The sequence below is a fragment of the Scleropages formosus genome, chromosome 19, assembly GCF_900964775.1.
Source record: "Scleropages formosus chromosome 19, fSclFor1.1, whole genome shotgun sequence".
In the NCBI taxonomy this organism is placed as follows: Eukaryota; Metazoa; Chordata; class Actinopteri; order Osteoglossiformes; family Osteoglossidae; genus Scleropages; species Scleropages formosus.
In genome coordinates, this window is record NC_041824.1 from 24634813 (window position 1) to 24778991 (window position 144179).

The window sequence follows — 144179 nt, forward strand, 5'->3', positions numbered from 1 at the left end:
CGGGAGTGAGGTCATCTGCTTTCTGAAGCTGGATGAATCAGCTTTTTTGTGGGACACACAGGCGGTTAACGCTCCTGGTCTCTCTCATATACAGCTGCCACACATTCTTCACTTATAAACCTTGAGGCACCAGTCCGTGTTCAGTCATCACGACACAGTGTTCACATACACACCCACACTGTGCGGAACAGTATTATAATGTGCCTAGAAATAAACTCGTCTAAAAGCAGTGACTGTTGGTTTTAACCTGCAGTCCACAAAATCCCTCATTGTCTGACGAGAAACCGCGAAATGCGAACATTGAGAGCAGTGATTTCCTGTTTATTCTCCTCACTAAAACTGATCAGATGTGAAGACTTAACTGTTTGCTTAACAGTCGTGTGAGAGAGCAGTATGAGGTCTTGGACCAACACTGCCCGCTATTTCTGGAAGGTTTGCGAACCAGTGGAATGTTGATTGCAACAAAAAGTGGAAAAACATATTTAACATGAAGAACGTTTTAATTTCATACAGACGCGATGGACTGATCTGACTTTGAGGAGCCCTCAACTCATGTTCTATATTCACTTCTCCATAAGAACATGAGAAATACCATCATTACTAGCCTTTTCCTACGAGGAGGGATAAACTGTATATATATATATATATATATATATATATATATATACACACACACACACACACACTAGAGGAATCAACTGTGGAGTTGGCGGAACACATTCAGCCATAAAACTTATGTTCCATTTACATTCTTCAGCGGTTTTCCTTGCTTCTCCATGACCCAAAACTACAATGAAGTTTCAAGCCCGTGTTCTGGCTCAACGGGCCCCTGTGAGACAGGTCCATCTGCTTATAGGCCAAATAAGTCTCACTGAACCGTGTTTCATTTATCACCGTTTGTTACCACAAAATACTTTTTTTAGGACCAGTTTGGATGTTTTTAGTGTCCCATTTTTAGAGTAGTTTGACAAGTGTACTGAATTATTGGGACAAGACGACTTGCCTGGACACAAGACTCTCTGTTCCATCTATTTTAAGCTGGGCCTGCGTGGCGTTGGGGAGAATCTGTGCAGAACTGCAGGCAGAGAGCCGTAGTCCCAAACTAGGATCCTGGTCCTTCTCAGCTCCGAGCACCAGCTGTAGTAGCTGAAGGATTTTCTCAATGTGGCCAGCAGGGGATTAAACAAGGGTGTCATGGTAGTGCAGTTAAACAATCACAGCCAGCAATAAGCCATGCCAGCGTTGTTCATTAGCTGTTAGCTGTACCATGACATGTTGCCAGGTGCCAGTGCTGTGTCAAATGTCAATTGTGATCACAGGTACCATAATTATACATCTTCCCCCCCCCATCATTTGTTTGATATGAGAACAGAGCTGAGAAGATGCTGAAGATCCAATGACAGTGTGACTTCTACTGAATAGGTCCTCAACAGTCACTGTGCACATTCCAGTACATCCTGAGTTACATGCGTATTGGTGAAGAAAGCATTCAGTCACATGCATGTTTTTAGCCATTTTATTTTCTTCACTGTACGTTGTTTAAATTGCATCATTCAAATTACACTAAACTGAACACATCAGCTGAGTTCAAATATGACCATTTCAGAAAAGTACATTTTAAAAAGATGTTTAATGAAAAATGGATTGTAAGTGCACCAAAAACCCATGGATAGGCTACATAGCTATATGGACAGAACTTTTGGAATGTATCCACTACTCTGGGCCATTTGACTTGTATTTCTGTAATAGAAATGCTACATTTTCATGTGCATTTTTGGAAATTAAACTATTTTCTGATCACTTGGAAATAAGCCTTTTAAATCAGAGGACAGATCACTAGATTACAGCTTCAAAACATCTTAGATGTTCCATCTATTCTATGCAATGTGATTGAAATCACTTCACATTTTACTATGCAAATTAATTCTGTAATTTTTCCTCCACAATACCAAATCATGCCAAGTTTTTACTTTTAGTTCAACACCGTGTGTCCTAGGCAGGCAAGCAGTGACCGCTCTATAACCACCAGTCATTGGCTGTGATGCACTGCCACCTAATGGCCAGAAGAATCTGCCCAGACAAGAAAATCTCTCTCTCTCACACACTCACACACCGGGAGGGGGGGGGGGGGGGGGGTTTATTAGCTGTCAGATACTTCACACCAAGTAAACAGTTCAGGTACATCAGAAAGCATCCATGATGTTTAGTTCAGTAAAACAGTGAAATACATTCTCAGTTAAAACTGAACTTTCCATGTTCCTTAAGAAGGGTCATTTAAAAGCACATCTGCAACACTGATGTTAATACGCCAAGACTGACATGAAACGCTAGAGAACCAGGGAACGGACACAATTACACTACAGAATGGGTGATTCCAAAGGTTGAAATGGAACTTTTTATTAAAAACTAACATGCTCACAAAAGCAACCAAAGAACAGTCAATAGTCCACCAAGCAACACTGCTGTTACTCCTGCTTCATGTAGAATGTAGCACATGAAACTGACAAAGATCCTTTACAGTAACCACTTTGAAGCTGGCATTTTATTTCCATTAGTGAGGGGAACAAACATAAGCAAAAGTTAAAAAGCCACTAACATTGTACCTTCCAAAGTCTATACATAAAAACCATGCTTGACACTCGTTCACTTTCCATGAACAAAATAACCGGAAAAAAATACAATAAAAAACAAAACTTTCACTAACAGTAATGAAATAAGCACTAAGTTTCCATTAGCTATTATAAATATGGAATGACAACTGTGTGGCATTAAAAAAATCCTGTATTAACTGGAAGTCTGTACATGATGCCTCAGTAAGGTCTGTCGCGGCGCTCCTGACGGTGGTCTCCCCTGCAAACAAAATAAGAGGTTGTTCCTTGTGTTTGGGTTGCAACTGGAAAACCAACACAGTTTGCTAAAAATACCGCACTGATATACGGTGGTGATCCATTGTGTATTGAGCGTAACTTATTCCAAAAAAATGTGCTTGTATGGTGGATTCTTGTAAAACAACCATTACTACCACCGATTATTGAAATGGGAAAAAGTGCATTCCTCAGAAATACAAGGTTCACCCATTTTTCTCCTAAAACATGCAAAGTCCCTCATCTTCTGAACACCGAGAAGTCCAACTCGCAGTGCTCGAATGTGTGTGTGGAGCATGTAAGAGTTTCCTCTCACAGTAGAATGACATTTAAGGGGAATCCAGATGCCCCTTTCAGTGAACGTGTGTATGCTGTGTGTGCAGCCTACCTTGCCATAGCCTGCTATCCCATCTAGGGTGTAAATCCTGCCTCAGACTAAGCCGCACTGCAATCCTATACTGAACAGATGTATCCTTTTGTTATTGTTTTTGAATACTAGTATTAAATCTGCATTGCTTTAGACTGATGGCTATATACCTATTGTAACACGCTTTAATTGTGCTATATAAAGATTGGAATACATATGCTCAACTAGCGATGGGGCTACATTCCGATAAACCCATCGCAAGTGGAAAAATAAGTCGAAAAAGAATACAGTACCGCACCTACTGATCATCATAGCCTAGCCTGCCGTACCTTAAATGTGCTCAGAACACTTACCATAGGAGACACACATGGTGTTCAGCAGACACGATAGGATGTAAAAACACTAAAAAATGCTTTCAACACAGTAACTTTACACTCGTTCGTGTGCTGGAGTGGATGCTACAGCTTGTTGCCATTGCCCAGCATCAGGAGAGAGTATCGCACCACGGGAATGGATCTAAATACAAAATTCGAAGTAGGATTCTACCGAATGCATATTGCTATTGTACCATCATAACTTTGAAAAGTCGTAAGAAGAGGAGCATCTGTACTACCCGAAGAGGCAATTCTCAATTGCTGTAATCACTGGTAAACCCTTTCTGCTGATTAACTCAAAGTACTATTTATAGTAAAAGGAAAATCATTCATTCATTCATTCAATATGTATTACTTCAGGTTTTAAACTGACCAGTAAGACTTTGTTGCCTTTCAATTTTTTACCACATTAAAACTTTGCTTTAAAGCTTATTACAAGAGATTATCTTGATAAACTCCAGATTTCTGAGATGCCTGCAACTGGTCACAGAGCTACAAGATAACATGGGCAAAAGAAACCATGCTATGTGTATTTGTGTGTTGGGGAGGCTGCATGCCTTGTGTGGTGTTTGATGTCACCAAGGATTGTAAATTGAACTGAAATTTTTCACTTTTTAGCAAGTTTCTAGCTCCTGAAGCATATTTGAGTGTACAAACTGCAGACACCATTAATGTAATTGAGCTCATTGTGCAAGAGAAGACTTTTCAAAAATCTATTAAGGTAAACTAACAAAATGCTGGCAATATGCAAACAAGCATGATTTAAAGAAAGGGGGAAGAAAAAAAAAAGCCTGACAACATACTTCATATCCATCATTTTGCCAGGTGGTCCCATGCCTCTCCTGCCTCCTCTGCCACCCATTGGGTCCATGGGGGGGCCTCCTCGGCTTCCCCCACGGAACCCGCCTCTGTCCATCCCACGGCCTCCCCGAAATCCGCCTCCGCGGTCACCCCCACGACCGCCACGGAAGGCCCCTGGGCCTCCAGGACCTCCACGATCCATGCCTCTGCCACCATGGAGTCCTGGACCACCCCTGCCCCTGTCTCCACCTGGGGATAAGAGAGCTCTGTGAGACAACCATATGAAGTCCAGCAGCAGATGCCACTGAGGCAAAGTACATCAGAAACGGACATCTCTTGCTTCAAGACTTGAGGGCATGAGAACTGCAAAAAAGGATGAACTGGGTTCAAACAGACTTCTGTGGCAAACTTGTGCCTTGACAAAGGTTCAGAAAAGTACTGATACATCATACAACGCCTCAGACTAACCATCATATCATCTTGCAAAGTAGAATTAAATTTAGTAAATAGACAGGGTGAGAGGGGCATTGGGGAGTCAATGTTGCTCCAGTTACCTGGTGGGCCAAATGGAGGTGGTCCAAAGCCTTCTGGTTTAGGAGCTTTGCACTGGTTACACTCTGTCCTCCAGGAGAAATTCTGGTTCCCACAGTTCCTGTGAAGCCAGTAGTATAGGGTTAGTCATGGTCAATGATACCCGAAGGACTGCAGGGATGCAGGAACACCTACGGGTTGGGGCACTGCCAGTCTCCAGCCCTCTGCTGCATGTTGCCTGAAGGGCCACCTCTGCCTGCACCACGCGGGCCTCCACGAGGGATGAAGCCTCCCTGGTCACCACCTCCACGTCCCATCATTCCTGTGGTCATATAATAATGTTCATCATGTCTGACTTAAAGCACCATCTTTTGGCAAAAAAATCCATTGTTTTTAAAATGAATCTTCTTAAAAAAGACAGGTTCTTTACGCTCACCTCCACGACCCATCATGCCCCTACCATCTCGCATTGGCATACCCCCACGTGCAGGGCCCATCATGGGCTTGCGACGGGCCATAGACACCTTAAGCTTCTTTCCCTGGAAATCTTTGCCTAGTAATAGAAGGGATAACAAGTAGAACACCTTAAAAGCAGAAATGACAATGACCAAATGCTTACTATTCACAAAATCAAAAAATGCTATTACATTTTACAGCAAATAACTTTGCTTATTTGACTGGTCCCATAATGCTCTTAATTTTGTTACTTGGCAAACCTGTAGTAAGTAGAATTAGTAATTAGAATAATAGTAATTCTAACTAGTAATCTATCACTAATTAGGAAAAACCCATCCAACACAAGGTGCTGAACTTGCCGTCAAACCACTCCACGGCAGCCTTAGCGCAGGATGGGTCTTCATAGGACAGGGTTGCATCCCCCTTGGGCTTTCCCGTCTCCTTGTCTGTGTAGATGTTTATGGCAGGCTGACCCAACCGTTTATTCATCTGTGATAATGGATGAAATTCCATGTACTTACACTGCAGGAACAAGTCAATCACCTTGCAATGCTAAATTTCCTTTTCCATCTATCTATTGCTAATATGGAGATGACGAATTACAATGAGCTACTCACCCTAATAACTCCACAATGCTTGAAAAAGTCTGCAACTTCCTCGATTGTTGCATTTTCTGTGAGCCCAGTGATATAAATTGTACTGTTCTCAGAGTCATCCTGTTCATCAGGGCGCACTAAAAAAAGAAAGGCTGCAAGTGTTAACAGGAGAAGGTACAGCAAGCTACAGAAAATGATAAAATGTACACGAAGGACCAAGACATGCCACTTACACATTTCACGGTCTGGTCTGTCGTTCATGGGTCCTGTCGTCCATCAAGGGAGGAAGAGAAGAGAAATACTAGTGAGTCAGGCTGCATAAGAAAAACTGTCTGCTATTCTGCTGCTACCAAGTTAATGGATTTGTTTTGAGTCACCCAGGCACATCTACTCCTTTGAGCATATTCAGGTCATATGAAAAAGAACCTTGTGTCATTCCACCATTTACACCAGAGAAAAATTAATATGGATGACATATAAAAGACCCAATTTGGAAAAAAAAAAAAAAAATTGTGCCATTGGAAAGGTTGTTTGAAAACCACTAAAAACCCAGAATACCAGGGGTTCAAAATAAAATTCCTTGAGTTTAATAACAGCCATTTCTTGTAGCTCTAACACACACCTGAAAAGCTGACATTAAGTGTTTTTGGAGGGGGTATGGCTGAAATTTTAGGAATATGAAACACTGCACATTTCACTTTGACGTTACCTCCTTTGTAATTTCCCCACAGAATACCATCAATTGAATCATTTTTACCACTCTGGAGGTTAAAATGGAACCCCTTACACTTCTATACCCAAACTGCCGGCAGTACACTTATCTATGAAATACTGCACACCAAAGAAAAGTTCAAAACACTCAGATTAATGTATTGTATGGTTCATTTTACTAGCCAGTTTAATACTCATTAACTTACCACCAGGCTTAATGAAGCCACCTCTGTCTCCAGCGATGCTGGGGAAATAAACGGAGATATGAAGGCGATTTCCCTTTAAAGAGCCACTTCCGAACCTCAAGCCCAGCAAGCTCATTGGGGTGGGAGGGGGATTGGGAGGACTGGGGTTGACACAGCTCTGGCTAGCTCTCTGAACACCCCCAAGTAACAGTTTTACACAGGCTTTAAGGAACTTGTACATAGGGGGTGGTTACAATTTCAGGGGCATGGACTTTGCTGTACACGTTACTCAACTGTTGCGGCTATACAGTATGGGGTTTCCATACGAGGGATGTTTCAATCTTTATTACCTTTTCAAAGGGTGAAAAACCCCAAAGCACTTTATACAACAGAAAACATTATTTCAGATGCATCTCTTTTATGATCATCACTGCTCAAAGGTTCAATACAACTTTTATAGTAAGAGACATTTGAGACTACAGTGTTAAAGGATAAAATAAAATCCCAATTTAGATATGATGAAATTTATAAAGGATGCCCAGCAGGACAGTAATCAAAGAGATACCTCTAAAATAAATTACTTACAGAGTAAGCTGAGACAAATCAGCTTTAAATAAATACACGAAGTACACTTTGGTTTACAAAGATTTTTGCTGAAATTACACAATTCTAATACAAAACCATATTACAATATCCATTAAAAAAGCACAAAAATACATTTAGATTTTTAAATACAGTTTGTACATTTCACACGTGACATCTCCGTCTATATGTAGACTGGATTCTCTAAGTCCCCACTGTTCATTATGCTGCCGGCTCAGTACTGAGTACTTTTAAAGTATTGATGTGTTTACATGGCTCTCACTTTGTAACCTGTAGCATATAAATGCGACAAAGCATGTTAAAGTGTGCAAAAAATGACATCACAAAACATTTGCAAAGAATTCACCACATTTCAAAACCCACACTCAGTTACCCTTACTTATGCAAAGAAAAGGTGAAAGCATGTCATCTGAAAGGACTGCCCCAAAATATTTTTCCCTGAGATGAATACCAATACAATCTTATGCACTTCTGATCTGATAATCTGAAAATAAACCTGATCACTGTAAATGAACCTAAGCAAATGTGCTAAAATCACCTGCCCGGTGGCAACTCTAGATCCTTGACCAAAAAAATAGTTAATTTAAACACCATTTTGCCTATGTAAGTGACTGCTTTCACCATTTAAAAACCAGAAATTTGCATTTCCCATGAAAGGTGAACCCCTTTTGTCATTATAACCATACTTCATCCCTTTTGCTATTCAAGGTATGAATATACCTCAGCAAATTTGTATTCATGCTGTGTAAACTGCAGAAAAAAAAAAAAAGAATCCATGTACCTAGAGGGGTTTCACCTGGCCTGTATTCACAGATGATTTGGTACAGAAGACAAATCCTTCAACCCATGCCGGATGCTACAGAAATCGTCAATCCAGTTGGCTACATGCGGCAAAGAACTTTGGGCTCACTGGACTTACCGTTTAAAAGACTTGTGATGCTACAAAATACACCTCAAAGCTGAACATAAAGATAACGCAGTATGTACTGTTTATGTAATACACCTTTTAAAACAAACCATTCTCGAGAATAAGCGCCAACTACGTATCATCCTGTAGCATCCAGCATAGTGGCTGGATATAACCGCAGGGCAAACATCCGCAGGCAAACAAAGCCCATGGGCACCATGGAGCTGATTTTCATGCAGGCCACAGATATATGGCACTTTGGCCAAGACTGCTATGCTTGGATCACAGTAATTCAAGATAATTTAGTGAATGGAGGGTACATCTAATGCAATTGTAGAGGATCATGTCCACATGTTTGTTAGTGGATGTTTGCACCAGGCCTGTAGTTTCCAACACATTGACCTTCTTACCTTTGGCCACACAAGGACAGGGCTGGAGGGACTATGTCATTAGGGCACAGGTGAGCAATCATGCCCCAAGAGGGCTGTAGGTTTTGGGGGTTTTGCTGCATCTAAGCATATGCATATATATATATATATATATATATATATATATATATATATATAGAAAAATATATAAAAACCCTGAGGCAGTGTCCTTTGCAAATGGTGTTAACACTGACTCCTTGTTTGGACATACAAAGTCCTATAGCCCTCAGACTGTTAAGCCCACCTGTGTAGTAGAGGCTTTGTAGTAGCAGTAGTGGATGAAACCAGGGAATAACCTAAAATACATCTATTTGCATGTTCCTAATGACAAAAGAACCTCTGGCACATATGGCCATGACGTGGCCTCCAGCCCCATGTAACCTGGCCTCTGCTCCTGTGTATGAAGGGAGGAAAAGGAGTCAGTAGTGAGGAGTGAGAAGAGCACTTACCCCATGCCTCCACGGCCTGGACCCCCATGAAGTCCACCACTGGGCATCATGGCACCCCTGTCATAGCCTCCCCGACCACGGCCCCGGCCATCCATGGCACGGCCCTCACCAGGCCCAGGGAAGCCCCCTGGCTCCCCACCTGAGTAGCCACCCCCCATGCTGCTGGGGCGATCCTGCCTGTAGTTACCTAAAGAAAGGAGGGAGACAACCATGAGCAAAGGGCAGCAGAGGGTAGGTTTCCAAAACATGGAAAACTACCCTGGAAAGTATTACAATACCAAGGGGAAACATACCTTTTTAATTTACATATTGTCACACTTGAATACCCTTTCCTTATTTGCTTGGAATAAATTCCAGGTTTAACTCCATTTCAAAAACAGTCCAGATACACATTCACACACTATAAAAAAAAAAAAAAAAAAAATCTTGAGAAGGAAAAAGTCAAATATTCACCAATCACCACCCAAAATTTAATTTGTATTGCACATTTTTAGACAGACGGAACAATACAGACACCTAAAGGCACAAGATACTGTGTGCCAATTATGGATCAAACGAGAATGCACACTCACTGTACTGACTGGGTGGGTTGTAACTGCTCTGTTGCCCATAGCTGCCTCCCTGCTGGCCATACTGAGAGGACGGTGGAGGCTGTCCATAAGAACTGGAAGGTGGGGGATAGCTGGAGGACGGAGGTGGCTGCTGCTGCTGTGGTGGTGGCTGCTGCTGATAGCTCCCCTGCTGGCCATAGCTGCTCTGCTGACCATAGCCACCCTGCTGGCCCTGGTAGCCACCCTGCTGCTGAGGCTGCTGCCCATAGCCTCCAGGCTGGGAGTATGAGCCCTGCTCATAGCTGGAAGGCTGGCTGCTGCTGCTGTAGCTGAGTCAAAAGAAAGTAAAAGAGTGGCGGTTTAGAAGCAAACTGCACATTTCAGTAAAGTAAGCGACTGAATGACAGGCGGATAAAAGTTACTCATTTGAATGGTCTTTAATCCTGCTAGAGGGGGAAAATTAAAATATATATATAAAAAAATCAGGGCCTAGAAAAGCCATCTTTACAGACAAAGCTTGGTGGGGATGGAGAGATGTCCACATTTTCAGTTTAACCAATAAAAGAAATGGCATGATAGTTTGAGCTTTTATTGTGGAATCTCCCTATAAAATGAACGTGGTGTCCAAAGATGGAGCTCCCAGTACAGGTAATATAAGCAAACAACGTCAGCAAAAAAAAAAAAAACAACTAACAGACACCAGAAGCAGACATTTTGTAAGCAGTAGGAAATTCCAAAAAAATATACAGCCAGAAGGGCAATGTCCCAAGTGAAAAACCGTGCAGGGATGGAACTGTGGTGGGCCAACCTTACCTGGAGTACCAGGGGCCACCGTATGGGGGGATAGTTACCTGGAGGTGGAGTAGGAAGCCTGGGCACCACCTGACTGCGGAGGGTAAGAGCCAGGCACCTGGGAGTACGCGAAATTACTCTGGCCGTAGCCCTGGCTATAGGCAGACGGGTTTGCCTGGGCTTGTGGGTTCTCCGGGGGCTTGCTCACTTCCTGTGCTCTAAAAGTTAAATCAGCAGTCAGATCATAGGCTCCTCCACCAAGCAAAAGTGAAAATTCACGAGAAACAAAGTGTCGGACTACCCCCAAAAAAGTTCACGACTTCCTCCCCCAGATTACTTCAAGAGCAACAAAGGCAGTGAACATGGCAGACCCTTCACCTGATAAGTGAGAAAGAAAAAAGGGGGAGGAGGGGAAAAAATTGCAAGACAGCTACCCTGTTCCAGATGGCAAAGGTGTGCCTAAATTCAACAATAAATGTGTATTTAGTCATGCTTTGTGCAGGGCTTAGGTGTAGTGCAGAGAACAGTACAAGTGTCACGGGACAGGGCCTAAACACAGTTGTGCCCATAGGGACTTACCTAGGGGGTGCAGTGGAGGAAGGCTGCTGGCCATAACTGGGGTAGGCAGACTGGGCCCCATAGCCCTGCTGCGCCCCATAGGATGTCTGAGTGCTGGAGGTGGAGGCTGGGGCACTATCATAGCTGCTTGCACCATAGCCCTGGGTAGGCTGGCTGTATCCTTGGGGAGTGGCAGGGGTGGGGGTGTACCCAGCTAGAATGGAGAGGGAAAGGACAGTCAGTATGAAAGTGCATGGTGTCCATGAAACTACACGGGAGCTCACAACACTTAGGACAGAGACCATAAAACTAAGGATACACTGGCTACTCGTGCTACGAACAGATTAATTATTCATTTTTCAAGATATAAACATTTTCCAAGTACTCATTCCTTATAACCAATTATTTCCTGAAAGGGGCCCTCATCAACAAATGCAGATAAAGGGCACAATTACACACAATTTAAATGTGAAAATAACTTGTTCCAAAGCCATTCCAGGTTTTGAAAAAACCTATATGGCCAATACCACAAGGAAAGAGTTATGTGGCACAATTTAAAGAATTAAAAAGTCAGGTACTATAATAGTGCTTTAAAAAAAAAAAAAAAAAAAGAGCACATCAAATTTTCTTCCTTAACACGTTATGTTCTCTATACTGAAACCTAAAGCAAGAGTTGTTTCATCACTACACTATAGCACCTCAACCTTTAGCTTCAACCTACAAACACTCATACATTTCACCCATTTTTCACTTCTCCATGTGAGCCCGAGCCCCCCCCCCTTCTCTTTAAATCCAATATTCACAATAACGTGTATAAACACAAAAAATGTAAAAACAGTACAAATGCAGGGGTACATACAAAACTGCTATGTTGTGTTATTATAACCAATAACTACTAAAGTGTTAGTTTTAAAAGTATTTGATGATATTTGGCATAAATGGGTGTCAATTTTGGGGCTCAGGAATGCATAAACTTAAAATAGAAACTAAAGGTAAAACCTCTGATAAGAATTCACCTTGGAAAAAGTTTTTCAGAAAACCACCTTTGTAAGGTGGGGGGCTACAAAACAGTTGCTGTACAGATAGCTGAAATGTCAGGTAGCGCAAATGTACAGATAACCGGTATATTTTCCATTTATCTACAAGTGGTCCTCAAGTTACAACATGCAACTTATGAGGTAAATGGGGCCACGGTCACAAGTCCAGGTTATCATATCCGAGTCCTGACATTTGATCATAATGTCTAACAATGACTGCTCCATCTGCTGGGAGTGCCATATCTGTTACCATTTGTGTCTGTCAGGATTTGGGTATCCAAAACAGATTCAGTTCTTAAAACTTTTCATCTGCGATTATTACTTTTCATTTTAAATGGACAGCAAGCAAAGCACTGAGCTTTCCTTACTAAAGACTACTGTACAGTCATTGCAGTATTCATTACAAAATTACTGTACTACATCCATAGTCTACATTACATATGTGTCATGCTGAGCTACTGCATGTGAATATACAAACATTTATAAAGCTACAAACTGAACAGGATTTTGGAAAAGGATTAATTAACCTCACTTAGTGTTTAGAGTTGCTGGATTTTTATTCATGATACTAATAAAACAAAAAAGCAAGTTGCAAATGTTTATAGGATAAGTAAAAATGGCACTAAGTTTAGACAATGTACTTTTTAGCATTCATTTTAAAGTTTTTTTTTTTTTTTTAAATTATATACTGAAACCAATTTTTAAACAACACCTATAGCCAAAACTTTTTCAGAACCTGACCTACAAGCAAAAGGAGATAACATATTTAGTGATGCCTTAGTCCAAGGGAATTTACAATGTTAAACAGCTAGTCACTGATTTATACAGCAGAACAATATAACACAGATGTGCACTTGCAGAACACACTAAGCAGAATACAGTCAACTCACCAGAAACATGTCTTTGGGCTGTGGGACTATACCCAGGTGAAAACATGCAAACTCCACAGGGACTATGCCCCAATTTATGCAGCCATTAGGAGAACAGGACAAATAGGTCTGAACCCTTTCTTGAATGACTTGGTGATAAAAGCAACTTAATTTAAAAAAGACATTATGAATAGATACCCTGTACCAACTGTGTTCGTGAGTAGAGGAGCCAGTGCATTTAATAAAACACCTTTGTGTCCAATTCAACTGCCAATCAGGAACATCTTTTGCACCAAGCATTAAATGCCAGCATCCGTTTTCTCATTTCACTGTGCAGGCCACGGTATAACAATGGAAAGAGATGCATGCAAATAGAAAAAACTGCTCAAACCTGCAGTTGTCCCTTCTGCTCAGGGATGGCAGTAACAAAGGAGCAAGAGGGTAAATTAAAGTGAAACACTAGTAGTGTTGACCAGGGATCAAGCAAAAAGGGAAAGCTACAAGATTTTTTAAGCCAAGGTCAATGCATTGCCAAGTGACACTTCAGTTACCTCCAGTTGTGACAGTTCAACCTGGAAACCAAACTGCATGGCTGCACAGATATTTGAAGAGTCAGTAACTTACCAGAAGGCGGATGTCCATAAGATGACCCATAAGCTGGCTGAGCATAGCCCCCCGTTGAAGGTGTACTTTGCGTGTAAGCGGAGTCAGCAGAAGGCTGGCCATAAGACCCATACCCTTGCTGGCCATACGACTGCTGAAACAAAAACAAAACAGCATCACAATTGTTTTTACTGAAAAAAAAAAGAAGAAAAAAAAAAATTTACCTGAAGTGACTTGGAAATGTCAGTAGATACTTCTTGTGTAAGGCAAATTCCATAAATAAGACATGATGAAGCATGTGGTAATACAGCATTTAAGGGCAGGAATTTCTTATAAACTTCCAATAAACAAAGTGGGAGCTTCTTAAAAAGTGCTTAACAGGCACAGTCAAGATTCTACAGATATCACCTTCTTTACAGTATATAAAAAGCTAAGGAGAAAGAACGCTCACCTGAGTGCTCTGTCCATAGGCCTGAGAGGGCTGGGCTCCATATGAACCATACCTACCAAGGGAAGAAGGTATTGAGAGCTCATCCCAACATCACAGTTTTAAAAAAGCCCCCACATTTCACTATAAATTCAAGTAAACCTGCCCCAAAACAATGACAAACCGATCATTTTGGTTAGGTGAACATGTAGACAAAAACAAAGAAAAGACTAATAATGGATGCTGCACAACATTCATGAAGTAATAGCTCATTTGGTCAATTAATTAAAATTGACAATCCTAGGTAACTTACCCCTGCTGGGCACCACCCTGGCTATAGCTACTGTAGTCTGTAAAACATAAGAAATTTGGTTAAATCTGAACTTACAAATGCAGTACACAATTTGACAAATTTTCTTACCCACAGATGGAGTACTATATTATGGTCGTTTGCTGCTGTGTCGGCAATTCCAAAAATGCTGGCTATCAGCAGATACGACTTGACACCAAGAATAAAAGCAACGCTTTGTCCTATCACACTACAGAGAAAGTGGATGCTGGCTGAAGACCGAAAAGCAGCAGCTTTTTCCTTTAAAAAAAAAAAAAAAAAAGGATTCTTGCTTAGTGGAATACTTTTGACGCTTTATACTTTTTGTACGCTCTTCTCCCCTACACTGATAATTTCACACACCAAGTCATGTCCTCTGCAGTAATATATACCGTCTTGATTAAAAGCAAATTGTTTATGATCAATGGCTTACCAAGTCAGATTTAACAAGCTTAAATTTTACACCACACACAAAATTAAACATTTAAAGTGACAGGTTGGTTATGTTTATACAACTGCCATCTATATTTTGCATTTAGTTATTTCAATGGTCACAATGTCTGCTGACAAGCAATCTTCTAAGAAGAAAAACTCCCATGAAAGGACCGAATAAATTTAGCCATCAATTCTGGCAACTCTGATGTGGGGGGGGAGAGATAGGCTACTTGATGGTAAGCCATTTTAAACCCGGAAGTTTGCTGCAATTGATTCACGTTCTAAAAGCTGCTGCTGATTATTCAAAATAGACTAGAAAATGTTTAATTCAAGAGGTTAAGCTCAGTATGATTTTGATATGGCTTGACATTTAGACGCACCTCCATACACTCAAAAGTCACACACCCTAAATGTTACACTGAACAACAATTTTAACACTGGTCTGATTTAATGTGTACTCCAAAGTACAGATCCCAATGAGGCAAAGTTGTTTAGTTACAAATTACATTTATATTTCCTTCCAGATGTTACTATTGACAGTATTAGCACAAATTTGACATCTTGCTCAGATTGGCAAATGTGTTTATACACTTGACAACGTTTTATCATCTTTAGGTTATGAGAAGCCTGAAAATGCCCAGAAACTAAAGCTTGGTAGCTAGCTAGAAAAGTACATGACTTATCCAATCCATTTTCATTAAACGTGTGGACACATAAAATACCAAGCTTTATATACACACATATGTATATATATAATATATACACACACACACACACACACACACACACCTTCCTATAGCTGTCTGGATCAAATTTAAGACCCTGGTTATGGCCTACAAATGCATCAATAAAACTGCTCCCAGATATCTACAACACAATCATCTGCTACATCCCAACCAGACTGCTTGGCTCTTGTACATCGCAAGCAGACCGCTTGGTCACACGCAAAAGGCAAAGTACGGAGGTTCTTGGTTCCGGCTCCGATGTGGTGGAATGACCCCCCCCCCTCACTCAGAACTGCCGAGTCTGTCCAGACTCACTTCACCCATCCTCTCAATTTCACGTATGGTGTAAATGTTCATACACGACAACGTTACAATCACGCCCAAACAAACCTTTACGCAGCTACTCCTGTAATGTAAATCTTTATGAGCATTTCCAAAAAAAAAAAAGAAAAGAAAAAAAACTGCTAGGAAGGTGATCAGGAATCATGGATATTCTTTTTTTATGCAGCCACGTGTGATTCCTAATGTAACGCACACATTGTATTTTCTATAAAATATAGATCGCTTTGGAGAAAAGCATCTGCTAAATGAATAAATGTACATATACATACACACATTTTGCACAAATATGTAACCAGAGATTGTTTTTAAAGACACATACAGTTCTCTCTCTAAACAAGTACTTCAAGACTATTCTTGAACGTTGGCTGGGATCCCGCAGCTTGGAGCGCTATCTAATAGCTCTGGATGGTGTGGATAGGAGAGCCATTTTCACAGCTGGCAGGCAGTGTTTATGGTGAGAAATTTAATTTTCAGTGGAACCACTGCAGCGAATGATCCACCTCCGTGTAATGGGCAACATTCTAATAAGGCGACAGGAGGTCTGAACTAAGGCCTAGCGCCTACAACTCAGACTCCACTTCACAGCAGTCAGCTGCTCATTCATAATTCTAGTTAATCGATTCCTTCAATTTACCTCCATTACAGAATTGATGGAAGTGTACTTAATTTGCTAAATTCACATTTCTTCAACACTTCTCTAGTGACACTTATCGTTTTGATGAGGGACAGTGTTGTAAGAAAAATTAGAAACCAATGATGATCAAAACATCAGAGATCAAATTAGCAGAGTGAGTTCAGTCAACTTTGTTGGTTGGCGAACCGAAAAGATGATTTCTACCCAAGAGAGGTTGTCTTGGCGAGGGATCTGAACGCATTATTTTGGGGAATCTGGCTGCACAACCCGCTTGCCAAAGTCCTACTAGGCCCCACCTTACAGAGAGAGCGGCCGGGCCGCCGCGCAGCCAAGGAGCCGCAAGCGATTCTGTCCCCATCGGCATCGGGCAGAAGAACCGCCGTTATAAAGACCGGGAAATTCGAGTATAATTTACAGGACGACACGTGACGTCGCAAGGCAAAGGGAATTTCGAGATTTCGGGCCGATTTGATTCGGCTGTCCCATCTTCCTGCGGGCCGGGAAAATCAAAATGGTGAACAGCGAGCCGAGCGCTGCTCGGGCCACACATCATGTCTGCTACCTTCACAGAAACACCCCCGTCGCGAACTGAGAGCAGTTATTATAAATTAAGGTACAAAATCGTGCGAATCCACGTATTACAGCTGAGCTGGGCTACAACGCGGCGCGGTGAGTCACACGGACGTAGACGCGCGCGCTCCCGCGGCGGAGTTCCTCGCGCTCTCTGCTGGCACGCGGCATTGTCGCGCCATTTCACAACTATTCCCCACACCAGCTGCGAACCCCCGACGCAACGTGTGCGTTTCGAGTAAATCCCGAATCCACAAACGTGTAGAATTACTAAGTGCTCCAGCCAAACCATTTATCAACGTACCCAATGAAACCGTTACAAATTAATGAGAAGGGACCGGTAAGGAACATGATGATGCCCCCCTCCCCCAACGAAAGCGTACCATCCTCAGTAGGAATCTACAAAGCGAAATACAACAATACAACATGCACAGACTAAGGTACGAAAAGTTTAAATAAACAATCCTTAACTGTTTCGTACACACGTAAACAATTGTACCAGATTTCACAATTTAACAGAGCTCACCTGCAGACGACGCCATTTCGCGTTACCTCAGTAAAATTAGGGAAATGCGCATGCGCGGAGTTAACAACTCCAGCATCTACCAACATTAGAGAGGGGTTTCAGATGCGCGCCTCTGTGTTTCTCTTTACCCTTCGAGGATTTAAACCGTGATAACAATATATAAATATATGAAAAATGGAAAATTGAGTTCTTCCTGCCACGTCGGGAATGAGTAGTCTCCTAACAACTTTTATAAAAAAAAAACGAATGAAATCGTCCATAGTGATGGAATGAACTAGGGAGCGTCCATAAATTGTGAGCGTTATTTCAAATATTTAAAACATCATTTAACGGTTTTCTGTCATATAATGAGGCGTGTATATTAGTATTGATTTTCCTAAACATTTTCACTGTTATAAATAGACCTTTAAAAATAAACTCTGAACCTTGTAATCGCATCAAATAACTTGTTAAATTTGCCTCATAAGGGCGCCCTAAACGCTGAACAAAAATGCAATGAATTTCAGTACAGTAATTCACTGTATCTTGTGTGTGTGTACGTGTACACGATTTCTGGATAGGCTTTGGACCACCGTGACCCTGCACAGCCTAGACAAACGATTATTGATGAGAGGAAGAACACACACACACACACACATTTTCAGAACCGCTTGTCCCTTACGGGGTCACGGGGAACCGGAGCCTACCCGGCAACACAGGGCGTAAGGCCGGAGGGGGAGGGGACACACCCAGGACGGGACGCCAGTCCATCGCAAGGCACCCCAAGCGGGACTCGAACCCCGGACCCACTGAAGAGCAGGACCCCGTCCAACCCACTGCGCCACCGCACCCCCTCCGAGAGGAAGAACAGTTATCACAATATCTTCTTACATGTAAAAATATTATCGGAACAGCGAGAGCAGGGGTTTGTGTCAAATATTTAAATCCGCATTACACGAAGTTTGCTCCAAGTGATGATGATGGCATAAGGACTGAGGTTTGAAGGCCCTGCAATGGGCAAATCGTTAGTAATTCACTTCGTGGCTAAAACGGCATTTAGTTTCTTGTATTTTAAGTAAATTACATATAAACATGGATTTCTTTACTGAAGTTAATGGAAATGCATGCAAATTTTGTTTGGATCTCCAGGCTAATTATCAGTATGTAGGTGCGTCGTGGAGCAATGTGCTGACTTTTAAGACGGTTCCTAAACTCCAGCCATGCCGGGTACTTTCTCTTCGATGGAGAGACGCTGCCACCAAACTTGTTGACATTACGCGCCGTCGGCGTCGGGTTTTTTTTTTTTTTAAATTTTTTAAATGGCAGTTTTAACTAAAAATTCGAATTCTGGACTCCACAAAGCTGTGACAGCTACATCGCATTTAAAGGCCACCATTTAATGGAGCTTCCAGTAGAATATACAAAGCAGCTTTTATGTACGAGTCTAGTGTACAGTGATGAATATGAATATGAATGAGAGGTAAGCGCTGCTACATGTATTGAGGTATGAGCATTGTAGATACCATGCTTAGGCACGTGGGGTCAGTGTGGACTGGCTTCGGGCCCAACCGCTCCGGATTTCCATTGGGAATGACTCTTCTGATCACTCTGATCGTGGCGCTGTGGCTCAGAGGTGTTCCGCATGGCTTTTGTCTTGGTCCAGGTGGAATGTCCCCGGAAGTCCAAGGTGAACAGCCTGTTTATTTCCGCTACTTCATGCACAATGAAATAAAGCCTCCAAACAGAAAGTTTCCATGTTCACATGGTGATGATGTGACCCTGTTTTTTTCCAGCCTACTGGTTGCCACTCCATGCTGTCAGCCATGAGGATCTGCCTAGCCTGCTCTATAGCGCCGCCCTTCTGGTGACACTTGGACAGTGGCAGGAGCGACGCTGGGGTTCCGTGGTATTCCTTGGCTTGTCTCTCCTCTCGGCTGCCCTGCCAGTGCTGCTCTATACCTTAGTCCTGTTTGTGAGCGGGACGCGTGCTGGCCGGATGTGTGGCTACTCAGCTGCCCACTTGGCCATGTTTACGGCACAGTGCGGTGACACAAAGCGCAAGCGGGTCGTCCACCAGGTACCCGTGCGTTCCCTTCCGATGGTGCTCCTACTAATAGACACCTGGCTGCTGCCCAACACACCTGTTCTTCTGCACGTTTGCGGCATCTGCGTGGGACTTTGTTGTATCCTTTTTGTGACTTCTTCTGTATCCTACCAACATTTGAGTTTCAAACATTTTCCAGTTTGTTTATGTATTTTTAATTGTATTTCCTTCAGCGTGTTGTATAAACTTTGGGATCCAGCTGTGGGCAGTAAAATGTACCCATGCAGAATAGCAGTGAGGCACTAAGTGATTTTCCTGGTTACCACAGTGAGCAAACAGGGCAGAGCAACATCACGGAATGACAATTAAAACTGATTTTACAGAGAGTTGCAGGTCTGAATGAAGAGCACTTCTGTAATTTCCAGCACTCATGGCAACAGTTCATTGCTTTCACGTTCCAGTTCGACAAACCTACTGCATGTAATCTTTGTACCAACCAGTGTCTCGTTTTTAGAGTCATTTGGGAGTTTGTTATTGTGGCTGGATGGTGGCAGAGCAGATTTGGTTTTAGATGTGGGTTCAAATCCAACTCAGGCTGTGTGGAGATTTCCTGCGTGTTCAGGTTTCCTCCAGGTGCTCTGCTTTTCTTTCACAGTCCAAAGGTGTTTCAGGTGAACTGGAGACTATAAACTGCCCCTAGTGTGTGTCTCCAACTACCCTGGTGTGTGGATGGAGAGATACTTGTAAGTAGAGTTGTGCATCTGGCCCTGTAAGTCACCTTGGATAATGACATAGGTAAATACGAGTCGATAAAATATTATATTGATTATCTGCTTCGAACTATTTGATTGTTCCATGCTGTTGTACAAGGAAAGTGTTCACTTAGCGTCTTGGTCCAGACAGTCCAGCTTTCATTGTCCGACTCCAGAACGGCGAGAAGTTTGTGACTCGGGGTGTTTTGCCATCATGGGCTTTTGTCGCTGCTACATCCTGTAGAGAGTGGCTGCCCACCACTGCACACAGGTACAGGCATCTCAAAAAATATATCCTGGAATAGACTATCCTGGAGAAGAACTCTAAAGTAATTACCCTCCCTCTAAATATGAATATATGCCGTGGTTTTGTTCGCTAAAATATTTCAGCAAGCAGTCAAATTTTTTTGTCTGAAAATGTGTGTGTGTGTGTGTGTGTGTGTGTGTGTGTGCTTTTGGTGCAGCAGTGATCATCATGTAGCTCAGGGTCCACCGTGAATTTTTATCTTTCATTACACATTATACATCATCATTATACAGCTGGTTCTCTACTTACAGTTTGAATTGGGAAGAAAATTTGGTTTGTTTCTTAAAGGTTGTGTCTTTAATTTGGAGATAAATATCTGCTAAATGAATAAATATGAATCTAAATATCAAGCAGGACAGTTTTGCAGGGTGGGATGCAACAGTGGGGTTTTTTTTTTGGATGGGAACTGGATGGGAACAGGGTTGACCCATCTCTGTCTCCCATTGAGCAGATTGTCGACAGCCCCTTCCTCTGGTGAGCTGGGATGCCTCGTGCGCATGGCTGCATGTTCTGAGTACCTTGGGAGGAGTCTTTATGACACATCATAAATAAAAGCCCAATACAGACCCCTGGCCAGAACTAGAGCAGGGTGTCGGTGCTCAGCTCCTGCTCCTCGATCCCTTCTTTTAAGCAAAACATCACAGGAAATACCCAATAAAACATAATAATAAATAAAAGTATAATTATAAGAAATTAAAGTAACACTAAGCTCTATGTTACTTATCTTGAAGCACAAGAAACGGCTCCATATCAACTCAGAACCACAGTTATTTCTTAGAGGTGGAGGGTGATGGAGAGGTGGCACTTTGCTCTCCGCCCGAAACTAGTAAATGTAGAAAAGTAAAGCAGGAGGTTCTCGGTTCTGGCTCCGTTGTGGTGGTATGACCTCCCCCTCTCACTCAGAACTACTGAAACTCTGTCCACATTCAAGAAGGGTCTGAAAACTCACCTTTTCCTGACTCATTTCGCCCATGATCTCTCAAGCTCATGTAAGGTGTAAATGTTCATGCACCATAACTTCACGATCATCCCCAGATAAGGCTTTACACAGCCGCTATTCCTGTATTGTATGTAAATGTTTGTGTACTTAAAAAAAAAAAATTGTAGGAAGGTTATCAGGATTAGTCTGTCCTGCATTTTATGCACCTACTCCAACGATGAACATCGGTGCATAAAGTGGAAAGAAAAAACTAAGTTTACTTAAGAATCACATGTCTGCAACTATATCCCTCTTTCTCCTAATGTAATGAGCAAATTGTATTTTCTCCGAGATGTACGTCACTTTGGAGAAAAGCGTCTGCTAAATGAATAAATGTAAATGTAGAAGGGTCATTTACAGCTTGGCCACCTTCTCCTTGCTTCTTTTACATCTTCTCCACTTCTTTGGAAGAGTGAAAGCAGCACTGGTTGGTGTTTTGGTGTGTGATTTGAATTGGTATGCTACCTGTCTTTTTATAAAAAAAGAAATTTTCAAAGTTTGTTTCTCGAAAATTAGTAAGTTGGGGACCAGCTGTTCTCGGTTTCGTTTACGTTTCCTTATGTAGTGGCAGAATGTAGTCTGTGTGTGTGTGTGTGTGTGTGTGTGTGTGTGTGTGTGTGTGTGTGTGTGTGTGAGATGACAGCACAATTAAACATGTCCCTAGTCATGACTACTGCCCAGTACTTGGTGGTGACAACAGTCCCAGAATTCAATTCTACTGACAGTGTGTTGGTCTGTTCTCAGGGAAAAAACACATTGTCACTCCTCCTATATGCACACACATGAAATGCTGTGGATGGTGTGTGTTTGTGTACCAGAGAACCACGTTTCCAATGATTTACAGCACAGCATCTTGAACCTGCTGTTCTTGTACCACAGACCTCCGATGTCCCCCGAACGTCCGTCTTCCAACCACCCACCTTACTGGGAGGGTATCTATCCCGCACCCTCATGGCCGTGGCCCTCTCACCTGGGGCCTGACTGTCTGGTGGAAGGGGCCACGGCAGCTTCAGAGACTCAGCTCTTAGACGAGGAGCTGCTCAGGGCAGGGATACTGGCTTCCCTTGAGGACACGGCCGAGGCACCGATGGACAAGGTGGAGGTGTCCAAGTCTTCAGTGTCTTCACTGCGGTGAGTTTCTACTGGAGTCCTTATGGCCTCTCTTGGTTAACTCTTCCCACATCTAGTTCAGTGATGAGACACGCGTGTGATATTTAATGAGTTCCTGAAGAAGGGGACTGGGGTGTGTACCCTTGTGCCTCCCATGTGGACCCTCGTACATTGGTCATGTTCTTCTCCTTCCTCTAGTCTGCAGCAGCTCCAGAAGATGGGGTTTCCCACAGAGAAGGCCGTTGTTGCTCTGGCAGCAACCGGGAAGCTGGATGGTGCCATTTCCCTGCTGGTTGACAACTGCATTGGGGAGGAAACTGTGGTGACGTCCAAAGGGAGTCAGCTGCCAAAGTGTCAAGACACCTGAGGGGACTCTCCACGTCGTCTTGGTTCATCCAGGCGTGTGCAGTAACAGGACAGAGGAGGGTGCTCTTCTACTTGTAGTGCATTTTTCTGGGGCTCATGATGTTACATGAGGCTGTGTGGGAGCTTCTGATGTTCAGTTGTTGTCTTGAGGCGTGTGAAGCAGGATAAATAGGTGCTTTCTTAGAGATTCGCTGCCAGAAATCCGAACCTTACTGAAAACACCTCAGGTCGCAAAGTTCTGAGTTAAACTTTCTTAATTCCACTCAAGCTTTTCACACACAGTCCTCCGACTGTTACTACAACCACACACGTGATTCAGAAAAGCTTCACAAACGTGTCATTCAGAAAAAATTCCTCTGCCAGTGAGAAAAAGGTTCATGGGTGCAAATAAAAAATGTAATGTCTTATTTTTGAAGTTATTTTCTATGAAAAAAACCACAAAAATGTAAAAAATAGGAATTTAAAAGGTGGAATGTATATTGTACCTCATTCTGTTTTAATGTGTTAACTCACGGTGGGGGTTTTGAAAGAGCTCCTGGTAAAGTTGACTGAGCGCACCTTGGGGCAGGACTGTATTATTACTGTATGGGGAATATTTTTCTGTAATATCACAGTGAAGAAACAGTACTCTTGGTCATGTAAAAAACAGAAACAACAATTCTTTATTGGACAACAGTTTGGAAGACTGCACAGCGCGACATCCAACATGCGCGTACAAATGCGAAAGAAGCCAAGACGGAGAGTACATGGGGTATTACATAAACTGGCGGGAAAACAAGAAAACAGCAGCTGCTAAATGATTATCTTTAAATAATTCACATGACGATAATGTATTTATAAGTGGAAGAGCAAACAATGAAAAAAGGTTGTACAGCCATAATCAATCTTAACTCATGACAGAAGTAGTGGTACGAAAGCTACGCAGAAAGGAAGTCTTCAAGTTATGTTCTTCTTTTTTTAAAACAGTTTTTTCCGCTCCTCCCATGGGTCCATTTTTTTTTCTGAAAGGCATCTCACATGAGGTGCCATCTTCTGTGGAGACAAAACTCTGTCCTAGAGGTGGGATTTGCTGCTGTTTACCATCACACACCTGGGGTGGAAGGGTTGTCCTTCAGAATCACAGTGGAGACTCTGGAGCCTAGGGATCACAGAGGTGTGTGTGTGTGTGAGAGTGAGAGAGAGAGAGAGAGATGGATCAGAAGACTGTCAGCTTCACATGAAGCAGAAGAGCAGCCCTGCCAGAGACTCCATCCCTTTCCCAGGGAAAGGAGAGCATCCCTTTGTCCGTGGAGTGCTTTGCAAAATGGAGAAGAGAACAGAAACGAAACAAAGAGCACAAAGAAAGAGGTTTGTGTGTTTGCTTCCTTTACAACCCCCATATCCAATAAATCGTAACCTCAGGTTTTCTGACAAGTCCTGACACGATCGCTCCAAGCTATTATGTCTTCTGATTTTTGTCAGTTCTCCTGTGCTGCGCCCTGGAGTCCGTCTGTTGTCCCCTTTTTGTTCTTGGATTGTGTTCGGTCAGAAGCACCTTTGGGGAGGGGGGCTTTTCCCACGTTCTTGTGTGTTCTGTCGTTTCTCCACTCCTCCCCCAGGACGCCTGGCATCACCTGGCAGTTCGGGGGCTTTGTGGAGCACTGGTGCGTCTTCCCTGAGGTGCCCACTCCTCACGTGACGGGGCTGGAGGCCCTCGGGGGTTCTCGGGCAATCAAGGAGTGCATCGCAGACAGAGTCTACAACAGTAGGTGGTGTCAGGGGTGGGGAGGGGCACTGCCAGTTTTGGGAGGTGGCACCCCCCCAGGCTGGATCCGGGCATGGTCCAGCGGCCCCTCGCGGTTACTTCTGCTCTTTGGGGTCACGGCCCAGAATGGGGAAGGCAGACCGATATCGCTTATCCTGGTAGGAGGCAGGGGTCACGGTGCTGAAGGGGCTCTCTCCTGAGCCCAGGTCAGGCTCTGTTGAAGAGATGAGAGGTTTGCAGAACTGGGTCACACGTGACAGAAGACAACAGCATCACATGAACACACTGGAGTCCCGGGAACTGCTCCCAGTGAGCATCCCTCCTGGTGCACCCGTGTCCCAAACCCAACAACACATGCATCTCACAGACATCCCTGAAATTTCGTTTAAATCGAGTGGGGATGCGACACATACAGAGATATTAGTGGAGTACACTGGCTTGCCGGTAGCTTACTACCTTCCTCCCTTGCTCTGTTGTCTAATACATGGGCACCAATACTTGCCAACACTACTGAGACCTGAAGTCACTTCCAACTCTAAGTACTTAGTCACAGTCAATAAGTCAATAAAAGCGGAATATTTTGTACATGGGGAGTGCGGTGGTTGGACCACAGTCCTACTCTCCGGTGGGTCTGGGGTTTGAGTCCTGCTGGGGGTGCCTTGCGATGGACTGGCGTCCTGTCCTGGGTGTGTCCCCTCCCCCTCCGGCCCTACGCCCTGTGTTACCGGGTAGGCTCCGGTTCCCTGCGACCCTGTATGGGACAAGTGATTCTGAAAGTGTGTGTGTGTGTGTGTGTGTGTGTGTGTGTGTATTTTGTACATCCGTCCCCATATTAATGGGTTGTGTTCTGCAAAGCCTCAGCTACAGCTATAATGAGTTAAAAATACCGTGTAGCACCACCATTGACCCATTATCAGTAAAGAAGCGTCACAGTGGGGTATTTTACCCTGGAAGAGGGCACAAGGCAGGGTACACGCCAGACACAAGGTCATCACATTGTACTGTAACACTTTTTTTAAACAATGTTTTGCGGTTCAGAAAGTGTGTGTGTGTGTGTGTGTGTGTGTCTGTTTTAAATTGAAATTAAAACTCATTTAAAAATCCTAAGGGGTGTGGTGGCATAGCAGGTTTGACTGGGTCCTGCTCTCCGGTGGGTCTGGGGTTTGAGTCCTGCTTGGGGTGTCTTGCGATTGGACTGGTGTCCCATGCTGGGTGTGTCCCCTCCCCCTCCAGCCTTCCGCCCTGTGTTACTGGGTTAGGCTCTGGCTTGCCATGACCCCACTTAGGACAAGCAGTTTCAGACTGTGTGTGTGTGTGTGTTAAAAATACATAGTGTCACCTCTACAACCTCCCATTGAGAGCTACTGACCTAACACATGTTTGCCAGCTTGAGACACTTTGTTTTTTATCTACACAGGGAATGAAAACTAAACTTAACAGATTTCCCTCCATTTATTTACAGGTAAGTTTATGGAAGATTCTTAGACATAGCTATAGTAAGTTAAAAAATAAATTAACTTTGTAAGACTTCATTTTAACATTTTTATTAACTTTGAGATACTTCTGAATGTGAACATTGTGTGTGTGTGCGTTTGTAAATACTGGAAGTGTGTTTGCATAATCATGCTTTAATTTTCTAATTATTCATTTTTTTAAATTTGACATACAGCCTTATGCATACTATCGTGATAAGTTTGCCTCACGAAATCATTATTTTTAATTAAAATTTTTTTAACGCACTAGACCCTTTGCAGAATGTCAGCAAATAACTTGCCATGAGCCTATAGACCCAGTAAAACTTAAAAATCAACTATGAAATAACAACTCACACACACACACACACACTTTCAGAACCGCTTGTCCCATACGGGGTCACGGGGAACCGGAGCCTACCCGGCAACACAGGGCGTAAGGCCGGAGGGGGAGGGGGACACACCCAGGACGGGACGCCGGGACGCCAGTCCGCTGCAAGGCACCCCAAGCGGGACTCGAACCCCAGACCCACCGGAGAGCAGGACTGCGGCCCAACCCACTGCGCCACCACACCCCCTTGAAATAACAACTCTTCAACTAATTTCTGCATTTATGTATAAATTTGTGCAGGAGAAAAAAATATAAATTGAATTAACTCTCTGCTTGTCTCTATTCAAAATGTAGACTTAAAACCTCTTACATTCATGAGGAAGTTTATGGTAAACAAGCCTATTCTTGCTGTATTAATCACTAGAACTGTGTGTGCAATTTAAAGAAATCTTTGTGAACACGTGTGATTCAAACAGTTCAACTCACAAATACATGACTCATGGGCCAAATCAAAAAGAAAAGAGTTATTTTCCAGGATCCCCCCCCAAAAAAGACATGAAGGGCTGACTGTATGATGGTATTGCTATTATCCTGTTTTAATGTGCTACTCTGCTTTTTCCTTGTGATACAATACATCATGTAGGGTGATTTTGGGGTGAACCTGGGATGGCCTTGGGACCAACTGGAATTTTTACCCAATAGTAGAATAAGTAATTTAATTGTTTTTCATTAATGAGTAATTTAATTGTTTTTGCTATTTGGTCTGATTTCAGTAACAAATTAGAAATGGTCAGTGGGGGATAAGTGTAAATAAGTAAAGAGAAAACATTTGTAATATTTGAAAAATTGTAATACAGATGTTCATAATGTCAGGAACGAGTGTACTGGTGTGCGCAAAATGGTCAAGGTTTTGGGAAAATGAACAGGAGGGCAGGACATGCTGTTTCTGGGTCCGACTGCTCCTGCAAGGTGACCATTTCTCGAACCCTCTTCGAAGGAGATGGGTCAACCCAAACATTTGCGTGACAAGGAATCTCAGTGAATCCACTGGAGGAACAGGAGGGCCAAAAGAGTAGAGACCGGCAGGAGCGGCAGAGTTCAGGACCTGAGGAGAGAAGGGTTACCTGGCCAGATGATGGCTTCCAGCAGAGTCACCCTGCGAGCCAGAAGCTCCAGGTCGGCCTGCATGTCACGGAACATCTGCAAACTAATGTCCTATCAGAGATCAAAATAAGTGACAGTTGGGGGAAAGGCCAAAGTGCCGTGACCCTGAGGCCGCCCCGCACTGTCCCTAGAAACCCTGCCCCGCCTGACCCACATCTCAGCCTGAGCACTGCCCACCACCCTACTCACCATGAATACCAATCATAGTCTCGAGGATTAAAACCCTCTCGGCTAAGATCTTCAGCGCCTCTCGGATTTGGTGTATCCCGTCCCCCTGTGAAGATAGATACAGCCGTCAAGGTATGGGGCACAGCCAAAGAAGCGCTTGCCAAGGTGCATCCTCTTGCTATGCTAGATGTTAGAGGGTTAAAACTATCCAGGAGCTACCCCCATAACCCCCCTACCCCTATATCTAGCCCGCCATGCTGCAAGACCAGGCCGGGCAAACAGCATGCGTGTCACAGACCACTCGCCAACCTCGGAGGAAACAGCCAAAATCAACCATCATTAGTTTTTGCCACAACGGGCACATTATGTGTCAAGGGCAGAGTCACGTGGGAAGAGTCATATGGGCCGAACGGGGCAAAACAGCTACACAAATCAGCTTCTCAGACATCTCCCACTTCTCTCACAATATTCCATGGTAGTTATATAAATTATGCTCCATTGGGGAGTATGACAATGGTACTTTTTTAATGCACCTATGTCCCAGTGCAATTTAATGAAGAAGTGTCAGGAGAGGTGATGAACAATCTCTTACACAGAGATTGGCATGAAATAATGTCAATCACCTTCGACGTATATTTACTTTATGAGAAAACGCCCAGAGTGCTTGAGGCCAAAAAGGCTGACAGTGAAATTTTCCTCATCACTGAAATTAAATTTTTTAACTGGTAAGAGAACACTGTTTCAACTTATCGCCAGATTTTTTTCATTTGTGAAATATTCCCCTCGGGGTACACAGTCCAGATTGTGAAAGGTGCCGTGATACGATAGACATTCGGATGAGCTGCCAGCTAAGCAGTCGGAGGGTTTGGCAGCGAACGTGCGACGGGTGTGTCTGAAACATGCCGATTTTGGAGGAGTGAATGTGACCGCTCGCGTGTTCAAAGCCAGCAGCAGTTGGCGGTCGCTGAGTCTTTACAGGGAGCAGGCAAGGTCATAATTTGGAGGTTATGCTGTGGCCCGATACGGCAGGTGGTACGGTATCAGTAATTTGTTCCCTTCAATTGGCCCCACATTTCCATGACACGCAGCTTCACTGCAGTGTTGACTCAGCTGCTGGACCTCATAGTCTGGAGGTCTAACAGGAGGCTCAGTCCATATGTGGTCCTCAGCCGTATTCTAGACCGCTAGTCAGCTGGCCTTTGGAAGGGCTTTGGGAGCTGCTGGTTAATCTGCCCTTTCAGCGCCTCGGAGGAGTTGGGGTTTGTTATGATGCTACAATCAGCATATCACTTCTATTTTTAGTAGCTACATGTGAAAAAAAGTTCCATTTGCACAGGAGCCAAAGCACTGTGTGACAGCAGTGAATGAGGAGCGGTGGTGGTGGTGGTGGCGGCAACAGGAGCAGCAGCAGAGTGGGAAGGAGAAGCGTGGCTCTCAAAGCATGTTAATGCAGCACTAGGAGGAAGGAGTGCAGTAACAGAGACAAGGAAGAGAAGCTCGTCGACAGCAAATTGTATCGCTTTGTGAAGCGCTCTCGCTTTTCCACTAGGAGCTCTTAGTGAGAACGAGGGATCCGAAACGCTGCTCCTTCTTCTACTTGTCTCTGTTTTTGACCGATGGAGCCTGTTATCACGTGGAGGGTGCTAAAGTCACAGTCGCTCCGCAGCAGGTGGTGCTCAGGACAGGACAGTGAGCGCAGTTCCATGCAGCCGTGCATTGTGGGACACTGGAGGATAGCTGTATCCATTCACATGCTCCCGCCCCACTGCAGGTCTCACCACCACTGTCCTCTCAATAAACAGTGGAAATGTGCCATGTTCAGTTCTCTCTGAGTCCACTCGCTGACTGGGGCACAGCTGGACCAACGCTGGGCTGTAATATGCTACTGCTTCTCGACTTTACTTCACTCTCTCAACTCTTTCCAGTTGAGGGCGCCGTTCCACACAGATTGGCCCCGAAATGGGAATTTTGTTTCAGCTCATTTTTGCACCGGGTCCCTGCCACTGGTGCCAATGAGCTTTTATGACCGAATTTCAAGGGGCCACTGTGTGACACACAGTACATAGAAAATCCTTCCATAAAGAAGCGCTTCAAAAGTCCTTCTTTTCCTTTCCTTCCAAATGCTGGTGTGAACTCCCACCTTGCACAGTATGTACAATGTCTACCAGTGTTTATGCATGTAGAAGAGTGCTTGTGCATGCAGGTAGGCGTACATGGATGTGTGCGCGTGTATATGCCAAGTGCAGAGGCTTGGAATGTGGCTGGCAATGGTAGCCATGGAGACAGCTGCTTGCAGAGGGAGGAGGGAGTCAGACAGCTTTGGGGTCAGACAGGACAGTGGTTTTAAGGGCGGCAGTCAACAGCGGCCCGAGGACCAAAAACGACAAGGAGAACATGAGCAAAGTACAATATCGCAGCACAACAACATTCGCTCTCAACGGGAACACAATGATATTCTGGCAGGCATGAAATCATGTACATAGTGACACCGACATCACAGGTGTAAGCACCTCTGAAAAATGTACAGTGCTAAAACATTTATTTTTTAGCTGCAGCTATTACCTGTGCCCCTTTGATGTATTAATTTTCATTAATACCTTTAATACATATGTTTCAGTACGCTGGGTCCTCCTGTTATGAATGTTCCAGTGATGAATTTTCAAAGGTATAAACATTTTGTTTTTAACCCTCTCCAGGCAGACACTGCAAATTAGCATGAGCTGGTAAAATCAGATTTTTCCTACTCCTAGTATTAATTTGGCACTGAGAGGGTAAATTGTGCTTTCTTCATTTGTTTATTTCTTCCGATGTTTATTTATGTTTAGTTGTCAAGAACTGGTTTGTTGCAGAGTGAATATCAGCTGTGGCTGTGTGTCCATCCCTTGGTAACGCAGTAACCTAGCGGAAGAGGTGTGTGCGACTGGATTAATTCAACTCGCTTCCACAGTGTTTACAGCTTGTGTTTCATGTTGCTGGGTGTGAGCGGTCAATAACAAGGTGTTGCATGTTTATAGGATCAATCAATCCACAGATGGCGCACACACACACACACACACTTTCTGAACCGCTTGTCCCATATTGGGTCACGGGGAACCAGAGCCTACCCAGCAACACAGGGCGTAAGGCCAGAGGGGGAGGGGACACACCCAGGACGGGACGCCAGTCCGTCACAAGGCACCCCAAGCAGGACTCGAACCCCAGACCCACCGGAGAGGAGAACTGTGGTCCAACCCACCGCGCCACCACACCCCCTCCCCACAGATGGCATTACATAGGAATTTGTGGAGACAACAGTTTTATTTTCAGTCATTTTAAATTATTCCTAATTTTAATATATAGCTCAAAGCTAATAAAAATGTTAAAACAATAGTCATATGGTGTATTTTTAGCAAATAAACTTTGGGACATCTATATTATTACATTGTTATTGTATACACTTATCTGATGCTTTTCTCCAAAGCAACTTATAATGCTAAGGTGATAATTACTTACCCATTTATACAGCAGGGTATTTTATTTATTTTTTTTTTAATGGAGCAATTTAGGGTAAGTACCCTAAAAGTAAGGGTAAGTACCTCAAGGGTACTACAGCCAGAGGTAAGGCTTCAACCTGTAACCCTGTGGTCTAAAGGCAGTAGCACTAACCACTACACCACCAGCTGTCCCTACAAAACAAAACAGATTAGCCAGATGCTGATAAATGTCTCACACACACACACACACACACACACACATTTTCCAAACCGCTTGTTCCATACAGGTTCGCAGGGAACCAGAGCCTACCCGGTAACACGGGGCATAGGGCCAGAGGGGGAGGGGACACACCCAGGACAAGACTCCAGTCCGTCACAAGGCACCCCAAGCGGGACTTGAACTCCAGACCCACCGGAGAGCAGGACCCGGTCCAACCCACTGCACCACCACACCCCCACGAATGTCACACATCCTTTCAAAATGAATAAAAAGGTAATAAAAGACCTGCGATGAACTGGCGTTCCATCCACAGTATCCCTGCCTGTGTGACACCCTGTGTCTTCAGGATAGCTGCTGAAACACAGCGAGTCTACAAAGGACGAGCGGCTGATGAAAAGAGAATCAATAAATAAGTCTTACAGCGATTCTTTAATTCATTATCTTTACCTGAGGGATCTACAGAACGAAACCTGTGAACAAATGGAAGGAGGTGTGTATTGTTCATTTTTACTGACCGTGACGCAAATCAGGTGAGAAACACTTTCACTTCCAGTTCCAGTTGTGTCTGTTGAGGACCCAGTGTACCATGTGGAAAATGTGTCAGCAGTTTCTGGAGTCCCACCCCCAATATTTAATCCCAGTAAAGTAAAATCACATATCTACATTCCAAAGCTAAGAGTTATGAACAGAGGAGCAGCATGTTTACTTCACTGCGAGCAGCGAGGTGACCCCCTACTTCTAAGGCATGAGAGGGAAACAGATTTGGAAAGTAATAAATTATATGAGAAATGCGCTTGGGGTTCCTCATCTTGCAGCTGTGGCAATGCTTGTGCCTGGTGCTCCTGGCGGGGCCGTGACCTGTGACACAGCGACGGGGGCGCAGAGCGGAGCCCAGCCCAGCCCTGCCCAGCCTTACCGGTAGACCTTTCTCCCCTGGCTCTCCTTTGGCTCCTCGTTCACCCTGCAGGAGCACAGAATGGAGCAGAGAGCTGAGCAACTGCACAAAGCTCTTTCAGTTTACAATATGTCAACATGTCAATTTTGAGCACAAACAACCCTTTAGTTGGTTCTAAAAGTGCGTAACTAAACCCCCCATCAACACACAAGGCTGCGATTCCATAATTCCCTGTATTTCAGTCTAGTCATTTCCGACTGTGTAAGAGACTCTGCTGAAGTCACGCTCATGTTCGAGTGGGAACCTTGCAAAGGGAGGATTTCCTCTCCGTTTCCTAAACTACATCTACTTTCATTTATTCTGGTGATGCTATTACACGGAAAAGGTAAAACTGGTGTACAGGTGGTCCCCAATGTCACGCAGAGGTGTGTATTAGGTGTATTAAATGCATTTTCAACTTACGATATTTTTGACTTATGATGGGTTTTTGGGAACATAACCCCATCATAAATCGGGGACCACCTGTATAAAGTACAAGTAGTTTTTAAACTAATGGGTTTAATTTCTTTAAAAAAATAACATTTTTTGACAAGCCAACACGTTACTAGTGACGCCTGTTGGGTATCAGTGAAATCATGGACAAGGAATCTGAACAACTATAGCGGCAATAAAACTACCAGCAATGTACTTTGACTTGTCACTTACATAAACCGTACCCTACTGGTCCATGTACACAACTAGGGAGCTTTACATCATGAAACCTACGCAGAGAAGCGAGCGATCTACACTAGGTATGGAGTACCTGCACTGTGGAGCACTGCGACACACACAAGGTCTCTGAAGCACAGCAACCCTACGAGTTCTCAGTGTTGCACTCTGCTCTATGTGTCCAAATGTTCGTCTTTATTCACCAAAAACTTCAGCACTGACACACAGACAAAGAGTTTGACATCTTACCGGCTCTCCTTTAATTCCCCTCTCGCCCGGATGTCCCATGGGGCCCTGCAAAGTCAAGGCGAGGTTTAACTAAGGTTCAACAAAGATTCAGGATGACGAGAAAATAATGATAGCTGGCCGCAGTTCGGCGTACTTACTCTCTCCCCTCGGTCACCTTTTGGCCCCGCAGGACCCAGGACCCCGGGGAGCCCAGGTCTGCCCTGGAAAGACACGTACAAACACGGGTCATGCTGGCGACGTGGCTGCGACACGATCATGGACACGACACCTGGAGCAATCGGCCCTTTCATTCATGTAGGACGTCATGGTGAGAAGTTTTAGAGGTGTTTTACTGGCTGCGGAGTTGTTTGTCTGGGATGACACCAAATGGTTACTATTAATCAAAGGAATCTGAACACGGGCTAAATGTCCATAATTATTTCCGTTGAAAGGATATTACACTGGTTACAATTAGCATGGTGGTCGGGGAGCTTTTTGTGGTGATTCCTCCGCAGGCTGCCCATTAAGCCTGTCATCAGCATGCTTCAAAGCCCTTGGGGTGTCTATCAGGACTTACCCATGACCACATCAACACTTACGTTCTGTCCTGGTGGGCCGGGCGGTCCCACCGGGCCCTCAGGACCTGGTGGACCTAGATGACACAAAGATGATGAGAACAGATGAAACATTTCCCAGAGAAAGCTGGTAAAATCTGTCTGTACGCCTCCTGCCATCACATCTTCTATACCCCTTCTTAGCAGCTGACATGATTCATGGCGACTCCATGCAAAGAGTGAATGAGGACAGATGGGAGCAGACCAACCTACAGGTCCGGGGGGTCCCGGGGGTCCAGTGGGTCCAGGGGGCCCCTCAGGCCCCCACACAGGATGTCCCTCAGAGTCCAGGAAGGTGTTTGAGAAGATGGGGTCTTGCCCTTGGCCTAAAGAAAAGAGGATGTGCAGAGCAATATAACCAGGGCTGGTGCAAGGGGCAGCAGGTAGCGTAGTGGTTACTGCTGCTGCCTTGGATGCAAAGGTCATGGTCTGAATTCCACCTACGGCTTGAGCAAGGTACTTACCCTAAATTGCTCCAGTAAAGTTAGCCAGCTGTATAAATGGTTAAGTAATTGTATGTAGCTTAATGGTGTACGTCGCTTTCAAGAAAAACGTCAGCTAAACAAATAAATTTAAATGCAAGGAATTCTGGGGTCCTGCACAAAGTCCACCCCCAGGCACTTTTTTTAAATGTAGTACAATTCTGAGCCTGTGCTGGGTACCACTAAGGGTTCAGTCCCACCATTTGGGTCACAACATTCTCTTAGGGTGACAGAGTGCAAATCCAGTGCCTCTGTGTTCATGTACATTAGATATGACTAGAATAGGAGTAAAAACAATAAAGTAGAGCACGTGGTGAGAGGACAATGTTCTTGTGTCCATGCTCTTCACGTCAGCTCCTTAACCAGAGAGAGATTATTATTATTATTATTATTATTATTACTTCTGCATATTTGTTTAGCTGAAGCTCTTCTCCAAAGCAACTTTCTATACTAAGCTACTTAAAATTTTTCAAACAGCGGGTCATTACTACTGTCAGTACAGAGTAAGCACCTTGCTAGAGGGTACTAGAGCAGGAGCACGGATTCGAACCCGAGTCCTTTGACTATGAAGGAATAGCTGTCAACACAATCAACACCTGTGGCCCTATAAACACAACGGCAATGGTGGCGTTACGAGAATGAGTGTGAATTTGGAGTTGGAACAGGGCAGAGTGCACTTTCTGGTCGTTGTCAAGCACACAAGGAGCACTGGGTTGACGGAGCGCAGGGGAGGGAGGAGACGGGATGGGGGGATAAGGCCCGTCGGCGTCCCCTGGCTGCCAAGAGCCCCTTCGGTCCAAAACACACACTACTAACAATAGCCACAGGGAAGATGACATTTCAACCATTCCTCCCTCTCCTGATGTCTGTATACCCACCCCCCCCGAAGGCTGTGAATGAGCCAACATGATTCATTTCGGGGTTTCAACGCCATTGTCTCTACCCTTGTGTGTGTGTGTGTGTGTGTGTGTGTGTGTGTGTGTATCCGTCCGTCCCATTGCTGCATGTCCTCCGGACAGCCTGATCTAGGCACTGCAGGGGCCTCTCTGTCCCAGTGTACCATCATGCGTTTCCTAGTCCTCTGCTCACTGTGCCACACACACCCAAACCTTAAGACAAGCTGTGTCTGCGTGCAGTTTGCCCTCTCTCCACACACACACACACACACACACACACACACACACACACACACACACGCCCACACGCCTCCCTCCTTCCCTTCCCTTTCCAAAACACTCCTAAACTCTCTCTCTTGCTATAACTTCTGCTGCCTTGCGGCACCACGGTAACCGAAATGTTTCATGCTGCCAAAGGAAAATCGGACATAACACACAGAGACCAGCACAGAAGAGAAAAAAACAAACGAATAAACAATCAAACAGTTATGATGATGGGTAAACATGGGGAACATAACAAAATGAGCGCACTCCAGGCTTTTGTATACTTCTATGCTTTGGGACCAGGGTCTGCAGGATACATGCCAGGTGTGAGGAATGGAGGACACAGGACAGGACACGTGGGGCAGAGCAGCAGCAAACACTCCTTCCTGCCTCCATTATTTTGTTGCTCTGTGTTTCATGAGGAATCCAAACACTCCTCTCTGCCTACAGCCCAAACACTGCAAAGTTCCTACATTCAAACCTTCTGCCCCACACGACTCTAAACAGTTCCTACCTCGGCTCCCAAATAGAGGGGCTCATGTACGCTCCAGTGTGCTGCCAGCAGGGTGCCACCCCCTTCAGCCCGTTCTCCCTCAGCAGAACTTCGTCTGCCCCAGCATCACAAAGGTCAAGTGTTCCTGAAACACCTCCCCCTCGTATCGCGAACAGTCACAAATCAAAGATGTAATTACCTTTTTAATGGTAGAATTGTCTGTGTGTTCATGAACCCCAAAAGTGACACCCATTTATGGTAAAACGTCCCCAAATCCCATTAAAATTGACAAACTTGTTTCAATAGTTTACATTATTTATCATAACACAATGAGAGAGCAATTTCACTTAATATATTACTCTGTAACATGGTATGATTGTGTACTTGTGGACCTGGCCAAGCCCACCATACCACCACGCCCCCTCCTCAATGAAAACAATGGAAATGAATTTACTGTCACGGAGCGAGTCAACATGGTGTCTCATAGCACCTACGCAGTGTGATTGGACATGGGTTCGATCACTGCTCAGTGTGGAGTTGGCACGTTGTCCCCGTGTTTGTGTGGGTTTCCTCTCACAGTCCAAAGATGTGTTAATGTATGTGAACACCAGGTGATGAACCTTTCTGGGATCTTGTACTTTCAGGATACACTCTGGATCGCAGTGACTCTGACATTGGGTAAATCGCTGCGGACACTTTCCAGGTGACTTGAGACACAAAGCTGAAGATCGGAACATAGTCGAGAACATGCTGGTACAACAAGGGGGTACGTGGGATGTGGTCCCTCAGCCCCACTATGAAATATTTCTTCGTCGACTGGTAAAGGGTGGACATGTCCTGCATATGTGTTCCTCTGCACCTCCCTGATCTTCACAAGACTTTGTTTTCATTCCTAGTTCCAGGACAGGGTAGGTGGTGCACTGGTTACAGCTGTAACTGTTGGACTCAAAGGATGCAGGTTGGAATCCAATCTCCTGCTATAGTACCCTTGACCAAGGTATTTACCATCAACTGATAAAGTTATCCAGCTGCATAAATGGGGTAAATAACTGTAGGTAGCTTAACATTGTAGGTCACTCTGGAAAAGGGTTATATGAATGGGTCTGATAAGTGAGTAAATAAAATAAAACGACACATATGGAAAGCGGTGAATAGCACATTTACACACCTCCTCTACTTCTCTACACTCTGCCGGATGCATTGTGCATCGTCACTCTCTTGGGAGACCTTTATTTGCCCGATTGCACACAGCAACCCATTCATTCTTTGCCAAGGTCAAGCACCTACAGCCATGTCCCCTCTCTGCAGACAGCTACCTTTGGCCCCTTTACTCTGGCCAACGCTGAGCCTGACCACCTTGTCCCCCTGAGACCCGTCCGCGAACACCGAAGCACATCTGGTAGCACTTGAGTGATGTCAGCCATCTTGTTGGCGGACAGGTTGCCTTCGCAGCATCAGCTCTGCCTTTCATCCCCCTTCCACCCCTCTGACGTCTTTGTGTCCCAAGGGGGTCTGAGTGTGGGAGCTTCTTAAAGAAAAACTTAGTTTCTACTGAAAACACTGGACATCTCTAGTCCTCTAGACCTCTACACCTATATCTGACAAGAGCAAGAGCCCCTCTGGTTTCCGAGGCCCACGTCGCCGCCGCCTGCTGCAGCACCACAGATGCCTGCTGCAGCACCACAGATGCCCCCGCAGGTACATAAAGGCTGTTTTCAACATTTAATCACAGCTGTCGCTCCACACTGCGCCATGTGGTTGTGGTTACCTGTAGTCATGGCGACAGCTCACAGTCCGTCTCAATTTTCTCACAAAGCTTTTGAAACAACAGTATTTTGTATGAGTGGGGACTTCAGTGCCTCTGCATTACATCAGGGAGACCACCCACTTGGGTAAAGGTGAAGAAGCCCTCTCCCCCCATACACAGATCCACCGCAGTGGGTACTTGCTACATGTGGAGTGAAGGACACACCCCATGTGACAGGGGTCTGACAGGGACTGTGGAACTGTTTAGATGTTGTCAATGTGGGGGGATGGGCTAGCTTTTCCTTCATCTGGGTTAGGAACCTGAGGCCTATCGGGGGCCACTGTCACGTATCACGACATAAGGATAACTTGCTGCCTGACACTCCTTACCTGGGCGAAATAGTCAACCTTACCTAACCCCTTACCTGGGTTTTGTTGTGAAAGAGCTCTCATCTTTACACACACACACACACACACACTTTGCATACGTGACACTTGTTATAGGAGATTCTCCAACTGTGAATGTGTACAAAGTGTGAGAGTTCCACCACTTACCACGTTTTGGAGGACTTCCCAGCTCTAGGATACGAGCATGTGCAGCAGCAGGAAGCCTTGGGGGCCCAGGGGGTCCAGGGGGCCCTGGGGGGCCAGGAAGGCCAGGTAGACCCCTTTCTCCTGGGAGACCTGGTGGTCCCTGGGGTCCTGTCAGCAGTGTGACACAGGCCACAAAGTGAGGAAAGCAGTGGGAGCAAGAGGCCAGTGACAATAACATTACATCACACACGACGACAATAACAGCTTATCACAGTTGGTCAGCATTAACAAATGATAAATTATTTATTCTAAAGCAAATCCTGTGTTTGTACAAATTGCCAAAGGAAAATGTAATCTTTGGAATCAGACTAACTGCCCTCTGATTGTTCCAGCATCTTTCCCCTTGGCAGCTGGCAAGCAGGACGGCGCGCTCAGTGACAGGAAGCTTGGCTCAGACACACTTTGGAGTCCAGATCGTGTTTCGTGGTACTTGGTACGGCAGCCTTTAACAAGGCCGAGATGGAAAAACCCAGACGGGAGAGGGCTGGAGAAGGGAAATGGCGCGGAGCCCCCCCTGAACAGACTATTGGGTTTCCTTCCTTGGACCTCTGGGGGGGGCTTGCTAATACCAACAGGGAGCAATAGGGGAGCCTTCTGTTTGGGCGTAATTAACAGGAGGGTAGCGATTAATTGCAGGCTCGAATCCAGCTCGGTCTGTGTGGAGTTTGCATGTTCTCCACGTGTCAGAGGAAACCAACACAAAAACAGAGAGACATGCAAACTCCACACAAACTGAGCGAGCATCAAACCCATGTCCATTTATACTGCACAGGTGATACCCACTGCGCCACCATGCTGCTTTAACCACATCTGTCCCAAATCAGTTCTCTTAAGGTAAATGTTATCAAATGATTGCCATTAATAGCATCGTTAACACCGTCACACAGATGTTAAATACAGGATTTTCTTTTTTCAACATTTTTGGGTACATCTGTGTGTCCAGTTTTACTTGAATACAGCAAACACATTATTTCCCAGATCTGCATTGGCCATGAACGATACGATACCAGCTGGATCAATTAAGCCGACATAAACAGGAAAACATGAGAATCAGCACAAACACAGCCCTTGAGAAAGGGAGTCCGACGCTCTGGAGGGAAGTGCTCTGCTTGAAGCTCAGCGGCAGAGGGGCTCAGCTGGAGCCAGGCGCTGTGTTAAGAAACCCAAACAAATCCCAGCAGCCCCAGCCAGTGAAATCATACTTCGTACTCCTCGGAGGTGGTGCTGCACCACATCATCCAGCCTAGGCTGTCGCCACCCATCGCTCTCGCTTCACATGAACCCAGTAATCATTTCGGACAGTTGTCAACAACACCTTGTTTTTCTTCACCGGACATGGTGTCTCAACACATGAAAGGTTGAAGAGGACAAGAGTCCAACCCTCCTCACCCAGTGTGTGTGGAGTTTGCAGGTTCTCCTTGTGCTTGTGTGGGTTTCCCGCCCCAACAGTCCAAGACAAATACATAGGTTTAGCGCATCAGCAATCTGAGTGAATTTCCCCAGGGGGATCAGCGACGTGTGATCATTATTAGCTACATTTCACATTTTATCTGCGAAGCCAGCTGACTGAATCCAGCAAGTACCTTTGCAAGGACAGCAGGGCCCAGGGAAGTTCAGTCCTGGAAACACACACTCATGCACATTCTGTAATTACTTTTCAATGAGAAACTAATCAAAGTGAAACTCCACATGAAGTCATACATCTCCAAACAGCAAGCAAATTAAAACAATTAAGAATCAAGGTAAGACAGAACTCAGCAGGCCCTATTGCTATGTGAACTGGTCCTCAGCAAAAATTACAGGCATCCCTCAATTTAGGAACTCTTTTTATCCAGAATTTTGGTATAATGGCTTTTTGGCTTTCATACCAAATTTTCAATTTCTGGAACAAAAAAAAATCAGTATAAGAAATTTTATTCAAATTGCATCCAAAAAAATTGTATGTTGTATGAGGGAAGTGGACGTGCAGTAATGTACTGTAGTTGGCACTAGTGTACCATTAGCTGTTTCCTGCTGGCTTCCTGTCTCATGTTCACTTTGCTTCCATGTGCTTGTGCAGTTGCTGTGAAAGAATGACTGCCAAGCCTACTCCCTATTCCATCCAGCACAACTCAAAATCAACCTCTCTCTTCACTGGGTACGGTAACAGTTCACTACAGTAAATTGTCTTATTTTAATTTGTGTGCACCTTAGCAAAATGTTTATTATCCAGTGTTGTTGTCTATTGGATATGAGGAAAACACAATTTGTTTCCAATAATGCTAAAAAATAGCTTTAAAGTGGGCAGGATATTATGGCTAGGGTCTTGAGTGCAGACAGATCCAGCTTCTTTGTCTAGGAAGCACATACCATACCCTCCCCTCACTGCTGACTCAGGGAAAAAGCCAGAGCGACTGGGCAATAGCCCTTGAACATTTGATTACATCTCCTTGGAAAGTCATGGCTCTGAAATTGGACATGGTCCCCTATCGCTCTTACAAGTTTACTTTATGGGGATGTCCGTTTTTGTTACCCCCATCTTACAAGGATTTCGGGCCGGACCTTCAGCCACATCAAATAGATAGAGCTCTATTTCACGACTTACAATGTTTGTGCAAGATCAAAAACATTTTTTGTTTGCTTTCCTCTTAATAACAGCTGAGGAAAAACAAAGACAATCCGAGAGGAACGTCCTTTAGAGATCACTTTGTGCTCCGAGGACACATGAAACAGTAGATTTGAGAAAAAGAAAGAATAAAGCCGAATCCATATGGAAGAAATAAGGACCTCAGTCCTATGTAAATAGCTCATGTTTGCTGCGTATTAAATTCACATGGCTGTCCTCTGAAAATGACTGTAATTTACTTTGCTCTAAATTTGATTTACCCCACAGGAATCAAGCAGGGGTGAGGAGTCACTGAGGGTCACGCTGTGTTCTGCAGCGCTCTGTTCGTGTGTTCAATGGTAACACACGGTCACAATGAGCATTCTTTAATTATTCACAGGGGTTTGCTGAAGAAAGAGCTGCAATGTTTCTGCAGAAATCACAACTGGAATCTAAAGTTGGATTTGACAGCTTGCCGTTTTACCCAATTTGACCCCTTTTGTTTTAAAAAGGGCATCGAAAGCCAGTTAAGAGCAAGGGAATCGGCAAGAGCAGCAATTGGCAGAGCAGCAATGAAAGCTGGAAAAGGTTCTCATGTTCTCACGTTCTCACAATGATATTTGCTCACGCTGGCGTACGTGAGGACCTTTTCCATCTTTGAATTGAATTGTTCAAGCCCTGTTTTTTTTCTATAGTGCAATATGAATGTGAAAGTTGGGCCCAAAAAAAAAAAACAGGACAGGAAGACTCCTTTGAACTGTAGTGCTGGACAAGACTTCTTAAGACACTATGGACAGAGAGGAAAACACAGAGGCTGACATCAGGTCAAATCAGGCCAGAAGTATCCTTAGAAGGAACAATGATGAGACTGAAGATGGACACATCATCTATGGATGAACTTCATCCTGAACCTTCATCCTGAATCTTTCATCCATCATCATGAACTATGGACACATCATGCCAAGGCTGGACTCAAGCTGAAGGTGAAAGGAGGAAAGGAAGAGCAGCAACCAGATGGATGGGCTCAATTGCAGTGACAATGGACACAGCCCTTCCAACACAGAGGACACAAGTGAAAGACTGAAATGTCTGGAAACACTATTTATGTGGTCGCCAAGAGTCAACATCAACTCGATGGCACTTAACATCAACAACAGTGTAATTTGTAATACTTTGCAGTCCTGCACAGAATTTCTCTCTCCTCCTTCACGGAACCACAGCGCAAAAGTGGCTCCATGCCATCGTATAAGCATCTTCACACGGAACTGTTCTCCAGGATGCGCTGCTTTCCTGCCTGCTGCCACGGCTCAGAGCTCTGTTTCCTGCCAGGGCTTCTGATGCTCAGGAAATGAGGCACCCCGGCTTGGACTGTTCTGGAAATGCTTTTGTCATGTCTGCGACTCAAACTATAAAGTAACTGGTAAGTACACGCACACAGACACACCTATTCGCATTGACCTCTGTTTTTGTCCATGTTTATTTAATTTAAATGCAATCCACTATTTAAACACTTTTATACTTGTCTGAATGTGGTATTTACCGCTGTCTCTGCTTTTGTACACGTGCTGCTCGAGCCTTGTGCAATTTCCGTTGGCAGCAATAAAGTTATTTATCATCCAACTGTCCATCCATCGATCTGTTTCCACCGGTAAGCTGACTGTTCTATTTCCATGTAAAACCATGTTATTTTTATCCTACTGTTACCTATCGATTGTTCTGCTGCCACAGCTCAGAGCTCTGTTTCCTGCCTAAGCAGGTCAAATAACAATAAATGAAGTCAAACACCTCCAAGAACTGGCAACAAGGAATACAGAGCCTTACCCACGGGACCAGGGGCCCCCTTTGACCCTGGAGCCCCCAAGGGACCTCTCACTCCTGCCTCCCCACGGGGTCCGCTGGGTCCTGGCAGACCCCTGGATCCAGGCCTTCCTGACGAGAGAGCAGAACCAGGTCACCAACACCATGCCAGGTAGTGTTGTAGGCTCGCAATTTTGCTGTAAGACCAATGCAAGATGTCCTGCTCTTAATGTTACAATAATGAAGCTGGGGCAGCATGTGGTATTGTGGTTAGAGCTGCTGCCTTGCACTCAAAGGACTCTGATTCGAATCTCCTCTCTCTTGCTGTAGTACCCTTGAGCAAGGTACTTACCCTGAATTGGCACAGTAAAAATTACCCAGCCATAATAAATCTTTGTAAGTAGTTTTACACTAAGTTGCTTAAGTCACAACAGCTCTAGGAAGTCCTCTAACTGACTTTAGCAGTGGAATTATAACTCTGAGTTCGGCTCTGAACTGTGAATATCAGTAGCTCACCGTCTCGGCCAGGGCTGCCGTCCTTTCCCCTCTCCCCCTGTGGACCTATGGGAGACAAGAGTAGAAAGAGACAGGAAGTGAAACGCTGAGCTTTGACATGGATATGAAACCTGCCAGATCTGTGTTTTGGTCAGAAAAGCAGAAAAAAAACGATGTGACCACCTGATTTTTACATTGTTTATGTACACACTTAAGTCACGTTGTTTTATTTTAATATTAAATTGCCAAAGGATGTCCTGGAATCAAAAAAGGCCCATTTAAACTTGTTCCATTTAATCTGGCACACAAAGAGTCCTAGTAATTTAGTATGATTTCTGATTCGAAAAGAAGGACTTGGGCACTGCAGTTCCTCCCTTCTCGATACAGCGTTCCTACAATCTGGCAGGTGGTCGTCATCACGACATCAGAGAACGCCCCACTGCAGGCACATCTGCCGCGCACTCCTCCGCCAGGGGCTCTCCGTCTCCAGCCTCTCGTCTTTCTCGACACTGGCCAAATTATCGTGTGCCATTTGGAGCGACTAAACATCATACCCCTCCAACAAGAACAGCATGAGAGCTGACTCATCTATCAAGCTAGCCAGGGATCCGGGGAACAAATCCCCCTCAAAATTCAGATTCAGGTCTACAGGGCTGATTTTCATATGTTGACAGGTCTAGAGATCTTGTTAAGTGTTTCAGTCATCTTACATCGGCATGTAGCATAACTTTTTGGGCACTCGGGGACATGTGATGTCATACTGCTTCACGCTGTGCCAGCTTGGCCATGCTGACACTGATCTGGTTGTCGGACCTAAACAGCATGGAGACAGACACTGCTCCCTCAACACAGCGCTGCGAGAAGGACAGACTTTTGTTCTTCCTGGTGCCAAACACCGTAAAGATAATGTTCTGTAATTAACTGCCTGTGGGAATGAAAGCAGGAATTTAGTCAGTCTGGCAGTCAGGAATTTGACGGCGTTATACCACCCTGTGGCTGACATGTGGTTTACTGAATGGAAGGATCCGCACCGACATGAGAAACTCCCGCAAAGACCCCCTCAATCCTGATCTGGCTCTCTGGGGCGGTTTGGGGAGAGGAAGGGCCTGTCTACCTCCGCCTAAGCTGGTAATGCACTAGTGCTGTATCTCCATAGGGATCCTGACTGATGTAGATGTGCATTCTAACTGTTTGAGGGCAGCCCAGCAGTAAACCCACACAGAGCGAACACTGATGTCTCAGTATCCAAGTCCACCCACTGCCATGACACCTTTGCTATGTACAGTGCTGTGCAGTACGTCCCTCTTCCACATCTTCTCTATTTTTTGCAGCTTTTCCGCATTAAATTTCATTGGCTCTTTCAGTCAGTTTAAGAAGCATGACTGAATGAATAGAGCCTAAGACAGAAGAGTGACACACGTATGGCTTTTAAGTCATTTCCTTAGTGGGAAACATAATGAAACGTGTGGTCATCATGTCAAAAAGTCAATAATTGTTGGCAGCACCTTTAGCTGTAATGACTGCGACTGAACACTTTTCATGTGATCAACAACAGAGAAAACTGGAAAGGGGGAAAATACCTTTTCACAACGCTGTACAAACACAGACAGGCAACTGCAGACATCATACCATTTTCTTTTCAGTTAATTGGGATTGGAAACAGAAATGTGTACAAGACTGTGTATCAACACAGATATGTTACTGGGAGGTCTACAGAGGAGGAGGACTTCTTTATGTTCACAGTCTTGAGCGCAGGTCCAGGGAAGGACAACTTTTATGTGTTTGCTTCCTGGAGAAGGGGGGGATGCGGTGGCGCAGTGGGTTTATCCAGGTCCTGCTCTGTGGTGGTCTAGGGTTCGAGTTCTGCTTGGGGTGCCTTGTGATGGACTGGCGTCACATCCTGGGTGTGTCCCCTCTCCCTCCAGCCTTGCGCCCTGTGTTGCCGGGTTAGGCTCCAGCTCACCGTGACCCTGCTCAGGACAAGCGTGTGTGTAGGTGCCTGCGCATGTGCATGCATGCTTCCTGCAGACCTATGCAGCTTTGCCATTTTGTCAGTCAGACCACCTAAGGGGGAAGTTACTGGGGTGTGAGGCGTAAATATGGAGAACAGTAGGTCTCGAAAAGATTCCTTTCTTGTCCTGTCAAGCAGCGCTTGCTCTGCTCGTCACAGTCCCCATATTCATAACTGAAACAATGACCCAGTATTAACTGTGCACCTCCATGCACCAAAGCATGAATCTCCTGGTTGAAGGTACACATACCCATGGGCCCTTGAGCTCCTGGTGCACCTTTCGCTGGCGGTGCCCCTAACAGAGAAAATCCTCCTGTTATTCCCTCCTGGCCCTGTAGGTGGCGATGAGACAAGGAGGTTGGGCTCGTCAGGAGCTGGACCTGGAAGATCCAAAAAACACAGAGTTACTATGGAACCAAAGATCTCCAGGTAAATGTGAAATTAAACCAGTTACACTTGTACGAGAGGATACAGTCATCTACTGTACCTCCCACAGCCAAAAGACCAGGAAATGGACACTGTACCTTAGCCTCAAGTGAGCTCAGCTGATTTGTGAGCGCTGTGATGCGACTGCAATTCAGACAGCCTGCAGCAGAAGGGAAGGACAGAAAGGCTCATGGATATGAGACTCCGGTGATGAGCAGAAAAAAATGTATTTATAGTGCAGTGAAAAATTATCTGCCCCGTTTCCATTTTTTCCTGTTTTTGAGTTTTTGTAAATATTCAATCGGATGAGATCTTTTTATCAGTTATAGTAGAGCCTGAAAGAGGAAAAATGACACCAGTACTGTTTTTTCATGCCATTTTTCATGTTGTGTCATTTTCTTCGTGTGGAAGATAATGAAATGTGAAATCATAGGTGTGAAAAAGTAATTGTCAGTAAGCAACTGGTCAGTAACTGGATGTGTCACCTTTAGGTGCAATGACTGCAACTAAACACTTGTGTCGTTAGACTGGAATTTAGCATCTTCCGGAGTAGACCGCGTTGTCATAGAGACTAATCCCAACGTTTAGTTTCCTATGATGGAAACATCCTCAGGGTTCTGCATCGTGAACCGTTAGACATTGTCTTCCCAGATCATTGATGTAGTCTGTTAGGTTGATTGAGGAGTTCGGGTATTTATAGCGGTTGGTGGGCGAGGCTGTAGTCAGCAAGGGGTGCGATTGGATCGTGTATCTGCCGGAGGGCGGGTTCATAAGTAGTAAGGGGTCCTATTGTCAGCGTGTGGCCTCCCTTGAGGGGCTGTACCAGCCGGGGGCAGTTCGTCTATTGGCTGTTCAGCTTTGAGGTGGTTTGATGATTGGTCAGTGGTGTATCTGGTGGAGATAGATGAGATTAGTGGAGTCCATGTTTGTGACAACTTGAAACCATCTTCTTTGTTAAAGTTGTCTGGATGCTTTTCTATCTCTATGGCTTCTCTAACCAATCTGCTTCTGTAGTTGGAGACTGATGCCAGTACCCTTGTTTGCTCAAAGTTTACTAGGTGACCAGTCTCTAGTGAGTGCTCCGGAGGATGTTTCCGAAATAGGAAACGAAATGTTGGGATTAGTCTCTATGACAACGCAGTCTACTCCGGAAGATGCTAAATTCCAGTCTAATGACAACGGCTGCGGAAGCCTACGTGACCTGTGTAGCTGTTGACCAGGGTCTTGCATTGATGTGGAAGAATTTTGGCCCAGTCCTCCATGTATTATCATTCACACCACGGAAATAACATACTGACAAAAGATCTCATCAAACTGAATGTCCAAAAGGTGAAAAAGGAGAAAACAGGAAACGGGGCAAATACTTTTTCAGTGCACTGTGACCTGCATTACAAGTCAGTCTTGTGTGGTGGTCTCCACTAAAGCTGAACTCATGTGTGCAAACGGGAGGGAGCAGCAGGGTAATAGGGAGATGGAGAGCAGTGCTGGGGTTGTGGCTCGAACCCTTACTAGAAAGCTGCTCTTGAGCAGGTGGGGGGCGTGGGGTGGGCTGCTTTCGCACGGCCTCCTGAGCCACCAGGTGGTTCTCTGTCTCTGAGGAGGACAAGGATGGGGGTCAGGCAAAGCGTTTCTCCATAAGGAATGTTCCTAGGCCACAGGCAACTTGAAGCATGGTCTGAGTCCAGCTCCATGTCATGGAGGCAATTTATCTTGCAGTAAGACACACAAACCCTCCTCCACGAAACACCTCCCGCCACGGAGCCCATTCTCGTGGTCATTTCTCTACACAAACAGCATCGTTCAGATGGTTCTGATTCAGTTTTCTGATCTGGCCGCTCGTTCTCTTTCACAACCCCAGGAGCCTGGGCTGGTTCTGCTCTGAAAACCCGCAACAATAAGCTCTGCTGCTACAGAGCCTGCACAGGAGAGGGGGGGCCCCCCTTCCAGGTATCCCCTGCAGGGGCGGACGTGGAGCAGAAAATGAGACAAGGGTCACAGGAGGAGCAGAGAGATGCCCTGTGACAGCACTCTTTGTTGGCCCTTAGCCATGTGACACACATAGACCCTTAGGCCCTTCTCTTCTATGCCACTTGCTTTCCTAAACCGCGCTGCTTTCTGTTGCATTTTCAGGAGACAAAAGCAGATTGTTTCACACGATTTTTTAAAAAAAAGTAGAAACAGCAGAGAGAAGATTCCTGGGTGCGAGAGCGCAAAGAGAAAAACAATGGTTTCCTTGTGCTGTGACAATGGGAGCTGTGCTTGTGTTTTTGACCACAAGAGGTGTGGGAGGTGGTGCTTTGGCTCGGACTCTCGAAGCCATTTCTCCGAGCCTCCATTCCCAGGGGTCCCAGTGCACCCCCTGCAAAGCCGCTCACTCAAGGAACACAAATGCATTGATATAAATTTATAGTTGTTGTGGTAACATGGTGGTGCAGCAGGTAGCACCGATGCCTCACACCTCCGGAGGTGTGGGTTCAGATCTGGCTCAGCCTTCGTGGAGTTTGCATGTTCTGCCTGTGTTGGCCTGGGTTTCTTCCAAGTGGTCTGGTTCGCTCCCACAGTCCAAAGTGATGTGTTTCAGGTGGCATGAGTGTGTGTTAAATTTCTGCGTAGATGTGTAAGTGAGTTCAGTGCATCACCGAGAAGACTCATCTTCCCATTAATTTATGAGCACGTGAAAATATTAAATTGCACCTCCTGTTAATTGCGTTAACATCCTAGGCTGTAATTTTAAAAGGAAACAAATTTATTATAAAAAGGTTAAATATGAATGTGTGTGGGAGCACATATTGTCTGAACCGCTTGTCCCATACGGGGTCGCGGGGAGCCGGAGTCTAACCCGGCAACACAGGGCGTAAGGCCGGAGAGGGAGGGGACACACCCAGGACGAGACTCCAGTCCGTCGCAAGGTACCCCAAGCGGAACTCGAACCCCGGACCCACCAGAGAGCAGGACCCGGTCCAACCCGCTGCGTGTGTGGGAGCAGCATTATGAAAAAAACTTTTCCCACACAGATACACATACAAATGCACAGCTGACCTACTTCGGCTCTGTTGTACCGCGGCATGAGAGCCACCCCGTGCTGGGATGACACGCTTCTTATACGTGTGTGCGCACCTGTGTGTGTGAGCTGGATACACAGCCACGGGGGAGACGCCCTCAGGTGCCACGACACACTCCTGCATTGCAGGCTCTTTGTGTGACACAATTCTGTGGCGCTCAGAATACCAAGGAGGCACAGACATGAAAGCGACATTAAACACGACGCCCCCCGAGCGCGAGCAGGAGGTGCAACACATGGCCGCACAGCGAGTGTCAAATCCAAACAAACGACGTCACTGGGACAGCACTTGGAACACCTCAGCAATTCTTAATGAAAATGGCTGGGGGTGGGGGGACTTGGCTAGGCTGAACGTGCTCCAGAGCCTCCTTGTCTCCTCTGGCCCCCCACCACCATCACCCCATGGACTGAGAGAGAGGTTCTGAGAGCCCTCCCAAAGGCCAAACACCGTCCTGCATCATGACTGAGGTTACCCAAACAACGCCCCCCACCGCCGCCATGCCCAAATGAGACCCCAATCACACCCCCCCCCAAGGGTGAAGAAGCTGGGGGTGTCTGGGACTGGTGCTGTAGCAGCCCAGAGAGGCAGGAGGAGGGTGCCGGGCTGTTTTCGTTGTCCCCTCTGCTCTATTAAGTGTTATTAACGGGCTGAGGGCCGACCTGCGCTGACACTTGCTCAACGAAAACAAAGCAGGCGCCTCCAAAATAAATGCAGTGTGTCTCTGCTGGGCTCTGCGCTCATTCGCCGCTTCGATTGAGTCACACTCCGTCTCCAGGGCCCATCAGTCCTCCCTGGAAAAACATGACAGCGCTCCTGCTTCTCCAGCACTTCCACACATGTTTTTGTTCCCCACGTACAGGATTCTGCGGCTGGGACGCTCTTTGGGCAGCAGGTGGCGCAGTGGTTAAAGCTGTCGTCTTGCACTCAAACGTCCCAGGTTTGAACTCCACCTCCTGGAGTACCCTTGAGTAAGGTACTTACCCTGATGGATACAGTAAGAATTACCCTGTGTAAATATGAACATAAAGCTGCATAAATGGGTAAAACAGAGCAAGCTGCTTTGGAAAAAACTGTTAGCTATATAAACGTAAAAGTGTTTGTTGGCGGTTGACCTTCGTTCTTAATTTTGTCCTGACGTCTGAACCCCATCAGTCAGATTTTGCCCCAACACATGAGGAGAAGTGAGTGTTTTGCATGGGCATGCAGCTGAAACTCTGCTCTCAGTAACTAGGTCCTGGCTGACAGCAATAGGCCCCGGAGATAAAGGCAACACGACCCTGGGAGGTACAGCAGCCCTCCCTCCGAGAAGAAGCTTCCTAATCTGGCGCACGGTCGCCATGCCGAGGTCACCCAGTGAGGTGACGCTGTGCTGGGAGAGGCCACTCTTCCCCGTAAGAGCAATGGCATCCATCTCCCAGGACGCCGTGGCCACATCAGGACCTTGACCTCATGTCCCGTTTCCCAGGACCAAGACAAACCTTCTCCTGATCCCAGTGTTTATTATGTCTTTCTCAGACTTGGCCAGACTTGGCCTGAACTGCTTTCATTACAAGGTGAAAAGATGTTCCTGATCGGTCTGGACTTCATTGCTTTTCTCCACATAACATACATGGCTAATTGAACGCCAGCGCCCCAAACCCCCCCGACACACTGCGTTTAGTTCTCACACTCGTGAGCCAAACTTGTTTGCTGCTTGGAGAAACTCCACTCCTGAATTCCTCTGTAACCAAGGAGTGGGGCAGAGTTCTGCTTTGGACCAGACTTTAAACATCATGGAAAATGAGTTGCACCCTCTGCACACCACCCTGGTTCAACAGAGGAGCTCCTCCAGCAACACACGAGTCCAGCTGTGCTGTTCCGAGGAGCTACCTGAGGTCATTAACACCTGCAGCCATCAGATTCTACGATGACTCCTTATAGTGTTGGGGTGGTACTGACCTCTTCTTGTCCAAGTAGCGCTGGACTGTTTGTCTCCCAGCTTTCTTTGGAATTATTAAAGTTCTAATCCATCCATCCATCCATCCATCCATCCATCCATCCATCCTAACAATACTGTAGCCTTAATGGTGAACAGAAACACATGGTGCAAAGGTGGCCCAACAGTCTGTTTGTCTCAGCGTCCTCCTGGCAGTCCACCTGATAGCCTAAATCCGAAGAGACAGCCTCTAATCTGCCCAGGAAGATTGTTTCCATTCTCCGCCCCCCATGGAGACAAGCTCCCTCTCCCTGTGGCCAGGCTGATGGGCCGATCGGTGACCACTCCCCTCTCCATTCCGCCGTACATGGGCTTTGACTCATTGTTAATCACAGAGTGGGACTGGATATGGCTGCACTGCAGGGACCTTCCACATGGCTGTGATTCCCGCACACCTCCCCCAACACACACACCACCACACACTGCAACACATCCTTCTACCTTCAACACGATTGTCAGATGTTGAGTGTGAGAGAAGTGCCTGAGCCACTGAGCACCACGTGCATACGTGACTCCAGGTCGAGGCCATTAAAACCGTTCCCTTTTCCGCCCTGTGGCCCCTCAACTACCGCTTTACAACTTGTTTTTGTCCCTTCATGAGCCGGACCTTTACTGCATCTGGAGCATGAGAGGAAGACTGGAGGAAGAGCGCAGAAGTGACCGGAACACTCACTGAAAGTGAATTACCTCATGCTGACAAACACCCACACACATACATACACACACACACACACACACTGACTGAAACTGACTGTTGCGGCGAACCGGAGCCTAACTCAGCCCACCCAGGACAGGACGCCAGTCCGTCACAAGGCACCCCAAGCGGGACTTGAGCCCCAGACCCGCCAGAGAGCAGTACCCGGTCAAACCCGCAGCGCCACCGCACCCCCTGTCTGACAAACACCATGGAGTGTAATGTTTTTCCTCTTTCAATACTAAATTATCATTATGCTCCCTCTCACACACACGCAGAAAATGGGGCTGGGAAACACCGACAGCTAACACCAGTGTGGACTATACTGTATAATTCAAGCTGTGCAAAGCCAATAAAATTAGTCGTGTCCCATCTGGGGGAGCAATCATGTGCATTTTCAGACAGTGACCAAAAGAGCTCCGCCACAAAAGGCAGGGTTTTAAAACGTTCATTTTATATCTGCGCTCACACAAGATTGAAGTCACAGGTCCGAATGAAAGTCTTTCGTTGGGACCCCCCCGCCCATGGTTACAGCACCAGGGCCAGGGAGCCAGCTGGAACCGCCATCACGTTGGTCACGCCTCTCTTCTACACCAGGCTGTGGTTGTGCTTCAGACTGAGGTACCGCAGCAGCCAGCTGGGGTGTGGTGTGGTGTGGTGGTGGCGCAATGCGGTCGACTGGCCTGCCTTGGGCAGCCCAAGCCGCAGCATGTCTGACCTGCACTCCACACACAACTCAACTGTGTTCTACACACTATAACACACTCCACCTGGCTGCGTTGAGGCTCAAAAAAAAAAATCGAAACACATTTCCTGATCATTCCTATTCAGGATGACCACAGTACATGATAGTTATAGCATAATTTTGACCTGTTCTTAGAGATGAATACATGCTGAGACAAACCGCATTACATCTTGTTTCAACGGAACAGTGATCGTGTCCTATACAACCTGACTTCCTTAATGAGCACCAAACATTTTAAAAATTTCTTTTTAGCTTAATGCCATGAAAAGAAAATTGCAGTAATGAACAATATCAACAAGCAATTAATTAGTGAATTAAACAGACGCATTCCTTTCGTTTTGCTGTTGGGCCTCCAGAGATCTCTGCTTGGATGACTGATCACCACCTACAACTCAACCTCTTCAAGACAGAGATCCTTCACCTCCCAGCACCTCTTTCCACCCGTCAGGAATCTATCTTCATAACTTGCTCATTTCACCTACTTCACTGGTTGAGTCTGGGAGTGACGACTGATTCCAACCTCAGCTTCTCTCAACACATCAAAACCATAACCTGGTCCTGCAGATACACAGGACCTCCTCTCATCTCACAGCACGCTCCACTGAGTGCACTTCGTGAGTTCCGTATCTGCATCATCTGTGGGTGAAATCTGGTTCATTCTGAGTGACTTTGGGGAAAAGAGACTGCTAAATGGAAATTATAAATAGATCTTGTACACTGGGCCACTGCAGTAAACAAGGTGCACTTGACTGACTTTCAGTGGTAATTGGCAGTGAAGCACTGGGAACGGACTTTAGACGGAACAGAGGTGAGTGCAGGTCCTGCTAATGGACTGGGGGGTTTTGGAATGCAGGATCCCGGGTTTGAGAGAGCATTCCTGGATCTGCACAGGGAGACATATAAGGCGCATTTTCATTGCTTTGATGGACCTTGGAATACGGACAGGGAAGAGGAAAAAGAACAGAACTGCAAACAAGGACCACAAGGCACAGGCCAGGCAGAGTGCCCCCGCTGACCACCCTGCAGTGGCATGCAGCTGTAATTCTTGGACCATGGAGCCAGAGCTCTTCTTAGCCGCTCATCTACTGGACTCTGGCAGCAACTCAGAGATGCACTGCCCACCAGTGCAGCAAACCGGACAAATGGAAGGCCATCGGCTGTTGCGCTGATCAAAGCAGCCCGCTGCTTTTTTATTTTCATTATGGCAAGAGGGAGCTTGCTGACCCTGCGCACCGCTGCGTATGTCGCCTTAAAGAGCTGGAGGTGGGCCTCCCTCACTCTTGGGCCGGGAAGGACAAATCGTTACAGCTGCTTGGAGCACCGGTGCCTTCTCCCATCGAGAGCCAACTCAAGCGCTGCTGCCACCACACAAACTCCTCAACACCCTCCCATGAATAAACGGATGACATCCACCCTGTCGCCATGGCAGAAAAGAGAAAACAACAGTTTGGTTGCCAGCGGCAACAGCTTAGCTGAGGCTTTGGGCTTTTCCAGCTCGCCCCTTGGTGACCTCACACTTCCACCACAGAGCTCAGACCTGCTCCAACCTTCTCCAGCACCGTGGAGCAGGAATGTCCACAAAGCGGGGGGGAAAAGGAAGCAGAATCACACCGGGAAGGAGTTTCCTAGAGTGGGGCTCTGATTGGGCCTCGTTGGGTCCGACCCTTCCTGTGTGTGCATGTCTCTCGCTGCTCGTACCAACAGCTCTGCTCTGATGCCGTGGATTTCTTCCCTTTCACAGTCGACGGGAATTTTGGACTAATGTCTTGGGAAGTAAGCAGAGGCAGTTTAGCAATAGAAAAGTCTGTGTGTGTATTTTTTTTACAGTATTATATTTTCACTGTGTATACAATGTCAGTTTCACCATAAACAAGGTAATTTCACAGTAGGTACATTGAAGTGGAAATTAAATAACACCTTGACCCCATCTCCCTGGAGTCTCAGCAGTTGGTTTCTAGCATGAACACACACATACAGGCATGTGCAACACACACAGTCACCCAAGGGAAAGGAATTCTGCCAAAAACAACATCATCACCATCACTCGACACCCCAGCAGCCCCCACCCCACACTGGCGGTGTTCCTCCTACTTGCGCATCATTGTATTGACACCAGCTTTGTGACAAATCCGCACCATCAATCTTAACACACGTGTGCGGTTATGAAAGCCAAGACCAGCATCAAGCCCCTCCCCCCACAGCACTCCTGACTCTCACACTCTCATTACTAAGGAGTTTGCCCTCAGATTTGAAACACACCGTCTCTCTCTCACACACACATCTACACACATGCACACACACACAGGAATAGTTGCACACTGAAGGGTCATTCACGACACGGCAACTCCTCCTAACTCCTTGCACCCGGCTCAAAGGGAAGCCTGCGCTGCCCAGACTGGACAGGAGGCCAAGAACATCGTGACATGGAGCACACCGCTTCTTTGTGTAGGGAGGGCGCATGGACTTCCTCCACAGGGCATACACACCCCACGGCCCCACCCTACACACAGTCCTGAGATGAGCTTCATATACAGGTGCTGTGGGGAAACGAAGGGGGGTGGATGGGATCGTGTGAGATGCACAACACAGGTCAGGACCATGGCGACACAACCTGAAGGGGGTGGTAATAAGTGACTTCTGAAACAATAGTGGAGTGGAGTGGCCCCGGCCGCAAGGTGGTAGAAGGGGTTCAACTGCCTTTCTAATCCTTGCCTGAATAGCTTTCTGTCTGCCACACATTCCACCGCGTCCTCTGAGGCTTTCTGGGAACTGGAACCCACTCCTTGGGGGCCGCGTGTTGGGGCAAAAGCTGATTTAGTTTAAGGTTCGCCACTTATAGGGAGAAACGGCAGAGCGAAGCAATGGCTGGAGGGGGTCATCACTGCAGGTGTCTGTGAGGCAAACTGGGTCTGGACACTCTGTACAAAACAGATTCATCCTGGAGCATCATCTGTCAAGAGCGACTTGGATAAGGCCCGGGTGGGGGGGGGGGGGGGTTCTTATTTAGGTGCCCATAAATGAAGCATTTAAATCTGCTTACCGGCAACTTGCATTTGGCAAACCACAGGGTAACCACAGGGGACCCTTCCTGCGGTGAAGGCCACTGAGGTGGTGACCTCACGCTGCTGCCACCCACAGCACTCCATCAGTCAGCAGGTCCCAGATGAACTTTAATTTCATAAATGGAACTGATTGCATTCATTGCATGACATATCTAATATATCCATTCACGTATTCACGTCTACCTATCTATGTGTCTGTCCATCCATCCGTCCGTCCATCTAGAGGTAGTCCAGTTTCAGTCACAGCACTCTATGAGGATTCATCACATAGTACATTGTCACATGCAATCTAACTCTAGACACCTTTACTGACGCTCAGCCCTGGTACCTCTGAGCGTCTCCATGAAACACAAAGCAGTGTGATGGGCTGGCTGTGGATCCTGGTGCCGTTCTGGCCCAGCTGAAGGAAGTGGGATGCAGTGCGGGTTGAGGAGATGACATGCGAGATGTGCGTACGATACGAGAATGGTGAGCAACGCTGCTTCTCTTTTGTACTTTTACAGCAGGAAGGACTACCCCCCTCTGGCACACCCCCCTGCACAAGGAGCTCATATCTCCACCGGTGTCTGAAGGAACAATACGGACCATTGTGTGAATTGGTCCTCTCGGGGTAGGGGGTGGGGCTGGGGGTGTGAAGGACTTACAAACAGGGAAGGGGTGGAGAAGGAAGACTCATTTTTCCAGTTTGATCTGCTGTCCTTCTCCTCGCGAATAAATATTCCTCACATCTCACAGCTTGTCTTTAACCACGTTTGCACAGGTGTAATTGCGTGCTAACCCCCCAGTTCACACACCGCCCCGCCACCTTCCTCTGGACCCCACAGATGGATTTGCACATTCAAGGGCAAGTGGGGGTATTTGTTTACAGCTGTTCTGCTGAGTCACCAATGAGACCCCCCAAGGTGGGTGTGGGGTCCCAACTTCTCTGGCTGATAGGGAGGGAGACATGGGGGGCATGGGGGGTAGGATGCACGGGCCTTGAAGGGCCCATGAGTGCTCAGATGCCTGGGATTTCAAGACACACACTCTGTGAGCAAAGGGGTATTTATTGAGTGTAGGACACATGGTCTGGGCCTCCGGCTTTACTCCGGTCTGACTGAACAGACCACCCCCCCAGTGCTAAGGACCAGATGGATTAGAGTGGGAGACGGATGCAGGATGGCATGGAGCCGCGCTCGGCGCATCGGCACAGGGGGTGTCAGGGGAATAGGAGAAGCTCCGCTATGAGGGACATTCTGCTGCTCTGTGCTCCACTGCTCTTGGAAACAGCGGATTCCTTTCTTCTATAATTCTCTTGTTTCATTATTTTATTGCAGCGATAGCTACGTGTCCCAAGAACGCACATCTGCCAACAGCCAGGGTCAAATTTTTGACATCAGTTGTTTTACACCATATATAACGCTTAATTGTAACGCATTACAGTGGACAGAGCTCCAGGCGGCGCTGGTGCTTTGCAGTTCGCGGGCTGCGGGTTCGAATCTGTCTCGACCCGAGTACAATTTTGCGTGTTCTTCCCCGTATTTGCTTTGGTTTCCTCCCAGAGTCCAAAGTCATGTGTTTCAGTTGGAGCGGTGACTGACACCCAATCCAGAGAGAACCCCGCTTTGTACCCTGTAAAGTATTACAAAGCATGAGAGCAAGACCTCAGCTGTAGGTTCAAAACAGCCAGTACAGGAAAATTAATAGAAAGGGACTAGGAAAGAAAGTCTCCTTAAAGTCACGGAATGCCTCTTTAACCAGTACGCCACCTGCTGGCTCACTGGAAAGGGCCTGCCACACCTCTGACAGGCAGCCCCCTGTGGACACAAAATTATTCTGCTCTGTTTAACATGAACACATTTCATTTATCTGCACTAGCAGCGCAGTTGTTTCTGCTGTAGAGTGAAGTGCTTTAAAAAACGGAGGCGGGGGGTGGTGGGGTGGGGGCTGAGAAAGCGGCCTCTGGGTTTACAGCCCGAAACACTGAAATGCAATACGTGCTCTTTGTAGAGGACCTATGAACTGTGCTCCCCAGAGAGCGGCACAACTTGTGTCATTAATAGAGCTTCACTTGGAAAAATGACAAAAAGATCTCGAGCAATACGGTACCACTGTGTCGACACCACGGAGTGCTAGAACCCTTGTCTTTTTAAAGTTCACCGAGCACATGGGCAATTTTGGTCTTCGCATAAAAATCGAGTGGTTCTTTGCCGAAAAAGGAAAAGTAGCAAAAACGAGGGCAGCTAAGAAGAACCATTAACAATAATTATAACTTCTGGTCATAAATCATTATAAACAGAACTGCGGCATAAGTTTGAGAAACATTTCTGGTAAAAAGCTGCGGACTTTAAAGCTGCAAAAAAGGAGACGAGAAGGTAAACATAGAATATGATTGCAGACAAGTAAAAAAAAACCCAAAGTCAGCAATGAAGCAGGCGGATAACTGTCTTTAGGTGGAAACACCGCACTGCACAGCAGGACTGTTGTGATGATACGAAAAGAAAGAGGGAAAGTGGGAACTGGCTCCCTGGGTGGCAGCCGAAGAGAAGATCGGCAGCCACTGGAAACATAATCACATATTCATCCTGCGGGGAAGAATGTCCTTTTTCAGCAGGCGAGGCAAGTACCACAGACATCTGGACGCTGGAAGGGTTTTGAGGGTTATTGTGGGGCCAGGCGCCATATGTACACAGACATTACTGTGTTTTAGGACGCTTTCGGGACTCTTTCGAACCTGCTGCAGAGCCGCTCAACTGGGAACCGTCGGAAGGCGCAAAGTCTGCCTGCTACAAGTTGCCCTCGGATTCGGAATAGGAGCACTTTGAGAACCCAAACTGAATCACAATGGAATCGTTGCAGAAGGTGGGTGATTGATGAGCCACGAAACAGGCGCAAGACGAGCTGATCCGGCCCCCGTTAATTAATTCGAGTTCTTTGTTCACAAAGGGGCGTGGTGGCGCAGTGGGTTGGACCACAGTCCTGTTCTCCAGGGGGTCTGGGGTTCAAGTCCTGCTTGGGGTGCCTTGCAATGGACTGGTGTCCTGTCCTGGGTGTGTCCCCTCCCCCTCTGGCCTTATGCCCTGTGTTACCGGGTAGGCTCCGGTTCCCCGTGACCCCGTATGGGACAAGCGGTTCTGAAAATGTGTGTGTGTGTGTGTTCACAAACTCGCTGTGACAGTTTGCACCCCCAACCATTTGCGCCATTCCCAGGAAGAACCGGCTTTACTCCTGTAAACACAAGCTCAGGGTTTCTTCTTTGTCCTGAGCTGCACACTAGGCCTGTCACACCGAAACGGCACAAAGGGGCGAGGAGAAGGTGTTATTGTAACTGGAGGAGGGGAACACACGGTGGAAACGTTGAAGGTAGAACTAAAGTGGACCCCTTCGGACACCTTATCGGCACATGACGTCATCCACGAGGCGAGCGCAACCTGTGGCCAAAGAGGGTCGGTTAGTCTTGGTTGCCTTGAGCAGGGTGATGTTTGTGGGGGTTGGAAGATACCTTTCCAGACCCTTACCTTGGGACATCACACACACGCACCCACACACCCTTAGGAAGGCCACCAGTTGAGTCAAAACATGGGCTCCCACATTGAAACCGCTTCTCTTTGAGGCCTTTGTTTCGGATCAGTTGGGAGTTCCACAGTGTAAAGGCAGCGTCTCCTCTTCCTGGGCGACTGCTGCCTTGGTGCTCTGAGGGCCCCGTATTTTCTGTAATTATTTAGACTCACACTCAGCATCACAAGTCACATGGAAGTCACACCGTGGTCCGTTTCATTCCTGCACCAGCTTAACACTAGCAGATTAGCAAACCCCAATCTCCATCTCCCCTCAGAGTACTTGGGTCATCTGTCAGCGCAAAGCCATAATCTTCCCAAAGTCTCACTTACTAATCAAGCTAGTTTTAAGCCCCAGGGGAAATTTAAACAACGGTAACATGAAGAGCGTCCACAGAGCTGGTCAAATGGGCTGGAAAAGACCGGTGTGTCAGACTGGGCAGGTGGACAGAGCGCTGGGTCTAAAAACATCTGGCCAAGGTCCACACTGCTCCTCACACTGCTAGAAACCCACCTGAAACATACTCTGGGTCCGCAGGTAACAGACACTACTTTAGGGACGAGACCAGGTGCTGAGAAGATGTGTTCACCTGGTGTTCCGGGTGTCAATCGATAGTTAACTAACGGCAACACTGAGCTGGCAGACGCCGAGACTCTGGGTGGAGCTGATTCCCCAGTCTGCTTCCCCACCTTCCAGCTGTGCGGGTGACTGGTGAGGGACACACAGTCCAAAGACAAGGACACCTAAAGATTGGGGGTTCAAATATACTTTTGGCTCTAATAAGAAAAGTTGGCTGCAGCCAAGTTGAAAGGAAGGCCCATCAGTCCTGCTCACACCTCTGGCCCATTAAGTGTGTGAGAGACAGAGAGTTAAGACCAATTTACATTTACTCACACACACACATTTTCAGAACTGCTTGTCCCATACGGGGTCACGGGGAACTGGAGCCTACCCGGTAACACAGGGCGCAAGGCCGGAGGGGGAGGGGACACACCCAGGACGGGACGCCAGTCCGTCGCAAGGCACCCCAAGTGGGACTCGAACCCCAGACCCACCGGAGAGCAGGACTGTGGTCCAACCCACTGCGCCACCGCACCCCCCCTACATTTACTCATTTAGTCTCCAAAGCAACATACAATGTGCAGATATCCACAATTATTTACCCATTTTTACATATGGGCAATTTTTTTAACTGGTGCAATTTAGGGTAAGTATTGTACTCAGGGGTACTACAGCTAGAGATGAAATTTGAATGTGTGACCATTGGGTCCAAAGGAGGCAGCTCTAACAACTACGCTACCACCTATCATCTCCAGAACAAAACAAGAAAATCATTTCTCAGGAAACAGATACTGGACGCCATGCAAATTATGCCTTGTTCATAAATTAAATAACACAGGTATATATGGTGTAAAAAACGACCAACCTCCCTCTCGCACTCAGAACTGCTGGATCCCTCTCAACGTTCGGGACAGGTCTCAAAACATCACTTTCAGACTCACTCATCTTTGGATCTCCCATCTGCTCTAAGTTTACAATATTTTTCACAATTACCTGTCTATTTCCCATTGACACAAGGTGCAGCTACTCATGTGATATTGTTAATGTTACCTGTTTTGAGAACGTTCTCCTCTCCCCAATTCCATAGGCAGGTACCTATGTAAGGAATGCGGGTTTAAAAGGTGTCATCAGAAAATCTGACTGTAGTTAAAAAAAGGGCATTTTTCCTGCAGTAAATTGTGTGTAAGGATGCAGAGGTTCTTTGAAGATGTGAACTGCAGTTCTTCCACTTTCTTGTTTCCTCACATCGTTGGACATTAACCATCCTTTTCCGTTCTCTTTACTCTGTCACCCTTGACCTTCCTTCCTTGTTTCTTCTTTCCTTCCTGTCTTTCCGCTCTTTCTCCTCCTCATCACATTGTTTAAATTCTTTTTCTTTTTATTGGTTACTCAATTGTATTATTCCTATTACCTTTGAAAAATGTAATTTATACAGCATACATGGCATCTCCCAGCATTCATCCGTCTGTATCACTAACAGACTGACACAAAAAAGGATTTCGGTTTTTCCCGTCAGGAAGGTTTCTGTGTTTTAGATAAAGGAAATAACCCAGCACTACATGAGCAACTATAACCCTTTAAAAAGGAGGACACCTGAGACATGAAATGATAATGCCGGGGAGCCACCAACATATGTTTTGTGCTGAACGTGTCATCAAACTGCGTCAGGCGTCTGATCCTTGGTGCCTCCTGGAGGGTGCAGATGCAGAGCTATTGAATGACTCGGGGTGGCTTTTCAGCATAGATCGCACCTTGCTCTGGCAACACAAGTTCATGCAGACAAGCTAGTGGGGGCCAAGTGGCCAGAGACTGTCAATACCAAGCATCCTTTTGAGTTACTTCTCCCTCATCCTGGTGTCCCCCAGCTGCCCCTGTCATAATGACACTCCCCCCATATTGTAGTGCTATGCCTTCCACACAGGGTGCACCTGACACAGAGGAAGGAGACAGCAGAAGGGAAATGACAGAAGGCACGTGACAAGTGACACCCCTATACATCATCACTCTAAGCACTCCTGATGGCTTCCTGGGCCCGGCAGGAGACCGTGTGCAATGACAGACATGGGCGTGGGGACAAAGAGCTCATGTGATACCCTGCTCCTGCGCAGCAAAGGCATCACCGTGCACAAGGCCCCCAGAGTAAAACTTCACTAAGCCCCCCCACCCACCTTGCCACACTGATGTCATCAACTTCAATTAGTGAAATTTCATGACCAGAACCCATCAATCACCACCTTTAATCTCTCAGCCACGCTGGATGCCACATTAAGTATTTTACTGCATTTTGTTACCAATGCAAAATGTCATTAAAAAACAAGTCCAAATTTATGCATTAAATTTATGCAATGCAAAATTATAACAGCTGTTCGGTTGAGGCATAACATAGCAAACAAAAAACACAGTCCGTGTTGCATTTGTGTAACCATGGTAACAAAGATGATAAAAGGATCGCATCAGAACTGGCCAAGATATGGCGCCTGATTTCACTGAGGAGCAAATAGTTCACATGTTACCGTTCGATGACAGCGCCAAGTGATTTATTGGTACGTGTACAGTACATACTGCCGGGTCGAGTAACAGCGTGTTCCAATTAACTCTCACCAAAGTGATTTAAAGCCACTAGTTTCACTGTATACACAACGGTATTTTCCAGAGCGCATCCACCATGTGAACCACCATTGCTACAGACACATCTATACACTCTGAACTGGGAGTCCCTGTGTCTTTGTGCACACACACACACACAAACACACACACACTCACACAGTGGAATAGGCTGCATTTTGTGCGAGCAGCTGGCAGTCCACAGCAGTGTGTAAAAAGCCCTTCCAGGTTTCTACGTTTTCCTTCTTGTTTTTTACGGGCCGAGAAGAAGAGAGGGAGTTACAGTGGAGCGTGATGAACGCACACACTCTTGCAGCCAGAGGCTGGCCAGGGGGACACGGGAGGTCCAGAGAGGCTGATGAAACCAGAGCAGGACTGCAGAGCTGGAGAGAAAGAACATAAAGAAGGAAGATGGGAGAAGTGGGAAAAAGAGGAAGAAACATAGGATCATGGAGCAGGGCGTGAAGATGGAGCACGGGGGAGGTATAGGGGGAGAGGTGGTGTAGGAGCAGAGTCAGCCTTAGGCCAGATGAACACACACACACACACACACATTTTCTGAACCGCTTGTCCCATAAGGGGTCACGGGGAACCGGAGCCTACGCGGCAACACAGGGCGTAAGGCCAGAGGGGGAGGGGACACACCCAGGACAGGATGCCAGTCCGCCACAAGGCACCCCAAGCAGGACTTGAACCCCAGACCCACCAGAGAGGAGGACCCGGTCCAACCCACTGCGCCCCCATCCAGATGAACCCATTTGACCTAATTTGGGGGGGACTAAGGGGGGCGCAGTGGGTTGGACCACAGTCCTGCTCTCTGGTGGGTCTGGGGTTCGAGTCCCGCTTGGGGTGCCTTGCGACGGACTGGCGTCCCGTCCTGGGTGTGTCCCCTCCCCCTCCGGCCTTGCGCCCTGTGTTACCGGGTAGGCTCCGGTTCCCTGCGACCCCGTATGGGACAAGCGGTTCTGAAAATGTGTGTGTGTGTGTGTGTGTGTGTGTGTGTGTGGGATTACTATTGGCACCTCCAGCTTTGAAAAATAAGGAACACCCTACACAGGACTGGGAGTGGTGAAGGGGAACAGAGATGTTGTTTTCTGTATATAAATATAAATAAAAATACATGTAGATTTTGTTTTGTTTTTAATACAATGTAACAGCCCACATTCCTGATGGCTAATCTGAAATAATCTGAAGACCAGGGGCCCCACCAACATGGGCTAAACTGGGCCACACAGTTGCCAAGGAAGGCTGCATGAAGGAGCACAGTGGGGCGTGTGTTATGGACCTGGAGAAGCTGAGCAAAGTCCAACGTGAAAGGTCCAACACACTGCTAGGGTGACCCGCTGGTACTGGAGTGGCTAAAGGATGGAGATAATGTGAAGGCTGAATCCTTACATCCGGATGCATCCTTACAAACTTCAATACTTCCGACCACCAAAAAGAGCTCAGATTTGATCCCCCAGAAACATCATTCTTTAGAACCTATGTCTGAACAACCACTGGACCCCAGGCTCACAACAATAATAATGAAATAGAAGAAAGAAACAATTGCTTACAATTGCAGTGCACCAAAAGCATGTTGGGACCTTCCAGTTACTTCAGTCTTAAAATTTAAGCAATCGGAAATATCGTCCGATTATCCTGGGCTCTGGCAAGGCTATGTTTACCCCAATTTGCCTTTCAAAGGGCGTAACAAAGTGATCGGCGCAAACAGAACATGGAAACACACACAACACAAGTGTGGCTATGAGTAATGTGTAAGTAGAGCAGAAATGGTTTGAAGGACAACAGCTCACAGTAGCTGGAGCTCTAGCTGTAGACAAAATCTGCAGTTCTGCATCATACCACCCTTCCTCTGATTTACGCCAGCTTCATTCCCCACCAGCTTCTCCTCTTCCTTCTTACCTGCATGCCGTATGAGTATTTAAAGCTCAGCCAAACGTCTAAATGCCAGCCTTACATTACATGGTCCAACATCATTCTTATTAATTTTGCAAAGACAATTTCTTCTAACCACCTTGCAATATTAAGATACTTTTTACTGGAGCAAGTCAGCTTGTTCCTCCTCATGTCTGAGGCATTCCAGATCTTCAGTTCAACTTCAGCAACGGCTCCCTGACTCATGGATTCCAAAAAGACACACACGCATAACAATCTATAACCCTTGGATTTTTTTCTTACACAGGAGAGCAGAGGGTGGGAGGCTGAGAGCTTCTACTCGCTCCTCAAAGTCTGACAGAGCTCCTCAAATGTCAAAAACAATCTACAAGAGAGCTCAGAGACCCCATGCGGCACAGAGAAAGGCATCTCATCAGAGGTCACATGGGGCCAGACTGGCCTTCCACAGAGCACATCTCAGATGCATTAACGGTCAGAGCCCCGCAAAAAAAAAACCAGAACGAGGGTGGTGAAAAGGTCTTGGCAATCTTTCTATTTGTTCCCACAGAAATTTTCTGGTGGATCCACATCCTGCAGCTGATGAACGGTCCTGCTAATACCCCAAGATATGCAAGAAGGGCAGGAGAAAAGAGGTATGCTTCACTGTTGGGGCTGCGGGCCCACCTTATTTCTTGCACACGCAAAGCTACACATGTACAAACACACAGTAAATACACACACACACACACACACACACACACACACACACACACACACACAAGGAGTCCGGACAAAACCCTCCAAGGGCAAAACCCCCTAGGACAAAACACACTCTTTTTGTAAGACAAAACCTTCTTAATTAATTAAAAAAAATACAAAAGCCACAGTTTTTTTATGTTTTTGCACTTTAATGCCATTTAATACCATTATAATTGGAAGAAAAAAAATAAAGTAATTTAATATTGAAGTATGTTGGTGAAGGAACCTAACTGTACTTAAGAGTTACACATCTGCAGCTATGTCTCTTTCTCCTAGTGTAATGTACAAACTATATTTTCTGTGACATGTATGTCGCTTTGGAGAAAAGCGTCTGCTAAATGAATACACACACACACACGCACACACACGCACACACACACCTTCGAACAGAGAGAACAGAAAGCCACGTGTGTGTTGGGAGAGTTCCGAAAGGGTGGCCAGGTTTCTCAATCTAGGAAATATCCAATGTTGATATGTGTTTGCTGACATTATTAACTGCACAGCATTTAATCGCACCGGGGTTTTAAGTTACTCGTGGGCTACATGGTGAGTAATGTCATCCCAAGAGAAGCGAAGCCTTCGACTGGGCTTTGCATGCTTTCTTATGGAAATGAACACTTGAAGGCTGTGGAGGCTGTGATCGAGCCAGAATATGCACCCCCATCTGGCGGGTGCCCACTCGGCCGTTGGGTACATGGTCCTCGCCCTCATCGCGCCCTTCGGAAATGTCCGGGCTCCCGAAGGCTAGACAAAGCTGCTCTTTCTACCGTTCTCCACAATGACCCATTTGAGAAAGGGGCCATTTAAAAAATGAGACGGTGCAATCTAAACCCTGGTGAGCATTTCCTGTCAAGAGCAGCCAAGAATCAGAACCAACAATGAGAGCGAAACCACGAGGAGCACAACCGTTGATCCGCTGGGCCTGCACCACTTGGAGGCACCTAGCGGAGTGTCCCTCCAACTCCCCTGTCACATCCACAGAGAAGGCCCCACCTTTCCCCAGTCTCTTCCACTCTAAATGCGAAACCGAGGATGGTTTTTACAAGGGAGCTGTAAATCTCCACAGAAATTCTTACACATAAGCAGTCTTGCCAATTACATGAGATAAGATGAATTTCCAGTACATTATCCTAATACACAAAGATAACACAGCTCTCGTTTGCATGGAAAAAAAGGGAGGATGTATTTTGCCTGTGGGTCTATATTTTATGTGTCATTTTTAAATAAAATGTTTAAATATTATTTTGGAAGACAGGAGTCAAGCTGTTATAGTTTTGTACGATTTTCTGCCAAACTTTCAAAAAAGGCAATGGAGGTATTCATCAATGGCCTCTGCACCTGAACATATCTGCACCGCACCTACTCCACTGTGCTCAGGGTTTCAAACTGGGTTTCAGGTTTGGGGGGCTATATTATTGGGAGAACTATGTGCAGCACTAACATTAACAGCACACACACATTTTGCTCGAGCGGCAACTGCTTAAGGATCATGACCTGTGACTAAAGGGCTGTTGGCACTTCCCAGGAGGCCTTGAGCGCAGTATTTATCCGTGTTCACTAAATTACCTGGCTGTATAAATGGATAATTGTTGTTCCGTAAGCTATAGAACACAGTTGGATGAAAGTGTTTTCTGAGCAACTCAAATCAATAATAAATAAACGTTTCATTCCCATAAATCCCCATGGCGCTGCCAAAGACGTTAGGTAAGGCGAGAACAAAAGCAGTGTCCCGATGTGTGCCAATCTCCACCCCCACAGACACGGCTCATCCCTCATATAACTGATTTACTGCCCTGTCTTTGGCAGCATGCTGCAGCGGCACAGCCTCTGTGTATGTTCAAACACTCCTGTTTGTGTGTGCACACTTGCATGCACCGCTAAGTGAGTGAGTTCATAGTTTTCTGCTTTTGTGTGTGTGTGTAACTGCATGCATGCATTTGTCTCTGTATATTTACTGTATGTTTGTACATCTGAAAGTGTGTGTGTGTGTGTGTGTGTGTGTGTGTGCGTGCAGGAAAGACATGGGCCCACAGCCCAGGCAGCACAGCACATGGCCCTTCTCCCCTTCATTCCTCGACTCGCTTGTGACCTTGTGTCTGGGATGCTGTGAATGAAAGAGCTAGACTAAAAACCAACCGGGAATGACAGAGAGCGTGTTTGTGTGTGTGTGTGTGGGGTGGTAGTACCAGTGGGTATCCAATTAGTGAGGTCTGGTCACCTTGTAGAAGAGGTGTCAAGGGGACTGTGAAGAGCTTGTCCTCTGCTCCGAGTGCTCCAAAATAAAAACGGAATGACAGCACAGTGTCCAGGATCCACAGGATCAGGTGTGTGTGTGAAGGCAAGGGGCACACACTGTGATGGATGAGCTCATGCCACACGGGACGCAGTGACCCTTTCCACTTGGACGTCACATATCGTTCGGGGACTGTTACACACCACAGGCACCGCTGCAAGTAGAGGGCTGGGGAGGGGAGCGCACTTGACACCAAGCATTTACACACAATGGCCCCTTGTTGTACCCTAGATTACGGTACTGCATGTATATGGACACGTGCTAGAGAGCGTTTACTGCAATTTTTTTTTTTTTTTCACAGAACATCAACCCTGCAACTGCATAAAAACAACAGTGACTGCAGAACAACGTCGACGCACCCAGGATGCAACGATGACTCTTCCAGAACTGTACGAGAGCCGACAGGAGCGATGTTCTATATTTAAATTGTCCTAAATGTTCCGTGCCTTAACAGTGTTGAGTTTGGCCAGAGTGGCAGCCTTTGTCAAGTGTTTGCCTGAACTGACGCTTTTTTCCAAAGCGACTAACAGCGTTAAGGTACGATTTACCCATTTATACACGAATCTTCATGATGTCATGTCTATGAGGAAGGTCTTGTGTTCTTCTGGACACCCAGGACACACACAGCACAGGGGAAACACTCGTTTCTCACAGTGGCAGAGGCAAACCACCGCCAGACCACCACTGTTACCAGATGAATACACACACACACACACACACACACACACATATCTTCTGAACTGCTTGTCCCATATGGGGTCGCGGGGAACCGGAGACTACCCGGCATACCAGATGAATAATTCAATTAATTTTAATTAATGATGCATTTAGTTAAATGGGTTCTGGAAAACCCCAAGAGAAACCCCAAAAATTGTTTCTGTGCACCTTTAACAGGAAGCGGGCTTGTGAGATGGTATCACCACATGGGTCGTGAGGGAGGACGCAGAGCTATGGGATCCGAAACCCAATGGGGAGCCGCGGTTTTGTGTTTTCTCTTTAGAGACTTGCTCCTTTTCCCGGTCCAAACCCAGAACTAATTAGATCCATCCAGTTTCCTCAACTTTTGGCAAGTATGTTTCTCAGCCTAATGTGGGGGTTAGACCCCAAAACCACATGGGGATGTTCTACCATGGATGCAGAAGGCCACAGTCTCCGTTGCCTCACTACGGCAGGACTGTTTCCCACAATCCTCCACTGGCTGGGCCACTGAGGACAGATTGGCGAGGGCAATTCACCACCTTCTAATTACATAAAGCTGATCGAGGGCTGTAACGGGAATTCGCAACACGTCTCACATGACCATTCATGTCAACAGCGGATTCTGCAGCCACTTGTAAGGGGTCACATTGTTCTGACCCATTTCCCGAGCGACCAGCCCAGCCGCTACCCATAGAACTGACCTACGGGTATAAATGACAAAATATAGCACAGATAAATAAGACAACGTCAAGCAGGTAGCTTAATGTTTAAGCAAAAGTAAATGCTTTGCTGCTGAACTCTTGAGTGACAGTAACTATAAACTGTACTCTATATACAGTATATATTTATTTAAATAACAGACAGCAGGTTCTGTAGTGTACTGGATAACAGTAGGGCCTCTGGACAGAGGTTACAGGTTTGAACCCCACCTCCTGCTGTAAAATCACAATTTGACACATTATTGATGGTAAAATAACTTGAAATCAGTAATCAAATCACTTTGTCTCCCTACATAAGACCTGAGGAGGGCGGTCGCAGACGCACCCCATGTCAATTGAAGATGATAACCAGCTGCTGTGATGGACAAGACATACCATGCTGAGCTGGGAATTCAAGATACCATATAGCAACAATATCATTATTACTTGTAAACTGGCTTCGAACTGTTATTTAATCTAGAATGCCCAGAAGGGGTGGGCAGCCACTGGCCCTTGGATCCCCAGAAGTTTTTTCTCCCTCGATTTTCAGTTGGGAGTTTTTATTCCGTTCCTCCGTGGCCAGTAGGCATACTTATAGCGCAATAAAAGCATTATATTATGATACTCGGTAGTCAACTGTCTTCTGTGTTTCTTTATCTGATGTGTTTGTTTTTCTTGCCTTATCCCTGTGTTAAAGCGCTCTGTGTCACTGCGTGAGAAGACCGCTCTGTAAAAATAAATTGAACTGAATTGAATTGAACTTTATAGTCACTCACCATAACCACAAGTGTACAGGTGGTGAAAATTTTAGGTGCATTCTCCGCAGCTGTTCAGCATGAGTTACAGAAATATACATACACACACACACACACACACACACACATTTTCTGATTCGCTTGTCCCATACAGGGTCACGGGGAACCATAGCCTAACCCAGCAACACAGGGCACAAGGCTGGAGGGGGAGGGGACACACCCAGGACAGGATGCCAGTCCGTCACAAGGCACCCCAAGCAGGATTCAAACCCCAGACCAACTGGAGAGCAGGACCCGGTCCAACCCATTGTGCCACCGCGCCCCCCACCCAGAAATATACAGACCGTGAAAAATAAACACAATATACACAATAAATGCCTGATGGTAGCAGCGAGAGCAGTCCATGGGTTGGGTGGCTGGAGTCTCTGACGATCCTCTGTGCAAAATAATGTAATGGTACAAAATAATAATAAATACAAACCAGTGTTATAATTAAGAGGTTGCAGTGGTGCAGTGGGTTTGGCCGTGTCCCGTTCTCTGGCGGGTCTGGGGTTCGAGTCCCGCTTGGGGTGCCTTGTGATGGACTGGCGTCCTGTCCTGGGTGTCGTCACCCAGCCTTGCACCCTGTGTTGCTAGGTTATGCTCCAGCTCGCCACAAGCGCCTTCAGCCAGTGTGTGTGTTATAATTTCATGCTGCACTATTATTTTTAGTTTCATTTCTAATGCAGCCATAACACACTTTTTCCCTTGTTAGCAATTTTAAATAAAAAGTAATATGAAGGGAATCACAAGTGAAAAGTTTTGCAAACAAAATGCAGAGGCTGCTGGACACCCAAACACCGACAGATGTGACGAAGAAGAGAGAGACCAGCCAATATTATCATACAGCACATGGAGCGGTCAGCGTTCGATGTTACATCATAACATCAGGACTCTAAAGAGATATAATAAGGCTAATGGGACAGCCATCAGAAACGGCATATTTCTGAACTCGAGGACCACCTGTATAGACCCCCAGGTGCGCTACAGCAGTCTCCCTTCCTCAGATACAGAGGTGCAACATTTGAGCCTGAAACAATGTTGATGTTGATACCTCAATGAATTCCAGCCAAACACTTGAAAGACACCAGGCTATGATGTGAATGGTGGAAGTCATGCTCAAGGCCAGCTCACCAGCAGCCATCAACAACTCTACAGTCACCACCGGAAGAACAGGCTCAGCTGAACAATGGTCCCTGAGAGGTATCCTTAGGCCGTTACTCCTCGCATGCGTAAGCACTTCCCAGCTTTGACTGCCCCTTCATTTGTTTTGCTTTGCCAGACTTACTTATCACCCTGCATCTGTCCTTGAGCCTGGGGCAAGTTTGTAAAGCACACAGGCATTGACAGCAAGTCTGAGTTGTTAAACCGCCAGGTGCGAGGAGGAGGAAATGCCTCGGGTTTATGGGGGAAGCCGCGACATGTGACCAAGGACATGTCAGAGGAGGAAGGACCAGGGTGCCGACCCAACGGGTCTGCCCAGGAACGGAAAGAGGGTTCATGCTGAAGCCAGGTGGGAGACAGCGGAAAGGAAGGGATAAATAACATCTGGATGTGACACGCTGCCTCCGCCTCGCCCGACAAAAAAAGAAGACGAAAACGTCACAAATCACATGTACAGAGGCGGGAGAAACGAGCGACGCCGAGTTAGAAGTGACCACTTTGTTTTAATAATGAGGTCCAGGCCACGTGCCAGGTAAGGGCTTCATGCCCCCCTTTTGCTTCTCTTAATTGAACGCTGGTCAGCATTATAAACCGAATCTTGTTGTACGCTAACTAGGCCTCGCCAACACTAATCTCCACACTGGAGCAGCCGCAGGGAAAAAGAGCTTCAGTCCCCTAATCGCATCTGGGCCTCCAGCTGCTTTCAATTTGAAGTGTGGCGCTGGTGCGGCTGCCGGCTGCCATTGGCGCATCTGTGAGCCTCAGCTGCTGCCACTGTCACTGCGCAGGGCCGGTGCTGTGCTGTTTGCCTCACCTTGGACATGTATCTCTAAATGAATAAATTTAGTATGTATGTATGTATGTATGCATACATAATGTATGCACTCGTGCGTATATGTGGCAAAAAATTACTTTTATTTTAGAAAGAGACAGACTGATCATGAAGAAAGGAAAATAACAACTGAGTTCATAAATAATCACATAACAAATAACTTATGATAAGATGTATGTGAATGTTAAATATATGCACAGAACACAAATACAAACTAACAACGGAAAGCAGACGGAAAACTAAACTTAATTTCAGGACTGAAGATCACTAAGGGAACTGTAGTATTTACTGTTACTGTACACTATTTACTGTTTAGACCAACAATTTGTTTCATAGAAAATATCCCCTGCAGAACTGCAACATTGCAAAGACATGAGGCAGTGATGTGTCATATGTTTGCATACTATGGATGGCAGATGATCAATTTTCTGATAAAAGTGTTTCTTTATTATCAAGCAAGATTTATTAGGTTTCTTCTGAGAGACATAAATATATACAAAGTTACACAGAAAATTTTTTGCTTTTAATAGCAAACTATAGCACTGCTCCGCGACTGCCTCTGGATGCCTAACAATAAAACCACGCGGTGCTGTGCCAGGCACACGAGAACGACTGGAGCAGGAATCTGGGTCCAGGGGCCCATGGGATATATACTCAGTGGTGAATATGCCGAGCAGGAAATGAGTTTACATTTGTTCATTTAGCTGATGCTTTTCTCCAAAGTGACTCACAATATTTACCTGCTGACAGTTATTTAGTCATTTCTATACCTGGGTTATTTTTAGTGGCGCAATTCAGGGAAATATCTGGCTGAACAATACTACAACAGGAGGTGGGATTCAAACCTGTGTCCTTTTGATCCTGTCAGCTGTCCCGGTCAGTGTCATCACCAGCCACAGATGAAGGCACCTGCTCTTACCTCAACACCTAGAGGTCATGCAGACCTGCTGCCAAGTGACTGTGTCTTTGACCCTACCTCCCAGATCCTATTTCCACCGACAACTCCACCCCTTCAAGAGTGACGTCACGTGCTGCCCCCCCCCCGACCTTGGCGGTCGTGAGGAGATCTGCAAAGTGGTCCGAGTTAACGGAACGTAGCCCAGCATGCTGGGCCTTCCCGTTTCCTGCTCAGAGCGTCTTTTATTCTCTGCCACTTTCATGCACCGTGCGTTCCTCACTTCTGTGTCAGAGGGAGCGACAGCAGCCCAACACGTGTGAACTGGTCTTGCCGCTTCCCACATCTGTCCATTAAAAACCCCAATCGAAGCAAACAGCTGCATCCTTTGCTATGTAAAGCCTCCCCATAGGCCCCCACGCCTACACAGCCCCACTCTTGGTGGAGAACGGCTGCTGGAGCCCGGCGGTGTTTGCACAGCGTTCCTCAGAGTGTGTGTGCGCACCCCTGATAAGCCGCGCTGAGCTGTGAAAACAGAGATTACATTTCTGCGGCTTACTACCTCTCGGTTACGCTTTAATCGCTGCCTGAACTGCAGCCCTCATTTGGCTGCAGCAGGAGGGGAAAAAAGCTTTTATCTGTGAACCTCAGGCAAGACCCTCCGACGACTGTGCTAATTTCCTAAATCTTTGCATCCAGTGTTACTACTCCCTTCCAATCTGCCTGTTTTTCTAGGTATTCTCATTGTCATGAGCACAAGCCATGCATTCATCATTAACATTATTATATCTTCAATGTCAACACTTTAATTCAAACCTTACTAATATTTACCACATTATACAGCTGGATCTCTTACTGAAATGACTGATGCTAAGTGTCTTGCTCAAGGGTATTAGAGCAGGGCACCTCTGGCATTGGGCCGGCAATCACCAGGTTACATGTCCTAGCTGGTCACCACATCCCATAACGTAAAAGTTGAAAAGCCCAATGACAGGACAGTTCTCTCTCTCACTCACACACACACACACACACACACACACAGAAAAGAAAATACATGGGTATGGAGTGAGTTGTCCGCTGGTGTCTGGATGGACTGGGAACTGGGCAAAGAACAGGGGTCACTTGTGTATCTGCTCTTTTATACTTTCTCATCATAACAAGCATTTTAATTTGGGGGAAAGGGAGAGAGAGCGATAGAGAGAGAGAGGGCGAGCAACAGAGAGTTCCAGGCATACATTAAAAGCTGTGTTCTGGCAGCTAGTGAAAGATCTTGCATCTGCAAGCATTTAAGGTTTTTTCCCCCTCTTTACCTCCATCAGATAAAGAATTTTGCATTCTTAAGGGGGACTACCTGTCCAAACTGTGCAGAAAGCCACAGGAAGATGATAACTGCAGCAAAGCCATGCTGTCTGAGATGCTGGATAGGAATGGTTAACGATCATGGCCTCCTGACCTCAAATTATCCTTTTTCTGCTTCTGTTGCTCTGCGCACTTGCCAAAGGCGGTCTGCGCTTGATGTGTTCCACTATAATGTTTTCATGACACTGCATTGCAAACAGGACATTGAGCGCACTCCCATGTCGTGAGATGTGAAATTGTTCTTAGATGCCTCAGCAGGGTGGGAGCGGCGCTCATGGATGCTGGTGTACTGTTTGGCCTTGAGGGAAGATATGGCCCGCATTCGTGCGGAGCTCTCACACACAGGCACAGGTGGCGGCCCGCCCTGCACCATGCTTTTCCTTCCCCTTTCCTCAGTCCAAACAGCACGCAGCCTCTGATCCTCCTATCCAGTGTTTCGCCTTGTTCAGTTCCCTCTCCCACCAAGTTCGATGGGGCGCTTTCATAGCTGTTATGTATCGTAAACTTAAACACTTACATACACATGCATGTATGAGAACAGGACAATGAAGAACTCAATAATCATGACGCAAAAGAATTCACACTCACTGAACAAACTGACATGGTTTGGACATTCCAAAAAGAGCACATGATTACCGAGTCCGTAACAGGTAACAATAGCAAACAAGGGCAAAGCAGGTTGAGAGCATAATGGAGCATGAGCCAAGAACTCCTGGCTCTGGTCTCGGGCCACTTGGCTGTCAGGACCCATAGAAAACCCAAATTCAGTCCTCGAAAATGTGAAGAAATACCTTGTAAGCTGAAGGAGGGATACTAAATGAAACTCCAGGTAAAGTGGAATTGTCGTAACACAAATTGGTGTACCCCAGGGTATGACTGTGTGGTGGATGATGACCTCACATGAGGGATGCAGAAGAACTTAAATGAAGTCAGGCAGTAGATCAGAGTTCTAGGCATATTGTCCAGGATGTCTGCACATGGGCAGCTGCTGGTGTGATCAGCTCAGGTAGTTTTAAGGGTGTCTGGAGGTTAAGACAAGACCATGCAAAGGGCAAGAGTGGTTCTTCTCAATCTGGTTTTCCCAGCAGGGTGTCTGGCACACATAGTACCCAAACCTTAAAATACTTGAACCTCAAGCTCTCCATCAGTACCCTCAATCCAAATACAGACACTCACATAATAGCATAGCTGGGGGTCCAAAGTAGTGGGGGCAACTTCAAGCTCTCTGGTCTTATTTCCTACAGAGGAAGTTGTTCCTAAATTTCATAAGTTCTTAAAGTAAACCTCCTCTCTCATTTCTAGGTCTTTCTTTCTGTGTCTCTAAATATATTCATCCTCAAATGAATGGAAAAAGGGCTTTGGGATATCAAATTATGAGTTGGCAAAGCTGCGCTTGGCTCCACTTTACGAGAACAAAAGGCGTGAAAGAAGCTGAACGACATCCACACCATAGTATGGAGCGATATGAGCGTGATCCGTCACTTCTACTCAGCAAAGCCTGTGATCTCGCTGAGCCGGAAAGGAGCATAATGAGAACCTAATCTCCATGACAACCATGGGGACTCTAGGCAAGGAAACCTAATTGGATCATTGAAGGATCTTAGACTCTGTACGTGCGCGTGTGTGTGCACCACCAGTACATACCACCCTTCATGACAGAAATGAGGGAAAGAACTGTTTTTTGGTACCACTGAAAATTCTAGTTAAATCACAAGTGGGAGTTACTGCAGCCCTCACAAGTCATAAAGCACCAGAATTTATGCCCTGCACTTATATTCTCGAACCAAAACGAACGTGCTCAGCACCCCAGCATCGATCAGTGAAGTGCTGGGGGGACTGCTTAATGGCCACGTTAAGTGGAAGTGGTATCATGGCAAACCTTGAGCTTCTGGATTCCAACAGTAAGAGGAGGAACACAGTTTATGGAAACAGCTGGCTCTCTGCTTAAGAAGATGCAGAGATTTTAAAATTTCTGTCCCAACCCCATGTCCCTCCATTATGGATCAGATTTCCCAGCAAAGGCTGTGGCACCACTCACAGGGTTTGCACAAGTTGTGTTGAAACCACAGATGCCTTCAGGCGCAGGTGAGGTGGTTGGTCTTTGTTGATCTTTGCCATTCCTGTACAGCACAACTAGTATTTCACTAATGTTGGTTTCAGACACACACCCCCCAACAAGGTTCTCACCTTCCTCGCAGTGTACGCCACGATACCCCGGGCAGCACTTCCACTCTAGCGCTGTCACCGTCCGGTAGGCTACTTTGTAGGAGGGTCGCACCACGGTACGGTAGCTGGCACAAGAGCACACAGAAGCCACATGTCATCACAGGTCACTTCACACACACACTGACACTATTGCTATGTGCCTGCACTAACATCTGTGTGTATCAGGCCTAAAGTCATGAAAGACACAAGGATGCAACCACCCTGGCCCAGTAGGGGGAGTAGTGGGGTAAGCGGCCATCTTTGGACTCAAATGACCCAGGGTCAAATCCTAATTGCTGTAGGACTGTGATGAAGGAATTTACCCTGAATTACTCCAATAAAAATCACACAGCTGTATAAATGGGTAATTCACTGCATGCAGCTCAACATTAACTCATTTTGGAAAAAAGTGTCAGCTAAATCACACACACACACACACACACATTTTCAGAACCGCTTGTCCCATACGGGGTCACGGGGAACCGGAGCCTACCCGGCAACACAGGGCGTAAGGCCAGAGGGGGAGGGGACACACCCAGGACGGGACGCCAATCCATCGCAAGGCACTCCAAGCGGGACTCGAACCCCAGACCCACCAGAGAGCAGGACTGCGGTCCAACCCACTGCGCCACCGCACCCCCCTTCAGCTAAATCAGCTAAATCAATGAATTTAAATGTAATGATGCTTCCATGCTGGAGTCCAGTGTCAAGCCCACAGTAGTGGCATGTGGCGTAGACGTGTGGTGTCTACCTTCTGCCGGAGCAGCCCTGTGGCCAGCGGCAGTTCTGGTAAACGCGTTGTAGGACTGTCCCATTCTGGATCTGGCAGGTCACCGTCTTTGTCACCGAGTGGGGACACCAATTCCTGCATGAAAAACAGGGAGGCTTTAGGAACAGCCCAGAGCATGAAAGGAAACACAGAGTAACCTACAAAGAAATCATAATCATGATATCATAAGTGTTTTTGAGGCAGCATAGTAATTAAGGAACTAGTTTTGCACCTATACTTTTCCAAATACAAATAACAAGACGGAATCTGTTGCTTGTAGCTCTGAAGGGCATATCTGAATTACAAGTACAACCTCCACCTGTAGCAAAGGAAAATATAAAAGTCCAAGCTAAGTCTCCTTCTGCTTCAGTCGTTTTTTGGCAAAACCCTCTGGTGTTCGTGTGCTGAGGTCTTTCTGCTCTCAGGATGAAAAACAGCCAATGCATAAAAATCAAAGGAAACAAAAGCTGGGCACTGAAGAGCTGGCACCAGAGTTCAGAAACATCTCACATTTGGGAGTCTGCAGAGAAAAGCTGCAGAAGTGCTCTTGACAACTGGAGGACCACTTAGTCCAAACATCTACACCTGGATAGCTGACACCACTCCACAGGTGGTCAGAGTAAAGTCATGCATGAGCGCATAAATACACACACGCACACACAATTTTATGTGGTGTTTAAAGCTCCTTTCCTGTCTCCCTTTGAAATGCTCCTCCAGTGTTTACACATGCTAAATCAGCCTTGAGTTCAGCCTGGCAAGCATTGTGCACCGTGTTTACGCTGCAGTTTCACCCCTATCAGTACACATCCGCTGGCTGTCCTCTGAGCACGCTGCCACTGCACACCTCGCCGGGCCACCTCTCTCCCACGCACACATCAACCCAACGCTTTTGAGAGGCCGTGGACTTTTCCTCTACGGCTTCACTGAAGCGCTGCTCAAGCTGCTTAAGCAGTCATGGAAAACCCGTCAGACAAATCGCCACGGCAACCTGAGGTGATCGTGTGAAACGACTTCTGTATCTCACAAGTAAAAGGGATTTGTGGGATGTGAGAAAGACACCCCTAATCACCACCAACCTTGCCACCTAGTAAGTTATGCAATACAGTCACTGGCCACTTTATTAGGCATACCTTGTAGTACAGAATGGTGGTTGTGGTGGCGGCGTAATGTCGTGGGGGTTGTTTTCTTGGCATTCACCGTGTTTATAGTAACAGCTGAGAATGTCTTAATCCCATGAAGTAGTAAAACATTGATAATGACCAGGTGTCTCCCTTCATGTCAAGTCTAGCTTTTCTCAGATTGACATTTCCAGCATGATAATTTACCATGTCCAAGAAGCACACATCATTCAGGAAGTTTTCACAAACATAAAAGTGCCTTTACTTTATGCCAGTGGCCTGCACTGTCCCCACCTCTCAAGTCAATACAGGATCTTTTGCTGAGGAGGTGAAATCTGAATGAACAATCTGCAGAAACTGCGTGAAGCTATAAAGCCAGCATGGACCAAGAACCCTGTGGAATGCGTCCATCACCTTGTTTTAGAATCCCACCCGGTTCTCGCCAGGTGTACCTAATATAGGAGCCAGTGAGTCTATACAGCATTTTCTAAAACAGTTTTAACATTAACGATTTAATGTGTCCATAGCAACACTGGTGCTTCTACCAGCATCTGGAGGCCATGGGTGCTTTGGAGTGATAAACAAGAACATTCTCAGTGCAATCCAATGTCAGAAGACATCGCGGGACAGTTAGGAAGGCTCCACTGACAGCAGGGAACCATGCCCTGTTCACATCAGCCACTGTATCCCCCTCCCTCCCTATCCAGTCAGCACAAATGAACGGAGGAACTGCAGAGCAGAACACAGACAAACCTCATGCATGGGAAGGACATAAGGAGACAATCAGGCTGAACATGTGTTTGCGGTGCTTTATTAATAACAAAAAGTGCAGTTGAAATGAATACCCTCATATGGCTGCGGCTATACAAAATCGCAGTGACGAGGACACAGAAAGTGATTACTACATGTTCAGCAAATTGAAACCAACACGCATTACATGCATGCCTCTGTGCAGCTGGAGGCTTATACACAATATGCCAGGGTTCCAGTGTGCGTGTGCTTGTGAGAGCGGGGTGATGGAGGACAGCTTTACCAGTGGTGCCAGCGGTCAGTACAGCCCAGAGACTCATCTGAAGAAATGAGAGCCATTTCGTAGCTTTGCACCCCTGCATGGGTTTCTGCCTTTTCCACAGAGTATTTTACTCTATTTACCCCAGGCTAACACTAGGCTTAATGTCCCAAGGGCTTTCCCATGTGACATGACCCCCCCTCCGCTCAGTCATTCTACTTACATTTTAAATGTTTGCACTCACAGGGAAGTCCAAAAGTTTTACTGTCTTCTACTGAAAACATGCTCATGAATGTATACACTGATTCTGATTTACTCTACATAGATCTACACCTCCCCTAAAAGACCTTACAATTTCTATTACGAGCAACTGTGTACTGTGGCCTGAAAGACCGGTGGCCCGTGCTCCCTTGTCTTATTTGCATTGATAATCAGGTCTGTGTTTGTACCGTGTATTTGCTAATACATCTGAACCTGTGCAAACCAGATTTTGTATGTGCTGAACACCTGTGTGCAGTGAAATGACAACAAAGAGTCACAAGGTGACAGGCATGCTTTTGCCTTCTCGCCCCATCCCGCCCCCTGTGAAGCCCAGCCTTATGCTATTGTCGCCATGCCCTCGTGTTAGTCAAGTGCAGGAGGCACCCGCTGCCGCGGCCCGCACCATCACTGCACACATGCAGAGTGATCACAAAAATACAAAGATCATTGAAAAGCTGATGGCGACATAGAAGAATGCAACCCCCACTCACTGTGTCCCCCTGCCTGCGTCTCCCTAAGGTGTACTGTCCCCCTCCCCCAAGCCTTGGCATGGGCCTTGCAAAGGAAAACCCCTTTAAGGGTGGTGTTTTGGCCCAGAGGTATTGCTTAACCTGATGTGTCTACAGGCATGAAGAAATATACCATCAGCAGGGGTAGATGAAACAGCCTCCCTAGAGTCCCACACTGGGGCAGATTAGGCCATAGGAGCAAACTCTCTACTGGCCTCACACACTTGCACCTCATCTCCATAATGGGCTGTTAACCAGGCAAACACCAGCAAAGGAGAGGAGACATAAAGCAACGGACTGGTTTCCAAAGCTCTCCCATCTCAGCTAAATGATGAACGTCTTCACAGTGTTGGCCTTTAGCCTAGAAATGACCCAGTGGATGTTCTTTCACAGCTCGGAGCACACCAGTAGGAAGGTCCCTATTCCTTATGCTGTCTATTCCAAAGTCCCACCCCTTGAAAACGGTAATTGTGTGATTCCTCCAGCTGATAGGCAAGAGCAATAGCTCTTTGTGCATGTGTGTGAGCCCTAAAAAGATCTTAGTACAGATTAGTGAATTCATGGAATTCTTCCAACATTAGTTCAGGCCTCTGAATGTTTGACCTCACAATAAGGTGTCCGTTCAATCACCACAGCGAAAAAGACAGACTAGGCGTAGTATTCATGCTGCTAAAATGTTTCACATCCATTTAGTTCACTCATTTCTCCAAAGCAACTTACAATGATTTACCCATTTATACAGAAGGGTGATTTACACTGGAGCATCTTTAAGGCAAGTACCTTGCTCAGGGGTAGTACAGTAACAACATAATTCACTAGCTGACACTGCTGATGCCCAAGGTAACATATACCTCTGAATTTGTGGGTGCCCCGGCTGAGAACATGGGCTTGGCACCAAACAGTTGCTGATTATAGTCCCAGAAGTGGCTTTAACCGAGCTGTTTTACTATAAATATCAAACTGAATAAATGAGACCATTGTGTAGGTTGCGTTGGGTAAATATGTGACAGTAAAGCAGTGTAATATGTTCATTAGGTAGTTTCTTACAGCTCCAATAGTAATTTCTTAATTAGAGAACAGAATTCCTTCCGGGCCCAGCTCAATGCAACATGTCGCTCTCTTCACAGGAGGGTGCTGCTGGTGGAGTGCTGAGAACCCAGAGAATTGCCCTTTTAGGATCTGCAGGGAGGACACTGACTCTAAATACTCTGACTTGTGCTCATCGGTCATTTTCGAGGTCTGAGGGTGATGTAGTAGTTAGTGCTGCTGCCTTCCACTCAAAGGACAGCAGTTTAAATCCCCCCCGCTGCTGTAGTACCCCTGAGCAAGGTACTTGCCTTAAAGATGCTCCAGTGTAAATCACCCTTCTGTTTAAATGGGTAAATCATTGTAAGTTGGTTTAGAGAAATGAGTGAACTAAATGGATGTGAAACATTTTAGCAATTACAATGTCCTTCAGATGGAATTCTGTCCAGGAGAGCTTCCTGGCAAACCCCCTACCCACCTGGACCTGAATTTATGGTCACTTATATCAGGTTTTTCTATAAAGACCTAGCTCTCTTCAGGAAAAACGCTTGTCTTACCTGCAGAAAATCACCATGTTTTAAACAGCCATGGGGGTAAATGGCAGCAGCCTAGTTTCAAAATCAAAAGGGGAGTACAAAATTTCAGCCTCAGTCCAGATTGGTGGCACTGAAGCAAGCAGAGAGAGGGAAACTGTCACTGGAGGAACTACAAAGAGTGACTGAGCAGGCCCATCCCATCACTGCCCTCTCCCCATGTTTCCCCTTCCAGAATTAGACGAGTGAATGCAGGATGGGCCTCTGCTGTTTACACAGTGGGCACTGGGGTGGAGAGACTCATGTTTACTGCGACACGCAGTAGGGGAGCTGCAGGACAAGTGAGCAGAGTGTGTCCAGGGTTCTGAACAACGCTCCCACAGGTGCCCCTCACAGAACTTCATATTTGACCCAGTTTAGCATTTAATAATTCCCTACCTTCAGACCACTTTCTAAAACCCAGCCATCTCTACAGGTACTGCTCTGAATGGCAGGCAAGTAAAAGCATGTGTGCAAAAACTGACCTGAGTAAATGTGAAAGGCATCAAGTGAAAACACTACACAGCTATCAAGTTACATTGATCGAAATGAGGATTTTTAGTATTCTGAAGCACTAGGAATGTCAACACCCTCCATAAAGCTTTAAGTATGCATCTATTGTACACCTTTTCAGTACATTGAATCTACTGTACTACTAGAGCTAGATATTGCCAATTAGACTAATCAAATAAATACAACATGAATAAAAGACCACAGTCTGCTTGCTATTATTATTAACCATTCTATGGCTAATGTTAATTTTGATGGTTACGAAGCATGTAGGACAGCGGTGAGCAACCAGTTGTTTTCCTGGCCATTTCTGTGGTCAGTCAACAAAACAAATGACCACAGTATTATTTTTTTTAAAAAATCCCTAAATAAATTTATCCGAAAAAAATAATGGCACTCAAAGCCAAATATATACACAATGCCTGAACTTAACAGAAAACAAAAAATTTCTGGTTAAAAAAATGTCTCCATAACAGCGGTTGTAGGAAAAAAGCATCTGGAAAGAAATGACAAAGGACAGATGTGGAGCAGAGCTAAGGGACAGGCAGTCAGAGGCTGTTCTTCAGTTGCTCACACAAAGGAGCTCCCTAAAGGACCACTGTAGGACAAGTGGACGAGAATCAAAAGCAAGTACAGTTCATAGAGCATCCTGTCCATACATCAAGGAAGACGTTTAAGTTGAGTTCATAAACCAGGCTGGAGCAGAGGATACAGTTCATTCCATACAGAGGCCCACAAAGTAGAATGTGTATACTCGGGAGGACCTTAACTACAGCTGACAAGCCAGTAAACACAGGGACAGAAATTAAAATGAAGACAGAGGTAAGTAGGGTGGATTAGAAGGAGCACAATATGAAAAACAACAAGGAAACGCATTCAATAACTGGGAGAAAACACCACAAACAGATGGTGCTCAGCTGAGGCAGAGAGAACTTACTGAATTCAATTATTTTATGAAAAAACGTGTATGATAAAGCGAGCACTATGGAGACGGGATATAAAAAGCAGGTGACGCAAAGGGAGGGAAAAGGTCAAGACGTTGAGTGTGTACAGAAAGGGGTTAAAAAGGAGATATCTCTGGAGAACAATTTCAGTCAAACTGAGAAGATGCCACTGACGGATGAAGAAGACAGAGAGGAACACAGTCACATTAAACTATTGTACACAGACCGCTGGAAATGTTACAGAAAATCAGGGAACATTCTAAGTTTGGGGACAGAGACAGACAGGGAGGTTGAGATAGAGGGATAACAGATACTAAGAGATGCTGAACCCCTGTGTCTCCTTTCTCCTCCATGTCTCAGTGTTGGTGCTTAGCATTCCTACAAATGACCTGTTAGGAGGTGCCTCGGTGAACAGGGTGGTTAATGGGCCAATGGGGGAAGCTCAGTGAGCTGGACTTTTCAGCCAGGTTTACATGAGACATATGGGATCTGGAAAGGGGAGGAGAGCTGACAGACCCGGCCAAAGGGCTCCTTCTAAAGAGGAAAGAGTCCTGCTCTGGTTCATTGAAGACACACAGAACATAACCATTAATCATCCATGGTGTGATTGGCGCTCTAAAGACATGATCAAGTGATTTTTGCATGCCTGGCTAACAGTAGTGTGTGGCTTTTAGATGCTGTCTGAAGGTTTATGATAAGCCCCCTGAAGACACAATGTAGTTTAATGCTGTTAGGTCAGCACCCAAATCCATGAAGTTTTCACGTCTAAAGACACTCAAGGTTAGCCTCATTGCAAGGGAAATGTACATGCATCTTACATGTATTTATTTAGCTTTTCTCCAAAGCGACTTCCAATGAACTCTATGTAGTGTTGTCAGCCCACACACTTTATTCACCAAGGTGAGTTACACTGCTAGATACACTACTTGCACTGGGTCACTCATCCATACATCAGTGGAACACACTCTCTCTGTTACTCATACACTATGGGTGAATCTGGACAGCATGTCTTTGCATTGTGGGAGGAAGCCAGAACATCTGGAGGAAACCCATGCAGACATGGGGAGAACATGCAAACTCCACACAGACTGAGCAGGGATCAAACCCACACCACCCAGGCAGCGCTACTCGCTGTGTCACCCTTTTTATTCATTTAGCTGATGATTTTTTTACTGGAGTAACTCAGGGTAAGTATCAAGGGTCCTACAGCAGAACATTGGACTCAAACTTGCAACCCCTAAGTGCAGAGGCAGCAGCACTAAACAATATGCCACCTGCTGCCCAATTTAGACTCAAGATTAATATTATTTACATGATTTCTCAATAAAATGTTTCCCCTGTTTAAAATATGATACAAATATGATTATGACTTCATAGAACAGCTTATATAGTGTGTGTGCTTTTATGCATGTACTAGACAGTATGACAGTTAAGCACATCCCATTGCACCCTTGAACATGGTAAACCTGGATTTCTTCGGTAGAAACAATCAGCTGTTTCTACTGGTGAAGTGTTAAAATGTGGGCTGTGGAAGTGAGCTGCAAGGTCACTTTACACTTACAGGAGGCAAAGGGTAACAAGAGGGGAAAGGGTTCTCTTAACAACTTACAAAGGTGAAAGGTCAGTGACCTCAAGTAACATCTCACAGCCCAGCTGCAGTGAACCATTACTAGGCAAATATGGGGCCTCAAACAGGAAATACGTGTATTTTTATTCTTAACTTCCAAGTTAAATTCCTTAACTCCCTTGTAAAATCACTCATTAAGTCCAAGTGGAAAAGAGTCACTGTATGTGTTGACAAGGACAAGCAAGCAGGACACTGATGCCATCATCAAAGGTTTTCAATGTCTACACTATTACTCTGGACCTGGGTGGTGCAGCCCTCTACCAGTTGTGTCCCAATATTTCACTATATTATATAAAGAAGGGGTGGGTTGGACCGGGTCCTGCTCTCCAGTGGGTCTGGGGTTCGAATCCCGCTTGGGGTGCCCTGCGACGGACTGGCGTCCCGTCCTGGGTGCGTCCCCTCCCCCTCCAGCCCTACGCCCTGTGTTGCCGGGTTTGGCTCCGGTTCCCCGCAACCCCGTATGGGACAAGTAGTTCAGGTAATATGTGTGTGTATAAAGAAATAGATACACATAATTTATACAGCAATAAATATGCACTTATTTTTTTGCATTGTTAGTGATCCATCTGCATTGTTTTTGATGACTGTATGACTTTTATATGCTCTGGACACAGAGGGAGGATGGGGAGGTTGTGCATGGGAAAAATCCCACACTAGATTTTCGTACACGTCTGACCGCTCTGGCCTCTGACACATATAAACACACCCCAAACAGTGAGGCTAGAAGCATGGTGTCAACAAGCCCAAATGTGGAGAGTCCAGCTGCCGGTGTTTATTGAAGGCATCTGCGGGCCGAGGTTATGAACCGACAAAGGCCGACGGTAGCCACCTGCAGACCCCAGATACACAAGAGGACCTACTGCCAGAGGACACCATTCAGGTTCAGAGGTAAATATTTTGTCAAGAGAGTCCTGCTGCATCCACGCTGGGCTCCGGGTGGTGGATTCTGCCTCTTCGTTGCTGTTTATTCTGAGGCCTCGCTCCAAATGCCCCCGATCAACACCGGCGCTGGCGAACCGTAGGCAGAATTAATCACTGAAGGATCGTGGGAATGATCTGAAGGTAAGGCAGGACCTGTCACGGTCAGTATCAAAGGCTGTTGAAATGTGTAGATTTGAGAACACACAATGCAGTGTGAAAAATAGATGTCTTTGAACGACAAAATAATCTTGTTGTTCTGAATAATTTTCCTTGAAGTTTCAACGAGGATCAGCAATGTCCTCAGACCTGCAGTAATATCTGAGGGCAGGGCCCATGGAGATGGATGCTATGCACAGTGTGAGTGGGGCCCACCTAACCCTAACCCTAAAGACCTCTGGGGTTCAGCCCATACTGTAGATGCTAAAATTTGCCCCATTAATTTCTTTCCAACATTAAGAGCAACAGCTGGTAGTGTAGTGGTTACAGCTGTCTGCCCTTGGGCCCAACGGTTATAGGTTTGATCTCCACCTCCGACTGTAGTATCCCTGAGTAAGGTACTTACCCTAAATTGCTCCAGTAACATTACCCAGCTGTAGAAATGGGTAAATAATTGTAGGTAAACTACTGTTGCAAGTCGCTTTGGAGAAAAGCATCAGATTAATGTAATTAAACTCTTAGTTTAACCCATTAATGGGGCAGCAGGTTGCACAGCGGTAAAGTCATGACCAAAGTATTGCCAATTCCACTACATTGTAGAAGAATGCAGTAATAGAAAAATACTGAGTGAAGCAATAACAAGGTAAGGGAAAACTGTACTGCTGAGACAAGGTCATGAAGGAATCAGGTAAGTCAGAAGAAGGGGAGAGATATAGGCAAGTAAATGCTTGTTGGAGAAAAATGAAATAAAATAAAGAAATCTTTAGCATACAATATTATGAGTACGTAATCCCTAATGAATATGGTATTTATGGCACATTTCATATGTTTCATCTTTAACTACTTACCTTCTTAAAGGCTTTGGACTCAGTCTGTGGGCTTTTCATTCTCCCAAATTTATGACAAACCCAAATCACAGAGTGGAAGATGTCAAAGCAGGAGCCACCACGAATAGGGTTCGAAAACCAGAGGGAGACTTTTAAAAAACCTTTTGCACTGTAAAAACCACTGTTCGTACGAAACTCAAACTACACAAAAACAGAGCAATTAACGAAGTGGCAACAATTACTAACATTACACAGCTTTTAACAGCAGAGAGAGGAGAAAAACAGAGCAGTGAGACAGTGCAGTGTTTGCAGCTGGAGCGTTTCCTTGAAATTCCCAAAGTTATTGGTTCGAATCCCCTAGCACGCTTCACCTTGAGTAACTGCTTTTAAAGTCTTTGTTTAAGGTGTGCGTTTGTGGTACATCCAAGAAACGTGACAAGGAGGAATTATTATTATTTTTATTAGTGTTCGGTGTTGCGAGCCACACGTACCTTCTGTGATAAAGCCCCCCCTGCGCGGCGGACAGCTCTTTGCCCTGCTGTGTCCCGGACGGGTACGGGTACGGGTAAGAGTAGAGTCCGGGCGCCCAGGTGCCCCGCACGCCCGCGCACAGCCAGAGCCAGAGCGCCAGTGCAATCCAGCTCGCTCTCGAGCGGCAGAGCGCGGACGCGCAGTCGCCGCGAGACTCTCCCATCGGCGAACCGGTTAACCGCGGGCAGAGGAACGTCCGAGAAAAAAAAGCGTGCGCGCCGCCGTGGCGAACTGAGCAGGGTAGTTCGGTGAGAGCGCGCGTCAAGGTCCGGCGGCCGAGCTCGTGAAGAGCACGCGCATCCCAGTCCAGCTAGGGCAAAGTGAGCGAAACCCAGTCGGAGTCCCGAGGAAGTGCGGAAAAAGTGGTCGCTGACAGGAGTTGGCGAACAGTGCAGAGGAAGCGCGCGCGGCGCTGTTTTAACGCGCGCGGGAGGCAGCGGTGACTCCTCCACACACACTGCGGACTCGGAGCTGCTCCTCCACCTTTTCTGCAGCGTTCGGAGCGCTCACTCCTCCTCCTCCCGTTTCAAACACACGCTCTCACACGCGCTCGCAGTAGCTGGTGGAGTCGGTACAAGCGCTCAGCTCGCGCACTTCTCTCCGTTCGGCCTGAAACACAGCGTCGCGGGAACCCCCCCGCCGCTCCGCCACCTCGCGCCCACCACAGCGGGGTCCTTCAGCGCGCGCGTTTTCAACCGAACCTTGTGAGCGGGGCTCGACTGTAAAACTCTCTGAATATGAGACTGATTAATATGAGACAGATTGTGCTTCAGGGCCGGGGTGGAAGGTCGGGGACAGCCGGTCGCCAACAAGTGGCCCCTTGGAGAAAATGTGTGGCCAGCTCTATTTAGGGGAACCCAGTTATAATGTTATAAATATTTCCGAAATTTCTGAGAGATTGTTCCTCGGAGGGTCTATTTCCTACCTTACAATATGATGCATCAAAATGTACAATAGTAACCCAGAATGGACTGTGTAACAAAATAGATGCAAGATTAGTTGTTGATGAGGTGAAATAAGGCTTTGTAATTACGGTATTAATAATACTGAGGTAATAAAAGTTAATAAACAAATAGTTCAGGCATTGTGTCTATATCTGAATGTCATAAAAGTTCTGAAATGCAATTTTTTTGTTGGTTATAATAGTGAGGCCATTTCTTATTTGACTGGTCACAGAAATTGCCAGAAAAAATAGGTCTTGCTTGCCCATGAACTGTGGACATGTACCATGGTATTTTTTTTATTGCTGAAGAAGGAACTTGAGTGGAATAAATGAGAAATTCCACTGGGTGTGTCTTGTTTTGTTACATGGCTGCTTGTGTTACTGTGCTGTTCACAGATAAGGGGACTGTTGGTGGGGGTCGCGATCCCACATCTCGTCGGTCCGCCGTCCCATCCCGGCTCAGGTAGGCAGGGGCCCTGGCGTCATCGAAGGCTCGGGTTTGCGGTGCAGAGTTTTGCGCTGGGGAGCCTCTCACCACAGCACTGGACGGCCTCCAGGCAAAACAGGCAGACGCCAACGAGCACAAACACATCTTAGGTTTCTTCTGCAGACCAAGGTGAGCCATTCCTCCCGTTTATGACGTAGGGTTTGCTGGAGGATCGGCTGAATGCTGCACGCACACTAACTAAGAAAATGATAATCACTTAGGTGAGCAGATCACAAACGAACTTAAGGGAAAGCTGTACATATGGAAGGTGTGTTTAGGGTTAGTCATGGTAATGAGAACTCACCCTGGACCACTGGTGTCGCTCTCTGTCTCTGTGTTACACCGACCAGTTTCAATCCTGCCCTCTGCTGTAGTGCCCTTGGGCAAGGTCCTTACCCCAAACTGCTCCCGCTCTATAAATGGGTAAAATAACTGTGAGCAGCTTAACACTGTAAATCTCTCTGGAGAAGAAAAAACATCAGCTGAATGAAGGTAAATGAAGTAATGCCAAGTAAAGGAGCGCGGCCAACTGCGGTGTGGAACGTTTTGGGTTGACCAACAAGTTCTCTGGGTCCATGCCACTTCCCATGTCCCTGGAAGAATTTCTGGCGGTGTCACGGCCTGTCATGTGTGTGATATTCATTAAGAGCACTCTCAGAATAACTGGAGAATAACTGTCTGTTCTCTGCAAGAATGTGTTTATGTGACTGACTTTAGAGAGCGGTCATGGCCGGGCACACAGGTGAGCAGAGGTTAAACCTGTACACATGCGCTTGTCCAATGGTATGGGACGAGTCACTGAGGGCCTGGATGGCACGGGCCATTCTGGGGGGGGGGTGGCATCTGGACACTGGCTGCCCCCACAGAGGCCCACCTGGTCCACGGCACAGATAACGGAAATAGCTTATGGAAAAGACGGGGGATAAAGTGGCGCTGCCATATTTTTTCGGGGCACCCCTGGCGCTTAACAGGCCGCTGCACAACCAGTGCCAAGCAGGAACTGGGAGTCGAGGGTTAACGTAAATCCCTCCAGTCTTGTGCAGCTGAAAATAATCTTCCCGTCCGAGGGGGCGGGGGGTGGGGTGGAGGTTACTTGTGCTCAACAGTTTCTGGACTCTCTGAGTTCTTTTCCCCCGCAGTCATACATAAGCAGCCCTTTTTCCTGTTGTCTTGCTGCATTTATTCCATTCAATGTTCTTCCTAATTACTTAACTTCACAATCATGGAAAAAACTTCACTCTCTCTATTTCCCATTTTCTGGAAACACTTTAGATGGCGAAAAGCCAACCATTTACGGTGCCACTCGGTTAAATCCAAGGCTATGAAGCAGAGGGCTATTTGTTCCTTTGCCAGACTCTGGCAGGGGAGCTTGAAGTATGCAGGCGCAAGGTGAGCTGAACGGCCCTGCGCCGGACATTGGACGCCCGTCACTGGAGGCCGCCTCTAATGGAGCGCGGCTGGCAACTGAAGATGTTCCGAGGCAGCGGCTGTGGGAATGTATTGACTCACTTTCACGAGCATGAGTAGACTGAACAAAGGAAAAAACAGTTAGCTTTTCCCCAGCTGAATGGTTTCTCTCCTCTGTCTGGACAATGGCAAATAACTTGAGTGTCTTAGCGTTCCTCCTGCAATGGCTATAATCTATACTAAATCAGCAAGGAACAAAATGTATTGTTGGCGGGTAAGGCTCCGGCCCGCTGCAACCCCGCTTGGGACCAGTGGTTCTTGACAATGGATGGATTGAATTTACCTAAAAAACCCACAAAAAGTTATCATTCGCAATGAAATCTAAATTGGGGGGCGCGATGGCGCAGTGGATTGGGCTGCAGTCCTGCTCTCCGGTGGGTCTGGGGTTCAAGTCCTGCTTGGGGTGCCTTGCGGTGGGCTGGTGTCCCGTCCTGGGTGTGTCCCCCTCCCCCTCTGGCCTTACGCCCTGTGTTGCCAGGTAGACTCTGGTTCCCTGTGACCCTGTATGGGACAAGCGGTTCTGAAAGTGTGTGTGTGTGTGTGTGTGTGTGTGTGTGTGTGTGAAATCTAAATTGCAGTATCCTTGACATCCACATATGGAGATGAAATCCAGAATATGTTGAGCCATACTGTAGATCACATGTACATGGTGTGTGTTAAAGGCCCATGAGGCCAACTGGAATTTCCTACCACTGACTCTCAGGGCTAAAGGGGTCCCCTGTGAGTTGGGCCTATATGGAAGAGGAAATGGATGAAGAAGAAATATTACCTGGAGAAGTAAGGTAAGGATTTTCACTGGATTAATGCAAAGCAGAGCACTTTGTTTCTCTCTCCTCGGCGTGAGAGGAGTACAGAGGCGGAGTATTATAAATGTCACAAGGCATCAAGGCAGAAGTGGCTTAATAAAGAGATCTGTCTTCAGAGATTAAAAATAGCAGGAGCTGGGGTTAGAGTGGGACCATGCTGGCACTGAGATGCCTTGGACTCAGTCCACACTGAAAAGAAGAGGAATAATCAGTCCATTTTAGGTGCACTTCCCCTGGTGCGGAGCAGCGCTGCTGTGATGCCACCTACTGGCTGTGATGTGGTAGAACACATGGGAACAGGGCTGAGCTCAAAGATCTGGGTGGGATTCTGCAACCTTGGGAAGCCTCACTAGTAGGTGGAACAAAGCAATAAATCAGCCATCCCTGGTACTACTGGTGTTCCATCAAGGGAAGCCCTTGCCTCATGCCCTGCGCTTCCATCATAGGCCCCGGACCACCACGACCCTGCACTGGACAAGTGGTTACTGATAATGGAAAGGAAGGAAGGAGGGCAGGATGGATGTCCGGTGCTCCAGGATAAGATTTTCTACTCTGGTGTTTATTTGTAACATTGCTGTGAAAAGAGATGCCTGGTAATGTGAATAATTTTGGTATTATCTTCATTTATATTATCTTTGTTTTGTAATACACTGGGCAGTTATGAACGTCTGAGTTACAAATTTTCAAAGATGCAAACTTTTTCATTTATGTATTTACTTCTAATTGTGTTCATTCCCTTGTCTGTTTTCAGAAATTTGGTTGCTGTGGAATGTTGAATCTAGAAATTTGATGGCAGAAAAATACACCCAAATAAAGTAAGCTTGTGTCTGATCTGGCATCTGTTGGTGTTAGGGATCAATAAAAAGCTGACATGCATACATACAGACAATGAGGGACATCTGTTAAAGTTTTTATCGATTGTGATATAGTTGAATTAACTAACAAACAGAATTACAAATAGACCTCCAGTTCCAATGCTGTTCGTACGCTAAGGACCAAGGGTATACTGTATGTAACATATTCAGAAATAATCATTACCTTAGATATATAAATTGTACATAATCATTACCTTACATATTCAATCTATATTTGGTTTAAAGAAAAAAAATACTCTTTTTTGATTTAATCATAATAGTTAGGGGGAAGAAAAAGAGTTGCAGTGAACTGGTACATGTTGGAACTGTTCTTTATCATTTTATTCCCGGTTTTTCAGAGATGAGTGATGAGACAATAAAACTTTGCAGTTTCTTTCCAGATGTGACCCATCGCAGCAGCTGCTTAGTTCTCATCTGCACCAGTCTTCCGCCGTTCCTCTTCAGTTCTGCTTCTAGTTCACACACCCTCCATTCTGACCTGATTCTCTCATGTTCCCAAAATATCCTCATCAGGTGTAGCTGCTGCATTCATACACTCACTGGTGGGAAACCACAAGTAACAAGGACTGCAGTGTTCCTTACTTTCTAGAGCCTTCCACTCTGTGCTGTGTTATCACATAGAACAGCGATACGCAAGCAAATAGGTAAAAAAGGAAAAAGGCATAAAAAGGAGGAAAGTAAATAGAGGGCAAAAAATAAAAAAAGAACACAGACTTCATTATGCACTGACAGATGATGGAAGTTGTTTTTTAAAGAGTGGTGACTGACAAAAGCAGTAATGAGGCCCTCAGTCTGCGTTGAGGAGCAGGCAGACCCCCTGCAGCACCCAGTGAGACATGTGCTTTGTGGTGAAGAGGTCCGCCTCAAACACTAAGCCCACTCCCATGGCGTTCCTCCGCATTGATGTGGTGTACACAGGGGTACGTAGTGTGTTCTGTATTGGAAATACAAACAGTAATCAATAATCAATCACAAAAGATGACAGAACATTTCCTCTAAAGGAACCAACCACTCCAAACCACAGAATTTATAATGCTTTTTAGAAATGTTTCACATTGTACTGCACTTAAAATATAAGTCAGAATGCATTCATGCAGGGCTTTGTATTACACATCTACTCAATATACTGTATAATTTCAATGTGAAACATTAAAATCATGCGTGACAGAGTGGCGCAAGCGGGCAGTGCTGGAACTTTATGATTCCTGGGTTGTGCATTTAGAAGCGGGTTTGAATCTGGCTCAGAGTGTGTGGAGTTTGGATGTTCTCCCTGTGTCTGTGTGTATTTCCTCCCATAGTGTAAAGATGTGTTACAGGTAGACTGGTGACTCCACAGTGTGTGTTACATGTCTGCTGTAGAGGGGTGAATGACTGTAGGGAGGTTAGTGCAGTGTGTCTAGCATTGTGAGTTACCATGGATACGGCTGTGAGCTAAACACTAAATAATAATAACTACATGTCACTCTGGAGAAAAGCACCTGCTTAATAAACAAATGGGTTTTTGCTGTGATCACCTTGTCACAAGTTAAAACTGTGACATGTTGCAAACCCCCTTATACTGTATAACATCAACCATAAGGATATATAAAGAATTACAATGCATTGAAGTTACATTACATAAAAGGATTTTATTGTATTTTTTGTTACCTTCACACATTATTCAGGTTAAAATAATACTGAATACAGTATAGTATTATATATTCATGCTGGACTATTATTTTCACTTTCATTTCTGCTTTCTGTCTGTTCCACCAAAACACTCACATTCTCGCCATTGTAAATAAAAAGTCAAAGAGTATCATGCTACCTGCTGTGGGAGTGTGTGTGCTCACGTGGCAGGGAACATGGGTGGCCCTTTACCTGCAGTTTGAGGCGGTGAGCTTCAATGGGGATCACCTTGAGAACAGGCAGCTGGACCACCAACACTTTCGGCTTGCTGCGCACCAGACATCCTTCTTCGATGTCCCAGTCGGCCCCCTCCAGGTATAGGCCAGACACAAAGCAGCCTAAGAAAAGACGAAAGCGGAAAACAGTCAACATCACAAAGCCCTTACAGCGAAAGTGTGCAATCAGTCACCTGACATTTAAAATCGGTGCTTATGCTTTATGTTCAATTAGACTTACATTTTTCTAAGCTGTATTTTTATTGTAAACTCATATACTCTGACACTATATTAGTAGAGCCAAAAAGGGTTGTTTTCGGATATTTTAAAGAAAAAACTGAAATATGCTACTTGCATAAATATTCAAACCCCACACATTAAGGTTTGGTAGAGCTACCTTTTGCTGTAATAACAGCTTTAAGTCTTTGGGGGATAAGTATGTACCAGCTTTGCACATCATTCAGGAGTTATATGAGCGCTACCTGTATAAATATTGTGCTAAATATTTGTTAAATGTTTGTATAATTTGTTAAATATTTGTATAATTTGTAATCCCTGCCTTGTTGATGACTTTCAAGGCATCTGAATACCTGCAAGGCACTGTACATGCCAGGTGATTGTGGACCCACACAGATTTATTTTCAGTGAGCTAACGTGTGTGTGTGTGTGTGTGTGTGTGTGTGTGTGTTTTTGTGTTCATGTACACAGCGCTCACCCTGCCCAGGCTTCTCAGTGACCTCCTCTGCTGTGTTGTACTTGGTCACCTGTGTGTAGAGTGTAGAGCGGTCCAGGGGCCAGCCATTCTTACGGCAGGTGGCCTGGACCAGTGCTGTCAGATACGACTCTGGGATGTGGAGTCCCGACAGCCACATGACGATGGGTTCTCCCTCCTCCACCTACACACACCATTTATTTACAGATGTACAAACACACAGTGCTCACAATGAAAAAAAAATCCTCCCAAAGTGTCACATATCATACGGACACACCAGACAGCTGACCTAAAAGTTGTCGTTTCTGGAACTGGAAAAACCTGAGATGCACAAGTGGATAAGAGCTTTATTAAACTGGAAGGAAATGCACAAAATCGAAAAAAAAAAATGTATTCGCTCAGTTATTTTTTGTTTTCAAACTGGCTCAGCCTATTCAATCCATGGTTGGTATGGAGGTGCTATCTTGCCCTGATGCACGTGAACCAGAATTGTTTATTTGCCTGGAGAGATGGATCCTCACCCAGGAGCTGTACTGGTCAAACCTCCTCTTGAAGTGCACCATCCAGTTTCCCAGGGATTTGAGGGTGTCGGGAGCCAGCTTCCTCCAGATGGCTGGGATTTGACCGTTGAAAAAGGCACGCGCCACCTCATCCAGCTCACTGCTCATCCCCACTTCGCCTGCCAGGGCCTGAATGGGGAACACAGCGCAGAACACACTTGTGAACACACATAATTATGGATATTATAAATAAATGCTGAAACTATATAAAGAAGATTTACTGGGTCTATAAGGTAACAGCAAGCTATTTAAGGAAATTTCATTCACGAAGGATCTAGTGTATATAGAATAGAAAACAAGGATTCATTAAATAACCTTATTCACGATAAGGTGTGGACTGACTAGAGTATAATGAAGGCTGAGAGCATGGGTACAGAGTTCCCACAATGCACTGCATTTCACAGTCTCTCTCACACAGCCACTTGGTGCTATTTTCAAATGCGGTCGCAGGACTGCATGTTGTGGCACAGAGCAGACTTGGCAGACCAAATAAATGACAAAAATGACCAGAAGAAATGGTGCTAATAATTTTCGACAAGACATGGGAAAAACCTGTTATCGGGAGACCGATGACAGGCGTGAGTGTAGCCACAAAAAAGGAACACAAACATGTGACAGCATGCTTCAACCAACACCCTGACACACAAAAATTGAGAAGGACATGTGTGATATGACAGCAAACACACATGGAATGAAAGGAAGGAGGGCAGGACCCTCACTTCAGGAACAGTGCCACCCACACTGGCAGTGGCTGCTGCTGGTTTCCATGAAAAACAGAAACATGTGATCCCTGACCCACGATGAGGTGGATGGTTCACTGACCCTCTGCAGCTCAGCCAGAGAGCGACCCATGCGCACCACAAGCTTGTTGAAGCGCTCGAGTTCCTGCAGCAGCACCACCGAGGTGGGGGAGACGTCGAGCCCAAAGCTCTTGCGGATCACGTCCAGGTCGAAGACCTTGGGCAGCTTGCTCTGGATGTCACGTGCTACCTGGGCGATGTAGTCGTCGCGGCTGATGCCCCCACCGGACTCCCCTAGAGAACGAAGAAAAGATCCACATACAACAACACATACTACACATGTACACTAGAGACAGGGTGCTATAGACAGGTTCAGTGATTAATTTTGCAAAAACTACATTTTTGGTACAGTACATTCCAAATAACAGCTGTTTGGTTTCGCTACATATATTTAATAAATAACACTATTGTTACTTTCATGCTTATTATATGAAATGATAACAATTGTTCAGTCAGTGTAATTAAATAAAAGAGTCGCTCATTTCAGTAGTTTCTCCATCCATCCATAATTGTTTGTTTAATGGAGCATCACAGTGGTCCTGAGTCTATCCCAGAAGTCTAGAGTGAGAGGTGGAGTACACCCAGTTATCACAATAACACACACTCATTCACTCACACAGGACGGTTATGTTCACCAGTTTGAAATACATCTTTGCACTGTGGAAGAAACCAGATCACCCAAAACTCCACACATGGACTGACTTGGATTTCTCTAAAGTCACACCTCAAGAACTGTAGGGCACCAGTGCTACCTGCTCCACCACTGTGCTGCCCCTCCATAGTATTTCTGCATAGTAAAAACCAGAAGATGAGTGCAGTGTAGTGATTTGGGTGCCTTTCCTCTGGCGGGGGTGCTTTGGGGGGATGTGCTAACCTGTCTGGGGTTGCAACTCAATCAGGTGGGTCCACATGTCCCGTGCTGCCTGTGTGTAGTAGCCTATCTCAGCGTTGGGGTGAAGGCCAAACACTTCCGGGGTATTTGACAGTGGCAGGAGTTCAATCTCATCTGTGACACAAAGGGTCCCATTTCAGCCTCGCTGGCATAAATCTGACACACAAACATGTATAATTGCTTCTAACAATAAAAAAAAAAGAAAAAAATAACTGAGCCATTCATTTTTCCAGGCTTGTTGACATTTTTTTCAGGAAATACAATTAAAGAACATTGTTAATTGACATTGAGAAAACTTTTTTCAGTGTATTTCCACATGAGCATGTACATTCACTCATTTATCACTCCTATATTTATACTCTTATCCAAAGGGACATACAGTACACCTTTACCACATCCCACATCACATACAGTAACCTGTTCACAGTTAATTCTAACTAGAATAAAAAGGGTGTGCAGTGTAAAATGTCTGCTGACAGTGTCATTTAGCTCAAAATCAAGATTACTTTGTATGTGGAAAACAGCCTATAATGTGAGGCAAAAAACATGCTTCATGGACATACACAAAAAAAAATAAATTTTTCTCCAAAGCTGCTTAGAATGTGGGAGGGGGTGCAGTGGCGCAGTGGGTTGGACCGCAGTCCTGCTCTCCAGTGGGTCTGGGGTTCAAGTCCCGCTTGGGGTGCCTTGCGGCAGACTGCCGTCCCGTCCTGGGTGTGTCCCCTTCCCCCTCCGGCCTTACGCCCTGTGTTGCCGGGTAGGCTCCGGTTCCCCGTGACCCCGTAAGGGACAAGCGGTTCTGAAAATGTGTGTGTGTGTGCGCGCTTAGAATGTGAGGTTTGTCCACTAAGCTACTTAGACTAATTTACCCATTTATACAGCTGAGCAAATTCTTACAGTATCAATTGAGGGTAAGTACCTTGTTAAAGGGTTCTACAGCAGGGGTGGCATTCTCATTTGATGACAAGGTGATGACTTTAACATCTCAAACTGCCCAGATATAAATCCAGAGCCTAGACTAGCTGCTCACCAACATAGTTCTCCTTTGGCCCATCTTCTGGGATCCTGTAGTCCACATCTTTGTTGTGGAAGAAATGAAATGGCTGGAAGGTGTCGAAGATGAAGTCCCCTAGGTACTCGTCCATGTAGACCGTGAGGATCCTGCGATCGAAGCTGTCAATAGCACGCCCCCCGTACATCACCTGGGAGGGGCAGAAATGCACTTGAGACTCCTGTTGCCCCCCCAACCAACATGAACCTACTCCCTGCGGCAGGATGCGAGATGATTCATGGGAGAATTAAGCCACCTTTCAGTTTGCAGCCCTCGTGTAGTGGGACAGACACTTGATTGAAACAAATGAGAAATCAGCGAATAGAAGACAGTAGAAGTGGAGTGCGAGTGGAGAGTTTTCTTTAATTCCCTCCTTTGGTCAGTGTTGCGACTGTGAATTTAACATATATATGTGAATATGTGAGAAATAACAAGGTGGCCTCGCCTCTCCAATAAGGTACTTCAGGCTTCCCCAGGGGATCTTGGTGTCCTTCTGATTGTGTGCTTTGGTCAGGTATGTATTCAGGATCTCCATACACACCTGAGACAAACAGCAGGAGAGCCTTTAGGTCTTTTCAGGAAATTGTACACACACAAAAAGTCAGGCATGATTTGAATGTTACAATGAAACTTCTCTGCTGCTCAGGGACAGACGTGAAATTAATGACCAATAAACGAGATGAGGTAGGGGGTGCGGTGGCGCAGTGGGTTGGACCACAGTCCTGCTTTCCAGTGGGTCTGGGGTTCGAGTCCCGCTTGGGGTGCCTTGCGATGGACTGGCGTCCCGTCCTGGGTGTGTCCCCTCCCCCTCCGGCCTTACGCCCTGTGTTGCCGGGTAGGCTCCGGTTCCCCGCGACCCTGTATGGGACAAGCGGTTCTGAAAGTGTGTGTGTGTGTGTGTGTGTGTGTGTGTGTGTGTGTGTAAACGAGATGAGAGCTTTGCACTCACTGCTAAACACACTCAGATAACAGGGTCCTGTACACTAAAAACTGCAGAAATTGCTTAAGAAACTGTACAGTACCCCAACCCCCGCTCTTTTGAGCCCAATATGTGAGGAAAGGGTGTAATATCGCTGATTCCATTTCTCAGCTGACCCCCTGCTCCCATATAAAAAAACAACGCTCCTGCACTGGAAAATGACACATCCGATGAAAGTGGACATCTGGAGAAAGAAAGGACAGAGAAGTGGCCTCACTTGGAAGTCGGACTCGTTGAAGTCGTATGGGACGTTCCAGCCGATCTTGCCATACTTGCGGCGCTCCTGCACCACGGCGTGGAAGAAGGCCAGCACGAAGACGAGAGTGCGGAAGGCCGGGTGCGGGCAGCTCATCAGCACTTCGTGAGAGATCTTGAAGTAGGTGGCGCGCAAGTTGAGCTTCAGCCCGTTAGGAGGCTCTGTCACCACCTGTGTCACGGCGTTCAATGTGCAGCGGTGAGGAGAAACCTGTGCACTTTCTGGGCCTCTTTCTCTGCGTGTGTTCACTGTTTGCACAGAAAGCACTACTTTGTCAATATTTTACTGTGCTATATTATATCACACACATTTCATGTGTGATATGAGAGTTTGATCTGTTTATATTGGTGTCTTCATGCTTATTATATAAGTAATTACAATATATTTAACATTGTAAATTTTATTTATTTTTGTACACTCAAGTTTACTGTTGCATATCAGTCATGTGTATGTGTTGACAGGGTTAGATGTGTTCTCTTATGATAGGTAATGTGAACTGTTGAGTTAAAAGTGTCTATTTTAATGGGATTTGGTGATATTTTACCAGAAATTAATGTTACTTTTGGAGATGCATAAAAATGTTTGCAACTAAAACTGATGATAATTACATCTCTTATGAGAGTTCACCTTTCAAAGTTTTTCAGGAACCCATTACTTTTGAGACATTATGTATTATATCATATTACATTTTATTTCAAGTAAGAATCAATATGAAATATAACAGTTTTCCAGTTTTACACCCAGAACTGGTCTGGGGTTTTGCATTTCCTGTCAAAAAAATATTACACCTGAGCCATTCCTCACGCAGCAAATGACCGAAAATGGAAATGGAGACAGAACCAGTTGGAACCTTGGAGACAACAGTGAAAATGCCCCCTGCAGAGGTTCTGTGAAGGTCACACAAGGACAGCCTGCATGAGTGCTGAGAGACTCACCTTGAGGGACTTTTGCAGGATGCCAATGGGGAAGTCCTTGATGGGGTCAGTGGTGAGCCAGAGGCGGAAATCGGGGTGAGGCTTCGTGATCCTTTCCAGGGACTTCTCCAGGTCCCTGAGCCACCTCACCAGCAGGTGGCAATTCTGCAGCATGAGCCACTGGCCCCGAAAGACAGCCATCTCCAGCAACTGCAGTGCCACCTGGCAGGAGCAAACACACACACACATACACAGATGTGCTCACATACACTAACACACAGGCACATGCAATGATGGGTTCAACAACATCTCCAGTCTCCCAAGAGCTACAAGAGAGGCAGCTTTGAGTCATTGACTCCTCACTTTCTCCTGTCCCTGCCCCATGGCCAAGAACTTCAGGCGACTGCCTCCAAAGCCCAATTTCTCAGCCAGCTTCATGAGGTCACTGGCAGGGTCAGCTCCAGGGCTTAGGATGAAGACAATGGGGGAGTTTGGGGTACTCTGCTCGAAAATGGCCTCGAAACTGATGACAGGAGGCTGCACGTACCTGGGGTGAATAGTACAGGCAGGTTCAGTGAGATGCAAAGTGTGTGGTCATCATGTTCCTTTGATTTCATAAGGGCTGGACCCAGGAATTCCAGAAGGACATCAATAAAGTGGGACTCCGAAAGGCTAATACTGTCACTTACTTCTCACCCAAAGTGACAGTCACATAGTCGGTGACAGCACGGTAAACACGGTCCACACGGAAACACCGCAGCAGGAGCAGTTTCTGGAAAGGTGTCAGGTTCTCAGTGTACCTGGAGGGGAAGACTGCCTGCTCCGGTACATCCAGGTCGTACCACTGTAAAATAGAACAGTGCCAAAGGCAGAGGGAGTATCAGCAACTGGAGGGAAGGAGTGTGAAGCTCTATGCTATGGCACTGGCTGTCACCCACCTGTTCCCATTCTTCTGCATTCTTCTCCATGTCATCAGGCAGGCTCCCGAAATTGTTCTGGAAGAGCTCAGAGAGTCGAATGAGGTCTTCCCAGCTCTGCGGTGGGAGCCACGCACACGGCTTCTTCCGTCTACTCTTCTCCAGGGACAGATTTCCTGGGGGACAAGAGAGAGAGTGATGGAGATGAGGAAAAGTCACAAGGTTGCAAAGGTCTCTACAAGACTGAGTACACGGAGTCCCAGTGAGCACACACCCTTCAGGAAGAACTCCAGCTCCTCCTGAGGGGCTCTGCCCTCTGCCTGCTCCATCTTGATGGTCATGTTGAAGGAGAAGAGCAGCTTGTGTCTCTCAAACAGACCTGGGTAGTGACATGGGTAAGGGTACAGTATGGTACATCATACATTGAAAGGAGGGAAGCTATACTGTACATGATGGATACTTACATTTACATTACATACACACACACACTTTCTGAACCGCTTGTCCCATACGGGGTCGCGGGGAACCAGAGCCTACCCGGCAACACAGGGCGTAAGGCCGGAGAGGGAGGGGACAGACCCAGGACGGGACGCCAGTCTGTCGCAAGGCACCCCAAGTGGGACTCGAACCCCAGACCCACTGGAGAACAGGACCTGGTCCAACCCACTGCGCCACCGCACCCCCCTACATTTACATTACATTTACATTTATTTATTTAACAGATGTTTTTCTCTGAAGCAACTTCCAATGAACTCTATGTAGTGCTATCAGCCCAAGGTGAAAAAACGTCATCCTGTTTTTTTTAACATAATAACAGGCATAAACTTCTGATTTTCATCACATAACTGACTGACTATACTTGTGGTGAAAAAAAGCAAAAGAAGACCTTCTTCTCTAATATGCATTACATATAATTACCGCCCTAGATGTGAGGGAAACATCATACAAGAGACGCAAACGTACAGTAGATTTAAAGGATGAGATGATGTCGCATTATAGCTTTTCAGGACACGTCTTCCCAGGAGATTAAACGTATGACACATGGGGATTGTATGTTCACCCACTCACCAGTGCAGCCATAGTTGTAGACGTTATGGGTGAGGGTGTCCATGATGTTCTTCAGCCTCTTTGACAGGACCGAGTCGGGCAAGGACCTGCGCAGAGAAAAGTCAAACACCTCGAGGAAGGAGGCCAGGGAGTACTGGTACATGCTGTTCACCAGGGCCATCTCCGCCAGTACGAAGAACAGGATGGCGCCACGCTTAGCTGCTGGCCGATAGCCGTCCCTCAGCGTGTCAATCTCCACTGATGTCTTCTCTGCTAACTTCAGTTTCTCGAACACCTGTAAATTTAATACAGCATTTCGAATCAACACGAGTAAAGCCACTGTTGAAAGAGAAAGTGATTCCACATTCTTCTGGAAAAATGACCTTCATTCATAAAATCCACCAGTATGACTGTGGCAATAAGAAGTGAACGGCTGGCACTCCACTGGAGAAGACAGGTAAGGCCTTTAGTTTGCAACTACTGCAGAAATACCCGTATATCATGCCTTGATCCAAACACCTGCTCAGGCATTCAGTAAAAAGAACTTCCACTGATGTATGGATGAGTGACCCATTATAAGTACTGTATCTAGTAGTGTAAGTCACCTTGGTAAATGAGGTATGTGGGCTGATAATACTACATAGGGTTCATTGGAAGTCACTTTGGAGAAAAGTGTCTGCTAAATAAATGAATATAAATGTAAATGTAAACTGCAGTCAGGGTGGGCGTGCTCACCTCACTAGCTTTGGACTTAGTCTCCTCCAGTTTGTGCACCAGCTCAACGTTGTCTAACATGTTCCCTGTGGAAGTGACCAGCTCCCGCAGCAGCGAGTCCTCCAGGTCCTTCAGCAGGCGCTTGTTCTCACTCGTCTCCTGGATCAGACGCTCCCGCTGCTCCTCGAGTTCCTTGCGCTCAAAGCCCACAATCACGCTCAGCAGCTGGTCTTCCAGACCCTTCAGAGTGACTGAGACATGCATGCAGCAGCTGCACTGAACCAGTTACTGCAAAAACATGCACATTCAGGCACACAAGCCTACCCACCCGCTGGGACACCAAAACACTTACAGAATTTACTCACACTGTACCTTATGTTTCCTCCCACAGTCCAAAGACATGCAGTTCAGGTGAACTGGTGATGCTAAATTGTCCTTTAAGTGTGTGATTGGGTGAATGACTGTGTGTGTGTGTGTTTGTGTGTGTATGCGTGCGTGCGTGTGAGCGTATGTGACTATACTGCAATGGACTGGCAGCTGATCTAGTGTGTACTTTCCTCAGCCTTGTGCCCAGTACTTCTTGAATGGGCTCCAGATCACTGAGACCCTACTCAGGACAAGCAGTTATTGAAATTGGATGGGCGGAATAATAAAAATGAAATAAGTTCAAATTGCTAATAAATTAAGACTTCACTGCTGTAAAATATCAATTATTTATATATAACAGCTTATCTAAGTGAAGGTCACAGTGGTTCAGAGTTTATCCTGGAAGCATATATTGTAAGGCAAGGTATGCCCTAAATGGGATGTCAGTCCATCACAAAGCAATCACACACACTCATTCACTGAGACATACATATCCTGTGGACAAATCATCTGAAACATAGTGCTGTATGAAACTGGAGCAGCTGAAGGCAGGAGGGGGAGGGGACACACCCAGGATGGGACACCAGTCCATCACAAGACACCCCAAGTGGGACTTGAACCCCAGGCCCACCAGAGAGCAGGATATGGCCAAACCCACTGTGCCGCCCCACCCCCCTGAAACTAAAATACTTACTGCCTAAATGTAATTTAAATAATGTATGTCTTACCAGTGTAGTTGATGACCATGGCTTTCCCGAAGACGGATGGTGAGTATTTGGGGTTGGCCAACTTTGTGTTGAGGTACAGTTTGAAGTTGGGATCATAGTCCACTTCCTTGTCCCCAAGCACAATGATCTGCCGGCCCTGCACCCCCTTGATGTTCTTCTCTAGAACATTGTCAATGACAGGGTCAATGTATTCATCTACATCCTGGAACAGGAAAGGGAAACCATACTTGATTGCCATCTCAAGCTGCTTCAAGAAGTCCGGATCATTGAAGGAGGAGAGCTGCAAAAAAACAAAGATACACAGACACAAAACCTCCAAGTCAGTTATGATTCTCAGTACTCCTGCAATGTTTCATGGAAAACAATTTCAAACAAATATTCATGAAGCGGGGGGGGCGTGGTGGCGCAGTGGGTTGGACTGGGTCCTGCTCTCCAGTGGGTCTAGGGTTCAAGTCCTGCTTGGGGTGCCTTCTGATGGACTGGTGTCCCGTCCTGGGTGTGTCCCCTCCGGCCTTACGCCCTATGCTGCCAGGTAGGCTCTGGTTCCCTGCGACCCCGTATGAGACAAGCGGTTCAGAAAGTGTGTGTGTGTGTGTATGTATTCATGAAGCACCTTTAGGTTATTTTTCTCCTCCTTCTTTTTGATCCAGTTGAGGGCCTGCTGTTGGGGGTCGATGCACAAGGGGAAGCGGCTGGCTCGCGTCGTCAAGATACCATTCTGCACTGACAGTTCATCTGGGGGCAGCCCCTCAGAGCCCCACCTGAGGGTAGATCACAGAAACACAAGAGTTGCTTGCATGCAGCATCAAAATGCACACTGATGAAAGTGTGAAAAACACACACATGTAAACATGCACACTGCATGCAGATGCACAAATATGCACATAAAATTGTATTTTATACACAGGCATCCCTTAGTTTACACATTCTCTTTATCCAAAATTTCAGTATAACTGCTGTGAGATCGGGGTGCGGTGGTGCAGTGGGTTGGACCGGGTCCTACTCTCCAGTGGGTCTAGGGTTCAAGTCCCGCTTGGGGTGCCTTGCGGCGGACTGGCGTCCTGGGTGTGTCCCCTCCCCCTCCTGCCTTACGCCCTGTGTTGCCGGGTAAGCTCCGGTTCCCCGTGACCCCGTATGGGACAAGCGGTTCTGAAAGTGTGTGTGTGTGCTGTGAGATCTTGATACTAAATTTTCAATTTGTGGAACAAAAAAAACAGTATAAGAAAATTTATCCAAAGCCTGTCTAAAAAAATTTAATTCATTAGTCGCACAAGTGAAGCGAAAGTGCAGTAATGCACAGCAGCTGGTGGGTTTGCACTCAGATCTCTCCATCTGTTGTGTTAACAGTGTGAGTGTTGCTTTAAGACAGTGAAGCATTATGGGAAGTGTATGAAATTCGTTGGCCATGCAGGGTGTGTCATTTAATTGAATTATTGCAGAGACAGCAGAGCAATTAGCAGGAGAATTTTAGCTTAGAATTTTAGCTGCTTTTTCTGCCAAATATTTAAATGTCTGATGATTACTCTGTAAAGTATTCTGTAATTAATACTTATTTCTACTTATTTACTTACTTATTTAATACCTAATACACACACACACACATTTTCAGAACCGCTTGTCCCATACGGGGTCACGGGGAACCGGAGCCTACCCGGCAACACAGGGCGTAAGGCCGGAGGGGGAGGGGACACACCCAGGACGGGACGCCAGTCCGTCGCAAGGCACCCCAAGCGGGACTCGAACCCCAGACCCACCGGAGAGCAGGACCGTGGTCCAACCCACTGCGCCACCGCGCCCCCTTTAATACCTAATATTTCTATTAATTATAATAATTTCTATTAATTCAGAATTGTCATGCCCACACCGCCGAGCCACACCTGGGGTGCAGCACAGACTGGGGCATAAAAGACAGCGTCAGACCAGGAGCCTTGCTGAGCCTTGCCTTGTTGAGTGCAGCCTCCTTGCTATTGTGCTACACTCCTTCCTGATCCCTTAGTCCTTTCCCTGTCCCATGCCATTACTCCTCAGTCCTCATACCTCCTTATGATCATCGACCTCTTGCCTGTTTACCGACCTTGCCTATTGGATTGTCGTTGTTATGATGTTCGTGCCTCAAAGACCGATAGCCTGTCCTGTGACCACCCCTCTTGGATTTCCCTGAGTAAACCACGACTTTCACTCTGCACTTGGGTCCGCCACTTCCCTCAGGAGCCAGCCACGACAGAAGGTTCCTCCTGCACCACGGACCCAGCGGAGCCGAACTGCCTGCAGGGGGAGCTCAATGCTTGGGAAGTGCACTTAGGACTGCTTGAACAGACGCTCAATCAACTCGCCTCCGCATACAACAAAGTGGTAAACATCCTGCTGACTCGGGGCGTGCTTGCGCCGCCTGTGCAGAACCACACAGCCGCTCCGGCGGCTTCGAAACAACAGACGCTCAGTCCATGCATGCCCCCCCAGCCCGTTTTGACGGGACCCTGGCTCACTGTGGGGGTTTCCTATTATAACATAAACTCATTTTCTCTAGTATGCCCCATGTTTAGAGCACAGATGGGAGCCAGATCACCTATCTCCTGTCTGAAGCTCCCTTGGCAGGCTACGTCAATAGAAAGCTCAGACTCTGGCCCACAGGTGCCAGTTCCCCCCAAGTATCAAGACCTAGTCAGGGTATTCAGCAAGGAGCAGGCTTCAGAGCTGCCACCCCATCACTCATAGGATTGTGCAATTGACCTCCTTCCAGATACTACACCACCTCAAAGTCACATCTACCCTCTGTCCAGACCCAAACAAGTCTGTCCATCCAAACCACTCACCTCATACAGGGCACAGGGAACCAGAGCCTAACCCGGCACACAGGGCATAAGGCCAGAGGGGGAGGGGACGCACCCAGGACAGGACGCCAGTCCGTCGCAAGACACCCCAAGCGGGACTCAAACCCCAAACCCACCAAAGAGCAGGACAAGGACCAACCCACTGCACCACTGCGCCACCGCACCCCCTCCAACCTGAACAAGTAGCCCTTCAAAAATACATTTCAAAAGCTTTAGATGCAGGAATTATACGTCTGTCCACGTCACCCACATCTGCAGGATTTTCTTAATAGAAAAAAAAATGGTGGACTTCGCCCGTGTATAGACTATTGTGGTTTGAATCGCATAACAATAAAATATCCCACCCCTTGATCATGGCCGCCCTGGAGAACATTCAACAAGAGCAGTGGTTCACAAAGCTAGACCTAAGGAGTGCCTATAATCTGATCCGTATCTGTAAGGGTGATGAATGGAAGACCGCGTTCAGTACCACCCTAGGTCATTATGAATACCGGGTCATGCCTTTCAGCCTAGCTAACGCGCCAAGCGTCTTTCAGGCTTTTGTGACTCATGTACTCGGGGACATGATCAACAACGGGGGTCCTCGTATACCTTGATGACATTTTGATTTACTCAGATATGTGGGCCCAACATGTCCAAATGGTCAGGCAGGTGCTTCAGCGGTTGTTGCTGAACTGATTATATGTAAAGCTGGAAAAATGTGAATTTCATAAGAAGCAAGTGTCCTTTTTAGGTTTTATACTCACCTGACAAGGCATTGCCATGGATCCAGGTAAAGTCCAAAACATCCAGCAATGGCCTCACCCAACCACCACCAAGGCTCTCCAGCTTTTCCTGGGGTTTGCGAATTTTTATCGTCAATTTATTAGGAACTTCAGAGATGCTTGGAAAGCCCTTGTTGACGGCCTATGCCCCAAGAGGGGTAATAGGCATAAGTAAGTAAGTATTAGGAACTTCAGTTCGATCGTCGCCCCGTTGACAGTGCTTACCGCAAGCAAGTCACCTTGCCCCCGGGGAACCAAGACGCCCAAAGAGCTTTCGAGACCCTCAAAGACAAATTTACTACAGTCCCCATCCTACACCAACTGGACCCAGAGCTGCCGTTCGTGGTGGAGGTGGATGCCTCAGAATCGGGGGTAGGGGCTGTTATTTCCCAGAGCCAAGGTAAGCCTGCTAAGTTGTACCCTTGTGGCTTCTTTTCCGAAAAGTTGTCAGCTGCCGAAAGAAATTATGATATTGGGAATCGAGAATTGCTGGAAGTAAAATTAGCCCTGGAAGAATGGCAACACTGGTTGGAAGGAGCCCAACACCCCTTTTTGGCACTTACTGACCACAAGAACTTAGAGTACTTGCAGTCTTCACGGTGCCTCAACCCTCGCCGGGCCAGGTGAGCACTGTTTTTCTCTCGGTTTAACTTCAGTTACCTACCGGCCAGGACCTAGGAACACCAAAGCGGACACCCTGTCCTGACTTCATGAGGAAAAGCTGAGTGATCCAAACCCAGACTTCATCCTTCCCTGGACCTGCTTTGTGGCGCCTATTCAGTGGGACTTCACCCATGACCTTACCCAAGCACAAAACTCAGATCCAGAACCACTAGGTAAACCCTCCGGAAAACAGTACGTTCCTCTAGGTCTGCGAACTACGCTCCTGCGATGGGCCCATGACCATCCGGCCGTGGGTCACCCAGGGTTTGGGATGACCTGGGCCAGAATACAGCAGCTGTACTGGTGGCCGTCACTCATGGAGGACGTGCAAGACTATGTCCGGGCGTCCTGCCTCAGTCAGAAGGTAAGACCACCATCTTGACTGTCATAGACCAGTTCTCCAAGGGCTGTCGCTTGATCCTCCTGTCCAAGCTTCCTTCCGCTTTGGAGACAGCTGAGATGCTTTTCCACTACGTCTTTCAGTGCTACGGGTTACCTGAAGACATAGTGTCTAAGCGGGGACCTCAGTTCACATCCCGTGTTTGGAAAGCTTTTTGGGGAAAACTCGCTGTCTCGGTGAGGATGACTTCGGGATATCACCCTCAAGCCAGTGGGCAGGTAGAACGGCTCCAACAAGATATCGGTCATTTTCTGAGAAGCTACTGCCTGGAGCACCCACATCAATGGGCTCGATACTTTCCCTGGGCAGAATATGCCCGCAACACGCTAACCCATACCTCCACAGGGGTTTCCCCTTTTCAGTGCATCCTGGGGTACCAGCCACCTCTGTTTCCCTGGCAACCAGGCTCCAGCGATGTGCCTGCTGGTACCTGGTACCGGACCAGCAGTGAGGTATGGGCAGCGGTACGACGACATCTCCTCAAAACACAAGCCCAGATCAAGCATCATGCTGACTGACGTCGATGTCCACTCTCCTTCACACTGGGACAAAGGGTGTGGTTGTCAACCCGGGGCCTCCAAGGACCGTACATGTCGAAGAAGTGCAGCACGAAATACATCGGACCCTTCAAAGTCATCCACCGGGTAACCCCAGTCTCGTACTGCCTGCAGCTGCCCCAGCATCTACGAACACACCCAACGTTCCACATATCCTTCCTAAAGCCCTTAGCCACCTCTTTGCACCAGCCCGCACCGGCAGCGCCGGCTCCAATACATCTGCTGGATGGGGGTGCTCCGGCTTATGCCATTAGGGCGCTCCTGGATTCCCGGCGCCGCGGTGGAGTCCTTCAGTATTTGGTGGACTGGGAAGGGCACTGGCCGGAAGAACGTTGTTGGGTGGCAGCGTGGAACATCCTAGACCCTGATCTCATCGCCGATTTCCACAGGGATCACCCAGACCAGCCTTCGGGGCCATCCTCCTGGTCGAGCGTCGGGGGCCGCTCCTGGAGGGGGAGGGGTACTGCCATGCCCACACCGCCAAGCCAACACAGAACACCTGGGGTGCGGCGCAGACTGGGGCATGAAAGGCAGCGTCAGACCAGGAGCTGACATGGAACCTTGTTCAGCCGTGTTTGTGACCTCCTTGCCATTACGCTACTCCTTCCTGATCCCTTAGTCCTTTCCCTGTCCCATGCCATTACTCCTCATACCTTATACCTCTTATGATCATCAACCTCTTGCCTGTTTACCAACCTTGCCTTTTGGATTGTCCTTGTTATGATGTTCGTGCCTCAAAGATCGATAGCCTGTCCTGTGACCACCCCTCTTGGATTTCCCTGAGTAAAAAGAGCTTTCGAGACCCTCAAAGACAAATTTACTACAGTCCCCATCCTATGACATGACTTTCACTCTGCATTTGGATCCGCCACTTCCTTCTGGAGCCAGCCATGACAAGAATAAACAACTATGCATCCTTCAGAGCTGACTTTTTGTGAGATATATTAGTTCTTATTTAGAGCATGTTGTTAGGTATTCTTTGAAAACTTCAGATGTTCTTTGGTTGTTCGTTGCTGTCAGCAATTTGACTGTCAATCATGTAATTGTTTAAAAAGTTGAATCGAATTCAAGTACAGCACTTGTCACCACTGTCATGGCAGTACTAAACTGAATTTCCTGCGTTACGTGAGTTAGACATTTAATTTGTTTAGCATTCTGCCAGTTAAGAGGTTCTGTTACAGCCAGTACCAATACTCTCTGTTGTACTTATACCTCACAAAAATTCCTCCAACAGCATCCATCGAATTAAAATCAATTTATGATGAAAAATGAGTTTAAACTTGAGTTAATACACTGAAATTGTCAATGAGGCCGTGCAATTCCACTTATACAACCAACCGTTCAGTGCTGTGCTTACAAAACAGGAAGAACAAAAACCATTTTTATCACAAGTGTTAGAAGAGCACCTGCATGACTCTCCAGAAGCTAAGAACTGTACACTTTCCAGCTGTTCCAATGACAAGTGATGTTTAAGTTGACAAAAGCAAGTAACAGTCTAGCACAGCACTGATTATTAATATAGACTTAATGGCTGAATAGTGCGGAGCAATACAGGTATAATCAATGCTCAGTGATTTTATAAGCATTGGGTATTAATTGAAAAAGAATAAAAACAACAAAATTTCAAAAATAACTTTCAATATATTCCATTTTTGACACTTTACGCTGTGTCAAAAGAAACAATCTGGGGGTAAGATGTAAATTTGAAACTTTGTTTTTCATTGGCACCCTAATATGTATGTGGACAACACACTAACCTGCTGATCTCCACTTCGTCTGTGAGCAGGCTTTCCAGGCGGAAAGGCTGGCTGAGTGGGATGGAGCGAGCCAATACATCGCTCTGCCACACCTCATACACCATCTCACTGCGGAAGTCCCAGTTGAAGGCCCCCTCATAGCTCAAGAAGGCAGCGCAAATGAGGCAGTCCCCCAGCAGGCGCACACGGCGCTGCTTTAGCTCCTCCAAGTCATCTGTCCACCTGAAAGGGACCAGACACTACTTGCATCCATCGCAGCCCTGGGACACTTTCCATCATGATTCCAGCCCAAGCCAGGAGTAGAACAAACATGTGCTTTAGGTGACATTTAGGGACCTAATGTTGTTCCTCAAGTTCACTATTTCATTAGAGGGTCAGCCAGAAATTTTTATTAGACCTGGAGCCCTATGCTACCCTTTTTAGAAATCTTGCAAATCCTTCACACAAATTAATTTAGATTTTAAAATATATTGTTTTAGCACCTTAATATTTAAGGCAGTCTCTTGTGCTTTGATCATGAAACAGTACACTAGTTCCACAGCGCTACACTCTTTCTCGTTCTTGTAGAATGGGTTAGAAGGTGATCCTCATTATAGCTGCACACTCACCGCTCGTTCTCGGAGCCGAGTCCCGAAATAAGCTTGTCCGCAGCAATGAGCCTCCTCTCCATGACTTCGGCCTCCTCCTGAAGAAGCTGCTTCTCCCCCATGGCAGCACTGTACTTCTCCCCAAGCGCCTGCAGCTCAGTCTGGATGGCATTCAGCTCATTCTGGATGCGCTCCAGTTCCCGCTTGCTCTGGAAGAAGTTCTTCTCTAGGCGTGCCACCTGGATGAAATGCCATTTGTATGACTGCTGTTGTTAGGTAGCTCCGCGAAGCTGTCCTGCAGACTCACAAAGCTCACATGGCACTGACCTTCTCCCTCTTGGGCTTGATCTCACGGGCCACGTCGCAGTAACCCATGACGGCCTCGACAAACTTGAGCATTCCCGAGCCTGCCTTGCTGATGGCCTGCATCTCATCGAAGCTCGTGTTGAGATTCTTCAGAAACCCTGGAAAAGACACATGGGGCATGGCTGACCACACCAATGACTGATCATGCTGTCACAAACACATAAAGACAACAAAATATTCCTTCAACAGAAAACCTGAGATAGCTCGTTTCAGAGTGTACCCCAATGGAGCCAATGGATGGAGTGTTGCCCTGCGCTACCTCTTACGGTCTGGACCTGTTTGCCGCTGATGGTGTCACAGTCCATGTCCATGAGCGTGCGCAGAAAGTTTGCCTCTGACATCATCCCCTTGGCCGCCTTCCAGCTGATCTCCTTATATCCACGTATCACCAGGATGCACTCACACACAACCTGCACCTGCTTGGGGGGTTTTGCAAATGACCTGAAGAGATCAGGAGCAGGGAAACAGGATACAGGGCATTCATAGGAAGTACCAGGTTTCATTTACTAAGAAAATTTTACTTAGTCAAAAAATCAAGCATTTTTCGTTGTACAGAAATTTTTTTAACAATGTTTACACAATCTTAGGGTGTGCGGTGGCTGCGCGGTCAGGTTTGGCCTGTGCCTGCTGTGTGGTGGGTTTGGGGTTCGAGTCCCACTTGGGATGCCTGGATATCCTCCCCTCTCGGCCATGCGCCATGTGTTTCTGGGTGAGGCTCTAAGTTTGCCGCGACCCCATTAGGGACAAACGGTTGTTGACAATGGATGGATGTTTACACAACTGGGCAGAAATTACAGTTTTATGCTTTAATGCACTTGCTAAGGTAAGATAATGTAACACTATTGGCTAGGGATGTTTAGACATACAAGGAATTTCACACAGTGGATTAAGGAACATACATTTATACATTTAAATAAATATAACTGAATACAACTGCCCATTTTAAGCAATTTATGTAGGTATGTACATCAGTTTATGTACAATATCTCCCTGTTGGGATTTTGTTAGGCCTTCTTTATGTGATTCTTTAGCCATTACTGCCCAAGCTTTGTGTGTTTCACTGGCATCTGTAGAAGGATAAAAGCTCTCACACAAACATCTGACCAGCACTTAGGAACTTCTGTAGACTGACAAGAGAGGAAGGGAAAAGGTTGCTGCTCATCACCTGATCTCGGTCACGTCAGACTTGTCCAGGTCCTGCAGGGCAACGCGAGCAGCTTCTAGGGCGGGCAGGGCCTCTGCCAGCGAACTCTCCGCATCCTTCTTTTCCACAGCAATGACCTTGTTCTGCTCCTCGATCTCCTTGGCCTTGTCCTCTGCCAATGTCTTCTTCTCCTCCGCTGCACAAATTAGAGTTCGTCTTTCTTGCCTTTTTTACAAGGTCAGCAATTCACCTTTACAGCTTCCAGCTGCTCCAGGCTTTGCACAAATGTACAATAACCCAGGCTGACATAAACTACAACGTGTGTACAAGTATTGCATGGTTGAGAAATACATAAATATGGACACGAGAGAAATATGAGATGTAATGGTGCTATACAAGTTTTCAGAATATTCTGTTGCTGAGCATAGTGAGACTGAGCACCATTTGGGGATGTATTTTCTTGAACGTGCTCACTCAAGTGCACCAAGAGACAGAAAGGACTCCATACCGACAGCAGTGTTGGTGGAGATCTCCTGCAGAAGGATCTCACAGGCTGATGACTTTTCGGCCAGCACTACCTTTTGCTCAGCCAGCTTGGTGTTGAGTTCTGCCAGCTGCACGCTGGCCTCCTTCAGCTTGTCTAGACCTCCCTCCAGACGTCGGCACTGTGCTGAAGAACCACATCGGAGAGAAGGAGCATCAATACACCTGCTCCATTTAACCACCTTACAGAAGCTTTAAATGACTGCATGTACCCAGTATGTATTGGTCCTTGTTCTCCAGCAAGCCGGAGTAGGTGTTGATGAAGTCCAGGTAATTCTTTGGGGTCACATAGTTGCTGCGGCGCAACTTCTGCAGGAACTTCTTGCTGTACTGTCCAACAGACTCATGCACCATGCAAACATGGTCAATGACCGCCTCCATGTGTATGCTTGGTATCATGGGGTTCTCGCCTGCACAGAGAAAACAGATCAAATCCACGGTGTGCATCTTGCCAAAACTGACCACTTAAGCAAAAAACCTCTCTTCCAATTCAACCACACACACACACACACATTTTCAGAACCACTTGTCCCATACGGGGTCGCGGGGAACCGGAGCCTACCCGGTAACACAGGGCGTAAGGCTGGAGGGGGAGGGGACACACCCAGGACGGGATGCCAGTCCGTCGCAAGGCACCCCAAGCGGGACTCGAACCCCAGACCCACCGGAGAGCAGGACTGTGGGCCAACCCACTGCGCCAAAGCCCCCCATCCAATTCAACCAGTTCAACCAAAAGTATTTAAAACTAAACTGACCTTAAATTATGTATTGACTAATGATACAAATAATAGCCTTTGAATGATGTCCAGGCTTACCTAGGAAGGACTGGGCCACAGCTTGCAGTGCTTGAGGAGGCCAGGGCAGAAACCAGTCAATTCCTGTGTTGTTCACAAGCCCTAGAAAACAAAACACACACACCAGTGACTTTTCACTAAAAGCACCAAAATATGGAAGGACATGGGGGACAAAGAGACAATTGGCAAAGTCTGGATGCAATTTTGCACCAGGTACATTGGAGGGTCCAACCTTCTTTGACCAAAGGCCGCAGTAATCACTATGAACTGGTTTGAGGGCTGTATGTGTAAAAATTACAGTAAGTGACATACTGAACTTTAAATGTCAAAATAGAAAAATTAGCATAGAGCCACAGCAACATAGCGAAAAACGAAAACAACACAGTGGTTCAAGAATGTACCAATGCTGTTATATAATGATGCCACTCCACCCTACAGTACCTGGGAAATTTCTGCAACGGGTCCTCAAGGTGTCTCCCACTGGGGACATACCCAGAACAATATGGAGGTTGTTGGCACTCTTGTTGACAAAGTACTGCCAAATGCTCTCCTTGGATGGGCCAGCGCCATTTTTTGTGGCCTCATCACGGAGCTGACCAAGTATGGACTCTTTTTCTTCATCAGGGAAAAGAGCAGGCACCATACCTGCGATGCAGAGAGCCAAACTGTGCCTGAACATTGAACACTGGAAGGCTATACAGGGCACATTTTGCTCAGTTGGCTGTCATAGGGTCCAATGGCCTTAACATCTAATATAGCTGCATTAAGTCCAGAAAACTGGCCTTTCCCACATTGATAAGGACTAGACTCAGGATGGAAAGAGTCTTGTACATTCTAGGTTGGTCCTATTGTTACCTGAGGTGAGCATGTTGTTAATAAGTTCCAGGAATCCCTCTTCTGCCACATGAGCATCTGTGAAGAGAAACACCATCTTCTTGTTCTCAATGCCCAGCTTGAGGTAGAGGGTTTTCAAGTCTTCACGGAAATTCGTTTCACAGTAACCTCTGCTCAGCACAATTTCATACACCTGACCAAAAAACAACATGTTACCAAAAGCCAAAGCACCATGAAAAATACCAGTGTAGACACAGCATCAAATACATATAATTTTGTTCTGTTGCGATTCTGCAGTATTGTGCAACTTTGTGGCACATCACCTCGCAGCCGGCAGCGAAGGCCGAGAGCTTGGTAAGGGACTGCTTTCCCGATCCTCCAACCCCCACCAGCAGGGCGTGGCCACGGTTCATGCGGATGATGCGATGCACACGAGTCAGGTGTTCTAGAGCATCGTCAAACAGAACCAAGTTCATGCGAGTCTTGTTCTCATTGTATTCTTCAAGGATTTCCTACACATACAACATGCAGGAGACATTAATTACACGAGTGAGTCCAGTAAGAATGTGTCACACTTACCATTTCCATGCAAAGGTTTGGTTTTTTTATATACTGCTACTGGGTCCCAGTATGGACTAGGAACAAGTGGTGTGTATAGAAACCTGGAACAAGGCTTTGGAGGCTTCATAGTCCTGGATGTCCTCATAGACCGAAGGTTCAGACTCATTGAGGGCTGTCCTATAGTCTCCAAACAAGATGGGATCTCTCATTGCAGACTCCAGTTCATCCTTGAAGTACTGTTCTATCAGGCTTCTAATGTGGCCCTGGACCTGAGATAATAACCGTGCTACAGTCACATGTCAAGAAGGACATAAAGCCTTTGAGCTGCAGCAGGTGTGGAAACTCAGGACAGTAGGATGAAAACTAGATGTACCAGCGCTTTGTCAATTTCATCAACGAGTCTGTCATGGAACACTCGAAGACATTCATTCCTCCATACCCGTACAAACTGGCCGACGGTGAGGAACCTGGTATGATGAAACAAGTAAAAAAAAAAAAATGAAAGTAAGATGACAACACTTTTGGGCAGCTAAAAGAAGGAAACACTGAATGTGTTACCACTGAATGTCTTAAGCGGAGGAAGATGGATGGATGGATGGATGGATGGATGGATGGATGGATGTCTTACCGTTCACCACTGGTCAACGTCAGGCCATTGTAAACCCTGGATAGGTCCCTCAGGTTGAAGATGTAGTGGAATTTGGAGGGTGTTGGAGGCAGGTCTTTAACAATGTTTTTGTATAGCTCCAGCGTGCAAAAAGTCAACTTCTCACACATCTTTTGTATGCACTCCTCAAATGCCTGCATGAAAAAACAAGCAGGTGTTCATATTATAATTCACACTTCTACTTACATTATTGGAAAGTTACAAAGTTGTAGTTCCACCAAAGTTATTCTACAGGGTCTCACTTTGGTGTGGCCCTTCAGGATGGAGGTGTAAATCAGATGAAGGGACTCTTCCTCGGGAAAGGGGATATTGAAGACACTGAAGAGGGAGATGAAGCGTGGGTCAACTTCATTGCGTCCCCCTCCAGCCTTTCCCATGGCAGCAATGAAGCCCAGGTCCTTCAAGATCTTGTAGTTAAGTTCCTTGCCACGGTCATACATTCCTCCTCGATCCAGCAACAGTTTGAGTAGGGCTATGGGCTGCTGGGTTCCATACTCATCCACCTGTTGAACCACACACACACATGTAGTGGGCTGATATAATGTTAGGAAAATGTAGGGGAGAAAAGATCAAAGAATGGTTTACTGAAAGAAGTTATAAGAATAGTGAAAAGTTCACCCTTGGCATGTTGAGGTCATCCATAAAGACCAGAAGCCTCTTGCCCATAGGAGGTCCATATGTTTCCTTGGTCCTCTTCTCAACATTGGCCTCAAGGTTCCTCTGAAGGTCCATTGATGTGGTCCGTGAGGAGAAGTTGATCGTTAGTACCATCTGAAAAGACATTTTAAAATGGCTGCTAAAAATAATTATAAACAGCATTCGGAAGAAACAAATATAAATATTGACTGACTGAAACCGCTTGTGCTAAGCGGGGTCGCGGCAAGCCAGAGCCTAACCTGGCAACACAGGGTGCAAGGCTGGGGGGTGGGTGGGACACCAGTCCATCACAAGGCACCCCAAGCGGGACTCAAACTCTGGGCGTGCCACACAGTGGGCACCAGTCAAACACGCAGCGCCACCACACCCCCCTCTATCCCCAATACACACACACACACACACACACACACATTTTCAGAACCGCTTGTCCCATACGGGGTGACGGGAAACCGGAGCCTACCCGGTAACACAGGGCGTAAGGCTGGAGGGGGAGGGGACACACCCAGGACGGGACGCCAGTCCGTCACAAGGCACCCCAAGCGGGACTCGAACCCCAGACCCACTGGAGAGCAGGAGTGTGGTTCAACCCACTGCGCCACCGCACCCCCTCTCTATCCCCAATACTGTATATTAAATGATACAAAAAATCAAAAACTCTCCTAGACCACAGAATAGAGATCATTGTCTTGAACCTTTTCGTCCTACTCCCTCAGAGTAAAAGTCTACTCACAGTTGTTTCTGTGTTGAGGTTCTTCAGGAAGTTCTGCGTGGTGGCTGTTTTCGAAGTACCTGACTCACCCACCATTACCACTGGCCTCTTTACCTTCACCATCTGCTCCAGCAGCCAGCTGGTACGTGTGGTGTCCACGGTGGGGACTAACAATGGGTGGGAAAACAGGACATTTGAACTGTGAAAAACAGTAATATCTATTCTCACCAAGGAGGACACAGATGATCAAAAGACACATTATACTTTACCAAGTATGTCAATGAACTTGACTTCAGGGTTGTAGATATACTTGGAAACCTGTGAACTCCAGGGTACCCACTTCTTTAAATTTCCATCGAAATGGAAATCATACAAAGTAGGAAGGTAACCTAAAAGAGACCATTTAAATTTAAACAGGTCAAATGTACATTTACATTTACATTTATTCATTTAAGAGATGCTTTTCTCCAAAGCAATGTACATCTCAAAGAAAATACAATTTGTACGTTACTTTAGCAGAATGAGAGACATAGTTTCAGACACGTGATTCTTAAGCAAATTTAGCTTGTTTCTTTCCACCATATGAATTAATGCTCATCACATGAGTAGCTGCATAAAACTCAGAACAGACGATTTCTGATCACCTTCCTACTATTTTTTTTTTTGTTTTCTTTTCTAAAGGTACACAAACATTTACTTACAATACAGGAGTAGTGGCTGTGTAAAGGCTTTTCTGGGCATGATCATAAAGTCATGGTGCATGAACATTTACACCTTACATGAGCTTAATAGATCAATGTATATGTAAAAACTATCAAAAGACAATAAGCAGTGCAAATATTTTGACAACTGTGACACATGCTAAATTATAGACCTATACACACTGAGAAACACTGCAATACCCAGCTTGATAAACAGAACAGACTTTGGATAGTTAGAGTAGGAGATCTTTTCTAATTGAGGAAGTTCATTATCTTCTTCAAGCTTACCAGGCAGTTCCCCAGGTCCAGCCAACTCCTTCTCATTGTGGACCATAGAGAAGTTGGACAGTCTCTTAATAAACTCATCAAACTTCTGTCTCCCATGATCAAGCAAGGTACCCCCCAGAGAGCAGTACAAGGCTTCTAGGAAGTAGCATTCCAGTACGCCCGTGCCCACCTCCCTTGTCTCCAGCAGGGCATCCAGCATCATGGACAGTTGCATCACCTGTATGCCAGAGGACACATGGCTCACAGAATTCCTTGCCCTTCTGGAGAACCATTCTTTAGCGGTTCTACAAAGTTATTTTGTGTTTCATCATAGTGTGCAACGCTTTTTGACCCACCATATTCAAGTCTGTCTGAGGGACAACAGTCTTCAGCTTCTCACCCTGCTTGCCATCCACAATTCCATCCACAATCATGTCAATAATGCTGGGCACATACTTCTGGAACAACCTGCTCAACTCTGGCTGTTCCTGCCAAAAAAATTCAAAAAGACCATTTAGACAACGACAATGTAAAAGAATGCACCCATCAAGGTTAAGTTCAAAACACACCCAAGACGACAAAAGTTAAAGAATAAAAGTACGAATTTTGAAATTCCCCCAGAGAACATTTAGAAAAAACTGGGTCTCACGTTGAGAGGCCTGTTGTTGACCCACTTCTGCCAGTAAGGACTATAACGCAAGTTTTTTGGATCAACAAACACCATCCCGCAGCGGGAGACTGTGGCAGGTGAGGCATACTGAAGGTCTCCCACCTAGAAGAAGATATCAGTCACAGTTATTAACAGTGTTTGGCATCTGTTCCTCGTGTTGTGGATTCTCTGCATATTCATATCTCCTTTGCCAGTTTGTTTACTGAATAATCAAATGACCCTTTTCAGCTTCATTTACGGTGAAGAGGGGTGTGTATTAAATTACATGCAGGGTGTACCCTAACCGGCCAAGTATCCAGAGTTTTCTGAATAGACTCTGAACCCCCAAGACCCAGACTGGGACAAGTGATTACTGATAATGAGTGAATGAGTATGTTGCTCAGCACCTCAAACAAGAGTGCGCAGTGGCTCTGGAGACGGATCCGCTCCCCGTTGGCCAACGTCAGCAGCTTGTTGTCATCCATCACTGAGTTCATGTTTTCCACCCAGAGAGCATCTACATCCCCGTCAAACAGGATGTACCTATAGGATTGTGCAGGTAGCAGCTTTAAATACACACACACACACACACACACACACAGAGTCCGAAACTGCTTGTCGCAAGCAGGGTCATAGCAAACCGGAGCCTAACCCAGCAACATGGGGTGCAAGGGTGGAGAGGGAGGGGACACACTCAGGACAGGACACCAGTTGTTCAGCGAAAACATTAAAAGTAATTTCTTTGTACTTTTGGCAGTTAAAGGTTCAAGATAATTTAGAAATTGCAGATTTTTGTTTTTATTGCTTTTTAGACAATATCCCAGCTTTTCCAGAAATGGGGTTTGTACATGTTAATAGTATTACAATTCTGATTTTTTAAAAATACAGACCTTTTCATGCATTGCACTTAAAAGTGTAATAAATGCAATGTGCATGTGCAGTAACCTGAGAATCATTTATTATTTTCAGTGAATTTATTCTGTTAGGACTGATAAGTTAATTTACCTTCGTTCTTTTTTGTCAGTGGGTTTGTTGATGTCCCGGAAAATGTTTGACAGGATGCCATCAGTCCAGTCCCTCGTAATAGGATCTAGAATTCCATACAGCTCTATCACACTCATTGCCTTGGGGTTCAAGGGATACAGTTTGGTGACCAATCCCAACCTGTGTAACAAAACGGTAACTCTTACACAATCACAAATGGACATCCAAAGCATCATTGGTATGGAGTGACAACATGAACAAAGACATGTGTAAAAAGGACATTATCATGAGAAGCTAACAGTGATTACTTGGTTTGGGCCTGGCAAAGGGTGCTGATAACCACAGACTTTCCTCCTCCTGTGGGTCCCACGATCATTGTGGTGTGTCTGGTCATCATGGTCTCATACATCTGCACCACTTTGTCAACCTGTGAGCAGAACAAAACCCCGCCCTATGCCTAAAACTCAAAAAAATGACACTATTTTGAAGGCGATTCATGTACCTTATGGAGCTGTTCTGGATTGAGTTACACAAACAACTTTCGGAAGGAAAAAAGGATCTTTCATTAAAATCAGCGAATGTGGCAGTGAAGCTTGATTGGATTATATTACACTCGGGCTCAGGTCAACTGGTCGATCAGATGCAGTAAATGCAGGAAGACACCTCAGGTCACCTGATTGGGGAGCAAGATGAACCTATTCTCCTGCAGCGTCTGCTCCACTGCATCGTTGAAGCTGGGGTAACGTACGCGCGGACAGTCCAAACCCGGGAACAGATCTGAGATAAGGCCCAGGAAGAGGGGCACATCCTCAAACACAAACTTTGGGAGGTTCATGTCCCGTAAGGCACGCATCAGCACGACATCCTGTGATGACAGCACATAATGTTAGTCCAGGAACAACATACAGCACATGGTGCCACACACATCATATTTTGTGTACAAAAGCTCCGTCATGACAAAGTACATGATGAGTAATACCTCATTCAGTTCGGGGGAACCTCTCTTTAGCTCTCCAGCCATCACAAGCACTGACTTCAGAGCTCGCAGACCAAAGTCATAGTGGAATTGCTTGGAGAGCTGTTCCCGAGCCAACTTGTACAGTACTGTCATCTTCTTAGCCAGAATCTGAGGAGGGAGGTATGGCTGGTCTCACCGATTCTGGCACTTCCACAGGCAGAAACATATATCTTAGTGTTTGTGTGTGACGAGTGTTACCTTAGCCATGAGGAAGCCCTCTGAGAAGAGCATGATCTCACAGATCTGCTGCAGATCAGGAACAATGACCACCACAGGGCGGAACAGGGCCTTCACTGATTCTGGGAGTTCTGTGCGACCCGCATAACCTGGGTTCATAGTGATAAAGATCCCCATTCTGCTGTCCAGCGTAATCTCCTGACCCTCAAACTGACAGCCAAATGCAAAGAAAAACAAAAATGAGTGTTATCTATTAACACAGGTCGATTATTTGGTTGTGAATATGCCTAGTATAAAATTCAGAGATCGCAAGTATCCATAAACGTTTCCACTCAACATCAGTTGAGGTGTAATGAAGTGTTTTTCACGATGCTCACAAGAAACCTCTCAAGATGCAGGATGAGTGCATTGCGGATGGTCTGAATCTGAGAGGAGATGACAGACAGGACAGAGGCATCGATTCGGTTGAACTCGTCGAAGCAACCCCACGCTCCGCACTGGGCCAGCCCTGAAAAGATCTTCCCCACAGCCTGGAGAGATCAAGACAATGAACAAGGAGTCATCCACAACCTGAGAAATTTCAACGGAGGCCCTTTACCACTTTTCACAAAGTTCATTCTCACACAATTAAAAACATGTGGCTCAGTCTCACAAACTTCAGACCAAACAAGACGAGGAAACTGAGATGAGAATCCTTAGCATTATTGACAACGGTGGTGGTGGCCGAGATGATTTAGCAAACATTTCGGTAGCATCACGTTAGGCCCTTTAATGCCTTTCATATTTTGATGAAAAGATGAAGGGTAATGATGGACTGGTGTCTTGTCTAGGACGTACTCTTCCAGCTTTGTGCCCAGTTTAAGAAAACAGTTATTAAAAACTTTATGCATTCAATTATAGATGATTTAAATCCAGATGCTTCATGGTGATGAGATTATTGAAAAATGTGATAATGTATTGTAAGGACCCGCGTTACTATGAGTTTGGGTGGGAAACGGGTCTATTACAAATAGTTAGATTATGGGAAAAATGTAATAAAGTGTTCAACCACTGGGCGGACTTACGGGGAAAATAAGGGTGTGACCGTGTTTGCCAGAAGAAGAAAGAGAAGGAAGCCTGGGTGCTGACCAGGCTGGGAAGGCTAGCTTGAGGCATAGGTCCTTGTGTAAAAGAGGTCCTTGGATTGAGACCATTATTTCCCTGTGTGCTGGTGTTCTAAGAAAATGTTTGTCATGAACACTGTACAACAAGAGGCAGCCGGTTACACGAGCTACGTGGTGGACTCAGCATGCGGCGAGCCACCAGGGGCGTGAGCGGCAGAGAAGTCAGGTACTCCACTGAAAGGTGACTGAGCAGCGAGAGGTGCGGAGCTGGGACAGTGCGGAGCGGCGGCGGGGAGTCGACCCGACAGTCCCGCGAAGGCCGGTCAGCTGCAGGGAGCACAAGGCGGTCGGCGAAAACCACGTTGGCGCCACCAGGCCCGCTTACATGTGGGTGAAAGCGTTGTGCTGAGACAAGGCCGGGCGGACAAGGGACGAGGATGGCCACCTCGCCCCCGGGGCACACCACAATGGCAGGCTACATCGACTGTCCCTGCCCCAACAACCAGCACTGAGTGTCCGGGACCTGCACTCCCAACCAGAGGCAAGTTTGAGACAGTGCCGGACAGTGGGACATTTCTGGGCCAGGTAGCAGGGAGGATGCTGCTATTTTTTTTTTTTTTGACAGGGGGCAATGTAACGACACGCTTTACCGTGACTTTGGGTGGGAAACGGGTCTATTGCAAATAGTTGTAATGAAGTAATAAAGTGTTCAACCGCTGGGGGCACTTACGGGGAAAATAAGGGGGTGACCATGTTTGCCAGGAGGAGAAAGAGAAGAATGCCTGGGTGGGGCTAATCAGGCTGGGAAGGATGGCTTGAGGTGCAGTGCATCCTTCTTCGCCTCATCTGAACCCAGAGCACTGCGCACCACAATATATTTTAAAATGAATATTTATGTATAAAAATATGAAAGGTCATAATATATATATTTTGTTTTCCAAAATAAACTTGAACACCAGTAGCTTGTTTAAGGCTACTTAACTGAAATCCCCAAATATATTATTTATTGCTGGTTTGTGACACTGACCCATGTGGTTTCTGCTTGGAAAATCAAGAGAGAGGCTCACGCACCATGTAGTCCATGCCTTCTCCACAGTTGGTGACCACACACAGCAAGCCCAGGGCCTTGGCCAGATCTTTAGTAGACTCAGTCTTGCCTGTGCCCGCAGGGCCTGCTGGAGCTCCACCCAGGAACATGGACAGCGCCTAAGTGAAGCGTGACAGTGAGACTATCCATGAAGACATTTTTCCAAAGGAAGATAAGCGGTGACAATGAAACAGACAAATTCGGGGAGCATCACCTGTGTGAGAGTCAGGTAGATCCTGTCTGTCAGAGGGGTGATAACCAGGCGGCCATTGAGTCCCATGTACTCGTATCCGTAGGAGAAGGTTGCGCTGCACTGGCGCACAAACAGGTCATCTGGCTCCCGGTCCCAGTAGAAACGCAGCTGGCTCTCCCATTCAAACTCACGAACATCCATAATACTAGCGTGTGAATGAGAATGAGAATGAGAATGAGTTTTGTTGGCCAAGTGTGCTGACACACACAAGGAATTTGCTGTGGTTCTTGATGCTTCCTGTATTTACAGACAAACAACTGGCACAGAATAACAGAATAAACAAATAACATATTTACAGAGTATACAAACATGAGAGTATAAATAGTAGTATAAATACAAAAAAGTAAATAAATGAGAAGTAAATTACAAAAATGATGAGATATTGTTGCAAGTGGTGGGATAATGTTGCATAGAAAGGTCAAGGACAGTAAAATGAACTGCTTGACCGACTGAGGTCCTGTGCTGGCTGTACCAAATCATTCTTTCAGCACAATCAATGTTACAGCAGTAATGAAAACACATCAAACAAAAAGCAGTCATCTTTTCTCATGCACTCGGCTGCAAAGATTAATGAGCCATAGGATAAGCATAGCATCGCTCACCTGTCCCTGACAAAGCTGTCCACAATATCCCTGGCATGGACATCGATGATGAGGACTGTGTTGATTTTGCGCCGGTCATTCTTCATCATCGGCAGGGTGATGCGCTTCACAAGATCATCGATCTGCTGATGCATCTTTTTGGCGTAGTTTTTCAGTGCCTGCTTCTCACCCTTTTGCACCTTGTTGAACACGTCCTCCACTTCCCAAGTCCACCACACCTGGTTGCCAGCCAGGACCACCATACCCTGATACAGCAGCATCCAGTCCACCCTGATGGGAGGAAACAGCAATAACTGCACCCTTGTGCAAAGATAGCCAAGTCTTTACCAACATCATCCAGACTGAAACCCAGCTTTGGTCAGGTTCCCTTCCCAAGAAAACAAATGAAATGTGACGCATATGATGAGTTCTACTTCACTGTCCGAACAGGACAAACCACTGGAAGCAAAAACCTGTGTCTTTAAGTATATCTTTGGAATTCTTGCAGTGAAATGTCTGCTTATTTGCAGATTTTTCATTGTTTTACCCTTTCTGAAAGTAGAAAAAACAGGAAAATCTTTATAAGGTATGTTATGACATACTTTACCTACGTAGCTGAATTTTTTAATTTCACTTTCCAAAAGCCCATAGAACCACAGGGTATATTTCACAATGATATGAGCACCACAGAACTAGGAAAAACACACCTGCTGCGGTCTTCGCAGTAGCGGAAGATGGCCTCCTTGGTAATGAGCCGGTTGGTCCTCCTCATCTCCAAGAGCACCCCAGTCATCCAGTCCTCCACCCGGCCCTCAGCCGGCACAGGCTGCTTGAAGTCCATCACCTCTCCCTCTGCAGACACCATGGCTGCTGCGATCGTCTCCCCATTTGCCCCGTCTTTGAAGCGCAAGGAAGCTATGTTGTCGTACATCTGGACAAGAAAAGGGTATCACTGTATCAGAGGTTGATGTAGAGGTGCCTCCAGAATGTGAGTAAACAAGTCTAGAATGCAAAGTGAGAAGCTCACTCTGGATTTTGTAGTAGAGAATCAATAATCGAGCCATGATATTTCATATGAAAAGCAACTACCATAATCGTTGTGAACCATATTGTAGGGCTGTGAGAATTTGCTTTTAAATGCATTATATAAAACAAAGATTAGAATTATTAGAACACAACCTAATGAGGCAATTATAGTATTGCAATTATTGTAATCATTTGTGTTGCTCCAAACCCCTCAAAAGCTAGCTCTTCATAGCTTAACTATGTAAAATATAATTTCCAATAAATGAATAGTAAATCAAATCACGCAGTCATGCATAATGACGTCACCTTTTAAGGGAATTGTAAGGGTTTAATCACTTTGAGTTTTAAACTGACAGGTAAGGCTTTCCTTCACCTTTTTAGCTTCTAGTACTTTGTATAAAACTTTTGCATTATGACACATGATAGTTTACCACTATGATAAAGCAATGCAGGATTTCTGAGAGTTATTTGCGAGCTGGTAGATGACTACAAGACAATGCAGCAGGAGCAGCCACACTATGGAGGAGGGAAGGCTACTCAGCATCACCTAAGATTATATTTTAAATATGATTTTTGTACTCATAACGTGTTCCTTCAAAATATGAGTTTACAGCTCATTATGCAGATTTTACGGTAGAAATTACCCATGCTCATACATCTGACTTCTCATAGTGTGAGTAGTCATTGAGAGGGAAGCCTGGAAGTATTTAATCTGATTGTTGTCATGTGACTCCATGTGAAATCAGTGCCATTAGATTCCATTCTTAACTTAAATCCTTATGAAATTAAAAAAAAATAAAAGAAAAAACTCTTCCTAAGGATGATTCAGGTGGTGGTTCAGCATCCTCTTCAAGTAACTCCAAACACGCTCACCTTGATCATGTGCTCTTGAACACAACCTGGGTCACTGCTGCCCAGTATACTGAGGAGCTCATCATCAGAGATGAAGAAGAAGCGAGGGAATGCGTTCCGCTTGGAGTCCAGGTAGTCATTCAGGCTCTTCTGACAGCGCTCCAGCCCCTCGCTCAGGTCCTGCAGTTCTGATAGCCGATTGGGCACCAGGCAGCACCTTTTAATACCTGGGTCCTTCATTGTTTCCATCATTATCTGTGGCCCAGAAAATACAGACATTATTATGGATTCATTTTACAGCAAACACCACTGTGATAAACACCTGTTTCACTAATAAATTGCCAAAATAGCTTAGACACAGCTCTAACAAATTCAGATTATTAAGCTGATGTAATACATGTAATAAAACAGAACTTCTCCAAAATTATATACTGAATCATTTAGAATTAATTTATATTAATTTATGTTTTTTATATGTAAAGATCAGAGGAGGTGTGTTGGCACGTGTGGGGGTCTGGGGTTCAAGCCCTGCTTGGGGTGCCTTGCAACAGACTGGTGTCTTGTCCTTGGTGTGTCCCCTCCCCTTCAGCAGTGTACCCTGTGTTGCTGGGTAGGCTCTGGCTCACTGTGACCCTGCTTGGGGCGTGCGCATGTGCTCGTATTATTAGTGTGAGCTAAAAGCAGTCTTTAAGATGCAACAACTCCAACCTTTTTGAACATTTTGTCAATGTTGTCAAACTTCCTCGCCTCTTCAGGCAGCTGAGAACGGATGTCTCCACCGATGAAGATGCTCTCTAGATACATCCACTTACGTTGCACAATCATCCATACCTGGATGATCATACACACAAACAAACACACACAGTTAAGCATTTTGAAAAGAAAGAAAAACAAAAAAACTCTAAAAATGGTGGTAATTGTGATAATGGCAAATATGCAAATACTATTGGCCCGTACATCGTTAGTGTTTACCTCAAGGTAATTTGGCGTTAGTAACAGATATTAATAGAGACAGCAATAGTAAGATCTAACAAGGACATAAATCAGTGAATATATGAAGCTCAAAGAATACTAACCTCAATAACCTCACTGATGAGGGACAGATTCCTCTCCCACTGCTGTACGCTGACCAGGAAGGGCCCAACAAAGCGGCTTCCCACCATGCTCTGCAGATTCATTGCATTGTCATCTAGGCTCTGAAGGATGTCATCTACAGCCCCAAGTATGAGGCCCCGCTCTTGAGTGCCTTTGAAATAGCGCTGCACACTGAACTTCATGTTCTCCCAGGTGTCCACCACTTCCTTCACACCCTGTTGAGACACAAGCACACAAGCATCAAAAAGATCTAAAAGAATTGTGTGGAATGTTAAACATGAAGCAACACAAAAAGTATTAATTATAGCCAGACCTTTTCAATACTCAGTTCCTTGACAGCAGAATTCACTATGTCACTGATCACATTGCCATACTTATGCAGCTCCATGGCAAACATGTTCTCCAGGGTGAAGGTGTCAGGGTTCATCTCAAAACTGGTGCCTGTTCGCTGCATTAGTTCTCTCCAGTGTCTGGCCACATAAGGATTTTAATTTGCACAATGTCAATTTCTGCAAAACTTGCAATGCTTTTCTAGATTGTGTGACAACAAAAACCGGTCTAACTGGGACATGGCCAAATTAATCATTGAATTTGATTAAATGTATCTCCTGACCTGTCCCTCAAAGCCTCATTCTTCAGGTCCAAAAGGAGGGGAAGAGAGTCCTTGAATTCCTTCATGCGGCCCTCCAGGAAAAAAGCTTGCGGTAGGGCCCGCACATCTTTGGGCAGCTTTCGGAGGCTTTTGATGAAGCCTTCAATGCCCTCTTGAAGAAGCTGGATGTTTAAATTGGCCCAAAGTGTCTGGGACCATTCCGCCTTGGCTGCCTAGGAGAAACAAACCCAGTTTCATTTCATGTAAATCTCTTCGCAGAATGAACTCACCCACACAGAAAAAGTTAGATTTTACATCTCACAGAAGCCCTTATCGGTGATGTGACCAATGTAGACACAGGTTTAATACTAACAAATACGAGGGATGTAGCAAAAGCATTGAAATGAGAACTACATTAACTACTCTGTAGTACTGTACATCTGCGTACCTGCACTTGTTCAGCTTTTCGTAGCTATTGCATATCATACACTTAACAAATACTCACAAACAAAACATATGTACACACACACACACACATTTTCAGAACCGCTTGTCCCTTACGGGGTCACGGGGAACCGGAGCCTACCCGGCAACACAGGGCGTAAGGCCGGAGGGGGAAGGGGACACACCCAGGACGGGACGCCAGTCCGTCGCAAGGCACCCCAAGCGGGACTCGAACCCCAGACCCACCGAAGAGCAGGATTGCGGTCCAACCCACTGCGCCACCGCATCCCCCAAAACATATGTAACATCACTCAATTTTTATGTATGAGGTTCAGCCAATGTTTATGCATTATTTCAAACTCAAAAAACAAAAAGAATAAACTTAAAAGAAATCAATGAAAACAATGCAAATGAATTCATACTCAGTGGACAAGTGGACATGGCTTGGATAGTCCAAACGGTGGTCACAATTACTCAGTAACAGGTAAAGTAACAGGTGAAACTAGCACATAAGGGCTAAAGGAGTTTGAGAACTTAACGTGGCACGAGCTGAACTAAAACTGCCAAAGCAGACCATGTGGTGGTTCTGGTGTCGTGTGCAAATCAGCTGTTGGGAGGTGCCCAAAATCTTAATTCAGTCTTTGGAAATGTAAAGAAATTACTTGTAAATTGAACACAGGTATTAAATTAATTAATTCTCATAACTTGAATGAGCGGGAGCACAGCACGCTTGGGTGGGTCCTGCTCTCTGGTGGGTCTGGGGTTCAAGTCCTGCTTGGGGTGCCTTATGACAAGCGGTTCAGACAGTGTGAATGGGTGTATCTTGGAGTATGACTGTATTTTGATAAATTCTGGAAGGATGCTGTATGTATATTGTGGTGGCACAGTGAACTCAAAAGCCGGCAGAGTGGATGGCTTTCTGTTTAGAAACTGCATGGCAACATGGAAGACCAAAGGTAGAACCACATAGGTGTTGACAGAATAGCTGAGGGCTACTATGGCCCTGCTCCACTCACTTTCTGGGCCTTATAAATTTCGTAGATCTGCCGCAATCCCCTCATCTCTATTTGCACACTAAGAAGCTCTGGGTACATGGTGATGGATAGGTTGAAGAGCTTCTCTGCATTGGCTAGCTCCTGTCGGCCCGCCTCTATTTGCACCAGCAGCTGCTCATACGTAGCCATCAAGGTCAGCCCTGAAAACAAAGAGGAAAGCTCGTGTGGTACCAGAACACAAGTACCATTTGCAATTTGGAAATATAAACTGAGGTCAGTGATCTGACCTTTCTCCAAGTCGTCCCCCACTGCCCCAGGCCCCTCTTTGTTGAAGCTATCAGCAAATGAGAAAAGCTCTTGCTTGTAGACCTCAACCTGCTGCTTCGTGATCTGGTACATGCAAGAGAGGGGAGAGGCGTAATGATGATTGCATTAGGTCCACGAGACACAAGCAACATGCAAACACATCTTTGCTGCCTTGACTGATGACCCACTGATGAGATACACAGAACTATAGTTAGGATTATTCCATCAAGAGAGTACTCTGAATGGCCTGAGTTGGCAAAGTGGTGTGGTGGTATTATGAACCTCAGTAAAGGTCTTCTTGACCCGACCCAAGCTGCGGTCCACACAGCGAGACTCAGCCAACAAGTCGCTCCACTGGCACGCGATGCTGCCTGCCAGCTCTAGCTCCTCATCCGTCACCTTGGCAACACACAAACAGCTAACAAACTTTCTCAACAGTAGGAAAACAATCTAGTAAGGACCACTGAAGCACTACAGTAGAAGATTAGTGCTACAACTTTCCTAAAGGGAGGCATTCACACAACAATGCCAACAAAAGGGAAGCATACCACCACGCTGTACATGCCGAGGGTCCTGTATTTCTCCTGGATATCCGTAAACCGCGTCTCCACTGACAGCGACATGTCTCGGATGTTTGAGATTGTACTCAACACAAATTTCAGGTTCTCCAGCGTGTCTGGGCTCCTCTTTAGTTGTTCTGACAGTTGCTGGGGACAGACAAAAAGGTGGACACACATAAACACAAATACCCTGACACACGTGGCCAATGATGATGATGAACGCCTTCTTTCAATCCATATGCCTGGAAGCTGGTTAAAATGCAGGGATTTTTACATAATAGACTGACGGACAGAAAACTTCCAAAGACCCAGCGATAATGAGACCCAGCAGTAAGAAACCCTAAAAATGCAAAAGAACAACGTACTTTCAGCTCATCGTGTAGCTTGAAAAGGTCATCCCGAGTTGACTCGTTCAGCAAGTGCCCGAGTGAACTGACCCAGGCCCGGGCATTCTCCTGCACGCTGCGGGCCAGGGGTTCCAGGTTGAGCCGGAGCACATGCTCATCCTTCCACAAGGGCTGCTCTGCCACCTCCTGGCACACCCAGGTGTAGAACTGCAGCTTCTCATCATATGCAACACAGGAGGGCTTTTTGGCAGCAAACTTCTCCATGACAATGGCCCTGTCCAATTTCCAAAGGGGACGGTACCTCTTCCAGCGGCTGAGATAGCGTGCCACAGCGCTGAGCAGACGCTGCATGCTCTGGGAGATGGCCAGAGCCTGCTCGCTGACCTGCAGATGCTGCGATATCTCGCTGTGAAAACTGCAGATCACTGGCTCATCTTCCCCGTTCACTTGCTGTGGGGGACATTCGATGCAAGTCCCATGCATCCAGCGTGTAAACCGCTGAAACAGAGCCACGATATTTCATGTGAAAAGCAACAACCATAATCATCATAAACCATATTGTAGTGATATGGCTTATGACAGGTAATAGGTAATCACATTTTAGTGAAACAGTTCTCACCTTAAGATACACAAATAATTGTACTGCGTTAAAAGTCTTAAGATAGCTATCATGTGGCTAATGGCTTTACTTTAAGGAGAACAAAAGTAGTTTAATTTGACTCAATCACACAATTTTTGAGAAGAGTTTTTGTTAAACATATATAATAACTAAAACCTACTGTTTAATGTCAAGCTTTGGTATACAGTAAACTCTCCTATACATGTACACTCATTGGCCACTTTATTAGGTATTATGTACACCTGCTTATTGATGGAAAGAGCCTTCTCTTCACAATGGTGTAAATCATGACTGCAACTTATTATACACTGTATAATGCACATACAGAGGGTGCAGTGGTTCAGTCACTGTTGGACTAAGCAATAGAATGGGCAAGACACGTGATGTAAGCAATTTTGAATGTGGTATAACTTTTGCTACGGGATAGGGTGGCACAGTGAGCAATGTCAGTGCCTTATTGTTCCAAAACTGCTTAGCTGGTGTAGGATTTACATGTCTGCACCGAGCAAACATGCACACAATAAAGCAGTAGCAAACCACATCCATTCCCTCCCTTGCCTTGGAAACCATGCAAGTGGTAGTTATGAGTCAGCTTTGACTCAATGGCACTTTCGCATCATCATCATCATCATCATCATCATCATCATCATAACAACTCTTAGTGCCAGACATGGAGGTCCCAGCATCTCAGAAAAATCCAAACTCTTGGATTTTCATGCACTATAGTGTCTACAGTTTACTGAAAATCATTTGATAAACATCCAGTCAACAGCGTTTCTGGCAGTGAAAGCACTTTGTCAGTGAGAGTTCAGAGAATGAAAACACCCATTACATTTAACAGGAAGGTCACAAGTGCAAAAATAACAGCTCAGCACAACAGTGTTGTGAAGAAAGGCATCGCTGAATACACAGTTCTACATTTCTGGAAACAGGTGGGCTACAGCAACAGAAGACTATGTCAGGTTCCACTCTAGTCAGCTAAGGACAAGAAGATGAGGCAACAGTGGGCATGTAATCAGAAAAACTGGACAACTGAACAGTGGAAAAACATTGCCTGATTTGCCAAATCTCAATTTATGTTGCAACACGCTGATGGAGGTGTCATCATCTGACATTAACAACATGAATCTATGGATCCATCCTACCATGTGTAAAAGGTACAGGCTGGTGATAGTATAATGTTAGAGGGAATATTTCCTTCACATACAATAGGCATGCAAATACTGCTTGAGCATTACAGGCAGTCCCCGGATTATGAAAGAGTTCTGGTCCTAAGTCTGTCTTTAAGTCGAATTTGTACATAAGTCAAAACATGTAGGTATGGTTTGTATCTAACGTCTGTTAGTCAAATTATTATATACTAGTCTTACTATACAGTATATCGTGTACCTTTCTATGCATAAAATGACAAACATTAAAAAAACACTTCCGGATACACTAAAATGTCTTTAATATAACAATACAGTAATAATAATACTACAATGTAATGATAATAATGATAACAATAATAATGAATGTAACTACAGTACTTATAATAGAGAGAAACATAGAAAGAGATAATTAATGTTACTACACACACACACACATTTTCAGAACCGCTTGTCCCTTACGGGGTCACGGAGCCTACCCGGCAACACAGGGTGCAAGGCCGGAGGGGGAAGGGGACACACCCAGGACGGGACGCCAGGCACCCCAAGCGGGACTCGAACCCCAGACCCACCCGAGAGCAGGACTGCGGTCCAACCCACTGCGCCACCACACCCCCTAATATTACTACAGTACTGATAATATAGAGAGAAGAGGAGGAGGACAGAGAGAATGTATGTGTGTGTGTGTGTGTGTGTGTGTGTGTGTGTGTGTGTGTGTGTGTGTGTGTGTGTGTGTACATATAAAAAACATTAAAGAAACTTAAATGTTCGCTTTTCCAATGTTTGTTGGCATTTCACCATTTTCCAATCACTTTATTATTTCCACTTTATTTTCAATCATGATCGTTTTCCTTTTCTTGGATGCATCACTATCACATGCATCACATTTACGCTTTGGTGCCATGGTTAAGAGGGTAAAATCAAATACAGTAACACACATGAGACGGTGTTAACAGCAACATGGTCTGTGTCATACCAAGCAGGCAGGAGACTGAGGTAGGTGTGTGTGTGGACACAATCGCGGGATCTTTATTGTCAGGAGACAAGGGAGCAGGCGCGATTCGTGGTCAGGGACAGGTTCGGGTCGGTTGATGCACCAACGTAGGTCTTGGGTAGAATCCAATGTCACAGTCGAGGAAGTGATCAGAGTGTCGGAATCCGTAGGCATGAGGAGCAGAAATGAGGAAGCGGGGGACATGGAAGGACGGGTAGGGTACATTGACTGAAACCGCCTGTCTGAAGCGGGGTTGCAGCAAGCCAGAGCCTAACCCTGCAACACAGGACGCAAGGCTGGAGGGGACACACCCAGGGCGGTATGCCAGTCCATCACAAGGCACCCCAAGCAGGATTCAAACCCCAGACCTGCCAGACAGCAGGACCCGGCCAAACCTACCATGCCACTGCGCCCCTATACCGCTGAGGAGACGGGTTTCTCAAATAAGATTTTGCAACCAGGATGTGCAGGTGCAGCTTCTTTATACCCTGCTGCTCTGATTTCGGGAAGGTGGAGACATTCGGGGCGAGGTCGTGGGCATGACAGTCCGACTGAAAAGAACCAAGTCTTTGATCTACCTTGGACTCACATGCCCATGAGCCTACGAACTGCTGTAGACGCACAATATTTTGATGCACATCGCAAAGTAGCACCCATTTGTTATTACGAATCATTGCATGTAACTCAAATTTTTAATATAATAGGCTTTATGTGGTTTGTAACTATGGGTTGTACATAAGGTGGATGTTCGTAACCTGGGGACTGCCTGTATTTGAATGCCATAGCATACTGAAACATTGTTGCTAACTAGGTGCATCACTTCACAGCCAGTCTACCCTTTGTCAACCCAATCGATTACCTTTGGGATAAGGTCAAACAGCAGGTTTACAAGATAAATATGTTGTTGAAAAATCTGAAAAACCTGTGTAAGACTTTTGTGTCAGCAAGGACCAAATCCAGATGCCATTCACCAGATGCCATTCACCAACTGTCATGTTCCCTGCAGCCGGCACATCGGCGACACCTGCCGCTTCCTGATAGGAGCGGCAATAAAGAGGGAGCCCGAGGAAGCCCAGACACGGAACCTTGTTTTGCCTCCTTGTTTCCCTGCAAGCCGTGTTTCCGAGAACCTATTCCGACATCGACCCTTTGCCTGTTTATTCCCAACCACGTTCTTTGCCTAGCCCTTTGTACTACGTTTGCTGATCGCCTGACCCACGCCTGCCCCTCGACTTTGCTTTTGAATTCTGATTCGGCTTCATTGAACATCGGAACGAGAACTCTGCACTTGAGTCCGCCCTCGCTACGCGCACCCATGACACCAACATTATAATTATTTGTTAAACACTGGCTTACAAATTGTTATTTTCCAGAATGCCCAGGAGGGGTGGGCTACCACTGACCTGTGGACCCCCAGAGGTTTTTTCTCCCTCAACTTTCAGTTGGGAGTTTTTGTTCCTTTCCCCGGTGGCCAGTAGGTATACTTATAGCTCTATAATAAGTTCTTCATTATGATAGCCATTAGTTGACTGTCTTCTTTGTTTGTATCTGTTTATGTCTGTGTTAAAGTGCTCTGTGTCACTGCGTGAGAAGAGAGCTCTATAAAAAAATAAAATAATAATAATAAAAAATCCGTACAAATGTTTCCAGCACCTTACTGAATCCACGTCTTGGAGAATTTAGGCTGTTCTGGATGGTATACCTAATAAAGTGGCCACCGACTGTATGTTGAAAGTTTGAATTTCATAGTACAGTGAATCACTTCTAACAAACCTTGGTACACTCCACAGAGTCTCTGACACACAGCATGATGAGCTTGTACACCTCACTGTTTTTGGGATGCAACATGATTTCTGGGGCAGAGAGGATGGTTTCAATTTGGAAAAGTGGTACATTGCCCATCAGGGCAGAGTTGAAATTCTGGATGTTCCTGTTGCAATGAAAAGATGTGAGTAGACTGTTCTTAACAACTCCTTCTTTAGAGTTTCCTATGGCTCTTTTGTGTTTGTCATAAATACCTTAGTACCATCCTCATGAGGGAATCAAAGATCTTGCACTCCCAGTAAGAGTAGTAGGGGGCCATCCGCTTGGCTTTGCCACTGCTTGTCTGCATGATGAGGCTCTCCATTTTGATCAGCAAGGGGCCAATTGTAGAGTACTTCCTGCTCAGCAGGTTGATGTCCTTTGCTCGTTCCTGTTCCATCAACTTGCAGAACTCCTTCACCCCTAGAGCATAGCCAATGAGATTATATGCACGCGATTAGATATGGCAGATCGAGACTACCTCTCAGGATTGGACAGCATGCATATGATAACACCTTTCTGGACATGAAGGAACAGGCATATATTCATGTGAAAAGTCATCATATGTAATGTATCGTACCTGGAAGAGAACCAGACTTAGCAGGTACTGGGAATTTGAACAAGTTGGCTGATTCTATGGACTGTAGCTTCAAATCGATGTCTCTCTTGTTGTGTTGAATTTGGTTCACAAGGGACTCAAACTTAGAGATGGCCTGGGTGCCACGGTTGATGAACTCTGTGATACCTGTACGGGATACACGTCCATAAAATGAAGGGAACAGAAGACAGACAAGAACAGCTGAAACAGTTTGTTACAGCCCCCAAAACATATTCTTTATTTTTAAAAGGCCACAATGTTATAACTTCCAGCAGTTTACATCAGGCTTGCCCACAGCTTTGTCATTTTAGGGACAGCTGACCATTTACAGCTTGCAGGATTGGGCAAAATGTTCTTAAGTTCTTGTTGCATGTAACCATTTGCACAGATTTAAGAAAGAAATATGACCTGAGCTGCTGCTCTGTCTTGAGTTTGTGGGGTCAGCAACTGGTGACTCTCAGTGCTGAGACTTACCAAGAGCATTCCAGTTCAACCGCTTGTGACCGATACGCATCACCCTCTTCACCTCATTGATTTGATCAGACAGCAGTAGAAACTCGGTATCATTCAGCAAGTTCATCATGCTTTGGTAGCGCTTCACCAGGTTGTTCAGTCCATCAACATGTCTTTGGACACAGAAGAGCAGTTAAAACATTTAGACTTGCTCATTTTGTTGATGCTACACAACATTAAACTACTTACAGTTTACTCATTTATATGACTGGACAGTTCTTACTGTATCCCCTCAGGGTCAGTACTATCTTCCTCTCAGATACTACAATAGGAGGTGGAATTCAAAGCAGAGATCTTTGATTCCAAAGACAGTAACTTTATCAATTACACTATCTGCTGCCTCACTGAACTGTGATGCAGCATTTTAACACATATATCTCAGCTGACTATCTTTTGCTATATTTAAACATTTGATTTAACAGTGCTGGTGTGGTTTTGCAGCACTCATGCACACAATGTGTTATGAGGTTTGAACTCGAGGATTTACTCTACTGCATATTATGTCCCCTGTTGTGGTTTGACTCCACTGCACACTTTGTGTAACTCCTATTGTCACCTAAGAATCTTGTCTTCCTGCAAGGCAACATTGCGGGCAAGTTCTGGCACAGTGTAGCCCAGCTGCTCCAAGTACTTGGTCTCAGAGATGATCTGTTTTAGCTCGGGTGCAAAGTTCACCATGTAGCTAACACCCCTCTCCAAATCCTGGTCGCCCACAGCCTATAAAATAAGCCAGGACATGAAAACAGTACAGTTACAAGTACTTGAAGGACAGAGAGCAAGAAAGTGTCAGAAGGAACATCTCACCAAGTCTGTGCCATCTGCAATGACAGCCCCGGCACTATTGCGCACAACTAGCAGGTTCCTCTTCATCTGCAGCGGCAGGTTCTGTTCTGTCTCCTCCCGCCAGCGCTCATACTTCTTCACCTCATAGTCCTTCATGCTCCTTCCTACTTCCAGATACTTTGCCTTAGCCTAAAACCGTTGGGAAGTTACTGTAAACCCCTGGTTCAGTGAAATGGGACGTACCAAAAGATTAATGGGGATACTGAGATTACTGAAATACATGGTGTCCTAACCAGTAGTTTTACGTATCTTCTCAGACCTGCTTCATTCACATGCATGTATTTCATTGAGGACACAATGGCTGCGAGGATATGTTGTTTTGACAATGTGCAGTAATTGAATTTCTTGTGAAGGAGAAAATCCCCATGACTGACATTCATACACAACTTCAGTGCACATATGAAGCAGTGTCAGATGATGGGTAAGGCACCTTCAAAATAAGAACATAGAAATTGCCAGTCAGCCCCACAGTGGTCACCCACAAACTGCTTTTAATAATAGAAGAAAAAGAAAAGGAAAAGTCAGTCTGTTCGGTGGAAAGAATTGGGATGTGAGAGAGAAGTGGCAGCAGGGATGTCCTTCACAAGAAATTCAAAATGTCAAAAAACTTTAGTTGTAATGTTAACGGTAATGAACACACCGCTGACAAACATAAGCCCGTAACACAGCACTTAGATGAAATAGCTCCTGTGAAACAGAGGAACTCTCAGGAGACCTGGAATGAGACCAACTATCTTCTGATTAGCCTACCATTTTGCCCTGGTCACTCTCCAGCATCTCCGGGACCTCCTGGAAGCGGAGGATGGTGTGCTTGATGCGGTGGAAAAGTGACCGCTCCCAGAAGATGGATCCTGCTACTGGTGGCTGGTTCTTGATCAGGGGCGGCTTATCCCTGTTCTGAGTGAACAGCCCACTGACGATGTCCACCTACTCAAAATGACAGCAGCACAAATGTAGAGGAAAATGAACACAAGGAGCAAAAACACAGTGTACTGTATACTACAGTGTGGTAGGAAAGTGTAAAAACCATATGGTTTTGGTTACTAGAAAGAAATAAGAAAAGACTATATTTAAAATCGGAAGCTAGATGTTAGGGCTCCCAGTATATCTAATGACACTGTGTGAAATGCTCTTCTGTTTTCTTTGAGGTGGACGTCACTTTGGAGAAATGCGAAATGGCCAAAGTGCTAGATGACAGAGGGAATTTATTTTTTGCACCTCCTTGCAGTACTGTGCCAAAATATCATTAAATTTCTTCATCATGTGGCTGTTGATGGCATCTCTAGAGCGAATGTGCTTGAACTTCAGCAGCATGTCAAAGGCAGCCTCAGCTGAGCGCAGTGTCTTGAAAGACTGATCTATGAAGGTGATGGTTTCTCCCTCAATATCCTGTTCAAAGGGGAAAGAAAAAGCAGTGGAACCCATTTCAGGGGGAGTAGTAGGAACCCCAGGCACAGTAAGAGAAACAAAGATGGCTTCCTCTGCTCTTACACTGACCTGCACTCTGGCCTTGAAGTCCTTCATGACCAGCTTCCAGCTGCCCGTCTTGCGGATGTTGAATGGGTCAAAGCTGAGCTGTTCGATGGGTACTACGAGACCATCAACCAAATGGATTACCTCATCAATGCGTTTGGGGTCACCCGTTACTGCCTTTAGCTCTGGGCCAAGAATATTGTAGAACTCCTCCAGAACCTGCCAAGCAAGAGAGAAGCTAAGATGTTCAGCTGTAATTGTCTGAAGATCCCTGAGAAATTCCAAGGTCACTGCACATGGAAATGTACAGTACAACCAGCTTCACAATGGAATGCAGCAAGATTTTACAGCATTGTACAATGTAAGGATAATTAACTTGGAATGCTTTACATGTGTGTTTCTCATTCTAATGTAACACATCAATCACCTGCCCCTCTGTACAGGCCCATCGGGTTTTCTGACACGTTACCTTGTGATTAAACAACATTTAACCAGCCCTCTTGATGAACTTACCAGCAATATGTTGTAGAGGTCCTGGCAGATGGAGGCCATGTACTCTGTCCTTTCAAACAACTTCTTGCGGTCAAATTCCCAACGCGAGTCTCGGCCGGACATCTCGATCTTGGCACGCACTTCAAAGTAGCAGCTCTTCCACAGGTCCAGCACCTGTTTACCATCATGGGCTTTGGCCTTCGCCACCTCTCTCTTGTCTCTGTCAGTGGTTGGTCATTTTTATTGCACAGTAAACAATATAATTGAATCATTTGGTAAATTAAGAGCTCACACACTGATAATATGCTCAGTGTGCCATAACTGTTAAAGATCAGTGTAAATATTAAGGATCTGAACTTCTGACGTTACTTTTTCACATCCCAAGAGGGACCATACTGCTGTGCCCTGGAAATAAGCCTGATAAAGGAACTTAATTCACATAACTGGTAAAGCTGAATAAATGGAAAAATTGTAAACCTGGAAGCGTCTATATGGAACGGACAGACAAAAAAAGAGAAAAGCTGAGTGAGGGACTCACTTGAAGAGTGTGCGCACGTTGACCACGCGTGACACCCGCTCTGACAGCTCCCAGGCGATGCGCTCCATGAGGGGCACCATGCGCTCATCCTTGTTGTAGTGACTAGAGATGATCCACACCATGCGCAGGCCATTCATCATTCCCGGGATGGTGTCCAGAATCACACGAAAGTCCGTTGCTGTGGCCAGGTTCTGAGACAAGAACCATGGTCGTGCATGTGTCACGCTCCTAACAGTTTACCGGCTGAGTTTTTTTCTGATTAATAAATGAGTGAAATTATTATCTGCATAACTATAAACAATGTCTGTTTGAACAGCGGTGCGAAGCAAATACTCAGAAAGGTACTGAGGTGGTTGTCTGCTTGGGATCTTGTGTTGAAGGGACAAAGCACCCAGATTAATATAAACCAAATTTTTTATTGCAGATCACATGACAGAGGCTTAGAGACCTTGAAGAACAGTAAATCATTTAATTAGATTTAGTAGATCATTTAATTAGTCACTTCTCATGACAAGATATCTGAACTATGCCCTATACCTGCCTTCTATGTGCTTACTGGTTACGGCATCAGCTGACCTTTGCGCGGCACAGAGCACAAACAGCAGAATGCAGAAGTGGTTACAGTAAAGCTGTTGGAATAAGCAGCGTCACAGTAAACGCTCGATTTCCTCTGACATTCATACCTTGAATTGTCTCTCTAGCGTGCTGAGGAAGCGCACGTTCTCCACGGATTCCACGTGTAACTTGCTAAGCTCAGTAATGGTCAAGTCCAGGCTCTGCATGGTGACTGGATCAGCATGGGTCATCACATCCAGAACCTTCCTGACCGCAGGCAACTTCAGCTGCTCGTTCAGGGCACTCAGAACAGCAGAACGCTCCCGCCAGAAGTCAATCTCTGCCATGGGACCTGGAGCCTTAGGGGACAAATAGTGGCATGAAGGGCGAGCAACACATGCATGTGAACAATGCTAAAAAGAATCTCAGCTCTTTAAAAATGTAAGCAAAGCGCTACCTGTGGCTTCTTCTTCTGTTGCTCCTCAATTACGATGGTAGTCTGAGTCTGCCAGTTCATCACACACTGCTCCAGCTTCTCCACAACTTCTGGCATGGAAGCGAGCACTTCGACGTCAGGGACCAGGTCCATCTCTGGAATGTGCAGCTTGATTTCACCTGTGGAACCAGACTGTCATCACACATCTGTGTGTTCTGATGCTCCGGACCGCAGGCACATACCTAGACAAGTGTAGACCTAACTACGTTCACAGCAAGAAGTATATATAGAAATGACTCAGTAGCATGTGCCCATATAGAAAGGTACACCTTCCAGCTGCTGGAGGGTCCTATCAATGTGGCTAAGGAACTTGTGGGAGCTGTTCAGCAACTCGTCCCGGATCATGAGCATCCCCCGCAACTCAGCGGGCTTTTGATCCTCTCTCCCTCTTGTGTCGCCCCCCTGAGGCTTGTCTGAGGTCGCCTGCTCTCTCTGGTGGTAGCCGCCGTCAGTGATCATCAGCTGGCTGACTGAAAGCTGGGGGATGTACACCTGTAAAGGAGAGAGAGAAATACAAGGACTGGTTAACTTCTGTAGATCAGCTTTGTCACTTGATTAATTCCACAAATGATAAAAATCGTGTTGTCACAGCAGACTCTCTCTGTGGGTCCTCAGCAGCCACAAGGTATCAGAAACTGCTGTAAGAGCCTTTTGCTACTCACATGACTGAAAACATCCTTCAGCATCAGCAAGGAGTGTCCATTGAGCATTCCTGTCTCCAGGAATCTGGGCATCAGGTTATTAGCCTCAGTGATATCAACAGGCTCGATGATGGGTTCTGGAATTCACCAGGGAAAAATGTCTCATGCTTCTAAATCTGAGATACATTTTAGACCGAGGGTTAATGTCACTGTTACTTGCAACCGACATCCGAACAGAAATAACAATTATAAATGAGAATACAACCATCCTATCTAGTGTAAATTACAGTGCAGAAGAGGGAGAAGATCTCGTAAGTTCATAAGTAAACTGCTCCCCAGCCCATTAAGAACACAGCAGCCTCACCACTGAACACAAGGCCCTGGGTACAAACTCATGACTGGTCTCCCCTCGCTGTTACCTTTGGTGTTCCTGAGGAAGTAGAACATGTTGGACTTGATGAACCTCTGTGGGATTGCGTTCAGCGCCACATGCAGATCTATGTGGTACACAGTCTGGATCTCTGTCCTCTGGTAAATCAATATGAAGCAAAACAGTCTATTGCAAATAACAACCAAACAAAATTTATTCCCCAGGGTTGTCCTCTAGACTTGCAATTTCATATTGCTTTAATACTGCAATATTCTACAGATGTTGCAGTTTAGTTCAATAATTCCAAATATTAGAAATTAAATGCAGTCAGAAAACTGTTATATGGCTAGCAAACTGACATGAATATGTGCCAGTGGCATGGTAAACCAACTAGTCTACCAGTGGTTATCTTACAGTGAGGGATACGTTTTCCCCATCATCATATTCAAGAAGGTGCCCAATTTCATCCACAGCAGGTGGGGTCATTTCTGCAATGCCAGCAAGAAAAAACATAATAAGCAAAAAGATCATACAGCTATTGTACATATACATATATATATGATATATGGCAGAAGGTGGTATCTTGTTAATATTGATTCCTTGTAATCTAAAGATTTCAGCTCAAATCCCTTTTTGTGATGTTGACCCTAGAATTAGTAGGGCAACATCCTGCGGTGTAAGAAGGTAAATCATTGTAAAGTTTTATCATCTATCATTGAAAACGAAGGTGTCTTCTCTGTAAATTTAATAATAATAATAATAATAATAATAATAATAATAATAATAATAATAATAATGGAGCGCACCGGTGAGGACCTCCACTTCAACCTCTTCTTCTCTCACACTTTTGAAGAAGAAGAGCGCTGAGGGAGACTCATGCTCGGAGAGCTCGTTCAGGAATTGCAAGATCTTCCGCTCTCCGTCTCCATCTCCATCTAGTCTTCTGAGCAGCTCCTCGAAACACACCGGCTCTGAGAGCTGAAACGCAGCAAACGCTCGGTTTCGGATCCACTCCACTCGCGGGTCGCCCATTTCCGCTGTTCTCGTCCACTTAATGTTCAAATAATCCTGTTCCTCAGTTCGAGGAGCACCATAATAATACACTCTTCGGCACGGACGGGCGCTGCATTTCACACACCGCCGAAAGTTTGTCGTTGCCTTAGCAACGGCGCCACTGGGCTTCCGGGAAAGGACATTGCCACATTCGCATCACACGTAAATCTGTATAAATTAATATTGTTGTTGTTTGTCCGTCACTGTCGACGAGGACCATCTAGTCAAATTAATATTAACTATACTATTAAAAGATGTGCGTAGATGTCAGTTCCTTGAGTGAATACACACCGAACTGACTGATTTCATGGTGCCGATTCAGGAACAGATTTCATAGCAATTACAAACATGCACCTGACAGTGTGACTCGGGGAGGAAACAGTGATTTCCGGTGTCATGATGAGCAGAGCTCATCGCGTCTACTCCTTTGGCTCTGAATAAACTATCCTGCACTTGGGCAGGATAGTTTATTCAGAGCCAAAGGAGTAGACGTGTTCTCGTGGTCAGGGACAGGCGAACGGTCGGTCGACCAGCAAACAGAAGAGGCAAGGATCCAAAGTTATGAGCGGGGAACAAGGCAGGCTGTCGTTTGTCAAAGAGACATAGACTGGGGAACGATGAGGGACAGGACTTGGGAAACGCGAACCAAGGCGAATTGGAGAACACAGACAGAAGGGACAGTTGCTTCCAGTGAAATTCCACAACTGGAAAGAGGTTGAGAGATGTTTTATATATCCGATTACATCCAGGTGCTGCTGATTGAGGTGTGGGCACGGTCATGACATTCGGGAGACTGTGATTTTTTTTTTTTTTTTTTTTTTTAACTTTTGATGCCTGTGTGGAGCTAAAACTGCCACCACCACAAAATGTCACACAAAATACAGTGAGTCTTGTCAGTCCAGGAAGTTAAATTTTATTAATTTCACAGTGATTACAATTATACAATAAATACAATTAATTTTATCCAACTATAAACTAAATCGTAACACAAATGATAAGTTAAAAGTTAATAAGAAAATATTATTTTCCTAACCTATTCTCTTTAAAAAATTGACCATTTGGAATGCAAAGAATTGTGACAGAAATCACGGAATTAGATGAGCCATGGTACAATTTAAAAGTCTTAACTTGCAGTAGAAATTACTTCAACATTGATGACAAATATTACATGTAGAAATGCTCCCTTCATTGACTTAACTGACTTGTAATGTATATACTGCTATAATAGGCTACTACAAAATATGTGTATTTTAATACATATTTCCCAAAGGTATTATGGGGGGAGCAGGGACTCGAATGACCCCCCCATCTGCTTATCCTGGTGAATCTATCCTTCACTAAGGTTTTCAGCCTCCTCTGAGGCGCAAGGTCAGATAGATGGTGCCCTCTCTCTTCACCCCGTAGAACTCCAGTGTCCTGTTGTCCTCCATCTGTTTTCCCTCATAGATGAGCCTCTGCTGGTCCATGGGGACGCGCTCCTTGTTGTACACTTTCTTCTTGAACATCTCCACGGTCTCCCCGGGCGCCACCTCATATGTGTGAGTCTGACCCTTCTCGTTCTTCAGGAACACCTGAAAGGGATGGGGCTCCACGATGAGCACTGACACCGTGGATCCCGAGCGCAGGCCGTACTCCAGTAGGGTGCTGTGCTCATTGCTGAGCTCCACTTTCTGGCCGTTCTGACAGCAAAGCTGCTGCTTGGCGTGCGAGACCCCCGCGCGTGTTTCGATGAGACCCTTGAGTTGAGACACGGTGATGTTCGGGTCCACGTTAAGGGCGAGTGAGTTGCCATTCATGAATGTAATGATCAGCTCCATCATGCCCATCCTCGGAAATCTGTAATTAATTAAAAGAAAGGTTTGTCTTACAGTGAGAAAGGTACAGGGGGGATTTGCCCTTTGGCAGTCATCATCAGTGTGGCTGTGGTCCCGTGTGACCCGTACAACGTTTCGTATTTGGAAGCGACTGCCTTCGAATCGATTCCGTTTGGACGACTTTTAAAAGATACCTGGGACGAATGGGAAAAAAAAAGTTGTGTATAAACAAAAAGCACGTAATGCGAGAGACGAGTACTACTCGGAGTAGCAAAGATCGCACTGATGTTCCATGGCATGGAGGCGCTTCATTGCCGTTGTTCTATAACTTCCCAGCCCGGCAAAATCGTAGCT

General features: G+C 46.0%; 5 protein-coding genes across 14 annotated transcripts in view; 1 reads left to right on the forward strand and 4 right to left on the reverse strand.

The window, feature by feature from the left end:
- Positions 1-2390: 2390 nt before the first annotated feature.
- Positions 2391-17722, reverse strand: ewsr1b (EWS RNA-binding protein 1b). 7 transcript variants are annotated; one of them, XM_018749058.2, is made up of 18 exons: positions 17670-17722; positions 14423-14459; positions 14134-14185; positions 13704-13833; positions 13471-13485; positions 11195-11387; positions 10675-10833; positions 9845-10152; positions 9273-9459; positions 6907-6944; positions 6223-6255; positions 6011-6126; positions 5753-5882; positions 5374-5490; positions 5133-5259; positions 4961-5058; positions 4409-4655; positions 2391-2850 (listed from the first exon to the last, which is right to left on the reverse strand). In XM_018749058.2, exons 1-18 carry the CDS (start codon positions 17683-17685, stop codon positions 2811-2813), a joined length of 2043 nt encoding a protein of 680 aa, XP_018604574.1. In that variant the 5' UTR covers positions 17686-17722; the 3' UTR covers positions 2391-2810. The 7 variants fall into 7 exon arrangements, with proteins under 7 accessions (XP_018604574.1, XP_018604573.1, XP_018604576.1 ...); XM_018749057.2 differs by having other exon boundaries at positions 13704-13836; XM_018749060.2 differs by lacking the exon at positions 13471-13485.
- A 735-nt stretch (positions 17723-18457) lies between these two features.
- rhbdd3 (rhomboid domain containing 3) lies at positions 18458-23613 on the forward strand. The gene is made up of 5 exons (XM_018749071.2): positions 18458-19335; positions 19442-19831; positions 20592-20715; positions 22610-22861; positions 23039-23613. Exons 1-5 carry the CDS (start codon positions 19155-19157, stop codon positions 23205-23207), a joined length of 1116 nt encoding a protein of 371 aa, XP_018604587.1. The 5' UTR covers positions 18458-19154; the 3' UTR covers positions 23208-23613.
- Positions 23614-23840: 227 nt separating this feature from the next.
- On the reverse strand, positions 23841-87233 carry emid1 (EMI domain containing 1). 4 transcript variants are annotated; one of them, XM_018749066.2, is made up of 16 exons: positions 86568-87232; positions 76579-76692; positions 75810-75913; positions 47521-47604; positions 46110-46171; positions 45836-45965; positions 43596-43640; positions 43104-43211; positions 38660-38806; positions 34433-34549; positions 34209-34261; positions 33768-33830; positions 33631-33675; positions 32695-32739; positions 27878-27968; positions 23841-25164 (listed from the first exon to the last, which is right to left on the reverse strand). In XM_018749066.2, exons 1-16 carry the CDS (start codon positions 86768-86770, stop codon positions 25046-25048), a joined length of 1530 nt encoding a protein of 509 aa, XP_018604582.1. In that variant the 5' UTR covers positions 86771-87232; the 3' UTR covers positions 23841-25045. The 4 variants fall into 4 exon arrangements, with proteins under 4 accessions (XP_018604582.1, XP_018604583.1, XP_018604584.1 ...); XM_018749067.2 differs by lacking the exon at positions 27878-27968 and adding an exon at positions 28107-28191 and having other exon boundaries at positions 86568-87230; XM_018749070.2 differs by lacking the exon at positions 23841-25164 and adding an exon at positions 28107-28191 and having other exon boundaries at positions 27893-27968.
- Positions 87234-91455: 4222 nt separating this feature from the next.
- On the reverse strand, positions 91456-142070 carry dnah10 (dynein axonemal heavy chain 10). Its single transcript, XM_018749152.1, has 78 exons — positions 141765-142070; positions 141373-141446; positions 141008-141116; positions 140610-140725; positions 140217-140439; positions 139909-140066; positions 139580-139810; positions 138897-139087; positions 138380-138578; positions 137891-138085; positions 137612-137782; positions 137144-137320; positions 136355-136522; positions 136107-136267; positions 135512-135663; positions 135020-135184; positions 134655-134862; positions 134410-134566; positions 129894-130373; positions 129517-129675; positions 129251-129367; positions 128950-129052; positions 128684-128862; positions 127245-127456; positions 126945-127101; positions 126613-126846; positions 126245-126367; positions 125558-125791; positions 124366-124589; positions 123680-123949; positions 123039-123222; positions 122809-122943; positions 121012-121164; positions 120656-120844; positions 120419-120565; positions 120113-120304; positions 119748-119866; positions 119461-119619; positions 118863-118998; positions 118456-118578; positions 118163-118294; positions 117828-118044; positions 117108-117227; positions 116860-117005; positions 116091-116243; positions 115715-115975; positions 115434-115606; positions 115179-115272; positions 114907-115074; positions 114568-114756; positions 114266-114437; positions 113852-114055; positions 113432-113512; positions 112829-113026; positions 112582-112743; positions 112095-112269; positions 111189-111370; positions 110891-111027; positions 110585-110802; positions 109977-110198; positions 103618-103765; positions 103005-103284; positions 101932-102161; positions 101218-101491; positions 100424-100528; positions 100171-100325; positions 99922-100076; positions 99596-99779; positions 99254-99454; positions 98280-98489; positions 97529-97624; positions 97063-97234; positions 96015-96146; positions 95163-95374; positions 94302-94469; positions 93784-93964; positions 93046-93191; positions 91456-92119 (listed from the first exon to the last, which is right to left on the reverse strand). The coding sequence occupies exons 1-78, from the start codon at positions 141988-141990 to the stop codon at positions 91973-91975; spliced, it is 13710 nt and encodes a 4569-aa protein (XP_018604668.1). The 5' UTR covers positions 141991-142070; the 3' UTR covers positions 91456-91972.
- A 1024-nt stretch (positions 142071-143094) lies between these two features.
- Positions 143095-144179, reverse strand: part of isg15 (ISG15 ubiquitin like modifier) — a 1869-nt gene continuing 784 nt past the window's right edge. The window contains exon 2 of the mRNA XM_018748988.1: positions 143095-143849. Coding sequence (XP_018604504.1) covers positions 143358-143837 — 480 coding nt within the window. The 5' untranslated portion in view covers positions 143838-143849 and the 3' untranslated portion in view covers positions 143095-143357. The remainder of the gene's footprint in view (positions 143850-144179) is intronic.

What these genes read in the sequence shown, in the direction of transcription:
- rhbdd3 (XM_018749071.2), top strand. Translation starts at nt 19,155, where the DNA reads ATGAGCATTGTAGATACCATGCTTAGGCACGTGGGGTCAGTGTGGACT. An exon ending in AATGTCCCCGGAAGTCCAAG is followed by an intron (nt 19,336 to 19,441) that starts GTGAACAGCCTG and finishes GTTTTTTTCCAG; the next exon opens with CCTACTGGTTGCCACTCCAT. An exon ending in TCTTCAGTGTCTTCACTGCG is followed by an intron (nt 22,862 to 23,038) that starts GTGAGTTTCTAC and finishes TCCTTCCTCTAG; the next exon opens with TCTGCAGCAGCTCCAGAAGA.
- dnah10 (XM_018749152.1), bottom strand. Translation starts at nt 141,990, where the DNA reads ATGGGCGACCCGCGAGTGGAGTGGATCCGAAACCGAGCGTTTGCTGCG. An exon ending in TGCATCTTGAGAGGTTTCTT is followed by an intron (nt 120,845 to 121,011) that starts GTGAGCATCGTG and finishes TTTGGCTGTCAG; the next exon opens with TTTGAGGGTCAGGAGATTAC. An exon ending in CTCCACCAACACTGCTGTCG is followed by an intron (nt 112,270 to 112,581) that starts GTATGGAGTCCT and finishes TAATTTGTGCAG; the next exon opens with CGGAGGAGAAGAAGACATTG.
- ewsr1b (XM_018749057.2), bottom strand. An exon ending in CAACCCACCCAGTCAGTACA is followed by an intron (nt 9,460 to 9,844) that starts GTGAGTGTGCAT and finishes TCCTTTCTTTAG; the next exon opens with GTAACTACAGGCAGGATCGC. An exon ending in TGCCGTGGAGTGGTTTGACG is followed by an intron (nt 5,491 to 5,752) that starts GCAAGTTCAGCA and finishes TTCTATTACTAG; the next exon opens with GCAAAGATTTCCAGGGAAAG.
- emid1 (XM_018749066.2), bottom strand. Translation starts at nt 86,770, where the DNA reads ATGGGAGAGTCTCGCGGCGACTGCGCGTCCGCGCTCTGCCGCTCGAGA. An exon ending in CAGGGCTGCTCCGGCAGAAG is followed by an intron (nt 75,914 to 76,578) that starts GTAGACACCACA and finishes CTCTTGTGCCAG; the next exon opens with CTACCGTACCGTGGTGCGAC. An exon ending in AGGAGCTCAAGGGCCCATGG is followed by an intron (nt 43,641 to 45,835) that starts GTATGTGTACCT and finishes TGTCTCCCATAG; the next exon opens with GTCCACAGGGGGAGAGGGGA.